The sequence below is a fragment of the Salmo salar genome, chromosome 17, assembly GCF_965601325.2.
Source record: "Salmo salar chromosome 17, fSalSal1, whole genome shotgun sequence".
NCBI classification, from domain to species: domain Eukaryota; kingdom Metazoa; phylum Chordata; class Actinopteri; order Salmoniformes; family Salmonidae; genus Salmo; species Salmo salar.
Genome location: NC_138307.1, coordinates 3171685 through 3315863, shown reverse-complemented (window position 1 = coordinate 3315863; position 144179 = coordinate 3171685). Strand labels below are relative to the sequence as shown.

Sequence of the window (144179 nt, the reverse complement as noted above, 5' to 3'; positions counted from 1 at the left end):
GGGTGAAATGTTTTGGTTGATTTCACGTTGAATTCACATTAGTTGACAACTCAACCAAATGTTACTCAAAACTAGACTTTGAACTGACGTCTGTGCCCGGTGGGGTGAAACCATACTTTGGCAGTGCAATCAGCATGGCCCTGAGATGGATACTGAAAGGATGGTCTGGAAAGAAACTCTTCGCCACACTCAACTCGGTCATGACAAGGACAGACGATGATGGCGGTCATCTGGAACCATGTGGGAAAGGGAGTACTACACGAATGTGTGTGTGTGTGTGAGTGTGTGGTGCTCTCTAGAGAGTGTGGACGCCATGCTGAGTCAGGAGGCTCTGAGCAACGTTGATTTCCTTCCTCCGTGAAACCGCCCACACTCCTCTCCCTGACGAGGCCAGCAGACCTGAATGACGGCAAGCTGGAACAGGAGTCTCTCAGAGTCCTTGGCTGTGTGGCCTACACACATACACACATGCATGCATGTACACACACATGCACACACACATGCAAACACACACAGACACACCGCAGGGGCCCCGCTCTGGTCACCTCACCAATAGTATCCCACCACACCCATCCTGAGGGCACCGAGTTGAAGACAAAGTTATTTCGGGGTCGTTCAGCCACTGTAGAACTGTGTTTAAACAAAAGAGCTTTGTTAAAGTCAACTTTTCAAACACAGTTCAGAGAGAGCGTTCCCCATCCACCTTCCCAACCAATTCAAAAGGAGGTCCTCGCATCTTCTGTATGGCCCTTAATATGTAGATGGTTGCTATCGGCGCCAGCTGGTGTGGCGACGGGCCAACTGACCCACTTTCCCGCTCAGCTGTGTTCTAGCTCTCAGTCTCGGGTCTTTGCATCACCTAGCTAAGTAAACAACACTGTTTGCAGGGGCAGCGGCCAAAGCGTCAGAATAAAATCCTCCTCAGTGTGTCAGAGGTCCCCACTAAACACCTTAATGTTGAGTGTGTGTTTTCAAATTCAAGAGATTGTGCTTACCTCGAGATCTGATGGTGTACACATGCAAAAGTAGTCACCCCCCTTGGCGTTTTTCCTATTTTGTTGCATTACAACCTGTAATTTAAATAGATTTTTATTTGGATTTCATGTAATAGACATACACAAAATAGTCCAAATTGGTGAAGTGAAATGAAAAAAAACTTTTTTTCCAAAAATTATACAAAATAAAAACGGAAAACTGGTGAATGCATATACATATTCACACCCCGAAAGCACCGAAATAAGATCTGGTTTAACCAATTACCTTCTGAAGTCACATAATTAGTTAGATTGCACACAGGTGGACTTTATTTAAGTGTCACGTGATCTGTCACATGATCTCAGTGTATATATACACCTGTTCTGAAAGGCCCCACTAAGCAAGGGGCACCACCAAGCAAGCAGCACCATGAAGACCAAGGAGCTCTCCAAACAGGTCACGGACAAAGTTGTGGAGTATCAGGGTTGGGTTATAAAAAATATCAGAAACTTTGAACATCCCACAGAGAACCATTAGATCAATTATAAAAAAATAGAAAGAATATTGCACTACAATAAACCTGCCAAAGAGAGGGCCGCCCACCAAAACTCATGGACCAGGCAAGGAGGGCATTAATCAGAGAGGCAACAAAGAGACCAAAGATAACCCTGAAGGAGCTGCAAAGCTCCACAGCGGAGATTGGAGTATCTGTCCTTAGGACCACTTTAAGCCGTACACTCCACAGAGCTGGGATTTACGGAAGAGTGGCCAGAAAAAAATAAGCAAACATGTTTGGTGTTCGCCAGAAGGCATGTGGGAGACTCCCCAAACATATGGAAGAAGGTACTCTGGTCAGCTGAGACTAAAATGTAACTTTTTGGCCATCAAGGAAAATGCTATGTCTGGCGCAAACCCAACACCTCTCATCACCCTGAGAACACCTTCCCCACAGTAAAGCATGGTAGTGGCAGCATAATGCTGTGGGGATGTTTTTCATCGGCAGGGACTGGGAAACTGGTCAGAATTGAAGGAACAATGGATGGCGCTAAATACAGGGAAATTCTTGAGGGAAACCTGTCTCAGTCATCCAGAGATTTGAGACTGGGACAGAGGTTCACCTTCAAGCAGGATAATCACCCTAAGCATACTGCTAAAGTAACAATTGAGTGGTTTAAGGGGAAACATTTAAATGTCTTGGAATGGCCTAGTCAAAAGCCCAGACCTCAATCCAACTTGAAGGAGCTGGAGCAGTTTTGCATTGAAGAATGGGCTAGATGTGCCAAGCTTATAGAGACATACCCCAAGAGACTTGCAGATGTAAATGCTAAAAAAAGTGATACAACCTCCCCACCCCCCAAATCCATTTTAATTCCAGGTTGGAATTAATAGGAAAAATGCCAAGGGGTGTGAATACTTTCGCAAGCCACTGTATGGACCTACTATATACAGTCTGCAATGCTTGAAACTCAATTTCCATGGGAAGCATACCATCGTCTCAACAGGATACGAGACAAGCCAGCGTCCATCACTCAAAGTGTCTTCAAGGACGCCTGTTAGTTATGATGTTTTGAAACCTTACAAACAGGGGTTGGAACCGGTTCAGTTAACAGAACCGAAAACCGTAAAACCGTAAAATAACTACATTTTTAAGGTACCAAAACGGAACCGGGAACAAAAGTGATCCATACTGTTCCGGAATAGAACCGTTATTGTAATAGTATGGGAACCAGTTAATAACATTATTTTATGTTCCAGGCATTTTTTTCTAGTCCCACATAAAAACGCAACAAAGTGCCTATGCAAAGCCCTTACTCCGTTACTCAGAAACGTATTCCAGTGTCTGCTTGTGTAACGGCTGTCTTCTGTGGAAATGGACCAAGGCGCAGCAGGTATGTGAATACTCATCTTTAATAAAAATAAAGGAGTAGAGCATCCACTTAACAATACAAACAAAATATAAGACAGGAACAGTTTTGCAGGCACACAACACGCAGTGCAAAAACAACTACCCACAAAACCAAGTGACAAACATACTCCTACATATATGACTCCCAATCAGGAACAACGATCCCCAGCTGTTCCTGATCAGGAGTCACAAGACCAACACAGAACACAAGACTGCCACTTCCTGACCCCAAAACTACAACAACAGCTCCATCTGCTGGTCAGGACGTGACAGTACCCCCCCCTCAAGGTGCAGACCCCGGAATGCACCTAACAACGAAAAAAAACACCAACAAACAAAATCCCCAACAAAACCCATAAACAATAACCCCTAAACATTAAGGGAGGGAAGGGAGGGTGGCTGCCGTCAACGACGGCACTGTGCTACACCCTCCCTCCCCAACCCACCTATCCTGGAGGTGGCTCCGGTGCAGGACGTGGACCCTGCTCCACCCTCGGCGTCGCCCACTTCGGTGGAGCCGATAGCTGCGCCAGGCAGACGGACCCCTCGAGCCGGGCCGGAGGACAGGAGGGCCCCTCGGGCCGGGCCGGGGGACAGGAGGGCCCCTCGGGCCGGGCGGCAGGAGGGCCCCTCGGGCCGGGGGGCAGGAGGGCCCCTCGGGCCGGGCCGGGGGGCAGGAGGGCCCCTCGGGCCGGGGAGCAGGAGGGCCCCTCGGGCCGGGCCGGAAGGCATGCGGGCCCCTCGGGCCGGGCCGGAAGGCATGCGGGCCCCTCGGGCTGGGCCGGAAGGCATGCGGGCCCCTCGGGCTGGGCCGGAAGGCATGCGGGCCACTCGGGCTGGGCCGGAAGGCATGCGGGCCACTCGGGCTGGGCCGGAAGGCATGCGGGCCACTCGGGCTGGGCCGGAAGGCATGCGGGCCACTCGGGCTGGGCCGGAAGGCATGCGGGCCACTCGGGCTGGACCGGAGGGCAGGAGGACCACTCGGGCTGGACCGGAGGGCAGGAGGACCACTCGGGCTGGACCGGAGGGCAGGAGGACCACTCGGGCTGGACCGGAGGGCAGGAGGACCACTCGGGCTGGACCGGAGGGCAGGAGGACCCCTCGGGCTGATCCTGACAGGGCGGGCACCTCTGGCAGAACCGGGCAGTCCGGCCACTCTGGCAGAACAGGGCAGTCCGGCCACTCTGGCAGAACAGGGCAGTCCGGCCACTCTGGCAGAACAGGGCAGTCCGGCCACTCTGGCAGAACAGGGCAGTCCGGCCACTCTGGCAGAACAGGGCAGTCCGGCCACTCTGGCAGAACAGGGCAGTCCGGCCACTCTGGCAGAACAGGGCAGTCCGGCCACTCTGGCAGAACAGGGCAGTCCGGCCACTCTGGCAGAACAGGGCAGTCCGGCCACTCTGGCAGAACAGGGCAGTCCGGCCACTCTGGCAGAACAGGGCAGTCCGGCCACTCCGGCAGAACAGGGCAGTCCGGCCACTCCGGCAGAACAGGGCAGTCCGGCCACTCCGGCAGAACAGGGCAGTCCGGCCACTCCGGCAGAACAGGGCAGTCCGGCCACTCCGGCAGAACAGGGCAGTCCGGCCACTCCGGCAGAACAGGGCAGTCCGGCCACTCCGGCAGAACAGGGCAGTCCGGCCACTCCGGCAGAACAGGGCAGTCCGGCCACTCCGGCAGTTCAGGGCAGTCCGGCCACTCCGGCAGTTCAGGGCAGTCCGGCCACTCCGGCAGTTCAGGGCAGTCCGGCCACTCCGGCAGTTCAGGGCAGTCCGGCCACTCCGGCAGTTCAGGGCAGTCCGGCCACTCCGGCAGTTCAGGGCAGTCCGGCCACTCCGGCAGTTCAGGGCAGTCCGGCCACTCCGGCAGTTCAGGGCAGTCCGGCCACTCCGGCAGTTCAGGGCAGTCCGGCCACTCCGGCAGTTCAGGGCAGTCTGACCTCTCTGGCGACTGTTGACTGGCGGGCAGCTCTGACGACTGTTGACTGGCGGGCAGCTCTGACGACTGTTGACTGGCGGGCAGCTCTGACGACTGTTGACTGGCGGGCAGCTCTGGTGACTGTTGACTGGCGAGGCTGGGTTGACACACTAGACTCCTGATGCGTGGGGCTGGTATAGGACGTGCCAGCCTGGAGACACGCACCTCCATGCTAGTGCATCTGGCGGGAAACACCGGACCGAAAGGGCGCACTGGCGGTCTTGAGCGCAGGGTTGGCATCACCCGTTCCGGCTCGATGCCTACTTCGCCCTGGCACATGCGGGGCGCTGGTACCTTGCCTACCGGCCTGAAAATCCCAGGCCTCACCACAGCCCCAACCCCAAAGCACGGGACCTGTCCAGTCTGCCCTACAAGGGTACGGGGAGCTGGCCTGGGGCTGTAATCTCGCCCCGCCAAATAGCCCTTGTGCCCCCCCCTAAAAAATTCTTGGGGCTGCCTCCAACATTCCTCCCTCACTTGCCTCTGTCCTCTTCTCCGCTGCTTGGTCCTTTGGTGGTGGGTAGTTCTGTAACGGCTGTCTTCTGTGGAAATGGACCAAGGCGCAGCAGGTATGTGAATACTCATCTTTAATAAAAATAAAGGAGTAGAGCATCCACTTAACAATACAAACAAAATATAAGACAGGAACAGTTTTGCAGGCACACAACACGCAGTGCAAAAACAACTACCCACAAAACCAAGTGACAAACATACTCCTACATATATGACTCCCAATCAGGAACAACGATCCCCAGCTGTTCCTGATCAGGAGTCACAAGACCAACACAGAACACAAGACTGCCACGTCCTGACCCCAAAACTACAACAACAGCTCCATCTGCTGGTCAGGACGTGACAGCTTGCAAGCTGAAAATCTTTGCAAGTGTGTGTGCTGTTTAGGCTACCTGCCCCTCACCCTCCGAAGCATAGGCTACTAAACTCAGCAAAAAAGAAACGTCCCTTTTTCAGGACCCTGTCTTTCAAAGATAATTCGTAAAAATCCAAATAACTTCACAGATATTCATTGTAAAGGGTTTAAACACTGTTTCCCATGATTGTTCAATGAATCATAAACAATTAATGAACATGCACCTAGACGGTAGGCAATTAAGGTCAGTTATGAAAACCTGGACACTAAAGAGGTCTTTCTACTGACTCTGAAAAACACCAAAAGAAAGATGTCCAGGGTCCCTGCTCATCTGCGTGAACGTGCCTTAGCCATGCTGCAAGGAGACATGAGGACTGCAGATGTGGCCAGGGCAATAAATTGCAATGTCCGTACTGTGAGATGCATAAGACAGCGCTATAGGGAGACAGGACGGACAGCTGATCGTCCTCACAGTGGCAGACCACATGTAACAATACCTGCACAGGATCGGTACATCCAAACATCACAACCTGCGGGACAGGTACAGGATGGGCAACAACACCTGCCCGAGTTACACCAAGAATGCACAATCCCTCCATCAGTGCTCAGACTGTCCGCAATAGGCTGAGAGAGGCTGGACTGAGGGCTTGTAGGCCTGTTGTAAGGCAGGTCCTTACCAGACATGACCGGCAACAACGTCGGCTATGGGCACAAACCCACTGTTGCCGGACCAGACGGGACTGGCAAAAAATGCTCTTCACTGACGAGTCGCGGTTTTGTATCACCAGGGGTGATGGTCAGATTCGCGTTCATCATCGAAGGAATGAGCGTTACACCGAGGCCTGTACTCTGGAGCGGGATTGATTTGGAGCTGGAGGGTCCGTCATGGTCTGGGGCAGTGTGTCACAGCATCATCGGACTGAGCTTGTTGTCATTGTAGGCAATCTCAACGCTGTGCGTTACAGGGAAGACATCCTCCTCCCTCATGTGGTACCCTTCCTGCAGGCTCATCCTGACATGACCCTCCAGCATGATAATGCCACCAGCCATACTGCTCATTCTGTGCGTGATTTCCTGCAAGACAGGAATGTCAGTGTTCTGCCATGGCCAGCGAAGAGCCCGGATCTCAATCCCATTGAGCACGTCGGGGACTTGTTGGATCGGAAGGTGAGGGTGCCTTGGTGGAAGAGTGGGGTAACATCTCACACCAAGAACGGGCAAATCTGGTGCAATCCATGAGGAGGAGATTCACTGCAGTACTTAATGCAGCTGGTCGCCACACAAGATACTGACTGTTACTTTTAATTTTGACCCCCACTTTGTTCAGGGACACATTATTCAATTTCTGTTAGTCTCATGTCTGTGGAACTTGTTCAGTTTATGTCTCAATTGTTGAATCTTATGTTCATACAAATATTAACACGTTTAAATTTGCTGAAAATAAACGCAATTGACCGTGAGGGGACGTTTCTTTTTTTGCTGAGTTTATATCAAATCCAATGGCACTTAGCATAAGAGGAGGGGTGTTAACACCAGTGTCCTGGCTTAATTCCCAATCTGGCCCTCATACTGTACTATCATGGCCACCTAGTCATCCCCAGCTTCCAATTGGCTCATTCATCTCCCTCCTCTCCCCTGTAACTACTCCCCAGGTTGTTGCTGTACATGAAAATGTGTTCTCAGTCAACTTACCTGGTAAAATAAGGGTTAAGTAAATACAAATACAAATAACGACGTTACAAGCATGATTCAGAACATAAGGAGAGAGATGTTTTATTAGCCAGAGAAGAATGGATCAACTTTTTCAATGCTAGTTTTTATTTATTTGTCATTTTTTTATTTAACTAGGCAAGTCAGTTAATAACAAATTCTTATTTGCAATGACGGCCTACCCCGGCCAAACCCTAACGCTGGGCAAATTGTACGCCGCCCTATCTAGTTAAGGATACTATAGGCCTAGTTATCACGTTTCACGTTGGATTTATTATCTACAAAAAGGTCAAACGTGTTTTAAATTTTGGTGCCGCTCTGTACACACAAGTTTGTTAGCTAGCTAGCTTTTGCTTGTTAGCATGCTAGCTCAAAGGACATTCAAAGTGCCTCCATAGAAGCCGCTCCTCCTAGGTATGATTTTGTGGACCTAATTCAGATAATGCATGTGCTTCAAACCTCCTCAACCCTCTCTCTCTCTCTCTCTCTCTCTCTACCCACCCGCTAAATTTCAATTGCATCTTGAGCCATAGGCTCTGTCCATCAAGCATGTAAATAACTAGCTTGTCTGCTCTGTCCGCACAGAACGCTATAAACTGGTACTTTTTGGGGGTTTGAATCGGTTCAGAACTTTATTTTGCTGGTCGGAATGGAACGAAAACAATTGTGATTCTATTCAGAATGAAACATTTGGAAATGAATTTCAGTTCCAACCCCTGCTTATAAATCATGAAGCTACTGTATAATGTTTTTTTGAGTTGCTATCTACTTTTCCATTACTTCAAGCACACCTGTAGATAATTGCACTCACTATAAACAACTGTCTAAAGCGTCTGATTTCCCTGATGTTTTGGTCGAGTAAGCCTCTAATCGAACGCGTCAAATGAACTCGCTGCCCCTACTTGGAAGACAATGGAGCTTACTGTCAATTCAACAAAGAAGCAGTCAACCATGTATCTATCTGGTCCAGCGCTGTGATTTTCGCTCGTGTGAACCTCCTTGGGGATTGCTACAGTCTTGCTAATGAAGATTGATTTATCTGCCTGCCATGACTTGGGCTGAGACGGCGATCTGGCTGAAACAAGTTTTGGATGAATGCTCCTAGAACTGACAACTGGTGGTGGGGAATAGTGTGTGTGTGTGTATGCGCACATGCATTCACATACTTTTATCAGAAAAAGTGAGGTCTATTATACAAAGTAGGATTGACAGGCTGGCTTGTTCAATCAGAGAAATATGTGTATGTGATCCCTGTGGGAATTGAACCCATGACTTCGGTGTTGCTAGCACGAGCTCTTACCAAATTAAAAACACAGTAATCCATTATTCAAGCAAACTCTCTGCATGACAAAGCACCAAATTAAAGTGTGTTTACTTTTCCTTTGTGAAATGATACAGCCAAAAGTGGAGAGATGGGAGGAATGAAATTCATGAACACACGAGACACAAAGGTCAGGGGTCACTGCCAATCTCCGGGCCACAAAATTGTCTTCCGCCACGTCACAGGCATCTCGTATTCCACACGCTCATTACAGGTCAAGGAAACAATGGGAGATCAAGAGAGCTCTCCCGCCGCTTAATTTCCTTCCACTAAGAAAATCTCCACATCAAATAGATAATCTTTCACTAACAGCTCAGCTCTCAAGTCAGCTCTTTTCTAGCCCCAGAAATCCTCAAATCTTCCAATCTGGCTCAATGAACCGATAAGTCATGTTTAATGTCATCCCAGCGACAGTACTGAATCTCCATATGACAGGCTAGCAAATTAACGGGAGACATTTTCTTGGATAGTATTTACAAGCTCGGACTGGCCTCAGAAATATTCTGTCAGTGACCCCATTCCTGGTTATTATGAACCCATCTCATCAATGCTGACTAGCCTACCCAGTGATTACATTCCGAACACCAACGTCCATGGACATAAAAAAACGTAGACATTTGGTCCGTCCGCCCTGGCCTCGATTTCAACGTCCACAGACGTAGTTTCTAGGTCCGGTCAGGAACGGGCCTTGAGTTCAACGTCCACAGACATCGGGTGCGGACCAAATCTGAACCAAACATATACAGCACCAGTCAAACGTTTGGACACACCTACTCATTCAAGGGTTTTTATTTATTTTTTACTATTTTCTACAATGTAGAATAATAGTGAAGACATCAAAACTATGAAATAACACATATGGAATCATGTAGTACCCAAATTTTTTTCAACAAATCCAAATATATTTTCCATTTTAGATATATCTAGGATCAGCTTCTCTCCCACAATCCTAATCATATCCATAACCATTTGTGGGGGAAATGCTACATTGACCCACGATCAGTGTCTAGGGACAACTACACCCTACGACCAGCCATCGCTTCCAACTGGGCAGTCACTTCCAATTGGTTTTGCAGAGTCATTTTGAGGTTCATCAATGCTGCCTGCACCACAAAAAAAGTCCTTGTGATATATTTCCTGTCTGCTCCCCATTTTCAAAGGTTACACTTCCTGGTTCCCTCACTCTTGCCCTCATGCCCTTTCCCTGTCAGGGTTTGGTCAGTCATGCAACATCTGAAAAGCTTTTCATGAAATAACCTTGCCCTATTGTCGTTGCAAAAAAACAACCTTTCCTGCGTCAAAAACATGGAAAAGAAAGAAAGACCTATGACTAACAACCAAGTGTGTGTGTATGTGTGCATACTTACATGCCTTTTTGAGTGTGGTAATGTCCTAAAAGAGGGAGCGAGATACCATCAACCTGTTCAATCAGTGAGCCAACAACCAGTCATTCTCATCCATTTTATTACGACAAAGTCAAGTTTCCTGTAAAAGGCTAATTCAAACCAACAGTACACGTCATATTTCCTTCCTTACCTCAGCCTTGGAGGGAAACTAACAGCGAAAGGCTGCTGACTCACCCTGCCTATGGGACTGTGGGAAATATCCTATGAAAAAAAATACCCTAACTCTAACGTGAGAAACGTCAGCAGGAAAAGAGTCTGACTTTTGTCACTGACGTCACCTCATGTCCCACAGGCTTTAGGGAAACTGAGGAACCAAATGGCTCACGCTTTGGGCGTCGAAGAACCGCCATGGCGTCTGGAGCGGCTCCGGGCGAGCAGCAGTCTCACCAGTGTGTGCATTCCATAGAGGTCAGCTTCTGTTTGGGCAGCACTGCTCTCCAGCTAATCAATGCTGTCAGTGTCGATGTCAGCAGTTCTGAAGGGAGCAAGGATTTACTTTGCAGACCACCATCGCCATCTGAAATGGTATCCTCCTCTCAGACTTTGGTCAATAGCCTACTAACATGACCGGCTGGGTTCGAACCCCGTTCTCCTGCACTACAATACTATTTTAGCCCTTCGAACTAAAGCCTAGGCATTTGTTTGGGGAGCTAATGCAAGTCTTCTGGTCTCAGGCAAGGCTATAATCACATGAGCATAGTTTACTGAAACACCTGCCTCTCTTACACAAAAGTCCTTGGCGAGACTTCACTTGGGGGTCTGTTAGTAAACTGTTTATGGACCCTCATCAAATAGTTAGTTAATCTTTAGTAAACTTATTCATTATGTGCCATGAGTTAATGTACACTGAGTGAATTAAACATTATGAACTCCTCCTAATATGAAGTTGCACCCCCACCTTTTGCCCTCAGAACAGTCTCAATTTGTCGGCACATGGACTCTACAAGATGTTGGAAGCGTTCCACAGGGATGCTGGCCCATGTTGACTCCAATGCTTCCCACAGTTGTGTCAAGTTGGCTGGATGTCCTTGGGTGGTGGACCATTCTTGATACACATGGGAAACTGTTGAACATGAAAAAACTCAGCAGCATTGCAGTTCTTGACACAAACCGGTGCGCATGGCACCTACTACCATAGCTTTCACCTGGTCAGTCTAGTTGATGGAAAGAGCAGGTGTCCTTAATGTTTTGTATACTCAGCGTATATACCGGTAATCTATCAGCATTATCAAACATATTAAAACTGTGTACTTATGACTTCCTCCGAAGGGCAAAGACTAAAACAAACCATCTCTAGAAGAGAGCAACCGAGACTGTTGCCCGATACTACCTCAGAGATGTATCAAACTGGTTTCTGGAGATAAGAGAGCAGTCCTCAGCAGCTGCCTCCAAATTGAGAGCAGAGAGCCTATTTCAATGGCAAGCAATGTTTCAATTTGTTAATACACCCTTAATGCATGATACAGATGTTTTCTGGCCTTGCTGGCGAAAAAATACTGTCTATCTGCAACGTTGTGTAATGGTTGTGTAGTGGTTGTTACCCACAATGACCTGTTGTTACCTGATGTTGGCTTATTCTAGGTTGAGATACAGGCTAGATACTAGAACTGCAGCTACTCTGGGAGATAGGCAACATTGCTTCCATGTGTGCCTTATCTGGACAATAACTAATCAACAGGCCTATGAAAGCTTACCTTGATTAGGGTCTATAGAGATAATAATTATAATAGTCGATAATAGCACAAATAGCTGTGTCCTCTGATTTGACCTGTGATTGTAAGAAGGCAGCCGCCAGATGATCTTCAACTAATAGGGTGCCATGAACAAGCACTAAAACTCTCCTGAGCTAAGATAAACCTTTGGCTTGACTATCCCTCGCTTTCCTATGTACCTCCACCTCCTCTACTGCCTTCTGTTGGCCCGAATTGGAATCCCTCTCCAGATCTAGGTTCAAATACTATTTGAACTAATTTCAAATACTTTATCTGTGCTTGGTTGAGGTTGCTTTGCTCAGTGGACGGATAGAATAGTCTGACACTCCAGGCAGACTTGAGCAAATTCTCAGTATTTTGATTTTTTTTTTAAGTATTTAAACCCAGGTCTACTCCTCTCTCAGTTCTCTGCCGTGGTTGAGGTGTTGACAGGGAAAGGAGAGGGTTTCACACACATTCAACTTTGCACTGGAACTGGACAAACAGAAAAACCATTGGAGAAAAAGGTCATGCCAAACATTCACTGTTTGCTTCTTTGACCTGATGAAGACCATGTTGGTCAAAATGTTCTGTCTGTATTACCAATAGATTTTTTGCATATTTTAATAAAACCTGTATTTGTCCAGGTTAGTCTTGTTGAGAGAAAATCAATTTTGCAAGAGGGACCTGGTAAGATAAGTAGTAGAAACAGCAGACAGTGAGCAGTATCTTTTATTTCTCTAAAGGTGCTGACAGTCCCATGCGTCACAGTCGTGTGGTAGTTGGCAGGAGCGAGAGTGACTTACTGTATGTGGCCCCATTTCTGGTGACACTCCTCACCGTCCTACTGGAAACGCTCCATCCATCCAGTAAATTACGTCAAACTCTACCACCCTCTATATAAGGAGCTACTGTTGTACATCCCAAAAGGCACCTTATTCCCTATATAGTGTACTACTTTTCACCAGGACCAAAAGATAGTAGTGCACTATATAGAGAGTCGGGTGCCATTTGGGATGGACCACTTACTTGCATGGCTACTGCCAAGTGCCAACCGGTAAACCCGTACAGCCCTAGCTGCCTCCACCCAATAGTGTCGAATCGAAACAAAAACCAAGCTGCAGACCACATCTCAGGCTGAAATCTGTCATCTCAGCATTTTTCTCCCTCACTTATTTTATGGCTCAGAGCAATAGTCTGCTATGGGAGAATTCCTTTGATGGTGTAACGTTATAGCCCAGTGCAGAGGTGTGATGGGAAAGGGAATTGTCCACCTACGTAGTTAGTTTTAATATTGAATGCTTTATTTTTCCCCCAGTAGCAAACTGGTGTAACGTAATTCAAGAGTTTGCCACAGCAGGCATTCTAATTAGCACTCTAACCCTGACAATTGATGGAACTACAATCACCATCAACGTGCTGCTGTAATCCCACCGAGTGAAATACGACCTCAACGCTGCACGTTTGTGTAAATCTTCTTCAGTTGGCTAGCATAGCATCCGCTTTTTTGGCAAGGAAAATAGCATTCATTGGCACAACCACACAATGATGACATGGAAGAGGTGGGTGGGAAACAGAGAGAGAGAGGAGAAATGTCTTCCCGTTGTAGCTTTTTCCGATGAGCGGAACAGCGGAACAGCTTCCTTTCTTTTCTTCTTCTCCTACTCCCCCTCCACACCCCTTTCTTGTTTTATATGATTACTTTATTAAAAGCCCCCCCAGTAGAGGACAGGGGGTGAAGCGTGAAGGCAGTAGTCATCACGATGGTGACCCCAATAACTTAGTGACCGCCCAGCTGCACACATCTATTGGACGTCCCTCTGGGGGCGAACGTCCTTCCTCTCATGAACTGTAAGCCGACTCATATGCCACAAGGGGCTTCACCCTTCACAATAGCTTCCTGTCCCCATTTGTTCCAAAGAGGAAGGTTGAATAGGGTTGGAGGTGTGGGAGGAAAAGGATAGGGATGGGAGGCATTCTATGATTGTTTTGACGTTGGAGCCGAGGCTTTTTCCTTCCTGCCGTTTTATAGCCTACTTACGGGTAGATCACTTTCATCTGTCCAGGGTAGATATCTTGGACAGATCTGTTGCAGAGATTTCAGGGAGCTGGACTGGATGGCCCAGGAAAGGCTCACAGCCTTGTTACACCTCTGGTTGGCCTATTAAGGGGGTGGTGTTAGGACAAGGCTCTACCATACATGTCAGACTACTGTTCTAGACCTAGATACTCTGAAAAATACTGTACAGTGGCTTGCAAAAGTATTCAACCCCCTTGGCATTTTTCCTATTTTGTTGCCTTACAACCTGAAATTAAAATTGATTTTTGGGGGGGTTTGTATCATTTGATTTACACAACATGCCTACCACTTTGAAGATGCACTATATTTTTTATTGTGAAAAACTGAGAACGTGAGCTTGCATAACTATTCAGCCCCCCAAAGTTAATACTTTGTACAGCCACCGTTTGCAGCAATTACAGCAGCAAGTCTCTTGGGGTATGTCTCTATAAACATCAAGCCACCGGGATTTTTTTCCCATTCTTCAAGGAAAAACTGCTCCAAATCCTTCAAGTTGGATTGGTTCCGCTGGTGTACAGCAATCTTTAAGTCATACTACAGATTCTCAATTGGATTGAGGTCTGGGCTTTGACTAGGCCATTCCAAGACATTTAAATGTTTCCCCTTAAACCACTCGAGTGTTGCTTTAGCAGTATCCTTAGGGTCATTGACCTGCTTGAAGGTGAACCTCTGTCCCAGTCTCAAATCTCTGGAAGACTGAAACAGGTTTCCCTCAAGAATTTCCATGTATTTTGTGCCATCCATCATTCCTTCAATTATGACCAGTTTCCCAGTCCCTGCCGATGAAAAACATCCCCACAGCATGATGCTGCCACAACCATTGTCACGATCGTCGTAATGAGCGGACCAAGGCGCAGCGTGAGTTGAGTTCCACATACTTTATTTCACAGTGAAACTACAAAAAAAACAATGAAAATAACCCGAACTGCAACAAAACACAAACAATATCCCACAAACGCAGGTGGGAAAAAGGGCTACCTCAATATGATCATCAATTAGAGGTAACAATTACCAGCTGCCTCTAATTGGGAACCATACAAACCACCAACATAGAAATACAAACGCTAGAAACCCCCCTAGTCATGCTCTGACCTATACACCATAGAGAACCCAGAGGGCTCTCTATGGTTAGGGCGTGACAACCATGCTTCACTGTGGGGATGGTGTTCTCAGGGTGATGAAAGGTGTTGGGTTTGCGCTAGCCATAGAGTTTTCCTTGATGGCCAAAAAGTTCAATTTTAGTCTCATCTGAACAGAGTACCTTCTGTACTCTGCTGTACTCTGTACTCTGTTCTTCTGTACTCTGTTCAGAAGGTACTGAATATGTTTGGGGAGTCTCCCACATGCCTTTGGCGAAGACCAAACATGTTCGCTTATTTGTTTCTGTCCACTCTTCCGTAAAGCCCAGCTCTATGGAGTGTATGGCTTAAAGTGGTCCTATGAGCAGATACTCCAATCTCCGCTGTGGAGTTTTGCAGCTCCTTCAGGGTTATCTTTGGTCTCTTTGTTGCCTCTCTGATTAATGCCCTCTTTGCCTGGTCTGTGAGTTTTGGTGGGCGGCCCTCTCTTGGCAGGTTTGTTGTGGTGCCATTTTCTTTACATTTTTTAATAATGGACTTAATGGTGCCCATTGGGATGTTCAAAGTTTCTGATATTTTTTTTATAACCCAACCCTGATCTGTACTTCTCCACAACTTTGTCCCTGACCTGTTTGGAGAGCTCCTTGGTCTTCATAGTGCTGCTTCCTTGGCGGTGCCCCTTGCTTAGTGGTGTTGCAGATTCTGGGGCCTTTTATGTGACACTTAAATAAAGTCCACCTGTGTGCAATCTGACTAATTAGCATGTGACTTCTGAAGGTAATTGGTTGCACCAGATCTTATTGAGGGGCTTCATAGCAAAGGGGGTGAATACATATGTACACACCACTTTTCTATTTTTTTATTTTTTTTATTTTTTGAAATAAGTCATTTTTTTCATTTCACTTCACCAATTTGGACTATTTTGTACATGCCCATTACATGAAATCCAAATAAAAGGTTGTAATGCAACAAAATAGTAAAAACACTAAGGGGGCGCATACTTTTGCAAGGCACTGTATATACACACATACTGCATATAGTGACATTCTTGTCACCATTGAATATTGCTGTTGAGGATTAAGCATATCTTAACCTGAGAATGTATAGAATGTTCATACTTTCCTAAAGTACTGTACCAGAGTCACACATATCAGGTACAATAAGTTCTAACAATATGCTCCTATAAGGTACAGTGATTCCAATGGGTTCACAGAATAAGGACCTGCCCCATGAGACATTGGGCGGCAGTGGAAAACTGCACTGTAAGATGCACTCATGTCGACTAAGGCCTAGATTCAATCCGTAGTGTGGAAGATCTGTGCTATAGCGCAATTGAAGTTTAATGCATATGTAAGTCAGCTCAATCGGAATTTACCTTTAAATTCCAATTGTGCTGTAACGCAGATCTTTCACTCTACGTATTGAATCTAGCCCTAAGTTCCAGCAACTTAGACACACAGGCTGCATGCATTGTTAACCAGTGGAGGTGAACTACAGACTTCAGAGTCTTGTTCATTACGTACCAAACAGGAGAAAATGGACTGAAACAGGAAGGGATTACCTGAAATTGTCCATTGAAAAAAGTTTTGTCACGAGTGTGGACTACTGGATATGACACAGCGCTGTTCAGGTATACGCTGACCAAGTTGAGATACCACCGCCTGTTAACATTGAGCTAGAATCTGCGACTGAGTTAGGGCCCGGTGCTTGGACCCAGTTTGCCATGCATTCATCATCTGCTTTTTATTTTCCATAGAGCAATCAAACAGGGAGGGGAGAAAAAAGAGAAAGAGGGGAACAGTTGCAGGAGGATGAGTGAGGGTGGGGAGGGTTGCCACGTGCTGACACTAACATGGTGTCATGCCAATGGAGAGAGGGAAGAAGGGGCCCCAGGAAAACAAAGCCTGGCTGCTAAAGAAGAATGGAACCATGATTCATCATGCTGCAGCTCCTGACACTGCCATTGGCAATGAGCAGACAGAGTGCATGCTGGTCCTGTTGTTGTTGTGTTAGGGACGGCGGGCGCGAGTGAGGAGGGCAAGGGAGGGCTGTGACACCGTAATAGATGGAGAGAAAGAGTGGAGGAGATTTATATTAACCTAAAAACAAGAGCAGCTGACCTTCTACTAGGGAGGGATGGAGGGAGGGAGTGAGGAAGGGAAAGAGGAAAGGAGGGAGGGATAAGTGTGGACAGGAAGGAGGGAGGGATAAGGCAGTGTGTGCTGCTACAAATCTGCCTAGTCATTCCTACCCACTGGGCACAGACATCAGTTCAACGTCTAGTTTTGATTTACATTTGGTTGAGTTGCCAACTAATGTGAATTCAACGTGAAATCAACAAAACTGTCACCACGTCATTGGATTTAGGTTAAAAGTTAGTTGAAAGAAGGACATCATTCCCTTGTGTTGATACTTTTTTTTAAATCCAATCAGTTTTCCATGTTGATTCAATGTCATCACATAGCTTTTTTGTTGTTGAAATGAAGTGGAACAATGTTGATTCAACCTGTTTTTGCCCAGTGGGTAACCACTAAAATAAGTTTATACTTTCGATTCTCAGTCCAAATCCCCTTTCTCTGTCTCATTGTATTTGATGGGGTTAGGGCTGTATCCAGGCACTCTGCGACCATATACCACACCTACTCGGGACTTATTGCTTAATTATACCAGATTTTAGGGTTTTTGTTCTATGTAAAGTTGGATATGAAGCTACCAATGGGTAAGGTGTTGGGGCTGGGTATGACACATAGATAGAGAATGAAAAAGATAGAAAGCGGTAACAAGGGAGAGCTTTCCTTCAGTGGGTTCAGTGGTGGTCTCTGAGTGAGAAGCGAGCTCAGGATAGAGAGAAGCTGAACACATCCCTCTAAACCTTACAACAACGTACAGTCCTGAGCCGCATGGGAAGGAGGGAGGGAGAGAGACAGAGAGAGAGTAGGCCGTGAGAGAGGAAGACAGAGACCACCCTGAGCAGCATTGGGAGTGAGGAAGGGAGAGAGAGCAATAGAGAGAGAGATGGGTCACAGGACTCACAGTAACATGCTCTGAATAGCACGTTTAGTCGGGAATGTTGTCAAACTACACTGTCTTCATGTCCTTCACATGCAAATAGCTGTGTGTGGGGTGCTGGGAGCCTGGGTAGACTTAGTTAAATCTTTTTTTTCATGCGTTACTGGCAAATGATTGTTTACATTTCAGGTCTGCTTTTTACAGTAAGGAGTAAGTACAGTGTCTGGACAGAAATGGGAGAGTTAGAAAGCCTTGTAAGGACCCCTCTAAGCATTAAGGGCCCTATACTGCCTGTCCAAAACTGTACTACTCTATACCACAATCATTCTGTCTATGATTGTTAGTTAGGTCATAATTGTAAAAGACAATGTGTTCTTAATGACTTAACTGTTTAAATAAAGGCAAAATAAAAGTAGTATGTCTCTTTAAAAAAGCGAGGCCTGGTACAGTATGTTTTCAGAAGTATGTCACTGAAATGGATTTCAAATTCGATCAGATCAGTTTTTATTTATTCACACAAATGTTTGGGGGGAGATTTGGTTTCTCTGTTTTTAAATCGGGCCCTTCTAAAAAACTAGGTATCGGAAAAATCTCCCTCCACTTGTCTTAGCCAGGAAACTTTTTCTTTCTGAGCCGAAGCCGGGGGAATGTCGGACTGATTTTTATTTTATGGTGCACTGAGAGGCTATTTGGCTTAGCAGACAGCCCTTATCCACAGTGACTTACGATGCTAATGGCTGTAACTCCCGACTGAGGAGTGACCGGTCCATTCAACTCACTGACCACTCTGGGAAACATGGGAACTGTTGCCAGCGTTGACACAGTGTGTCATGCGGAGCATAACAGGTGACCCCAAGAGCAGACTCGGATGAGGAGACTGGGATGAGGTAACCAAGGTATTTATTGAAACACGGGGGTAAGATTGAGTGCAGGCCAGGGGAAGCTCGGGCGGGTTGCTGGAAACCAGGTGCGGAGGCTAAGGCTGGAGCGAGAGGTGTGGGGAAAGGATAAGCAGGTCCGGGGGGGAATCCAAGGGAGAGTAGAGTGGGGAATCCAGGACAGAGTAGCAGGACTGACGAGAAGTCGGACTGGAGACAGGGACCAGAGTCAGAGCGGGCAGAACTGTAGTGGAGAGGAAAACAGGCACATCAGGAACAAACAGGTAGAAACATGGACTGACTGGGCAGAGATTACGATCTGTGTTACGGATACAGGTAACCTGTGTGTGTATTTGTTTTCTCTCTTTCTGCCCTAGTCACAGGTGTCACTCATCAGTCGCCACTGAAGACACACCTGCTCCTTTTCTCTTGCCCAATCACATCCCCTTTCCCTTGGCTTAAAAGTATCCCAATCAGTTCTCTCTGGAGATCTCTCTTTTGTTTCTGCACCTACATGCCACTTTGTCCGTTATCCTGTGAGTATTGTATTGTTATGGTGTATGACTGTTGGTGGGAAAAGTGGATAACCAGCCAAGTCGCCCATGGGCCTACATTACCCATAGGAAAACAGTGTCTAAATACCCTAGTTAGAACTGGGCGGACAACCCACTGTATTTGTTGTTAGTTAGCTAGCTGTTCTTAAAGCAGGCTAGACTAACTTAGGGGTTTGTTTGGATATTAATTATTTCTTTCCTTGGGTCCAGCTCAGCCCCTTTTTCCCACACCCCATTACCGTGTGTTTAAAATAAACCTGAAGTGTTTGACGGTAGATTTAGGTTGTCTGTGGTTTTTAGTTCTCACTGTTACTTTTTCACTGGGGTGATTTGCATGAGATATGTTACTGGTCTCGTTTCCACCCCCCCTAGACTGCAGGGCCAAAGGGGTTCGTAACAATCTGGCAGTGTGGAAGTGGCAAGACTGAGTATTTGGTCTTGATTATGGAACAGGTTGCAGCTGGTGGGGATCTGCTCTGACCTCAGCACACCTGTCCCCGCCTATACACACACACACACACACACACACACACACACACACACACACACACACACACACACACACACACACACACACACACACACACACACACACACACACACACACACACACAGGGAGAGAGCACTGGGGGAGTGGCGGCAGGTCAAGGAGACACCGGATGAGCACTAGAGGGCGTGGCAGGAGCAGATGTGACACTGTGTGTGTGCCTGTGTGTGGGCCTGAGAGTAACGGTTTTGGAAAGAGTGTGTGTTGCTGTCAAAGTCCATGGGTGTGTGTGTGTGTAGGTGGGAGGATAAAATATGGAGGCAGGTGAGGCATTTATCATTGGGCCTCAGTGAGTCAAATAAAATATCTGAAAATCCCCTCTCACATTGATAGAATTACGGAAACTGTTTTCCCAGCAATCCTACAGACTGGTTAAAATCCTTTGGAAAATGACTCTCCTAGTGTTTTCCCAATCACTCATGAAGATGAGTGTGATGTTATTGGTTATTTGTCAAGAGCAACTCAAGAGTCTCATAACTACAGTGTGTGGTTTGCTGATATAGACACAGATTTCCAAACTCATTTTCGGAACCTCCTACATGTACTGTAACTGAATCACTTTTTGTCTCCCTTTTCAGAGAGGAAGAAATGTGTGTGTTTCTTTTTAATGGCACATCTCCATCAGACCGGTGGTCTCTGCTATAGTATGACAATGAAAGGTCTTTCCGTAATTGACAGGGGAGGTGAGAAATTGCACGGGTCCTGCAGTCGACTCCTGCACCATCAAAACATTGGGTAAAGAAACCAAAACAACGATGGCCGCCACTCTAACGAGCTGTGACCTAAGGCCCGGGTCTGTGTGAGCATCGTGAGGATAAGGGATGTGGGGCAATGGGAAGAGGGAGGGGGGATGGAGGGAGGGATGGGGTGGGGTGGGGTGGGGTTTGGGATGTCGGAAAAGGGGGGAGGAGATGGGGGCAGGGGGTTGAACTGTAGACCCGTTCTCCCAGGTTCACGCTCCACCTGTTTGTAGTCAATGGGGTGAAAGGAGGGGGAGGCGAGGGAGGTGGGGGGGGGGGGGTTGCCATGGATTTTGATCCTCAAATAAGCCCTGTCTGGGCAAGGTAGCCAGGCCCTTCTGCCCGCTTCCAGCTTCGTTGCTCTTCCAAAACTAGGTCAGAGTTTTATTATATTTAATTATGTTTTGTGAAGACAGTGTGTTAAGACAGTGTGCAGTCCCCCCTCGGCCAGGCTACACAATTGTAGCTCTGCTACAAAACTTGCTGTGACACCCGGCCATGTCTGTGTATTCAAGTTGACTTACAGTACTTACTCCATATACTTACACATTCCCAGGATGCAATAGACGAACAGTATATTACCTGTGCATATTTACTGTATCTAAAACTCCATCTAATAGGCCTACTTGCACATAAAACATGATTTACGCACCGCTCCCGAGCATACTACTCGCCTATGTCCAGTCTCTTGACAACAAGGTAGAAGAAATCCGAGCAAGGGTTGCCTTCCAGAGAGACATCAGAGATTGTAACATTCTTTGTTTCACGGAAACATGGCTCACTCGGGATACGTCATCGGAGTCGGTACAGCCAACTCGTTTCGTCACGCATCGCGCCAACAGAAACAAACATCTCTCTGGTAAGAAGAAGGGCGGGGGTGTATGCCTTATGATTAACGAGACGTGGTGTGATCATAACAACATACAGGAACTCAAGTCCTTTTGTTCACCTGACCTAGAATTCCTTACAATCAAATGCCGACCACATTATCAACCAAGAGAATTCTCTTCGATCATAATCACAGTCGTGTATATCCCCCCCAAGCAGACACATCGACAGCCCTGAAATATCTTAATTTGACTCTATGTAAACTGGAAACCACATATCCTGAGGCTGCATTATTTATTGTAGCTGGGGATTTTAACAAGGCTAATCTGTAAACAATGTTCCCTAAATTTTATCAGCATATCGAATGGGCAACCCGGGCTGTTAAAACCCTGGATCATTGTTATTCTAACTTCATACAAAGCCCTTCCCCGCCCTCCTTTCGGAAAATCTCACCACGACTCCATTTTGATGCTCCCAGCCTATAGACAGAAACTAAAACAGGAAGCGCCCGTGCTCAGGTCTGTTCAACGCTGGTCCGACCAATCGGATTCCACGCTTCAAGATTGCTTCGATCACGTGGACTGGGATATGTTCCGCATAGCGTCGGACAATAACATTGATGAATACGCTGATTCGGTGAGCGAGTTTATTAGCAAGTGCATCGGTGATGTTGTACCCACAGCGTCTATTAAAACCTTCCCCAACCAGAAACTGTGGATTGATGGCAGCATTCACGCAAAACTGAAAGCGCCAACCATTGCTTTTAATCAGGGCAAGGTGACCGGAAACATGACTGAATACAAACAAGGTAGCTATTCCCTCCGCAAGGCAATCAAACAAGCTAAGCGTCAGTATAGAGACAAAGTAGAGTCGCAATTCAACGGCTCAGACACGAGAGGTATGTGGCAGGGTCTACAGTCAATCATGGACTACAAAAGGAAAACCGGCCCCGTCGCGGACCACGATGTCTTGCTCCCAGACAAAGTAAACAACTTCTTTGCTCGCTTTGAGGACAATACAGTGCCATTGACACGGCCCGCTACCAAAACCTGCGGGCTCTCCTTCACTGCAGCTAACGTGAGTAAAACATTTAAATGTGACGGCCCAGACGGCATCCCCAGCCACGTCCTCCGAGCATGCGCAGACCAGCTGGCTGGTGCGTTTACGGACATATTCAATCAATCCTTATCCCAGTCTGCTGTTCCCACTCAAAGGGCCACCATTGTTCCTGTTGCCAAGAAAGCTAAGGTAACTGAGCTAAATGACTATCGCCCCATAGCACTCACTTACGTCATCAGGAAGTGCTTTGAGAGACTAGTCAAGGACCATATCACCTCCACCCTACCTGACACCCTAGACCCACTCCAATTTGCTTACCGCCCCAATAGGTCCACAGACAACGCAATCTCCATCACACTGCACACTGCCCTAACCCATCTGGACAAGAGGAATACAATGTAAGAATGCTGTTCATCAACTACAGCTCAGCATTTAACACCATAGTACCCTCCAAACTCGTCATTAAGCTCGAGACCCTGGGTCTTGACCCCGCCCTGTGCAACTGGGTCCTGGACTTCCTGACGGGCCGCCCCCAGGTGGTGAGGGTAGGAAACAACCACAAGGGTGCATTCTCAGCCCTCTCCTGTACTCTCTGTTCACTCCAACTCAATCATCAAGTTTGCAGACGACACTACAGTGGAAGGCTTGATTACTAACAACGATGAGATGGCCTACAGGGAGGAGGTGAAGGCCCTCGGAGTGTGGTGTCAGGAAAATAACCTCACACTCAACGTCAACAAAACGAAGGAGATGATCGTGGACTTCAGGAAACAGCAGAGGGAGCAGCCCATCAATCCACATCGACGGGACAGCAGTGGAGAAGGTGGAAAGTTTTAAGTTCCTCGGCGTACACATCACGGACAAACTGAAATGGTCCACCCACACAGACAGCGTGGTGAAGAAGGCGTAGCAGCGCCTCTTCAACCTCAGGAGGTTGAAGAAATTCGGCTTGTCACCAAAAACACTCACAAACTTCTACAGATGCACATTCGGGAGCATCCTGTTGGGCTGTATCACCACCTGGTACGGCAACTGCTCCGCCCACAACATAAGGCTCTCCAGAGGGCAGTGAGGTCTGCACAATGCATCACTGGGGACAAACGACCTGCCCTCCAGGACACCTACACCACCCGATGTCACAGGAAGGCCAAAACGATCATCAAGGACAACAACCACCCGAGCCACTGCCTGTTCACCCCGCTATCATCCAGAAGGCGAGGTCAGTACAGGTGCATCAAAGCGGGGACCGAGAGACTGAAAAACAGCTTCTATCTCAAGGCCATCAGACTGTTAAACAGCCATCTCTAATATTGAGTGGCTGCTGCCAACATACTGACTCATCTCTAGCCACTTTAATAATGAAAAATGTATGTAATAAATGTATCACTAGCCACTTTAAACGATGCCACTTTATATGTTTACATACCCTACATTACTCATCTCATATGTATACACTGTACTCTATACCATCTACTGCATCTTGCCTATGTAGTACGGCCATCGCTCATTCATATATTTGTATGTACATATTCTTATTCATTCCTTTACACTTGTGTGTGTATAAGGTAGTTGTTGGGAAATTGTAAGATTACTTGTTAGATATTACTGCATGGTCGGAACTAGAAGCACAAGCACTTCGCTACACTCGCATTAACATCTGCTAACCATGTGTATGTGACAATTAAAATTGCATTTGATTTGTTATTGCTGCAGCCTTAACGAATTCTCCTTGTGATCATAGCGGAATTTGTTATCATTTAGAGACCGTCAGGTCAGACAGTTTTGGGACTATACTTGTCCCTCGTCTTGCCTCCTCCAGACTCGGGTCCAGACAAAATGTATGCACTTGTTCACTTCCCCTTGATGATTTGAAAGGACTGGAATAAGATTTATGGATCAAACTCCCTTTAGCAGCCGATGCCTACACCAATGTTTTTAAATGAATGGGGAGTAGTGTACAAGTGCACACTACAGAGAAAGGACAAATTAACCTCTTGGGGCTATGTGGGACGCTAGCGTGCCACCCGTGGTGCACCCTATCAACAGCAGGTGCATTTCAAGAGCGGCAAATTTGAAACCAAATAAATGTCAAAATTCAAATTTTTTCAAACATACAACTATCTTACACCCTTTGAAAGATAAACATCTCCTTAATCTAACCACGTTGTCCGATTTCAAAAAGGTTTTACGGCGAAAGCATAACGTTAGATTATGTTAGGAGAGTACATTGACAATAGCTGTGTGTAATGTTTTGTCAATTCAAAGACAGGCGTCACCAAAACCATAAAACCAGCTAAAATGATGCACTAACCTTTGACAATCTCCATCAGATGACACTCCTAGGACATTATGTTAGACAATACATGCATTTTTAGTTCTATCAAGTTCATATTTATATCCAAAAACAGCGTTTTACTATGGTGTTGATGTTCAGGAAATCGTTTCCCTCCAATAACCGGCAGTCAAGTCAGCACAACAAATTAAATAATTAATATTAGAAAACATTGGTAAAATATTATATTGTCATTTAAAGAATTATAGATTTACATCTCTTGAACGCAATCGACTTGCCAGATTTAAAAATAACCTTACTGGGAAATCACACTTTGCAATAATCTGAGCACTGCGCCCAGAAAAATACGCTTTGCGATACAGACTAATCGCCATGTTGGAGAGATCTAAAATCGAAAATACTATGTAAATAATCCATTACCTTTGATTCTCTTCATCAGATGTCACTTCCAGGAATCCCAGGTCCATAACGAATGTAGTTTTGTTCAAAAAAGCTCATCATTTATGTCCAAAAAGCTCCGTGTTGTTAGCACATGATCTAAGCCCGCCGGACTTCACTTCATGAACGAGGGGAAAAAATATATTTACGTTCGTTCAAACATGTCAAACGTTGTATAGCATAAATCATTAGTGCCTTTTTTAACCAGAACATGAATAATATTCAAGGTGGACGAATGCATTCTCTTTTAAAATGTATTGGAACGAGGGTACCCAACATGACCTCGCGCGCCAGAGTCTAATCGGCCATCACCGTTCCAAAGCTCTTGTTCGGTCAGATCTCACAGTAGAAGACTCAAAACACTTTGTAAAGGCTGGTGACATCTAGTGGAAGCAATAGGAAGTGCCAAAACATTAATAAGCCCCTGTGTGTTTCAATGGCATAGGCTTAAAGGTAATTCAACACATCAGGTATCCACTTCCTGTCAGAATCTGTCTCAGGGTTTTGCCTGCCAAATGAGTTCTGTTATACTCACAGACACCATTCAAACAGTTTTAGAAACTTTAGGGTGTTTTCTATCCATATATAATAAGTATATGCATATTCTAGTTACTGGGTAGGATTAGTAACCAGATTAAATCGGGTACGTTTTTTTATCCAGCCGTGAAAATACTGCCCCCTCGCCCCAACAGGTTAAGGGGATCCAAGTGTTGTTGGTTGATCAGTTCAATTAGGAGAGAAATATAGACAAGGGAGTTAAGCAAAATATTTCAGCAACAATATACAACAAAACACAGATTTCAAAATTCGATCAAAATGAGTTCCTGATTAGTCATCTGATTGGATCTCTTATCTATCATCAATAATTTGTAAGTTTAAAAGGCTGCTTCAACCCCTCCACATTTTCCAACATTGCTTCATCGTGTGTGTGTGTGTGTACTGGAACTTGTTTACCAAAACCCCTCGAAAAAATCCCAGTCATGGTCCAATTTCCTCATACGTTAGATTACCGTAACATTTCGTCCTATGGACGTCAGACAAGTCAAACACCGAGTCGAATTTCAGCAACACGTTGCACCATATTGGTCTGGATGAGTTCCTCCGCTGAATATTGAATTAAAGCAAAACAGTAAATCTCTTGGAAGAGGACACACACTTAAGGGGCAGACTTTACGGCCTGACTGCATGGAACCGCAAATGAGCCTCAGCTGCTGCAGTGTCTACAGACAGTAGAGTCGTGTGTGTGTGTGGTGGCGTTGTGGTGGGCCACGGCATGTGGTGGTTGGCGTGGTAGCCATTGGCGTGGGGAGCACTGGCCACAGCCTTGTGTTTATGGGTTGTTTCTATGGCGGGCTCACTACAGCCATGCCAGATACACACCACAGGCCTGATGAGCCGATCCCTGTGACACATTCGGATCAGCTCCGTGCCACCTCCGGAAATCACAGGCTATACCAGCAGTACCATGAGCCATGGAAAATCCCCAATCCTGACCTACTACAACATTATACTCCCCCAAAAGACTTACTCTCTCAGAGACACACACATGCTCACACACACACTGAAGTGAATGCACACACTCACACACAGGCACGCTGGCTGGCAGTCATTCATCCTATTCACAACAACGGTATCAGATAACGATTAAAACTCTTCCAGGTAGTGATGCCTTCATGTATATGGAGGCCAGTGTTTACAAAACACCAGCCTGCTTTCAGACCCAACGGCCAGACAAGCCTTGGCACAGAGTGACCATGATACTCTTAACGTGTGGACTGTGTTGCGTATATTGTAGCTTGCTGGGTCTGCATCCCAAATTTCACCCTATTCCCTTAGTGACAGTACTTTTGACCAGAGCCCTCCCAGCTAGCACATTTGGGTCCTTGGAAGTTGTTGGAACGTATGGTTTTGGTTTCACATAGGTTGTGGGAAAAAAGTCATATGTTTCCTGATTTTTTTAAACGTTCTGAGAACAGAAGTGAAAATGTCCCCTGTTCTGGGAATGTTTATTGTATGGTCGCAGAGAGGTGTTCTGAGAACATTTTCCTGGGAGGTTTTATTAATGGAGGTTTTATTAATGGAGGTTTTTGAATGGAGGTTTTTGAATAACTTCCTTAAAACCTTCACAGAAAGTTTGAATAAGGCTTTTAATAACACTTCTAGATTATTTTGGGCTAACTTTTTTGAACTCCAAGCACAGATAAGACACATGGAAATTAATTTTCTTAGCCATTAATCATGCAAAAATGTATTTTTTTATTGTGGCACGGCATCAGTGAGATTGAAACCTATAATCTCCTGTTCTCTATCCATGGAATTAGTCCACTGCACCACCAGGATGGCGCTAGCGTATCAATTTTATTAACGCATACAAAGCTGTTACTTTTAGTATATTCAAACACTCCATTTCAAAGGAAACAAGCACTCATTAAGATTAGGTGTGGCCAATTAGTGGGCGCTGCCATCACATCTGAACACACTTAACAAGATAGAGGATAGAGAGAGTTTCATTGATTCTGAGAACAAAATGTATATATTTTTTTAATTAACATTTTTAGAACATTCTCTGAATGTTACTAAAGTTTTCTTGTAGTTTTTATGGAAAGTTTTCACGTTCTTGGAACAATTTGAGAACATGACTTCATAGAAACCTGTAGGAAATGTTATGCAGAAGTACTGAAATTCCCACAGAAGAAAGTTATTTCTTAACATTCTTGGAACAATTTGAGAACATGACTTAATAGAACCATGAGGAAACCTGTAGGAAATGTTATAATGAAGTACTAAAATTCAAATAAAATCAAAAGTATTTAAGGCCTTTTTACATCAGCAGATGTCACACAGTGCTTATACAGAACCATGCCTAAAACCCCAAACAGCAAGCAATGCAGATCTAGACGCTTGTAGAGGGTGCAACAGGTCAGTACCTAAGGAGTAAATGTCAGTTTACTTTTCATAGCCGAACATTCAGAGGTCGGGACAGCAGGTGCGGTAGAGAGAGAGAGCAAGAGAGCGAGCGAGAGCAAGGGAGAGTCGAAAACAGCAGATCCGGGACAAGGTAGCATGTCCGGTGAACAGGTCAGGGTTCCATAGCTACAGGCAGAACAGTTGAAACTGGAGCAGCAGCACAATCAGGTGGACTAGGGACAGCCAGAAGTCATCAGGCCCAGGTAGTCCTGACATTGGCCTAGGGCTCAGGTTCCCCCGGGAGGGGAGGGAGAGAGGGAGAGAGAAAGAATTAGAGGGACCATACTTAAAATTACACAGGACACCAGATAATTGCACCAGATATAATGAGACAGGTGGTGGGGGGGCACTGTGGCCCCGTCCGTCGATACCCCCGGACAGGGAAATCCAGGCATGATATAACCCGATGCACTTTCCCAAAGCACAGCCCCAACACCCCTAGAGGGATATCAACAGACCACCAACTTACTACACTGAGACAAGGCTGAGTGTAGCCCAGGAAGATCTCCTCCACCGCACAAGCCCGAGAGGGCGCAAAACCGCTGAGGCGCAGGAGCCTGGCGAGCCGGCTAAAGTAATGAAATACCAAGAAAATAAAGTTTTCTTTGTCAGGTTCCTTAAATGTGCTGAGAATGTTCCAAAGCCAAGCAACTATCCTGCACCATTCCCAAAAGTTGTGGGATCAATAACCATAGGACAACCACGCTCTCACCAAACATAATTTACTAGCTGAGTAAGAGTGAAGTTTTATCATATCACAGCTTGGGTAAATACCTCTATCCCAAATATGATCCATCTCATAGGTCTAATAGGAATCTGACCTAATTTATACAGCAGGACTTTTTCATTCAAAATAGTTAACAGGGATATACAGTAAGTCAACAATATGATTTTTAGTGCAGTGAAACAGCATGTTTACATTAAAGCTTACACTGTAAGTATTGTGTTGTCAAGTCCAAATAGAAGAAAGCCATGTTTGACTTATCCTTGACACCCAGGTTGTGGTTTGTGTTGAATGGTGAGAGTCTTGGTGGTATCCATTTAAGTATCTTAGCATTTATCACTGAGGTGGTCGGGACCGGATGAGAAGGGGAGAGGAAGGGCTGACGATATGTGTGAACTGTTCTTTACCGGGACTTTTTGTCTCTGTCCATCTGTGGAGCCCAAACCTGGTGAGTGTGCACTGTCCAGATGGTCCAACTGTTGCACATCTGGAGTAGGTCTGGTAGTGGTTAAATGCACGCACACACACACACACACACACACACACACACACACACACACACACACACACACACACACACACACACACACACACACACACACACACACACACACACACACACACACACACACACACACACACACACACACACACACACACACACACACACACACACACACACACACTCAGATACAGGACTCTCAGACCATGAGTAACATGATTCTCTGGTCTGATGAAACCAAGATTGAACTCTTTGGCCTGAATGCCATATGTCACATCTGGAGGAAATATGGTGGTGGCAGCATCATGCTGTGGGGATGTTTTTCAGCGGCAGGGAGACTAGTCAGGATCGAGGGAAAGATGAACGGAACAAAGTACAGAGAGATCCTTGCTGAAAACCTGCTCCAGAGCGCTCAGGACCTCAGACTGGGCGCTCAGGACCCTAAGTACACAGCCAAGACAACGCAGGAGTTCTTGAGTGGCCCAGCCAGAGCCTGGACTTGAACCTGATCGAACATCTCTGGAGAGACCTGAAAATAGCTGTGGAGCGACGCTCCCCATCCAACCTGACAGAGCTTGAGAGGATCTGAGGAACTGGATGGGAGGAACTCCCCAAATACAGGTGTGACAAGCTTGTAGCGTCATACCCAAGAAGACTCGAAGCTGTAAATACTGCCGAAGGTGCTTCAATAAAGTAATGAGGGTCTGAATGTAAATGTTATATTTCTGTTTTTTATTAGTAATACATTTGTCCAAAAAGCTGTTTTTGTTTGGTCATTATGGGGTATTAAAATCTCCTTCCAGACTCACATTAAGCATCTCCAATCCAAACTTAAATCTAGAATCGGCATCCTATTTCGCAACAAAGCATACTTCACTCATGCTGCCAAACATACCCTCGTAAAACTGACTATCCTACCGATCCTCAACTTCGGCAATGTCATTTACAAAATAGTCTCCAACACTACTCAGCAAAGTGGATGCAATCTATCACAGTGCCATCTGTTTTGTCACCAAAGCCCCATATACTCCCCACCACTGCGACCTGTATGCTCTCGTTGGCTAGCCCTCGCTTCATATTCGTCGCCAAACCCACTGGCTCCAGGTCATCTATAAGTCTTTGCTAGGTAAATCCCCGCCTTATCTCAGCTCACTGGTCACCATAGCAGCACCCACCCGTAGCACGCGCTCCAACAGGTATATCTCACTGGTCACCCCCAAAGCCAATTCCTCATTTGGCCGCCTTTCCTTCCAGTTCTCTGCTGCCAATGACTGGAACAAACTGCAAAAATCACTGAAGCTGGAGACTCATATCTCCCTCACTAACTTTAAGCACCAGTTGTCAGAGTAGCTCACAGATCACTGCACCTGTACATAGCCCATCTGTAAATAGCCCATCAAACTACCTCATCCCCATACTTTTATTTATTTTATTTATTTTGCTCCTTTGCACCCCAGTATCTCTACTTTCACACTCATCTTCTGCACATCTATCACTCCAGTGTTTAATTGCTATATTGCAATTATTTCGCCACTATGGCCTATTTATTGCCTTACCTCCTCCCTTATCCTACCTCATTTGCATACACTGTATATAGACTTTTTCTATTGTATTATTGACTATATGTTTGTTTATTCCATGTGTAACTCTGTGTTGTTGTTTGTGTCGCACTGCTTTGCTTTATCTTGGCCAGGTCGCAGTTGTAAATGAGAACTCGTTCTCAACTGGCCTACCTGGTTAAATAAAGGTGAAATAAATAAATAAATACAAATACAAGTATTGTGTGTAGATTGATGAGGGGGAAAAAAACAATTTAATACATTTTTGAATAAGGCTGTAACATAACAAAATGTGTAAAAAGTCAACAGGTCTGAATACTTTCAGAATGTACTATACATAGATACATGCATACATGGATGCGCATTACGCACACATACAGATATATAGATTCAAATACATTTTGATGTATGTCCTTAAAAGCACACATTACACACATTAAATGTGTCTCCCATATGCATATACATACAACAGAGATATTTTCGGTTTCCCAAAAATGTCTGCCTCAGCATTTTACAGTCGTTTTTTTTTCACGAACAGATTTCCCTGAAAAGTTGAGAGGCTTCCCCCAGGGAAAAAGAAAATACACACTTGCAAATGACCCAACTCCTCCGTCTCATCCCCCTCTCCCGCTACTCCAATTTACAGTCATCCATCCAGACAAGAGAAGCACATTAACCCAGCTTCAATGACCCACCAACACTTTCCCTCTCCCCCTCCATCCTCTTTCCATCTTTTTCCCTTCACCAATCCACTCCTTCTCCCACATACAGCCCAGGCAGTGTATGACAGCCAAGGGGCCAGGGTTCCGGTCTAGACGGTTTTGAGCATGGTTTTGACTGCTCCTAGAGTTTTGCTTCGGTACTTCAGTTTAACTGACACCCAGCCCATAAAGAACATTTCCATAGACGGCCACATAGAGCAGTCAGATTTGAAAACTTCTAATAAGACACTTAAAACATCACCATTGTGCAAAAAACATTCATTGAATTATTAAAATAATTGTCTCTGAGGCCCAAAAAAATTCCATCACTCACAGCCGAAGATACAGTATTAAGATTTTATATTTAACCATGTCTGCCATGTTTTTGGATGACGTTGTCGCTGCTGCACTGCTCCCTGTGCACACTGACTGCTAGTGCGCATGTGATGTTGGTCCATTTAAACCGGATGCAACCGGATGCAATGACATAAATGTCCATGAATCAGTGTATGCAAACTTGAGTAGATTACCTTGAATGTGGTCTCCAGTTGTTAATACAGAATACCTCAGTGATGGCGGCTCCAGCCCAAGTGAGTGACACACTTGGCAGTGGCTCAAAAGTGTGGTTAGACCAGGATAAACACGTTTTCCGAAACCCTCCTCTCCCCTAGCTACCCCCCACTCCCCTCTCCCTCAGCCACACCCTTTAGTGCATTTGGGCAGTGTGGAAAGTGAATGCTGATGTTATAGGGGAAGGTCTGATACTTAAGTTCAGAGTAAGAGACTGTTGGAGTTTGATACATTCTTGATACAGAGACTACATTAAACTACATATTCGGTTCTTCTGCAGCGCAGAGGCAGACAGACTGAAAGACAGACACATACCATGAGAGAAACGACACAGACACACACCCCACCGCTGACAGCCAGGCAACACTCCCCACCCACTCTACCAACCCACACCATTGCCTGTCAGCATGTGTAATCATCTAGAAAGGAGCAAACACAGGAGAGTGAAAGAAGTGGTGAGGGGAATTCATCAAATCTCCGTGACCGGGTAGACCCATGAGGCAGCGCACAATTGGCCCAGCATCGTCCGGGTTAGGGGAGGGTTTGGCCGGCCGGGATGTCCTTGTCCCATCGCGCTCTAGCGACTCCTTGTGGCGGGTCGGGCACATGCACCCTGACTTTGGATGCCACCTGTAGGGTATGTTCCCTCTGACACATTGGTGCGGCTAGCTTCCGGGTTAACCTCTTGGGGCTAGGTGGGACGCTAGCGTGCCACCCGTGGTGCACTCCATCAACAGCAGGTGCATTTCAAGAGCGGCAAATTTGAATCCAAATAAATGTCAAAATTCAAATTTTTCAAAAATACAACTATGTTACACCATTTGAAAGATAAACATCTCCTTAATCTAACCACGTTTTACGATTTCAAAAAGGTTTTACGGCGAAAGCATAAATTTAGAGTATGTTAGGACAGTACATTTACAAGAGTTGTGTGTAATGTTTTGTCAAGTCAAAGACAGGGTCACCAAAACCATAAAACCAGCTAAAATGATACACTAACCTTTTACAATCTCCATCAGATGACACTCCTAGGACATTATGTTAGACAATGCATGCATTTTTAGTTCTATCAAGTTCATATTTATATACAAAAACAGCGTTTTACTATGGCATTGATGTTGAGGAAATCGTTTCCCTCCAATAACCGGCAGTCAAGTCAGCGTCACAAATTAAATAATTAAAATTAGAAAACATTGGTAAAATATTATATTGTCATTTAAAGAATTATAGATTTACATCTTTTGAACGCAATCAACTTGCCAGATTTAAAAATAACCTTACTGGGAAATCACACTTTGCAATAATCTGAGCACTGTGCCCAGAAAAATACGCGTTGCGATACAGACTAGACGTCATGTTGGGGAGATCTAAAATCGAAAATACTATGTAAATAATCCATTACCTTTGATTCTCTTCATCAGATGTCACTTCCAGGTATCACAGGTCCATAACGAATGTAGTTTTGTTCAAAAAAGCTCATCATTTATGTCCCAAAATCTCCGTCTCGTTAGCACATGATGTAAGCCAGCCGGACTTCTCGTCATGAACGAGGGGAAAAAATATATTTCCGTTCGTTCAAACATGTCAAACGTTGTATAGCATAAATCATTAGGGCCTTTTTTAACCAGAACATGAATAATATTCAAGGTGGACGAATGCATAGTCTTTTATAACGTATTGGAACGAGGGTACCCAACATGAAGTAGCGCGCCAGGTGTCTAATGGGACATCACCGTTCCATGGCTCTTGTTCGGTCAGATCTCCCTCCAGAAGACTCAAAACACTTTGTAAAGGCTGGTGACATCTAGTGGAAGCAATAGGAAGTGCCAAAATATTCCTAAACCCCTGTGTTTTTCAATGGGATAGGTTTGAAGTCAATACAACACATCAGGTATCCACTTCCTGTCAGAAAATGTCTCAGGGTTTTGCCTGCCAAATGAGTTCTGTTATACTCACAGACACCATTCAAACAGTTTTGGAAACTTTAGAGTGTTTTCTATCCATATATAATAAGTATATGCATATTCTAGTTACTGGGTAGGATTAGTAACCAGATTAAATCGGGTACATTTTTTTTATCCAGACGTGCAAATGCTGCCCCCTAGACCCAACAGGTTAAGCGAGCAGTGTGTCAAGAAGCAGAGCGGCTTGGCAGGGTCGTGTTTCGGAGGACGCTTGGCTCTCGACCTTCGCCTCTCCCAAGTCCGTACGGGAGTTGCAGCGATGGGACAAGACTGTAACTACCAATTGGTTATCATGAAATTGGGGAGAAAAGGGGTAAAAAAATAAATAATCTCCAGCCCGGAGACAGACGTCTTTCCAAAAACCACCTTACCATACTACTCTCAGCTCTCCAGAAGGAATGCAAAAATAACTTTGGGTGCTTTCAAAGCATTCTTGGCACTCTTTCCCCCCACGGCCTGACAATTCCTTTAATTGTTTTCCCTTGGCCACAGTAGGGCTTCTTTGAACCTCCAGAGTAGGATTAAGGCCTAAATGCAGAAACTCGCTTGCTAGATTCTGGATCCTCCATATACTGACACAAACACCAGCATGCCACATGCGTGCACACATACACTCGCAAATGCATGCACACATACAGTACATACACATGCCAATCCCTGTTGCAGTACACGCAAATGCACATTCAACACATATGTGCGCACACATGCATGCGCATGTACACACACACACACTTCCTAGAGGCCTGAGGTTTGTCAGGTGACACCATCATAAATCAGGAGTGTATGACATCTCTCCGAGACCGGGGACCATGAGAGACATTACCTATCTCCCATGTCCAAAGTCACATAGCCAGATACACACACCCTGCTCCTACATGCAAATGTATTGCTCCCCGGGGGAAACATTGGCGTGTGTGTGTGTGTGAGTGCGTGCGTGTGTGAATGAGCCCTTTTATAAGCCTGCTCCTATTCTTGGCACTGGGTGGTCACACAGGAGTTGTAGAAGCAGAGAAAAGCAGAGAAAGACTCCCCTCTCTCCTTTTCTCTTTCAGTTTGAACATCGATGGTAGGGCTCACTCTGTTGCGCTGCGGGATACTGCTCTCGCCATGCTGACGGCTCATTTTGGGGAGAAAAGTCACCATCGTTTTCCTCCTGAGAGAGTATAGGCAGAAATATCCGATCCCTCTGCGCCTGGCCCCCAACACGTCAGCAAAATCGAACAGGTATATCTTTATGTCTAACAGTGTCAGCTCACAGTGGAATGAATGGTAAGACCCGATATTAACAAGTCCATCGTGAAGTATACTATATACAGATCTTGAGTGGCGCAGTGGTCTAAGGCACTGCATCTCAGTGCTAGAGGCGTCACTACAGTCCCGGGTTCGATCCCAGACTGTATCACAACCGGCTGTGATCATACACAATTGGCCCAGCGTCGTCCAGGTTAGGGGAGGGTTTGGCTGGGGTAGGCCGTCATTGTAAATAAACATTTGTTCTTAATTAACTTGCCTTGTTAAATAGGTAAAATAAATACAGTAGGCAGTGCATGGATCACAGTTGATATTTGACTAGCAGATCCCTATTCCTAAGTTTAACTGTAACACACTCATACAGTGTCTTCAGAAACTATTCATAACCCTTGACTTATTCCACATTTTGTTGTGCTAATCATTCAAAAAAAAATATCAACGATCTACACACAATACCTCCTAATGACAAAGGGAAAACATGTTTTTAGAAATTATTGAACATTTATTGAAAATTAAACACAGAAATATCTAATTTGCCTAATTATTCACACCCCTTAGTCAATCATTTGTAGAAGCACCTTTGGTGTCGATTACAGCTTTGGGTCGTTTGGGTCTGTATAAGCGTTGCACATCTGGATTTGGGGATTTTTTCCCCATTCTTCCTTGCAGATTTTCTCAAGCTCTGTTAATACAGTAGATGGAGAGCGGCGGTGAACAGCAATCTTCAAGTCTTTCCCAAGATTTTCAATAGGGATTAAAGTCTAGGCTTTGGCTGGTCCACTCAAGGACTTTCACATTCTTGTTCTGAAGCCATTCCAGCATTGCTTTGGCTGTATGCTTGGGGTCATTGTCCTGTTGGAACGTAAATCTTCACCCCAGTCTAAGGTCGTTTGCACTCTGAACAGGTTCTCATCAAGGATTTGCCTGTATTTGGCTCCAGTCATTGTTCCCTCTGTCCTTACCAGTCTCGCAGTCCCTGCCGCTGAAAAGCATCCCCATAGCATGATGCTGCCACCACCATGCTTCACAGTAGGGAAGGTGGTAGACGAGTGATGAGATGTGCCTGGTTTTCTCTAGACATAGCGTTTTGCATTCAGGCCAAAAAGTAATTCCTTGGTCTCATTAGACCACAGAATCTTTTGCATTATGCTCTGACTTTCACTTGCCTTTTTGCAAACTCCAGGCGTGCTGTCATGTGCCTTTTTCTCGGGAGTGGCTTCCGTCTGGCCACTCTCCCATAAAGCCCAGATTGTTGAAGTGCTGTAGAGACTGTTGTCCTTCTGGCATGTTCTCCCATCTCAGCCAAGGAACTCGGTAGTTCTGTCAGAGTGGTCATTGGGTTCTTGGTCACCTCCCTGGCCAAGGTCCTTCTTGCTCGGTTGCTCAGTTTGGTCGAACGGCCAGCTCTTGGCAGAGTCTGGGTAGTTCCATATTTTTTTTTTCTCAATGATGTAGACCACTGTGCTCTTGGAAACGTTCAGCACTCCAGAAATTGTTTTACACCGTTCCCCAGATATATGCCTCATCACAATTCTATCTCGGAGATCTACAGACAGTTTCTTGGACTTCATGGCATAGTTTCTGCTCTGACATGCATTGTCGACTGTGGGACCTTATGTAGACAGGTGTGTTTCTTTATAAATCATGTCCAAACAATTTAATTGGCCACAAGTGGACTCAATCAAGTAGTAGTGACGTTTGAAGGATGATCAAAGGAAATTGAATGCTCCTGAGCTCAATTTGGAGTGTCATAGCAAAGGGGTGTGAATACGTATGTAAATGAGATATTTCTGTATTTCATTTTCAATACATTTGCAAACATTTCTCAAAATATGTTTTCACTTTGCCATTATGGGGTATTGTGTGTAGATGGGTGAAAAAACAACAAGATTTAATAAATGTTTTATTCAGGCTGTAACACAATAAAATGTGAGAATAAGTCAAGGGGTATGAATACTTTCCAAAGGCACTGTATATTTGCCGGTCAAGTATCCACTACCCTGAGAATTTGATGCAAATAGATGCACAGGCAGAATATTCAGTGCACATGTCCCCCCATGCAGGAATCAAACCCACAACCTTGGTGTTGCAAGCAGCATGGTTTAACCAACTGGGTCATCAGAACTAAGTCATAAGGCCCAGATTTGTTTTGCTGACCACACGGCCTAACTAGGAAAAACTCTGGTGGGGTCCTAGTCAACCATGTACCAAAGCAGGCAACCAACCTCCTGTAGGCTCACCAGCAAACCACTACCATAGCAACACCTTGGCCGAACAGCAATGCTGGACAATGCTTTGCCAGTGGCTCTTGGCTAACTGCTAATAACGGAGTCATCATAACCACTATGAGTAAGGCTCTGAATTCTGGTCACCAAACCATTAGCCTAGCAACACTTTGCTGTGCAGCTATGCTAAGCTATTACACTGTCTCTTGGCTAATTGCTAACTGCGCCTCAGATCCGGTCATGGCCAGATGGGATGCAGCTTATGTCAAACTGAAGTCAAAAGTTGCATGTTCGGGGAGAATCTTTGCATTTTAGCTAACCCTAACCCTTTTCCTAACCTCAACTCAATTCTCGTAACCTGCTACGTTAATTCTCCTGACCTGCTGCCTAAATTCTCCTAATCTGCTACGAAAAGTAACTTTTGTATACCATCTAGTCAAAACCCTTAGACCCAGGTCACCAGCAAATGCTAGCCTACCTTCTCACAGTTACTCTTGGCTAACTGCTCCTTAGTTCCTCACTCCTTAGCCAGAAAATATTGGTGGGGACCCAGTCAACCATACACCCAAGCAGACAACCAACCTCCTTTAAGGTCATCAGAAAACTGCTAGCTTAGCAACTATGCTATCCTATTTCAATGGCTATTGGCTAACTGCTCCATGGTTCCTTACTAATTCTCTGCTTTTTTATGAGATGTAGCAAGCTAGCTAGTTGCTAGCCTAGCAAAATTTTAACAGTACAGCAACTATGCTATATTACCTCAAAGTGGCGCTTGGCTAACTGATCCTCGATTCCTCACTCCTTCCCAGGAAAACATTTGTGGGGTCCCAGTCAACCATACCCAAGCAGACAACCAAACTCCTTTATAAGGTCAGTAAATCGCTAGCCTAGCATCACTTTGGCTGTAAAGCAACTATTCTGTGTCTCTTGGCTAACTTCTACCTGCTTCTTTAACCAACTGAGTCAACAGAACCACCATAACTAAGGCTCTGAATCTTTATCACCAAACCACTAGCCTAGCAACACTGTTCATATAGCAGCTATGCTACTTTATCCAGTGGAACTTGGCTAACTTATAACTCACTCCTCCTTCCCTCACTTTTTCTTTTCCATGAGATGTAGCAGAGCTGCAGCGTCAGCGTGCTGCTTTAGCACCCTGCCTGTAGTTCACTGGGGGCACATTTGGCCAACACATGTTCTCCCCTAGGGCCTTGTTCCTTGCTGGGCTGGGGTGAGGCTGGAACCCGAATCAACAGGACCACAGACCACAACAACACGGCAGCTCAGGCAAAGGGCTTGGTCAGCAAAATACAACGTAAACCTACCTAACTAACCCATTCGTCTTCATCTAATGAAATACTGTCGATCTGCTTTGTGTTTGTGTGTGTGTTTGTGTGGGTGTACGGGTGTGCATGTTTACAGATGTAATATACACTAAGTATACAAAACATTAAGAACTCCTGCTCTTTCCATGACCAGGTGAATCCAGGTGAAAAGCTATGATCCCTTATTGATGTCACTTGTTAAATCCACTTCAATCAGTGTAGATGAAGGGGTAGAGACAGGTTAAATAAGCCTTGGGACAATTAAATAAAATGATTGCGTACATTTGCCATTCAGAGGGTGAATGGGCAAGACACAAGATTTAAGTGCCTTTGAACGGGGTATGGTAGTAGGTGCTAGGCACAACGGTTTGTGTTAAGAACTGCAACGCAGGCTGGGTTTTTCATGCTTAACAGTTTCCTGTGTGTATCAAGAATGGTCCACCACCCAAAGGACGTCCAGCCAACTTGACACAACTGTGGGAAGCATTGGAGTCAACATGGGCCAGAATCCCTGTGGAACACTTACGAAACCTTGTAGAGTCCATAGTCCATAGAATTGAGGCTGTTCTGAGGGCAAAAGGAGGGAAGGGGGTGCAACTCAATATTAGGAAGGTGTTCCTAATGTGGTATACTCAGTTATGAGAGAGATCTACATGAGTCCTCTAGATTATACAATCAAAACCTGATTAATGCTGGCAAACCACCTGAGTCTAGAGTCTGGCATGTGGACAGTCATTCGCGCTGACATTTAGATTGAGACACTGAACTGCAAGTGTGAGCATCTGGTCTAATGTATGCCAGAAGAGTGCATGATTAGCCTGTTAAGTCAAACAATATGGCCTTGGGCATTGTTCAGGAGCCAATGTAACTCTGCAGGTCTTATCCAAGGTTACTCGCCATGTATGTGTGGTCAACAAATCACCTGCAGACACCTATAAATCTTCACTCTTTACATGTTGTCATCTCTAATTGATGTTGTGGGCACAGCGAAAGATTTTTCACCTTGTCGGCTCTGTTATTCGAACCAGCTGCTGGTTCTACCTGCTGCCGCATATTAGTCCGTGTGTGTGTGAGGAGTGGTGGTGGATTGTGTTTGTGTATCTGTGCGCACATCTTTGTGTGCTTGCACTCACGTGGGTGCGCATATGTGTGTATCCTGTGTGTGGTAGTGTACCACAGCTGTGCCAATAAAATATTCTCATTGCTCCTGGCTCTCATCAGAGAAGGAATATCTAATTGTGTGTGTGTTTTAGGTACCGTTTCCTCTCCTCCATTCTAAATTACACTCACAAGTAATGACTCAGCTTTTAATTGGAGTAGCCACAGTGACTTCTACTATAAAATAACATGTGTTTGAAACATGTATATGAATCTCCAAAAATGACTCATGATTAGAATAACTACTTCAACTCCTTCACTTCTAATTCCTGCGTCTTTAGCAATATCTGAAAATCCTATAACAACCTTGCAATTTCCTTTTCCATTCTCTGGTATCCTTTACTTTAGCAGTTTGACTTTGATCACACTGTAACACTTTATATTAAGTTGTGGTGTAAAATGTGCCAACTGCCAACGGAAGACCTTTGCAATGGTAGCGATATTTACTCTAACCAGATCCTTCTTAGAATTTGTGTCCCGAAACAGTAACCTACTAGTTATATTGAATACAGGCCTCAAATGGATCATGCATGTGCAACTGAGTTGAGTTGGTTAAATTCACTCAGGTTGAAATATCCCCACACGCGGCATCGAATTGCTAGGTTTTCGGTGGCACAGCTGGTTAAGGTGTATCAAGATGAAGGTCACGTGTGTTTCCAAAATCGACTCCAGGGTGAGCTCTTGTGGAAGGAAGCTATACTGTTGAGCAGCAGCATGACACTCGGTTTATTTGTTGATTTTATTAGGATCCCCAGTAGCCGACACCAATGGCGACAGCCAGTCTTACTGGGTTCCAACACATAAAGCAAATAGACTTTACAGACAAAATACTTTACAATTTAAAAAACATGTACATGTAGTGTGCATGTTTGTGCATCTATCAGTTGCACATACATGTCAGCACATACACACAACAAGTAGGTCGATGGGGGAGAGGCATTGTGCCGTGAGGTGTTTTATTTGTTTTTTTAAACCAGGTTTGCTGGTTACTTGCGCAATATGAGATGGAAGGGAGTTCCATGCAATCATGGCTCTGTATATTACTGTATGTTTTCCTTGAATTTGTTCTGGACTGTGAAAATACCCCTGTTGGAATGTATGGTGGGGTAAGTGTGTGTGTCAGTGCTGTGTATAAGTTGACTATGTAAACAATTAGGAATTTCTAACACATTACTGTTTCTTATAAAAACAAGAAGTGACGCAGTCAGTCTTTCCTCAACTCTTAGCCAAGAGAGACTGGCATGCATAGTATTGATATTAGCCCTCTGATTACAATGTACATTAAAACTTGTGGCTCTGTTCTGTGCCAACTGCAGTTTAACTACAGTAGGTCCTTTTTTTGCAGCACTTGACCATATGACTGGACAATAATAAAGATAAGATAAACCTAGAGCCTGCTGGACTTGCTTTGTGGGGTGTGGTGTCAAAAAAGTAGAGCATTTGTTTATCATGGACAGACCTCTCCCCTTCTTTACAACCATTACATCTATATATGTTTTGACCATGACAGTTTACAATCTAAGGTAACACTTGTTCAACAGCCACACCATTCATTACCAGATTCAGCTGAGGTCTAGAACTTAGAGAAAGATTTGTACCAAATACAATGCTCTTAGTTTTAGAGATGTTCAGGACCAGTTTATTACTGGCCACCCATTCCAAAACTGACTGTGACTATTTGTTAAGGGCTTCAGTCACCTCATTACCTGTCACGACTTCCACCGAAGGTGGCTCCTCTCCCTGTTCGGGCGGTGCTCGGCGGTCGCCGTCGCCAGCCTACTAGCTGCCACTGATCCCATTTTCCTTTTCATTTAGTTCTGTCTGGTTTTACACACCTGTGTCTTGTTTTGTTGATTTTGGTGGCTTTATATTTCCCCGCAGCAGGTTAGGCTGTGTGCGGGATTATTTTGCTGTAGGCAACATGTAAGGGGTGCGTGCCTGCACCACGGGCGTTGTTAGTTGTTTGTACAGTATGTGTTACCATGAACATTTTGCTTGTAGGCATTACGGAGTGGAGATTTCTCCCCTGTATGTGTCGTTGTGTTTTTTCAGATCTGCCAAAATAAACGGTGGATTTTCCTGGAACCCTTTTGCTCTCCGGCTCCTGATTCCACACACCCCCCTCCATAGAGAGGCTCCGTTACATTACCAGTGGTTGCTGATGAGTATATGGTTGAATCATCAGCTTACATGGACACACATGCTTTGTTTAATGCCAGTAGAGGGCTTAGAGAGCTTCCTTGTTGTACACCACACTTTACATGTTTGACATTAGAGAAGCTTCCATTAAAGAAAACCCTCTGTTCTATTAGACAGATAGCTCTGAATCCATAATATGGCAGAGGTTGAAAAGCCATAACACATACGTTTTCTCAACAACATGTTATGGTCAATAATATCAAAGGCTGCACTGAAATCTAACAGTACAGCTCCAACAATCTTCTTATTATACATTTCTTTCAACCAATCATCAGTCATTTGTGTCAGTGCAATACATGTTGAGTTCCCTTCTCTATAAGCATGCTGAAAGTCTGTTGTTAATTTGTTTACAGAAAAATAGCATTGTAGTCGGTCCCCCAAAAAATCCAACAGTTTGCTAAAAGCTGGTAGCAAGCTGATAGGCTCCCTCCAGGCCTGAGGAAAAACACCTTCCTCTAGGCTCAGATTAAAGATATATGACAGCTAGGAGTGGCTATAGAGTCAGCTAACATCCTCAGTAGATTTCCATCTAAGTTGCCAATGCCAGGTTTCTCATTATTGATTGAAAACAAAAAAAAAATCCACCTCTACCACAATAACTTTACAAAATTCTAATTTGCAATGTTTTTCTTTCTCTTTTATTCGTTTTTTTATGCATGAATACAATGGTGCACTGCTCGTTTTGGGCATTTCCTGCCTAAGTTTACTCACTTTGCCAATGAAGTTTGCTAATGAAGTAATCATTAAAATAATCGGCAACATCAAATGGTTTTGTGATGAATAAGCCATCTGATTTGAAGAAATATGGAGTTCAATTTGTATTTCTGCCCATAATATCATTTAACCTGTTGGGGCTCGGGGGCAGTATTGAGACATTTTGAAGAAAATATGTGCCCATTTTTAACTGCCTCCTACACCAACTCAGAAGCTAGGATATGCATATTATTAACACATTCGGATAGAAAACACTCTGAATTTTCTAAAACAGTTTGAATGGTGTCTGTAAGTATAACAAAACTCATATTGCAGGCAAAAACCTGTGAAAAATAGATTTAAAAAAAATGTGAATTTTGTGACTGTACTATTTAGTGTCATTGTTTTATAGATACCATAGTGAGAAAGGATTCATTTCGCAACACCTACGGCTTCCACTAGATGTCAACGATCTTTATAAAGTTGTTTGAAGCGTCTATGATAAACAGAGAGCAAATTAGAATCCAAGGAAGTTGACATGTCATCACTTCATTTTTTTGCGCCTGCGCATAAATCTGAGAAGCGTGAGTTTGTCATCATTGTTTATCTAGACATAGGATAGGTTGTGTGAAAATATTACTGATGTTTAACGTTAAAAATGGACCAAAAGATTAATGCTAAACAACATTTGACATGTTTGAACGGACGTAAATAGATTATTTACTAGGTTTTTTTAGCTTTTCGGCGTGATTTTACACTCCCCCCACAACGTTTTGTGGGAGCATAATGAACGCTAAGTACTTGGTGTTATTTGGACATAAATTATGAACTTTGTCAAAAGAAACCACATTTGTTCCGGACCTGGGATGCCTTCCAGACCTGGGATGCCTGCCTTCTGATGGAGATAATCAAAGGTAAGGGGATATTTCCAATGTTATTATCGATTTTAGATGATGCTAACTGTATAGCATAGCCTGTTGTTCTTAGCATAGCACCCCGTTTATTGCAAAATGTGATTTCCCAGTAAAGTTATTTTGAGATCTGGCCATTCGGTAGCAATTACGAGATGATAATATATTATTCTTTGAATGACAATATTATAATTTACCAATGTTTTCGAATAGTAATTTTGTTATGTTCACCGGAAGCATTTCAGAGAAGAAAAAAATCTGAATTTCACGCTACTGTAAAATGCTGTTTTTGGATATAAATATGAACTTGATGGAACAAAAAATGCATGTATTGTATAACATAATGTCCTAGGAGTGTCATCTGATGGAGATTGACAAAAGTTAGTGCATAATTCTAGCTGGTTTCTGCTTTTGGTGACGCCTGACCTTGAATTGAAAATGGATGTTTGTACTTTTGTGGCTATGTACTGTCCTAACATAATCTAACTTTATGCTTTTGCCGTAAAGCCTCTTTGAAAATCGAACAATGTGGTTAGATTAAGGAGATGTTTATCATTTAAATTGTGTAAAATAGTTGATTGTTTGAGAAATTGAAATTATTAGATTTTTGATGTTTTGAATTTCCAGCCTTGTTAGCAATCCCGACTCGGGGTTCATTGCTAACCTGTAGCCCCAACAGGTTTTAAAGTACTCCCAAGTTATAATATTGATCTTGGCTTCATAATACAATTTCTTCTTTTTGTTGCGTTTAGTCACATAATTTATGTTTGCAGTAAGTCAGCCAATCAGATGTGCAGCCAGAGTTAATTGCCCTCCTTTTGCCCCATCTCCTTCAACCATACAGTTTTTCAATTCCTCATCAATCCAATGAGCCTTAAGAGTTCTAATAGTCAGTTTCTTAACAGGTCCATGTTAATCAGTAATTGGAAGAAGCATACTCATAAATTCGTCAAGTGCAGTGTCTGGATGCTCCTTATTAATCACATCAGACCAACAAATACTTTAACAACATCCACATAAGAGTCATAGCAAAATATTTTGTTATGATCTCTTATATGCTATTTTAGGCCCAGCTTTCAGAACTTTGGCTTTCCTGGATATACTACACTACATCCAATGGGTACGGATACAGCTAAAGGACAAAGTTCTACAGTATTACTAAAAATGTGATCAATACATGTGGATGATCTTGTTCCTGTAGTGTTTGTAAACACCCTGGTAGGTTTATTAATAACCTGAACCAGATTACAGTTACTGGTTACAGTGAGAAGCTTCCTCTTGAGCGGACCGCTTGATGAAAGCCAGTCAATATTCTGGTCACCAAGAAAGTAGACTTTATTTACATCACATACACTATCAAGAATTTCACACGCATTATTTATATACTAACTGTTAGCAAAATAATAGGCTTTAGATGAGGCAGGTGTACCTGCAACCACAACACTCCAATAACACTTGACATGCGATCTAGGGTTATGGCTCTTATATACAGCAACACCTCCCCCATAAGCACCTGTCTCTTCTATAGATGTTATATCCTTGTATTGCTACTGCTGTATCATCAAAGGAATCATCCTAAGTGAGTCTCAGAAATGGCAACTGTATGAATGATATCTGATGTTAGCTAGTTATTGATTTCATTAAGCTTATTTCTAAGACTACATATTAATATGGGCTATTTTCATCCCCTTCCTGGGTAGCTTATCAGAGATAGACATAATATGGAAACTAACAAAAAGCAAGAGGGAAAAACAAGTCCATTAATCTGTTGGTGTGTTTAAGTGTGTGTGTCTGTGTGCTGCGGGGTTGAAGCTAGGAGTGAGCCCAATGAGTCCTCTGGTTTCATTCACACAGAACTACCCTACGCCTTGACCTCTTTCTCCCCTCTCTCTCCAGATGACATCCTGCGACTAGTGAGGTCTGGCCGCCCGACAACCTGCCCGCTTGACCCCTTCTCCCTTCTCTAGACAATCTCTGGAGACCTTCTCCCATTCCTCAATTCCCTCATCCCTGACCACTGGCTGCATCCTGTCTGACGTCAAAATGGCCTGAGTTGCTTCCCTCCTCAAGAAACCAACACTCGTCTCATCAAACATCAAAAACTATAGACCTGTATCCCTTATTTATTTTCTTTCCAAAACACTTGAGCGTGCTGTCTCTGATAAACTTTCTCGTTATCTCTCTCAGAACGATCTTCTTGACCCTAACCAGTCAGTCTTCAAGACTGAACCGAGACTGCTCTTCTCTGTGTCACGGAGGCTCTCCGCACTGTACAAGCTGACTCTATCTCCTCTGTTCTCATCCTACTAGATCTATCTGCTGCCTTTGACACCTTGAACCATCAGATCCTCCTCTTCACCCTCTCAGAGCTGGGTGTCTCAGGGGCAGCACACTTTTGGATTGCATCCTACCTGGCAGGCCGCTCCTACCAGGTGACATGGAGAGGATCTGTGTCTGCACTACGTACACTCAATATTGGTGTCCCCCAGGGCTCGGTTCTAGGCCCTCTCCTCTTCTCTCTATATACCAAGTCAGTTGGCTCTGTCATATCTTCACATGGTCGCTCCTATCATTGCTATGTGGATGACACTCAACTACTTTTCTCCTTCCCCTCTTCTGACACCCAGGTGGCGACACTTATCTCTGTGTGCCTGGCAGTTATCTCAACTTGGATGTCTGTCCACCACCTCAAGCTTACCCTCGACAAGACAGAACTGTTCTTCCTCCCATGGGAGGCCTGCCCGCTCAAAGACCTCTCCATAGCGGTTGACAACTCCACAGTGTCGCCCTCCCAGAGTGAAAATAAGTTTGGCGTGACCCTGGACAACACCCTGTTATTCTCTGTAAACATCAAAGTAGTGACCCGCTCCTGCAGGTTCATGCTCTACAACATCCATGGAGTACGACCTTACCTCACACAGGAATACGGCACAGGTCCTAATTAGGGCTGTTGCTTTTACCGTATTACCGTTCCTATACCCCAAGGTGTCTCCCTCCCCATATTTACTGATACCATTCAATTCAATAATAAAAAAGACAATACAAGTAAAAGTTGTGTCTTGCAAAAATGTCAGAGTGGTCAAACCTTCCTGTGAGGTGTCCCATATACAACAGGAGTTCCCTGATCATGGTACAGAATACTGGTTTCTCCCTTCCCATATTGACTGATACCATTCAATTCAATAATTCAAAAAAGACAATACAAGTAAAAGCTGTGCCTAGTAAACATGTTCTATTACCAATGGCAGTTAGGATAGGTATTATCTGACACACAAACAGGTACTATGTTGAAGTTTGAACAGGTCAGATTAAACCTACCCAATTATGGTCTCCCCATCAAACGACTGAGGCTGCAGTGGGAAAAGCATCTAGTCCATCTGTAGAAATAGGCAGAGTTGAGGCAGAGTTCATCAGTGACAGATGAAATGAAAAAGGTGTTGCTATTACTGGACATTTGTGCTGTACTGTATTATTAGTAATCACCTCATTGTGGATATGTTGAGTACCAGTTCTCTCTGCATCTCATGCATCTTTGAAAACATACACACAGTCACTGTTCTATTACCAATGGCAGTAAGGGATACGTGATATCTGACAATATGTTGAAGTTTGAACAGGTTATCCCCATCGATGACTGTTGGTGAGCATACAAGAGGTGAGACTGGAGGGTGAGGTCTTTGCCAGAGCCCCAGTGATGGGCATAGCAGCAGCAGATCAGCTCCTGGCCCCTCCTCAGGGATACTGGTCAGTCACGCACTCACACACACTCACACACAGAGCACTGGTTATGATTAGATTGGTGGAACCAAACTGATTGGTGCGTTCAACTTTCTATTTCCCTTCAGATATAATAAAATGTGATGTGAAATAGAATGGTGAACACAGCGACCAGGTTGGTTCCACCAGGCTAGGTTATGCCATGGACATTATATGCATCTAAGAAGAAGAGAATAAGCAAAAATGATGATTCACGATTGGGTGATCAAATGTATCAAAGTAATGAAGTGGGTTAACTTCTGTATCTCTACAAATGATGAGCCTGTGAAAGCTGTTGCTGCTGATAGGTGAAGGTTGCTGGCCAGATATTTGCCAACATGTTCCATTCATAGGAATACTCATAGCAAGGTCATGTCTGCATGATGCTGGTGAGGGGCCCCTTGCTGGTCTTCTCTATGCTGCATGTTCGGCTGCAAACTGGACATCTCTCGAACAACTGCAGCAGCCAATTTTATGAGGTGGTGTTGACTGGGAGGGCCTGCCACAGGATGATATAATAGACAGCAAAGAGGTAAAATGTATTTAATTCTTAATTTAAGGACACAGCTTTTTTCTAATGGACTTAACGACCGAAATGACTCTACTAGTTGTATCTGCTTGGCTGGGGAATTAGCCTACTATTTTATCAAGCTGTGTATTTCTAAATACAACTTTTCACATAACACACATTACCTGTCATCGTGATGAAGCCGTCTGTGTCATCAGGGCAGTAACCGGGGTCACTATCAGAGGCCTCATGATGGCATGTCCTTTTCATAGGATTGGGGCAGCAGGTAGCCTAGTGGTTAGACTTGTTCTGCCCCTGAACAAGGCAGTTAACCCACTGTTCCTAGGCATTCATTGAAAATAAGAATGTGTTCTTAACTGACTTGCCTAGTTAAAAAATATTATTTAAAAAATAAAAAAATAAAAAAATAAATAATAATAATCAGCAAATCGGTGGCCAAAAATACTGATTACCGATTGTTATGAAAACTTCAAATCGGCCCTAATTAATCAGCCATTCCGATTAATCGGCCGACCTCTAGTGTGGTGTGGCGCTGAGCCATGACTGAGCCCTGGTGGTGTACATGGGTGTGTCTGGGACAACCCTGAGGTGGTGGTGGATTGTATTATGAGGTTAGATGAAGGCCACTGTGAACCCCTGACCCGAGAAGGCTATAGCTACAGTATTCTGTATACCTCAGGTCCAAAACATTTTCACAGGGATCCACCCAGCTTCAGCCACACACACACACACACACACACACACACACACACACACACACACACACACACACACACACACACACACACTTTGTCTAGTCTGTGTGTGTGTGTGTGTGTGTGTGTGTGTGTGTGTGTGTGTGTGTGTGTGTGTGTGTGTGTGTGTGTGTGTGTGTGTGTGTGTGTGTGTGTGTGTGTGTGCGTGTGTGTGCGTGACACTGCAGAGAGTTGTGATCGGGCCCTAAAAGGAGGAGTGGAGGTGTGAGGTGATAATGCAGGAAAAATCTGCTGTTTGTTCTACACACTCCCACTGGTTGGCTACTAACTCCCATAACTCCCCAAAGAAACACAGAGTGTCAGCTTACTCCCTCTCCCACCTTTGATAGTGATAGCCTGAGAACCACTTGGGGGCGATTAGGAGCAAAACAACTCAGCTACTGTTTTTATTGGTCATCTGGTGAATGTAGGCCACATTTTCTGTTCATGATAGCCCCCCTACCCACATCTCTCTCTCTCTCTCTTTTTCTCCTTCTCTCTCCTGTCTGCCGTATAATGCCAGACTGACTTTAACTAGCTGCAGCTGGTCACTCTCCAGGAAACTCCAGGGAGACTGAGCCCATGGAGGTGGGCACGACGCACCTTCTCCGTGAGGAACGTCAACGCCACCGTCAACAGGGTCTCTGCTCCTACTGTGGGGAGTCGGACAACCCCAGGAACACCTGTCCCAGAAGGAGAACCAGGAAGCAACAGGCCGAGGAGCGCTCCTGCACCTTCCCAGGTAGACGTGGAAGTTCCTTGCTCCTCTCTGTCCACCCAGCCTGTCCTCCTCCCTGTCACCTTCCCTGACTATCCTGGCCCCCCACTGAGTCCTGCCCTAGTGGACTCAGGTGCTGCAGGCAATTTCCTAGACCGGTCAGTGGCCGTATCATTATGCAATCCTCTAGTCCCTAGACAACCCCCTATCCCAGTCCTTGCCCTAGACAACCGTCCCCTAGGAACAGGACTGGTGCGCCAGACCACGATTCCCATTTCCCTCACAACCACCATGAACGCATCACTTTCCACATCTTAGACTCTCCTGCACGTCACGTAGTTTTAGGTTTCCCCTGGCAACAGTTGCATAACCCCAGTATATCGTGGACAGAGAGGAGGTTGTTGGGTTGGTCGCAGCAGTGTCAGGGGAGGTGTCTCTGTGTCAATCTGTGCAACCTCCGTGGAAAGTCCGGACCACGCCACCCATGTCCCTATCCCGGAGGAGTACCGGCACCTACAGGTGGCCTTTTCGAAGACTCGTGCCACGTGCCTGCCCCCTCATCGCCCTCTCATCCACCTACTGTCTGGTTCTACCCTCCCGCAGGGGCCATTTACCCTCTCTCGCATGCAGAGACCTAAGCCATGGAGGCCTACGTCGGGGGGGGGGGGGGGGGCCAAGGATTCATCCATGGGCCAGCCACCTCCAGCTTATTTTTCATGAAGAAGGAGGGTGGTCTCCGCCCCTGCATTGATTACCGGACACTGAATAAGGCTACTGTTAAATTCAGTTATCCCCTGCTTCTCATACCCACTGTGATCGAACAGATGCACAGTGTTAAGTACTTTACTAAATTGGATTTACACAGTGCCTACAATCTGGTGTGAATCAGAGAGGGGGATGAATGGAAGACCGCCTTCAGCACCAGCATCGAGCACTACGAATACAGGGTAATGCCCTACGGCCTGACAAATGCACCCTCGGTGTTTCAATCATTCATTAACGAGGTGTTTAGAGTCATGTTGGGTCATTGTGTAGTGATGTACATAGACAACATCTTGGTGTACTCCACTATACGCGAGCAACATGTCTCTCATGTCAGGTCCATCTTGGAGAGGCTGATAGGGCATCACTTGTACGCCAAGGCGGAGAAGTGCCTTTTCTTTCAGCAGGCGGTCTCCTTCCTGTGCTATCAGATATCCATCGTGGGAGTGGAGATGGAAGAGCAGAGGGTCAGTGCAGTACGGATGTGGCCTGTTCCATCCAACATCAAGGCGGTGCAGCGCTTCCTTGGTTTTGCCAACTATTTCAGGCGCTTCATTAGGGGTTTCAGCACAGTGGTGGCCCCTCTCACCTACCTCCTGAAGGGAGGTCCTTCACAGCTGCGCTGGAATGGTGAGGCCAACGAAGCCTTCCATGCGCTCAAGGAACATTTAACTAACGCACCTGTTCTGGCTCACACTGACCCGTCTCTGCCCTTCATCGTGGAGGTGGACGCCTCCGAGGTTAGAGTAGGGGCTGTTCTCTCCCAACGCACTGAATCGCCACCTAAACTCCATCCATGCGCCTTCTACACATGGAAGTCATGCGCCTTCTACTCATCGATCCTGGTCTTCCATCACGTCGGGATCCCGGAAGACATCGTGTCTGACCGTGGTCCTCAGTTCACCTCCCGTGTCTGGAAGGCCTTCATGGAACGACTGGGGGTCACGGTCAGCCTCCCCTCCAGGTACCGGCCCCAATCAAATGGACAGGTGGAAAGGGTAAATCACAAACTGGGTAGGACCTTAATAGTTACTGTCAAGACCGGCCGGGGGAGTGGGTTGCGCCTTAGGCAGAATATGCGCCTTAGGCAGAATACGCACAAAACTCCTACCATCACTTCTCCACTAACCTCACACCCTTTCAGTGTGTTCTAGGCTATCAGCCAGCCCTGGCATCCTGGCACCAGAGTCAGATCGAGGATCCAGTGGTGGAAGATTGGTTCCGGCGCACTGTGGAGGTATGGAACACCGCGCACACCCGTCTCCAGCGCGTTGTCCTTCGGCAGAAGGCGCAGGCTGATTGTCACCTCAGTGTGGCCCTGGTCTTTCACCCCGGTGACAGGGTCTGGCTTTCTACGAAGGACCTTTCCCTCCGCCTGCCCTGCCGAAAGCTGAGCCCGAAGAGCGGTGCTGGGTTCCGGCGCAGGATCGTTCTCTCATTCGGGACTTCCACAGGCATTGTCCTGAACGACCGGCCCACACCGTGTCTCTGGGGTCATCCCCAAGGTCGGCGGGGGGGGGGGGGTACTGTCACTGTCATACCAGCCTTCGCTTTGGCTCCCCCTCTTGTCCAGCTAAGGCTAGACCTTCTAGCTGCTAACGAACCTACTGCTGGAAAATGCCCTTCACTCATCATCAATCCCGGACTTGTCTCATCATCATTACACACACCTGGTTCCAATCCCCAATCTATCACTGTATACAGTGGGGGGGAAAAGTATTTGATCCCCTGCTGATTTTGTACGTTTGCCCACTGACAAAGAAAGGATCAGTCTATAATTTTAATGGTATGTTTAATTGAACAGTGAGAGACGGCATAACAACAAAAACTCCAGAAAAACGCATGTCAAAAATGTTATGAATTGATTTGCATTTTAATGAGGGAAATAAGTATTTGACCCCCCCTCAATCAGAAAGATTTCTGGCTCCCAGGTGTCTTTTTTACAGGTAACGAGCTGAGATTAGGAGCACACTCTTAAAGGGAGTGGTCCTAATCTCAGCTTGTTACCTGTATAAAAGACACCTGACCACAGAAGCAATCAATCAATCAGATTCCAAACTCTCTACCATGGCCAAGACCAAAGAGCTCTCCAAGGATGTCAGGGACAAGATTGTAGACCTACACAAGGCTGGAATGGGCTACAAGACCATCGCCAAGCAGCTTGGTTAGAAGGTGACAACATTTGGTGCGATTATTCGCAAATGGAAGAAACACAAAAGAACTGTCAATATCCCTTGGCCTGGGGCTCCATGCAAGATCTCAACTCGTGGAGTTGCAATGATCATGAGAACGGTGAGGAATCAGCCCAGAACTACACGGGAGGATCTTGTAAATGATTTCAAGGCAGCTGGGACCATAGTCACCAAGAAAACAATTGGTAACACACTACGCCGTGAAGGACTGAAATCCTGCAGCGCCCGCAAGGTCTCCCTGCTCAAGAATACATATACATGCCCGTCTGAAGTTTGCCAATGAACATCTGAACGACTCAGAGGACAACTGGTGAAAGTGTTGTGGTCAGATGAGACCAAAATGGAGCTCTTTGACATCAACTCAACTCGCCGTGTTTGGAGGAGGAGGAATGCTGCCTATCACCCCAAGAACACCATCTCCACCGTCAAACATGGAGGTGGAAACATTATGCTTTGGGGGTGTTTTTCTGCTAAGGGGACGGGACAACTTCACCGCATCATTTGACGAGGCCATGTACTGTCAAATCTTGGGTGAGAACCTTCTTCCCCCAGCCAGGGCATTGAAAATGGGTCGTGGATGGGTATTCCAGTACGACAATGACCCAAAACACACGGCCAAGGCAACAAAGGAGTGGCTCAAGAAGAAGCACATTAAGGTCCTGGAGTGGCCTAGCCAGTCTCCAGACCTTAATCCCATAGAAAATCTATGGAGGAAGCTGAAGGTTCGAGTTGCCAAACATCAGCCTCGAAACCTTAATGACTTGGAGAAGATCTGCAAAGAGGAGTGGGTCAAAATCCCTCCTGAGATGTGTGCAAACCTGGTGGCCAACTACAAGAAACGTCTGACCTCTGATTGCCAACAAGGGTTTTGCCACCAAGTACTAAGTCATGTTTTGCAGAGGGGTCAAATACTTATTTCCCTCATTAAAATGCAAATCATTGTATAACATTTTTGATATGTGTTTTTCTGGATTTTTTGTTGTTGTTATTCTGTCTCTCACTGTTCAAGTGAACCTACTATTAAAATTATAGAGTGATCATTTCTTTGTAAGTGGGCAAACGTACAAAATCAGCAGGGGATCAAATGTTTTTTTCCCCCACTGTATATACTCCCTCTGCCATTTGTCTTTGTCGGTCTTTGTAAATTTTACTTGTTTTCCTTAGAGTAATCTCTCCTACTATTTCCTGAGTACTTTATGTTTTACGCTTTTTGTTTATGAAGATTTTTTTATTTTTTTATTTCACCTTTATTTAACCAGGTAAGCTAATTGAGAACAAGTTCTCATTTACAACTGTGACCTGGCCAAGATAAAGCAAAGCAGTGTGACACAAAAAACAACACAGAGTTACACATGGAATAAACAAGCGTACAGTCAACAACACAATAGAAGAAAAAAAAGAAAGTCTATATACAGTGTGTTCAAATGGCGTGAGGAGGTAAGGAAATAAATAGGACGTAATAGTGAAGTAATTACAATTTAGAAAATTAACACTGAAGTGATAGATGAGCAGATGGTGATGTGCAAGTAGAAATACTGGTGTGCAAAAGAGCAGAAAAGTAAATAAAAACAGTATGGGGAGGAGGTAGGTAGATTGGGTGGGCTATTTACAGATGGGCTATGTACAGCTGCAGCGAACAGTTAGCTGCTCAGACAGCTGATGTTTAAAGTTAGTGAGGGAAATATAAGTCTCCAGCTTCAGCGATTTTTGCAATTCGTTCCAGTCATTAGCAGCAGAGAACCGATAGGGGAAAGGCGACCAAAGGAGGTGTTGGCTTTGGGGATGACCAGTGAGATATACCTGCTGGAGCGGGTGCTACAGGTGGGTGTTGCTTTCGTGACCAGTGAGCTGAGATAAGGCGGAGCTTTACCTAGCATAGACTTATAGATGACCTGGAGCCAGTGGGTCTGGCGACGAATAAATATTTTGGGCACAACAGCGGTTGAGTATCGTCCTGCTTTGTTCTATGGTGCTTAAATAAATTCAGTAGTTCTAAACCTGCAACTGCCTCCTGCCTACTCCTCTCTACACCAGTGACAACATCCCTTTTAGTGAGCATTTATCCAAGATAATCCATCCCCCTGACAGGTGTGGCATATCAAGTAGCTGATTAAAAAGCATGATCCTTACACAGGCACACCTTGTGCTGGGGACAATAAAAGACTATAATTTGCAGTTTTGTCACACAACACAACACCACGTCTCAAGTTTTGACGGAGCCTGCAGTTGGCATACTGACTGCAGGAATGTCCACCAGAGCTGTTTCCAGATAATTGAATGTTAATTTCTCTACCATAAGCCACTTCCAACTTCGTTTTAGAGAATTTGGCAATAGGTCCAAACGGCCTCACAACCACAGACCACCTGTAATGCATCATTGGGCGAGCGGTTTGCTGATGTCAACGTTGTGAACAGACTGCCACGTGGTGGCGGTGGGGTTGTGGAAAACTGTGACAAGGTCCTGAGGCCCACTGTGAGGCCCATTTTTTAAAGATATCTGTGACCAACAGATGCATACCTGTATTTCCAGTCATGTGAAATCCATAGATTAGGGCCTAATTAATTTATTTAAATTGGCTGATTTCCTCATATGAACTGTACTGTAAAATCAATGAAATTGCTGCATCATGTGTTTATATTTTTCTTCAGTGTATATATAGGGAAAATGGGAAATGGCAACCTCCCATGAGCAGAACACATTTTATAGAAAAGGTTTTATGTCTAGTTCCTCGTTTAGAGCACATGGAGACAGGGTGTTGAGGAAATGTATCCAAAAGGACTCTCGTCTCAGGAGTAAATTGTCTATATCCCCCCACACTCTCCAATTTACAGTAGCTATTAAAGTGAAAACATACCACGCTATTGTTTGAGGAGTGCACAGTTATGTACTTGAAAATATATATTGACCAATTAGGCACATTTGGGCAGACTTGATACAACATTTTTAACAGAAATGTAAGGGTTCATTGGATCAGTCTAAAACGTTGCACATACACTGCTGCCATCTAGTGGCCAACATCTAAATTGCGCCTAAACCGGAATAATACATTGTGGCCTTTCTCTTGCATTTCAAAGATGATGGAACAAAAAAAAAAGATTATTTTTCTTTGTATTATCCTTTACCAGATCTAATATGTTATATTCTCCTACATTAATTTCACATTTCCACAGTGTTTCCTTTCAAATGGTATCAAGAATATGCATATTCTTGCTTCAGGTCATGAGCTACAGACAGTTAGATTTGGGTATGTCATTTTAGGCAAAAATTGAAAAAAAGGGTCCGATCCCTAAGAGGTTGAGGAGGCAGAACACACCTCAATTCAAACTGTTGTTAGAGAATCATTTGAAATTGACCATTTGAAGCATAGCCTTTAGATAACTAGCAGGCAGCGTGCCTTGGTTTGAGTGCAGCATGGGTTAACTGTCCTGTTGCGTAACAATCACATTTTGGAACACTGAGTGCATTCTGACATAACACGCATCACATTTTTTTTGTAACTCATACTGGGGCAAACGTTAGAGATATTTGAAACTCAGGTGGGAAAAGGTAAAAAACAAGAACCACCAGTCCGAAGGATAGACAGCTGAAGAGGTATCCACAGATATGCAGAAAAATAGGCATATTTTCTTTTACATAGAATGAAGCATACTGATTACAGCTCTAGATTGCAGGAAAAGGGTGTTTCAGGTGTTTGAAAAATACAAAATTCTCCAACCACCCCAAGCTATCCTCATTTACTTTGTGCCCCCTTAGATTTTTGGGGTCCCTGACCATCGACCACCGATTGACCCAATAAACCTTCAATATAAAACTAGCATTTTTCTCCTCTGTACCAAATGTTGCACTACATCCTCCTCAGTTACACTGCGGTGTTTCACTGAAGAAAATAAATCCTTTGAAATATTTTAATACTGGTTGGTTAACAATAGTCGCCCCATAAAATACAACTTGAGTCATGTGAGAAGAGTGGGTAACTGAAAAGTGAGTAACTGAACAGTATGCACAGTCAGTCAGAACATGCTGCACTGTATTAGCCAACAACATAGCTAGTGATAGCCTCTTGACGCTTTGGCTGAGGGATGAAGGAGAACAATACTGCCAGTTGCCTAAGCTGGGCTAATCCTCGCTCATAAAGTTGTCAGTCAGACTTCTGAGGGAGAGCTGGAGGGGAATCAAAGTCTCAAAGATCTGAGCATACAGAGTTGGTTTTGTACCCATTAGCTTTAGTGCTAGAGGGAGCACTGCATAGGCGGCTCCAGTTTTGTTGGCTTTAAAGTCAATTAAATTTCCCTAGCTTTGCTGGCATGACAAAGCAAGGATTACAGTAGTTTGACCAAATCAGGACACAGAAATGACAGAGAAATAACACAACATATTATTCTCAACATAGCCAATGCATGTGATGATGGGTGATATTTGATGCAATAATAAGCATTTATTACTTGTACATCTTCTAACTAACTGAGATCCTCACAGCTGACTCATCCACTATAGAGAGGGAGTTTGTGATCTGCTGTCATAGACACCGAATGCACACATGCATAAAAGGTCAGTATGGTATGTCAGTCCTCGTCTCCCCTTTTCAGACATGCCTTCTGTGGTCACTGATAAGGTATCTCCTATGCTATGTCAGTTTAAAAAACATTAGATTTTTGTACTGATGCCAAATTACACCCTTATGACTCATCCATACCAGGCTATACTTGGATATAGTCTAACAGGAAATGTATGGAGTAAAGGTTAAAGACCAATTGGTTGTGATTTGTGCTATACTGTGTAAGCTCCCTTGACACTCGCCTTTGATTTATACTTGGTATGCACCTGTACTGAGGTTGTACTGGGGAATTCAGTGATTATCAAAATACAGCCAAAGAAGCCAGTAATTAGATCTTCAGAAATGATGAGCAAACACTAATCGGTGCTCCGAGTTGTAGGGAGTTTTCTAAGATGGCTGCCCACACACGTTCACCTTGTGATGGTACCGGAGGGTTGGCAGAAAGCCATGAGGTCAGATTTTTGTGTTATCCTGAGATAAAGTGGGATGAATCCTACATAGCTATGGTTCCTATCAAAAAGCTAGTTTCAACGTTGTTATGAAGAGGCCCAGCTTTCTAACACTGGATTCGGCAACGGATAATAACCAGTAAGGTTAATGACATTAAAAACAAACACTTTCAAAGCATGCTGGGTATTATTCTAATAAGCTCTGCCCCCAAACAAATAGAAATGTGGTCGGTCCGGAACAGATCCAAATCTGAAAGAATGAAAGACGTCTAGGCTACAGTGCATTCGGAAAGTATTCAGACCCCTTGACCTTTTTCCACATTTTGTTAAGTTACAGCCTTATTCTAAAATAGATTTAATTCCTCCCCCCCCCTCTTTAATCTACACACAATACCTGATAATGACAAAGCAAAAATAGGTTTTAAGAATTTCTTGAAAATGTTTTAAAAATGAAAAACAGAAATCTTAAATTTACATAAGTATTTGGGATGGTGCCAGGTTTCCTCCAAACGTGACGCTTGGCATTAAGGCCAAAGAGTTCAATCTTGGTTTCATCAGACCAGAGAATCTTGTTTCTCATGGTATGAGAGTCCTTTAGGTGCATTTTGGCAAACTCCAAGCAGGCTGTCATGTGCCTTTTACTGAAGAGTGGCTTCCGTTTGGCGACTCTACCATAAAGGCCTGATTGGTGGAGTGCTGCAGAGACGTTTTTTGTCTGGAAGGTTCTCCCATCTCCACAGAGGAACTCTGGAGCTCTCTCAGAGTGACTATCGGGTTCTTTGTCACTTCCCTGACCAAGGCCCTTCTCCCCCAATTGCTCAGTTTGACCAGGCGGTAAGAGTCTTGGTGGTTCCAAACTTCATCCATTTAAGAATGATGGAGGCCACTGTGTTAATGGGGACCTTCAATGCTGCAGACATTTTTTGATACCCTTCCCCAGATCTGTGCCTCGACACAATCCTGTCTCTGAGGACAATTCCTTCGACTTCATGGCTTGGTTTTCGCTCTGACATCTGCGGGACCTTATATAGACAGGTGTGTGCCTTTCCAAATCATGTCCAATCAATTACATTTTACACAGGTGGACTCCAATCAAGTTGTAGAAACATCTCAAGGATAATCAATAGAAACAGGATGCGCCTGAGCTCAATTTCGAGTCTCATAGCAAATGGTCTGAATACTTTTAAATTTTAATACATTTGCAAAAATTTCTAAAAACCTTTTTTCCCTTTGTCATTATGGGGAATTGTGTGAAGATTGATGAGGGAAAAAAAAGATTTAATCAATTTTAGAATAAGGCTGTAACGTAAGAAAATCTGGAAAATGGAAGGGGTCTGAATACTTTCCAAATGCACTGCATGTTTCACGATTTTGAACATCACAGTACAGCAGGGCACAGTTTAGTACAGTAAAGCACAGTAGAACACAGAAGAGTATGGTACAGTACAATATGGTACGGTACAGGACAGTAGAGTTTTATTGAATAGAGTACAGTACAGTTTAATTTATTAGAGTGGAGTACAGTAAAGTACAGGACAGCAGAGAACAGTATAGTTTATTTCAGTAGTGTACAGTATTGTACAGTACAGTAGAGTTTAATTCAGTAGAGTACATTAGTTACAGTACAATAGAGTACAGTACAATAGAGTACAGTATAATTTAATTCAGTAGAGTACCATACAGTTTAGTTAAGTACACTATACTTTACTTTTCTTTACTTTACTGTACTCTAGTGTGCTATATTGTACTGTACTGTACTTTTCTTTTCTGTACTGTGTACTATAATGTACTGTACTCTGCTGTGATCTTCTGTGCTGTACTGTGAAGTCCAAATTTGTGAAACATAGGCCGTGTCTTTCATTACAGTTCATGCATTTTGTTGTATTCTTATCACGGAGGTCTGATTTTGGAATTCCGAACACATCATGCATCTACACCTACATTTGATTGTGTCTACTGTGTCCACATTGTGTCCAGATTCCTTTTCCCTGCGATATATTCAAATACAAGTATGCATTTTGAAAACGGTGGAACAGGCTAAATCTGATAATATCACAACAACAACTTGATGGCAGTAGCTACCGTAGCTAAATAGCCGGTTAACCTCTAACTAGCCAGCAAGCTAGCTAGCAAAGTGAAAGGGATTGCAAACAGGTTAGCATAACTCTAGCCAAACATTTTTTTCCCTAATAAGCTAGCTGGCTAGCATTTATGAAGCCAGCAAACACATTCCTCAAACACTAGGAACATATTTCCTCCAATGTTTAAGGAAAAAATATGCCTTTTGCTCTCAAAACACATGTTTTCTGGAGACTTGTGGGCAGAGTGCTGATGATGTCGCCCACTGTATGCAATTTCGGTGGAGAAATCAGCACACAATGTGTCACTGACCACCTCCTGAAGTGGCCAGCCAGATCTGAACAAAATCCGGCCACATTGCGACTTTCGTGCATCTAGACCTGTCTTTTCAATGCAATCGTTGTACTCTAATAGAAGAAGTTGCATGTAAGTGTCAAGTGCAGACACAGCCATGGACATCTATGATTGGTTTTGAACCAATTATAGACGTCTATGTCTAAGCTAAATCAAGGTCGGTCCGGACCAAATCTGAACATCTACAGTATGTTTGGGCCAAATACAGTTGAAGTTGGAAGTTTACATACACATAGGTTGGAGTCATTAAAACTCGTTTTTCAACCACTCCACACATTTCTTTTTAACAATCTATAGTTTTGGCAAGTCGGTTAGGACATCTACTTTATGCATGACAAAAGTAATTTTTACAACAATTGTTTACAGACTGATTATTTCATTTATAATTCACTGTATCATAATTCCAGTGGGTCAGAAGTTTACATACACTAAGTTGACTGTGCCTATAAACAGCTTGGAAAATTCCAGAAAATTATGTCATGGCTTTAGAAGCTTCTGATAGGCTAATTGACATTGTTTGAGTCAATTGGAGGTGTACCTGTGGATGTATTTCAAGGCCTACCTTCAAATGCAGTGCCTCTTTGCTTGACATCATGGGAAAATCAAAAGAAATCAGCCAAGACCTCAGAAAAAAATTGTAGACCTACACAAGTTTGGTTCATCCTTGGGAGCAATGTCCAAACACCTGAAGGTACCACGTTCATCTGTACAAACAATAGTATGCAAGTATAAACACCATGGGACCATGCAGCCGTCATACAGCTCAGGAAGGAGACGCGTTCTGTCTCCTAATGATGAACATACTTTGGTGTGAAAAGTGCAAATCAATCCCAGAACAGCAGCAAAGGACCTTGTGAGATGCTGGAGGAAACAGGTACAAAAGTATCTGTATCCACAGTAAAACGAGTCCTATATCGATGTAGTGGTCTTTATATGTACTTTATATGTACAGGAGAACCAAGAAATGAAGAGCGACACCACGGCTGTCTTTTTGTTTTTTATGTCGATCTGTAATGGTATTGTGAAAAGACAGGACAGGAACACATCAGTCTCCAATGCACCATCTGACAAGTTGTTCTTTCACTCTGTGTTTTCTCGGACTCACACAATCACATTCATACATAAAACCATAATGTATAGTATAAAATAATAACCAGTCCTTAATACAAAGAATGTATAATCTTAATTCTTAGACAATAGAACCATACCTGCAATAGTATTGTGAAAAGACAGGACAGGAACACATCAGTCTCCAATGCGCCATCTGACAAGTTGTTCTATACAGGAGCATGAAGAAAGGTAAAACACATATCCTGTCTCACATCCCCAATAAATTGCTAGGTGCTTTCAGTGTTGACAGTACCAAAACACAACAACACATGTACAAAAACACTGCACACAAACAAGTTACAATGTGAAATCACCTCTATCCCATCCAGACCTTAGAGGGCCAAAACTACATCTCTCATAATGCAAAGCCAGCACCAGACGGCAGCTCAGCTAACCGTCTGCATCACAGAAAAGCATGCTAGCTAGCAACAGCAACACTTTTTAGCACTCTGTAAACTACATGCTTCAATAGTCTCACACTCCCTTATAACAATATCTACAGCATTAACCTTGGGATGTTTTATTTATTTCACATTATGGACTTTTACAAAAGGAGTAATCTGCAACACATACCTTTCTCTCTGTGTTTTCTCGGGCTGAGGAGAACAGGAGGAGAACGAGTAGTACCAGGGTGTTAGTAGGTGACGCAAGCACCCAGATGAAATAAAATACATTTAATGAAACAAAACCCGAAGATGTTAACATCATTCAGCTACTGTAGCTGCCTACCTAACATCAACAGGCAGCACCAGTAGCGCAGCAATTAAAAATAGACACTAAAAGTAAAGTTCCTGGCGATCATAGCGATCTGACTCCCCCCTTCTGTCTGAACTTGGAATATTCCTCTTCGCGGGTTTGGGCCACTGACCTCCAACCTGATTGTTCTGTTCTGTGTTGTGTACTATTCTAAAAATGTGAAGTTTGATGGAATAACCTTTTTAACTCTCCTACATCGACATAACCTGAAAGGCCGTTCAGCAAGGAAGAAGCCACTGCTCCAAAACCGCCATAAAAAAAGCCAGACTACAGTTTGCAACTGCACATGGGGATAAAGATTGCACTTTTGGGAGAAATGTCCTCTGGTTTGATGACAGCATCATGTTGTGGGGCTGCTTTGCTGCAAGAGGGACTGGCGGACTTCACAAAATAGATGGCATAATGAGGATGGAACATTATGTGGATATATTGAAGCAAAATCTCAAGACATCAGTCAGGAAGTTAAAGCTTGGTCGCAAATGGGTCTTCCAAATGGACAATAACCCCAAGCATACTTCCAAAGTTGTGGCAAAATGGCTTAAGGACAACAAAGTCAAGGTATTGGAGTGGCCATCACAAAGCCCTGACCTCAATCCCATAGAAGATTTGTGGGCAGAACTGAAAAAGCGTGTGCGACCAAGGAGGCTTACAAACCTGACTCAGTTACACCAGCTCTGTCAGGAGGAATGGGCCATAATTCACCCAATTTATTGTGGGAAGCTTGTGGAAGGCTACCTGAAACGTTTGACCCAAGTTAAACAATTTAAAGGCAATGCTACCAAATACTAATTGAGTGTATGTAAACTTCTGACCCACTAGGAATGTGATGAAAGCAGGGGCGAAAATCTGATATCAACTTTGGAAGGGACAATTACATTACATTTTCTCAAGAGCAATTCCTGAGGGGGACACCAAAAGTAGTGCTGTAACACATAGCCTACATTGTAATATGGTAAATGTATATTGAGGAACCAAAGAAATAAGGTGTTTGCCGTACTCCTAACTACCGGTACCAAAAACTACACAACTAATCACAACAGCAATACCATTGCCTTTAACAAATCTTAGTTCAGTCACCAGTTTAAGTTGAGAGTGGGGGTATCCATGGCATTTTCCAATTATGTTCCTATTTTACAAGTCAAAAAAATTGAGAACCTTTCATAATGTTGCCAAACAAAGACTCAACAAACTTACCTGAGACTCTCTGTCTCTGCCAGTCTGTCCCTGCATATCTGTCCCCAACTCTGCTGTCTGTGTGCCATCTGTTGCCTGCTCTGCCTAATGACATCATTGTGAAACATTTCCATTAGAATTTCATTTCTTTCTTATGAACATTTTATCAACTAGTCTTTGAGATATTAGGCTACTAGGGTTCTTACTATGCGTTTTGGTGTATTGAAAAATACTCTGATGTCCGTCTTTTATTTTTCTGCCATTTTTCTACCTGGCTGGCTGGCTGGCTACACACACACACAGTGTGTAGGTTATTTACAGTAGGAGATGGGCTTCTATCATCTTCTATCATTCTATTTGGGCTTCGATCTAAAAGGTAGCTAGCAAATGTGAAACAGATTAAAATGACAAGAGTTGACAGCTGTATGAGTTCACCATTTACACAACATATGCTGCAACCTTTTGTAATTTTAATAGTTTGTTTCATATTGGCTGGCTTCCAACAATAGCTGAATTTGCAAAGCTAGCGAGCACCAATTCAGTTTCAGTGGTGTTTGCTATAATCTTTGCTACCCGGGTTAAATAAAGGTGAAATAAAATAAATAAATAAAAGTTCCCTTGTGACAATTTAGCTTTTGCAACGAGACCATTAAATATATTTAAGACAATTGTAGAAGAGAGTGTAGTTCTGTTCAGTTTGGACTTCAGTTTATCGCTAACCTTATCACAGGGACTTTGAAGCACTAACTTACATCATCTGCATGCTGATCTTGGAATAAATTGACGATAGCAAAGATTCCATCTTTGACGACGCCACATAAATGGAATAGGTACTAGCTAGCTTAATAGTTCATATTTGCGCGCTAGCTCTGCATATTCAGCTAGTGTGTGTGCGCGATTGACTGGATTAACCTCACGTCAGTTACGTGCATTGAGTGCCTTTCAGACAGTAGACACGACCCCTCTGTTACCTTGCCAACTAAGGAACTGGTAGTGGATCAAACCATTGAGGGAAAGGGTGGGGGGGTCGTAATCTTTTGAAACTTAAAAACGCGCTATTAACTATTAAGTGTCTATAATCAGCACAATTGCTTTCATTGCGTCTTATTAATATTATTTAAATTACATAGTTATGTTTCAGTGATATATTGGGGGGGACGAATCATATTTTTCCCAGGATGGGGGGGTCGTGTCCCCCCCGGGATTTCCGCCCCTGGATGAAAGAAACAAAAGCTGAAATAAGTCATCCTCTCTACTATTATTCTGACATTTCAAATTCTTAAAATAAAGTGGTGATCCTAATTTACCTAATACAGGGAATTTTTACTAGGATTAAAAGTCAAGAAATGTGAAAAACTGGGTTTAAATGTATTTGCTAAGGTGTATGTAAACTTCCGACTTCAACTGTACAGGCTGGTTCGGACCGGACGTCAGTGGATGTCTATGATTGGTTTAGATTTGGTTCGGACTGGAACAAAAATCTATGTCAGTGGATTTTGAAATCAAGGCCATTCCGGACCATACCAACGGCAAAAAAAAAAATGATGGGAAAAAAATGATGTCAAATGCTTAGTGGGTAAGCACTGCTTGTCCTCTTCCAAACCTTCCAAAACAGAGGAGAGTGAAAGAAAGTAAACACAATCATGTTTTTCCTTGTTCAAGAGAGACCAGTGTCAGGAAAACACACACACACAATCCATTTCTGGGTCGGTCTGTGTTCGTTTGTTGTAAAGATCCATGCTGCCCTCCAGTGGCAATGGATGCTAAAATAACACTTTTTGAGGAAGGTCAAGAAACACCATCATCAGTCCTTCACTACATATTTATAGTTGCCCATGAAGGCATGGCAGATAAAAAATATTGTGGATATAGAGTCTTCATAATGGGGAAAATGCTTACTTCCTAACTTTGCATTTTGACTTAAGTCACCCATTAAGTCTCCCAAGTCTGCGCATGTTCCGAGGCATTTAAACGTGTTAACCCTCGCAAGGCTGCCGGCCCAAACGGCATCCCTAGACACGTCCTCAAAGCAATCGCCATCACACTGCCCTATCCCATCTGGACAAAAGGAATACCTATGTAAGAATGCTGTTCATTGACTATAGCTAAGCATTCAACACCATAGTACCCTCCAAGCTCATCATTAACCTCGAGGCCCAAGGTCTGAACCCTGCCCTGTGCAATTGGGTCCTGGACTTCTTGACGCGTCGCCCCCATGTGGTGAAGGTAGGAAACAACACCTCCACTTTGCAGATCGTCAACACTGGGGCCCCACAAGGGTGCATGCTCAGCCCCCTCCTGTACTTCCTGTTCACCCATGACTACGTGGCCATGCACTCCTCCAACTCAATCATCAAGTTTGCAGACGACACCACAGTAGTAGGCTTGATTACCAACAATGATGAGACAGCCTACAGGGAGGAGGTGAGTGTGGTGTCAGGAAAATAACCTCTCACTCAACATCAACAAAACAAAGGAGATGATCGTGGAAACAGCAGAGGGAGCATCCCTGATCCACATCGACGTGACACCAATGGAGATGGTGGAAAGTTCCTCAGCGTACCCATCACCGACAAACTGAAATGGTCAACCCACACAGACAGTGTGATGAAGAAGGCTTGTCACCTAAAACCCTCACAAACTTTTATAGATGCACAATTGAGAGCATCCTGTCGGGCTGTATCACTGCCTAGTACAGCAACTGCACCTCCCACAACCGCAGGGCTCTCCAGTGGGTGGTGCGGTCTGCACAACGCATCACCGGGGGCAAACGACCTGCCCTCTAGGACACCTACAGCACTCGATGTCACAGGAAGGCCAAAAAGATCATCAAGGATAACAACCACCCAAGCCATTGCCTGTTTACCCCGCTATCATCCAGAAATCAAGGTCAGTACAGGTGCATCAAAGCTGGGACTGAGAGAATGAAAAACAGCTTCTATCTCAAGGCCATCAGACTGTTAAATGCCATCACTAGCAGAGAGAGGCTGCAGCCTACATACAGACATGAAATAATTGGTGACTTTAATAAATGGAACACTAGGCACTTTAATAATGTTTACATATCTTGCATTACTCATCTCATTTGTATGTACTGTATTCTATACTTTCTACTGTATCTCAATCTATGCCGCTCTGACATTGCTCGTTCATATATTTATATATTCATAATTCCATTCCTTTACTTAGATTTGTGTGTATTAGGTATTTGTTGTGAAATTGTTAGATATTACCTGTTAGATATTGCTGCACTGTCAGAACTAGAAGCACAAGCATGTCGCTACACCCGCAATAACATCTGCTTAACACTTGACAAAAAAATTGGATTTGATTTGAATACATGACTGAATGAAAATTCATTTTAAGTGAAAGTTAGGTTTCGCCATGTAGAGAGTAACATCCCCATTGATATCAATACATGACTAAGTAAAAATGCTTCTTATTGGAAGTTATAATTCCTTGACCCAGTGAAATTATAGCTTTCATGAAAGTTAGGATTCACCTTGTAGAGAGTGACACCCTGCCTGAAGGTATGGGGAGGCAGCAACGGGAGGGTTACGCAAATCCAGGTAAGAGTGACAGGCAGTTTCCAGGAGGTCAGAGGTCACAGATAGGGAGGGCCATGGGCACAGGTTGAGCAGGATTAGTGACACGACCAGGTGGGCTCAACTCAAGCCAGGCACATCATCACTTTTCATTGAACAGCTCATGGCACACAGAAATGTATGAAAAGGGCCTATAGAGTCACCCAATCCTAACACTAGCGCCTTCGTGGCCACATCTGAGCAGCACATCTGAGCATAGGCCTGCAGTCTGTTATTGGTGTTCGGCCCATCTATGCCACGCCTCCAACACGCAGCCTCCATTTGGTGTGTTTGGGCCCCTATTAATCCATGGCTCTCTTTGAGATTAAAAACAAGTTTGATTTATCACTCACCACTTGCAAAAATTACGTTTTTACGGCCCTGTTTTTATTGGTCCCGGTTGTGTCTGTAATTCAGAGCGAAGGAGATCGTTAACGAGTTAAACAGCACATTTAATGTTCTGAGGCAATATGGCTGAGTATTGTAGCTCTATATACTAGCTCTGGTCCAGGGTGTTACCGTTGAAAGCCACACTTGCTGATAGACATCTATGTTTGGTTCAGATATGGTCTAGTCCGGCCCAAACATAGGCGTCTATAATTGGTTCAGATTTGGTCCGGACTGAACTAAATCTGAACCAATCATAGACATCTATGTTTCACAAGTTTGGACAGCACAGTACAGTAGATCCCCACCGACCAAATTTGTACTTGTTTGTGGGGCGGAGCTTATCAGAATAATAATCATCATAAAATTTGTCTATAGATGTATTTTCAACTTCTGGAAAATACCTATTTTCGACGTCTGGAAAATACGTATTTTCAGCTTTCGTTCAGCACCTAAAATGCACTTGATTTCATTGTCCGGGAAATACGTACAATGTTTTCAACATCCGTAAAATACATATTGTCAACGGCTGTAAAATAATTATTTGACCTTTCATTCAGCACTTAAAATGCACCTGACGTCAATGTCTGGAAAAGACGTCTAAAAGACATATTTTCAATGTAATTTTGCTTACTGGGATAGGCCTATTTCATTAATATGGTTCACTGAAGCATGCAGTAGCCTAGGATTCTGTCCCAAATGTCACCCTATTCCCTTTAGTGCACTACTTTTGAGCAGGGCCTGCTGTTTGAGTAGAATAGGGTGTCATGTGGTATGCAGCAGCAGGACACAGTGTTAACAAGGATGACCCCACAACCCGCCTGGTGCCTTCATGTCTGGTTATGGCGTGTAAACCCAACACTCTGGATGCATTAATATTACCAGTCTCTTTGGTTGTTAACCAACCCACATAAAACATAATGGCCATATGACACGCAGACTTGATATATACACGCAGACTTGAGGCTTCTGCTGATGTCCATCAGTACTGTCAGTTGACTCATTTCCCTCTATAGTAACTTTTTTCCACTCTTTAATTCTAATCTTACACTTCACTTATTTTTTTATATCTCCCATCAACCCAGTCTCTCATTAATGATGTACTATATGTACAAATTAGCACAATGTTTTTATGTACTAATAACACAGACTCTTGGCGCATCGATCTCCAATGCCACGACCGTTCTGAATCTCCCATCATTATTGTTGCAGCAGTGTGCGAATCAGAACTTCAATTCCCACAATGCACTGCAACAACCGGAACCAGGAAAAACATCTCGTTAGTTACACGTGCGCCTCTTCATCGGCTTCAAACAAACGTATCATACCAAAAGATTCAGGTAAATGTTACTTGCAGCTATGTAATCGAAGAATAAACATTTGGTCTAACATTGTCACTTAGTGTCGTTGAATTTGGCATGTACATGCATTACATAGTGATAATGCAATATCTTTTAAACTCATTCTCGCAAACTAGCTAGCTAACTGGCAATTCAGCTCTCGTCATCAAATTAGTCTACACCGACTAATGCTGCGTTCATAACAACTCTGAAATCTCCGACTTCCGAGCGTTCAAGACAACTGGGAAATCGGAAAAAAACGAGAGACAACTGGAGGAAATCTTTTGAACGGCCGACTTTCCCACCTGAAGATTACTGAGTCATAATTGTATGTCGTATTTTTCCGATTTCCGAGTTGTCTTGAACGCACCAATAACACCGGTATAGACATATTTGTATAATTTAACCAAGACATACCCCAAACTGTTTCCAATGGGAAGAAATTAGTCAGTGGCCAAGCTGGAGTAGGCTCCTATTGGCGCATTCTAGCACACATATCTGAATTTTTCCGTTAGAGAACACCTACTATGTTAAGTGCATGTGTGCAATAACACAATTCGCCTTTGCGCTCCTTCTAAACAACGCGATTTCAAAACGTTTGCAAAGGTATACAGTTTACAAAACGTAGTCCACTCTGGTCATAGCATATTTTAGTTTTGGGAATCGATGGTAGTGAGTGGAAACGTCAAGCGGATGCTTCACATTTGTACGGCTGGTGAAATATGTCTCATTGTTCTATTTTTGGTATAGAACTCACCAACTTGTAGTCCTAATTACTTCTGGGTTCTTCATCCCTATGGGAAAAATTTAATTAAATTGTTGCATGTTGTTTATATTTTTGTTCAGTGTAGGTTTATGCCCCACAGCTACTTATATATGGGTCTATGCACCACAGCATCGTGCTTAGCAGTTTATGAAAGTGAAAGTTGTTTATGAGTGTATAATGGTCATCAGACATCGTAAATGGCACCCAGAGAATATACTTTTCTTAGCCTAATCCTTTTGTTTTTCCACACTTTTACATGGCTGCAGGCGTTTGGGGCAGTTAAAACACTGCTTGTTAAAATGTCGAACATATGTGAAAATACTGTCATGAATTTTTAATAGCTTCATGAAATGTTACAAACTTCTTCTGTTGAACCCAGTCATTGGTCGTGTTCCCTAAAAAACATTTATGCCAATGGCTAGTGGTCTCAGAATTATGGCCACCCAAGACTCTGTTTGGGTTCATTTAGTGCAGTTTTTATTTCTTCCTATGACCATCAAATAACCCCATGACCTCTACCAGTTGCCTGAAATCTATCCTGTCTCAGTTCCAGCACTTTGTATCAACCTTAGGATGACAAACATTTACCTAATAGTTCTGTGTGTGTCCATCTCTGTACAGCTTCTAGTTGAGCACATCACTGTCCCCTGCCTGACATCCTGTGTGTAAGTCAGTGGGCCAGATGTCCTTTCCCACCCCGTTGTACTCCCATGCGGGCCGCGGGCCTTTCACTGACGTGTACGAGCCAGCCGAGGATTCCTTCCTCTTGATAGATGCCCTTGAGCAGGATGCTGACAGACTGAAGAAAATTAGGTGAGCAGCTTGTCAGAACACCTGGGTTGTATTCATTAGTGCTTATGTAGCAAAACATTTTGCAACAAAAACGAGAGTTTCTGTGTTCATTAGGCACCAAACAGAAGAAAACAGACTGAAAAGGGAGGAACTCCCTGGACTGGTCCAATAAGAATTTCTGCTTTCTGTTGAAAAACTTCTTTAAAGGTTTTCTGTTGCGTGCCCTAATGAACACCACCCTGATACCTGTTACTGGTCAACAGTACAGTTACTGACCTTTGACCCTCTTCTCCAGCCCTTCTGTGTGTCTAGAGGTGGGCAGTGGCTCTGGGGTGGTGTCCGCCTTTCTGGCATCCGTGATCGGACCTACAGCTCTATACCTGTGAGTAGGGGTGTGTGTGAGAGAGAGACTGACTGTGTTTGTTAGGATGTGCTTTAGTAACATGCCTATAGCTGTGTTTAGGATGTTTTGTAAAAATAACTGTCTAGAGGGCTTGTGACTCGTATGTGTGTTTTAACTGATGTGTTTGACTTGTTGTGTGTGTGTGTTCTCCCCAGCTGTACTGATGTGAACCCCGCAGCAGCCAAATGCACACTGGAGACGTCTCGCTGTAACGGCGTTAGTCTGCAACCCATCATCACTGACTTGGTGAGACACACACACACACACTAGGGATGTGCATCTTTCTCTTTCAAGATTATTCGATACGTAGCTAGATACATGGGATACGATACAGGAATGATACGTTTTGGTTTGAAGCGATTCGGTTTGATTAGAGGTACGAATGAATGCGATTAGGTTTGATGCCATTCACCCTAACAATGGGAGTCGTCCACGAAGCGGCATGGCGGGCTGTCTAGCTCTCGCCTATCCTTTCTTTGGATTGGTGGCTACATCTCATTATTGTAATCAGTTTTTGAATATTCGATGAGGGTTGTTGAAGTCAACCATCTGTATTCAATGGAGAGAGATGCTATGAATTCATGTCATGAATATGCATAGCCATCTTGAGACAACTCCGATATAAAGTGTTCTCAAAGTTGCCAGGATTTCACGTGACCTACTTATATCAATACACTCGTAACAACTTAAGCATTGCGAAACTTCTATTCGATCAAATAAGCCATATATTTTTGGGTTGACCAAATTTGACACTCATTGACCCCCATTCAAAAACTCCTTGCATGGTGGGTGAAACAACGAAAATACACCACCTGCTGGAGGGAGACAAATTTTCCACTGAGTTGGACCTCTTCATCTCTGATGTAGGTGCCTGAGCTGAGCCATAAGGGAAACTGGACATCCAACACCCCACTATCAGACAAGGGGGGGGGTAATGTTAGCTTTTTTGTTTTGTTTCAACTGCTAGGGAAGGGAAGACAATGCTCCTACTAGTCAGACTCAATCTCACAGGCACAGACATGACTCTAGTCATGTAACCACTGTAACCTCATAGCCCTTAAAGGGTCAGTTTAACATTTTTCTCATCTGTGATGTTTTGGTTTAAAGGCTCAGGTCACAAAAAATGCTATGAAATTAAACAATATACCACATTACTTCTTACTAGTAAAACATTTGTTTTAGATACATTACAAAGCATTCTCGTCAGTTTTTTGGTATTTAGTTGTTTTCTTTTTGTTGTTTTTTTCTGAGAAAAAAAAGATTATTTTGGTTGGTAAAAAATCAGAGTGGCTGGTAGATTTTTAAATCAACCTGTCACAGTTGCTGGTGGACCGACATGTACATTTTAGGCCCTGGACCTGCTGCTGCTAACTATGTTGAGTCTCATAGCAAAGGGTCTGAATACTTATGAAACTAAGGTATGTTTTAAATTAGCAAAAATGTCTAAACCTGTTTCTCGCTTTGTCATTATGGGGTATTGTGTGTAGATGGATGAAAACACTGATTGTTAAAAGCAAGACTATCTAAACTATTGCTGATGGTGAACCTGAACAATCAAAATAAATATAATGTAGCCTAAGCCCCGATCAGCAGGTAGGCTATATATCCAGATGAGTCGTGTCTCAGGCGGTTGCTAAGGCTACTTTATTCTGGTAAAACAATTGAACAGCGCATTTGATAACCAATGTAATTTGCTTTGTTATTGTTGTCACTCAACTAATAAAGCCTGATATTGCGCAACCTATTTTACAAACATTTGAATGCTGAAGGTGATGCGCAGCCTACCTCTCGTTGGACAGCGTGTGAAGCAGCACACAATGTGCAGTTTGACTAGGCTACTCGTATTGCCAGTTGTTCGCCATGCAAAAATTACTTGTCAACACAGTTACATGCTTTGTTCCACACTGAAGGAGAGGACGAGAGGTATTTTCAGAAGGTAAAAATAAAGTAATATGAGCCAAAAAATAAGTTAACCGGCGATTCATACCGTTTGAATCGATTTTCATTTGGAACAGTTTGGGGTCCCGCAGACCGATGTACTCATCTTAAACATTTGAACCAGGCACACACAGGTCTGATGAGAAAGACCCACACACTTCCTCTCCATTTGTTCACCCCAACTTCACATCTGTCCTTCTCTGTTTTAGGTGGACTCTCTCTTGCCAAGGTTGTGTGGAAAAGTGGACGTTCTTTTATTCAACCCTCCTTATGTCGTCACACCATCAGAAGAGGTAGGAAAGTAAACTAGTGTTTGGTTGTTCTCCATACCACAGTGACGGAATTGTGTTTTATAGTATGCGTATTTGTATACCGCAACAAAGTGTGTGTATGTTTGTCAGGTGGGTAGCAAGGGCATTGAGGCAGCCTGGGCTGGTGGGAGGTGGGGCCGAGAGGTGATGGACAGGTTCTTCCCGCTGCTTCCAAAGCTACTGTCCAATCAGGGGTTGTTTTACCTGGTCACTGTGGCAGAGAACAATCCAGGTGAGCCTCCCACTTCCATTCTCTTTTGACTTCTTGGTTTATATTTACTCAGTCTACATTGATAAATGACATACGGCCTGATGTTATTTGGCACTGATGCATTTTTTACTATCTTTGTGAAAAAAGCAGTCTACCCTGTATAGCTTGTTTAGGTCCAGGGTTAGAATACCACTCCTTGGAATGTTTTGTCATTTGTGCAGAATGAGTGAGTGACACTGACTGAAGTATGTAGGTGGGATCATTAACATTTAATTACCACAACCCTGGTCTTTGCAACAACAAAAAAGACAGTTCCTCCCTGTTTCAGTTCATTTCCTTCCATTTGATACCTAATGAACACTACCCTACTGTAACCTCTTTCTTCCACCAGAGGAGATCACCACTCTGCTGAAGAAGTTTGGCCTGCAGGGGGCGCCTTGTCTGTCCCGACGAACTGGTCCAGAGAGCCTGTCTGTTCTGCGCTTCCACAGAACAACGTGATCCTCCCTATCCCACAGAGACCATGAACCTGGTGCTCTGACCACAGCGGTTTTAGCTTCATCTCAACAACCATGAGTGGTCACCTGAACTTGAATGTAAATTGAGTGAAAGCCACTGTGGGTTCATGGGAGCATTGGTCAAATAAGTGACCATGTCTCAAGACTTTAACCCAATGCACTATACAAAGGTTAACAGGCTGTCCATGCTAAGGAGTGTTCAAGTTTCCTTGAACCTGTTTGTATTGGGAGAGGATCCAGTCAGTGTCAGTATTGAAGACATGTGGTACAGGTAGAATTGACATGCTGACTACACCGGGCACGTGCATGTTGATTTTATTCATCCACACCAGACGCCATCAGGAGACGTATGTTAAAATATCTAGATGAACTCTGAACCAACTATATTAATTTGGGGACAGGTCAAAACATTCATGGACATTTAGCTACCTTGCTATTGCTAGCTGATTTGTCCTGGGATGTAATTAAACATTGGATTGTTATTTTACCTGAAAAGCACAAGGTCCTTTTTTTCCTGGATCTTAGGAGAATTCTGTACACAATCCAGATAAAAGGGGAAATTTAGTTAAGTAATCTCTCCTCCTTCAGTCTTCTGTGGACTTTATATGGTGGTTGGCCACCAACTTTAAGGTGCATTACCATTACCAACTGGACTGGTGTGGACCTCAGTTCATCTTTCAATCACCCACATGGGTATATGCTCCTAAAAACCAATGAGGAGATGGGAGAGGCGGGACTTGCAGCATGTCACGTGTCAAAAATAGTTATATAATAGTTATATTTTAGCTCCTAGCTGCGCAGATGCTCGTGAACAGTTTGGATGAAATGATTAACATGTGTACATTTATTTTGCAACGCAAGCGATGTGGTAGGCAAGTGACTGACCCAAAGATTGTCTTTGGACTCATTTCATCTTAGGACTCGATTCAATCCATAGCGCTTAAGATCTGTGCTATACCGCAGTTGAAATGCAGAGATCATTTCCGATTGAGGCAACATGCAGCGTTTACTGTGAGTGGATGCAGTCCCGCGTACATGGGAACATTGCCTTTAAATTTCATATTCCGCGCTACGGATTGAATCGAGCCTTTAGTTGATTGCACCATTGTGGTTTCCACAGTCCTACCTGGGATGCCAACTGCAGTTTTAAAGGTATATTTTGGTATTTTATGTTTTTTTGGATCGAGGGGAGACAGGTGAATGAGTTCTGCTGAAATAGCAATGGGCCGGATTCGAACACATGCTGCAACGGAGGCAGCAGCTTAGACCAAATATTGTTCACTCAGGCTGCTTACCATTCGGGGAAAAAAGTGTTCCTGTCTGCTTAAGTGTGGCTCTCCCATAGACAACAATGCAGTAGCATCTGGATCTGGTCTGCTTAGTTTGACTTCAGTTGAACAATTACAAAAAAAGTGGGGTGTCTTGCTTCCTCTTCAGTCTCCGGTTTAGACTGCTACGCCACCGTAGGCCACTCAAACTGCAGTTTTGTGGATATGAAAGTTGTTTAAAATAGATGTGATCAACTATCAGTTTATGAAGGTATAACATTTGTTTATGTAGTTAAATATCCCCTGCATTACTCATAGTGTAACATGATGTTCAAATGTTATGAACATAGTTCATGTTTGAGCAGAGTTGAAATTGGCGGTGTTTATGGTGAATGCGATCTCTATGAACGTTGGAGTAATTGCCTTTAGTCGACAGTAACATTGAAGGTTACCTTTATTTTGAAAAAGGGCATCAACAACATTCAAACATGTAACCTAGGCATTGGGATGGGGACTAGTCCACAGTGCCAACGGGGGGAGGGCACCAATGTCAATGTTGCACATTATTAAAGCTGCTCAGTCAATTAGAACGTGATTAGATGTAATTAGTTTGGAAGGTTGGAAAACAAAATGTCGCAACCTGTAGTTGAACTGGGGACCTTGCGGGTTGGGTGTAATGATTTTTCAAACTAGTTTTCATTGGGAAGGCAGATAAAGCAATCACTTTTGCATGTGAAAACGCAGAATCCTACTCATTACTCCACCTCTTAACCTACACTACGTGACCAAAAGTATGTCGACACCTGCTCGTTGAACATCTCATTCCAAAATCATGGGCATTAATATGGAGATGGTCCCCCCTTTGCTGCTATAACAACCTCCACTCTTCTGGGAAGCATTTCCACTAGATGTTGGAACATTGCTGCAGTCCCATTTAGCCACAAGAGCATTAGTGAGGTCGGGCACTGATGTTGGGCAATTAGGCCTGAACCGCAGTCAGCGTTCCAGTTCATCCCTAAGGTGTTCGATGGCGTTGAGGTCAGGGCTCTGTGCAAGCCAGTCAAGTTCTTCCACACCGATCTCGACAAACCATTTCTGTATGGACCTCGCTTTGTGCATGGAGGCATTATCATGCTGAAACAGGAAAGGGCCTTCCCCAAACTGTTGCCACAAAGTTGGAAGCACAGAATCATCTAGAATGTAATTGTATGCTGTAGCATTAAGATTTCCCTTCACTGGAACTAAGGGGCCTAGGAAAAACAGCCCCAGACCATTTTTCCTCACCCACCAAACTTTACATTTGGCACTAGCAGTCAGGCAGGTTGCATTCTCCTGGCATCTGCCAAACCCAGATTTGTCCATTGGACTGCTAGATGGTGAAGAGTGATTCATCACTCCTGAGAATGCGTCTCCACAGTCCAATGGGGGTGAGTTTTACCGCTCCAGCCAACAGTTGGCATTGTGCATGGTGTTCTTAGGCTTGTGTGCGGCTGCTCGGCAAACGAGCTCCCAATGAACAGTTTTATTTTTTAATTTATTGAATATCCGAAACATGCAGTGAAGCTGCTCAACAACTACATCCTACCAGTCATCCAACAGATTCCCATTCAGAGCGACACACAGACGCATCCAGGGTCAATGCGCTGCTCAAGGGCACATTGACAGATCTACCACCAGGCCAAAAAACGTGAACCCGAACCCTCCAAGATCCCCCCCCCCACAGTTCCCCAATCATCCGACACCCAACCCACAGCCCCCCCCCCCCTCCCCAAAGAAAAAAAATGAAATTAATTCCATTCCCCCAAGAACCCTCCAATGCACCAACCAGAATGAATTAAAGAGAAAAAAGGAAAAGACAAGAAAACAGCAAAGCAATACATTTTAAACAAAGGACATCAAGGACAACTAAAATAACAGCAATGCCAACTGTATTTGTTTGTGTGCATGTCTGGCACAATTACGTGTGTATTTGAATGAGAGTGTGTGTATATGCATGTGTACAAACACCTGCACAGCCTCAGGCAAACCTGCAAAAACACTGCCCCTCAGTGTCATTAAAATGTACTTATGTTTTCTTTTGACTTATCTTTGACCGTCATTCTATCTCCCACACAGCAACTCCACTCCCACTTGTCTCCAATTCCACATCCCAACCCATCGATCTCTGCTGGCCACCCACATCTTTCAACTATTCTGGGATTTTTAACGTACAATTTCAATATCTAGTCGAATAGAATCCACAGATGGCGAGTTGAAGATAACTATTGTTACTAAGAGTATTAGTAATTGACTGATCCGGTCTCTCCAGATCTCCTAACAGTACTATTTTTTGATCAATGCTATGCATTTTCAGCCATTCATGAACCTGAGACCAGAAACAGGCTACCTGAGGGTAATACCAAAATAAATGGTCTATTGATTCTGTATCATCACAACCAAATCTGCAGAGCTTCGATGATTTCATGCAATAATTTTTGCTGAAAAGCACGAAGTCTTGAATCTTGCGTTTTATATATCAACTCATGCATCATGGAATCAGTACATTAAAAATCTTTTCCCAACTATTTTGCAATCTGTATGGCACTGTTGTCAACATCCTGGTCTTCAAGTGAAACTGGTATACTTTCCTATTTCTGCTATTTTAATTCCTCGGCCAGTTTTGAGCCTTTATATAGGGCAGACAGACCAGTTTCCTACCTCTTCCCGCTGCCACATTCCTCCATTTTTGGGGTAATGCTGTAATCAATTGGTTGTACTCTTGGATTGAGCAGACCTTCCTGTACAATTCTGATAAGTCCATGAAGGACATAACTCTACCATTCCAATTTACAATATCATTTAAGAACAAAATACCCCTTTCAAACATCTTTCCTATAAATACAGGTATTTTATCAGCCATAATATTTGTTCTATCTTTTCAGGGGGGTGAAATTGAAGCCAGCTCTGCAATGCTTGTTTGAAAATGAGACATGGCAGTAAGGCCATTTTTAAACAATGGATGAGCTTTTCTTAGTAATCTACTTGAGAACCATTTAGGGTACAAATACAACTTTGAATGAGTGAAGCTTTTAGAGGTTTTGTACTTTTATATTTAATCTCAACCCACCCAATTCATGTTAATTATATAGATTGTCTGGTTTAGCATCCCAGATAAACCAAAATATTTTTTTGCTCATATGATTTGAAAAAACGAATCAGGAGTAGCCAGCGCCATAAGTATGTAAACTGAGATGTGACTAAGGAGTTAAATCAGGGTAATTTTTCCATAAATAGGGAGGTATTTACCTCTCCATGGTTGTAGGATCTTGTCTATTTTTGCAAGTTTTCTATTGAGAGCTTATTTATATCTTTTATCAAATGAATACCGAGTATGTCTACTTCACCATCAGCCCATTTTATAGGTAAACTGCAGGGTAATGTAAAAGCTGTATTTTTTAAAGATCCGGGACGTAATATTGTACTTATCATAATTAGGTTTTAGTCCAGAGTACAGAACGAAGCACCTGGCTCACGCCCGCCCGGGAGGCAATCAACACTAACCAGGTTCACCCAGGGCATTAATCGAATCCCCTCAAAGAATAATGAAACTTCAACTGAACAACATTTCCAGGGCTTATTCTCAGTCTTCTGCCCTCGCCTCCTAAAAACGCATTGGACGGAGCTTGGATCCATTGTGCTTTGAGATGAGAGGCATCAAGGAAAGACTACTTAAGAAGTCAAGGGCATGCCTTAACGTAAGTGTTAAACCAGCTTTCACCTTTCCAGTCATTTGTAATAAGTGATTACGTCAAGGGATGCACTAGCTAAATGTGGCCCAGGTCTGCGTCCTTTCTCCTAAAGTGTACACTTATCTCCTTTATAATTTGAAAGTAATTGACTAGTAGAAGAGAATGGAAAATCCTAACCAATGCCTACACCAAGGAGGAGAGTGCAGGTAAAGTACAACGGAGCTAGGCAATTTGTTAATGTTTTCAGTTGTAACAAGGGAATGTTGTGCAACCTAAATACGAACATTAAATGATTCAGTAAATTTGAAATATTTTATGTTGGAACACCTGTCACATAACCTAATGAAATATTCTGAGAACATTCACAGAACCAATTTTGGTTTGCAGGGAAGACTGTCATAAGCCTTACGTTACATTTCAATAACTTTATTGTATGTTAAGTCTGACAAAGAAGTCTTTCTGGTTTGCCGATAAACTACAAAATAAACAGTTGTTCAACAGAGCAAGTTTAATGCAAGGACAGGCAGAAATAGCAGTTTCGGCATTGTCGCTAAGTGTTAAAGTATATGCAGAGAACAACCTTGACCCACTTCATGACAATCATACTACGACTTGCTATGACTGGTCATGCAATGTTGAGGATATACCTAAAATCATAGGTCAAGTACTACTGTAACATTCTTACATAATAGCACACATGGAATGTGCACAAGGGGAATTACTTAGTTATTTTGACATTGTAGCAATGGCACAAGGAATGCATCTGGAAGAAACCAGTTTGTAGCTACCCGAGACGAGGGAGGTATTGTCATGGGAGACATTGCTTAAACTAAGGCAATCTATTTGCTATGCAGGTCAGTAGAGCCACTGCTTTTAGGCGGGGCCCAATGTATTCTGAGGTAGGGGGGTAAGGTATTTTGGGTGTGTTGGGGCAGGTGTGGTGGTACTGTGTTGAGGTTTAGCCCTGTGCGTTGGGGTTCCAGATGACGCGTCCGTCATCCCCCAGCCTCACGCCGCCCCCGGCCACCAGCTCCAGGGCGGCAGGGAAGGCCCGGTGTTCCGCCTCCCGGATACGATCTGATAGGCTCTCCTCAGTATCATTCATCAACACCGGCACCGCCTCCTGAGCAATGATGGCCCCGGCATCAACCTCTTCCTGTGGACAAAAGGAAGTTGAGAAAGCTGGGAAATATTTAGGTCCTCTCCAAAGACAACTCTGCCCAAAAGCCTGTTTTAGCAGGGCATTGCCATTTTGAAGTAGTCAACTGGGGGACTTCCTATGGGTTAAAATTTCACTAAGGTAGGGAGCAGCATTTGGAATTTTGGATGAAAAGCGTGCCCAAATTAAACTGCCTGCTACTCAGGCCCAGAAGCTAGGATATGCATATAATTGGTAGATTTGGATAGAAAACACTATTTTAACAGTTTTGGAAACTTTAATGTCGGTGTGTATAACAGAACTGATATGGCAGGCAAAAACCTGAGGAAAATCCATCCAGGAAGTACTATTATTTTGAAAGGCTGTTTTTCCATCGAAAGCCTATCCACCATACAAAGACTTAGGACACAGTTCACGATCTCTATGGCTTCTTCTACATGTGGGCATTGTTTCAGGCTTTTACTCTGAAAAATGAGGGAGATACAGCACTTTCAATGAGTGGACAGTGGACATTTCCAGACATGAAGCCAGCGGGTGATCGGGAGTGCGCCTTTCTTGGTTCTCCTTTTCTTTTGACGAAGCTTTTGTCCGGTTGAAATATTATTATTTATGACAAAAACAACCTGTGGATTGATTTTAAACATCGTTTGACATATTTCTACGAACTTTTATTCTACTTTTTTGACTTTTCGTCTGAGTGTTGAGAGCGTGCTTTGTGCCTTTGGATTACTGAACTAAACGCACCAACAAAACTGAGCTTTTTGTACATAAAGAGGGACATTATCGAAACAAAACGAACATTTATTGTGTAACATGGAGTCCTGGGAGTGCCACCAGATGAAGATCAAAGGTAAGTGATTAATTTAAATTGCTATTTCTAACTTTTGTGATTCCTCTCCTTGGCTGGAAAATGTCTGTATGGTGTTTTTGTGGCTAGGCGCTGTCCTAACATAATCGCATGGTGTGCTTTCGCCGTAAAGCCTTTTTGAAATCTGATACACTTGTTAATCCAGCCGCTGTATCTTTAATCCTATGTATAACACTTGTATCTTTCATCAATGTTTATGATGAGTATTTCTGTAATTTGATTTGGCTCTCTGCAATTTCACCGGATGATATTTGAGACAATGCATTACTGAACATAAAGAGGGACATTATCGAACAAAACGAACATTTATTGTGTAACATGGAGTCCTGGGAGTGCCACCAGATGAAGATCAAAGGTTAGTGATTAATTTAATCGCTATTTCTGACTTTTGTGAGTCCTCTCCTTGGCTATGAAATGTCTGTATGGTTTCTTGTGGCTAGGCGCTGTCCTAACATAATCGCATGGGGTGCTTTCGCCGCTAAGCCTTTTTGAAATTGGACACTGTGGTTGGATTAACAAGAAGTTTATCTTTAAAATGGTGAGGAATTTTAATCCTGTTTGAATTTGGCGCCCTGCAATTTCACTGGCTGTTGTCGAGGTGGGATGCTAGCGTCCCAATGATACCAGAGAGGTTAACTTCTCTAGGGTAGGGGGCAGTATTTTGACGTCCGGATGAAAGGCGTGCCCGTAGTAAACTGCCTGCTACTCAGGCTCAGAAGGTAGGATATGCATATTATTAGTAGATTTGGATAGAAAACACTGAAGTTTCTAAAAGTCTTTGAATGATGTCTGTGTATAACAGAACTCATATGGCAGGCAAAAACCTGAGGTGTGTAGTTTTTCAAGTGATTGCCTATACAGTGACTTAGGGTTCATTTTGCACTTCCTAAGGCTTCCACTAGATGTCAACAGTCTTTAGAACGTGGTTTCATGCTTCTACTGTGAATAGGGGGAGAATAAGAGCTCCTGGAAGTAGATGAGTGAGAAAATGACATGAGCTCAGTGGGGCGCGCTCACGTGAGTGTTAGCTGTGTTCCCTTTCTTTTTTGAAGACAAAGGTCTTGTCCGGTTGGAATATTATGGAAGATTTATGATAAAAACATCCTAAAGATTGATTCTATACATCGTTTGAAATGTTTCTACGAACTGTAATATAACTTTTGACTTTTCGTCTGAACTTAATGCGCGAGCACAGCGCATTTGGAGTACTCGACCAAACAAAAAGGAGGTATTTGGACATATATATGGACTTTATCGAAACAAATGAACATTTATTGGGGAACTGGGATTCCTGGGAGTGCATTCCGATGAAGATCAAAGGTAAGTGAATATTTGTAATATTATTTCTGAGTTTTGTTGACTCCACAAAATGGCGGGTTTGGTTTCGTGTCTGAACACTGTATTCAGATTATTGCAAAGTGTGCTTTCGCTGTAAGTTTTTTTTAAATCTGACACAGCGGTTGCATTAAGGAGAAGTGCATCTATAATTCTTTGAATACCAGTTTAATATTGTATCAATGTTTATGATGAGTATTTCTGTAAATTGATGTGCTCATTCACAGGAAGTTTTGGGAGGCAAAACATTTCTGAACGTTACACGCCAATGTAAAAATTGGGTTTTTGGATATAAATATGAACTTTATCGAGCAAAACATACATGTATTGTGTATCATGAAGTCCTATGAGTGCCATCTGATGAAGCTCAAAGGTTAGTGATTAATTTGAGCTGTATTTCTGGTTTTTGTGACACCTCTCCTTGCTTGGAAAATGGCTGTGTGGTTTTTCTTGTCTAGGTGCTATCCTAACATAATCTAATACTATGCTTTCGCCGTAAAGCCTTTTTGAAATCGGACAATGTGGTTGGATTAACGAGAAGTTCATCTTTAAAATGGTGTAAAATAGTTGTATGTTTGAGAAATTTGAATTATGAGATTTTTGTTGTTTTGAATTTGGCACCCTGCTATTTCACTGGCTGTTGGCAGTGTGTCCCGCCGGTGGGACGCTAGTGTCCCACATACCCCAGACAGGTTAAGGAAGGAACACACAATTCCATCCATCATGAGGGATCAGCCAATGAATTATACTTGTGATAAAACATTCCATAACTGCAGGTGGCAGTAAACCGCCAACATTGGCTTTATACATAGGTATGCACCCTTTCAGTAGTAGATGACCTCAATGGCACTGCCGTGCTCAGACACCATACTTGGAGATAGACAACTTATCTTTTGTGTATCTAAGTCTAGGGTCCTGTCCCGGAACAACCCATAGCCTTTAACCCTGGGTACTTGTGTATCTGAAAGAACTAGATAGGTGTAGGCAATATGGCTATAATTCCACCTAATGTATCATAGAAATCCGTTTGGAGCTTGTGCTTAGCCCTAGGGGTTTCTGGATAAAGCCTTTTCGGTATCAAGATATGGATAACAAAACTAAATGTGGATCCATTTTTCTAATGTTCTGCAGTGGACCAGGAAACACAGGATAAGTTTGGCTTAAGATCTGATCCGAGCTGATTTTTATAGCAACATCTGGTTATGGTTAGTATTGGTGAGCTGAGGCAGGATCTGTTCTGAGTACAGTACTTACAGCCACAAAGTGGACAGTGCAGCCAGTGACCCGTGCCCCCGCCTGCAGAGCCTGCTTCTGGGCATTCACCCCCTTGAATGAGGGCAGCAGGGACGGATGGATGTTCAGCAGTTTTCCTACAACACACAAAATATATTATTCTCACATGTGCCCACAAACATAATATCAAAGCATTAACAATAGAATGAAAGCGTACCCAAATATGCTCCAGCCCAGCTTCATCAAAAAAGTACAAAATAAATAAAAGATTTGGGCGCTCGACTAGGATGAACATTTTAAAAAGCATTCCTTTCCCCATGTAACTTCAGGGAGAGCAAGTGAAGTTAACCTGTTAGGGCTAGGGGGCAGTATTGACACGGCTGGATAAAAAAACGTACCCGATTTAATCTGGTTACTACTCCTGCCCAGTAACTAGAATATGCATATAATTATTGGCTTTGGATAGAAAACACTCAAGTTTCTAAAACTGTTTGAATGGTGTCTGTGTATAACAGAACTCAAATGGCAGGTCAAAACCTGAGAAGATTCTGTACAGGAAGTACCCTGTCTGACCATTTCTTGGCCTTCTTTGCCATCTCTATCCATTACAAAGGATCTCTGCTGTTACGTGACACTTCCTACGGCTCACATGGGCTCTCAGAAGGCGGCAAAAAGCTGAATCGTGGCTTTGCAGGCTCTGGCTGAAAAAAAGTAGCGCGTTTGGGTAGTGGCTGGTTACAGTACTGTGAGACTCAGGCGTGTGCCCGCGTCGACCGAATGCTTTGTTTTCTTTCCTCTGTTTACCTAAACGGAGATTCCCGGGCGGAATATTATCGCTTTTTTACGAGAAAAATGGCATAAAATGGTTTTTAAACAGCGGTTGACATGCTTCGAAGTACGGTAATGGAATATTTAGACATTTTTTGTCACGAATTGCGCCATGCTCGTAACCCTGATTTACCATTTCGGATAGTGTCTGGAACGCACGAACAAAACGCCGCTATTTGGATATAACAATGGATTATTTGGGACCAAACCAACATTTGTTATTGAAGTAGCAGTCCTGTGAGTGCATTCTGACGAAGACAACAAAGGTAATCAAACTATTGTAATAGTAAATCGGAGTTTGGTCAGGGCTAAACTTGGTGGGTGTCTAAATGGCTAGCCGTGATGGCTGGGCTATCTACTGAGAATATTGCAAAATGTGCTTTCACCGAAAAGCTATTTTAAAATCGGACACCTCGATTGCACAAAGGAGTTCTGTATCTATAATTCTTAAAATAATTGTTATGTTTTTTGTGAACGTTTATCGTGAGTAATTTAGTAAATTGTTAGTAAATTCCCCGGAAGTTTGCGGGGGGTATGCTAGTTCTGAACGTCACATGCTAATGTAAAAAGCTGGTTTTTGATATAAATATGAACTTGATTGAACAAAACATGCATGTATTGTATAACATAATGTCCTAGGTGTGTCATCTGATGAAGATCATCTAAGGTTAGTGCTGCATTTAGCTGTCTTCTGGGTTTTTGTGACATTATATGCTAGCTTGAAAAATGGGTGTCTGATTATTTCTGGCTGGGTACTCTGCTGACATAATCTAATGTTTTGCTTTCGTTGTAAAGCCTTTTTGAAATCGGACAGTGTGGTTAGATTAATGAGAGTCTTGTCTTTAAAATGCTGTAAAATAGTCATATGTTTGAGAAATTGAAGTAATAGCATTTCTAAGGTATTTGAAAATCGCGCCACGGGATTCAACTGGCTGTAGCGTAGGTGGGACGAATTCGTCCCGCCTAGCACAGAGAGGTTAAGGACTTTTTCTGTGTGATACATTGTCATCACAGATAAAATACACACAAACCTACTATTGATACACACAAAGCTGGGTGGTCCTACCGTTCCATTTCCTGACGAAGGACCCTGTGAGGATCCTCATGAAGCCGGCGAGACACACCACCTCCACATCAAATTCCTCCAGCACGTGGTCAATGGTGCCGTCAAACTCTGCCCGGCTACCGTACAGCTTATGGTCAACGACCCGTGTCTGAATGCCAGACAGAGAGGCCCTTTTGAGGCCCAAGACCCCCGGCTGGTTGGAGATCACCACCACGATCTCTGCTGAGCTGGACGTTCTCTTGGCCTGCTCCATCAGTGCCTGCAGGTTGGTGCCTGACACACACACAATACATTTAAGGCACTGCACACTAGTATAAAAATGTAACTTATAACTGCAATTAGCTATGGGGCACTAGTATCCACTTAACTGCAATTCTACACATATGTAGGCTCTACTTAGACAACGTTCACAGTAACGAACCATCTGAAATTTGGGTGAACTATCCATTTAACAATGGACTACAGCAGGGGTCTCCAACAGGTTGATCGCGAGCTACTGGCCACGTATGAGTAGCTCGCCAAATAATTCTTAAAATATATGCAATTTTCATGTGTTCTACTGCAAACGGTCTTAAACAAGTATCAGACACCGCAAGCCCACAGCTACTATCTAATGAACGCAACACTGACATTATCCCACCCCTGGTTAGCCACTATCGGCTTATAAAATGCCAAACCTAACATAGCATCTCCAAATTAATTACCAGCAATATTGCTCGTCGGTCTGTGGTGCACGCGTTTGTTTATCGCTCCATGTGTAGCCAGTTTACCTGATAACCGTCTTGTTGGTTGACAGAAATTAATTTCCTCATTTAAAATGTTAACTGTAAAGCAGGCTTACCTGGCAGAAGTATATTTTGAGTAAGTATATCATTTGTATCTATTATTTGAAAACCTTGCCATGACATGAGCAGCAGCAGTATAGAACTGTCACTAAACTGGCACATTTCTCACTTGCTAGATGCACATAGAAAAAAAAAGAAAAAAAAAAAAAGGGCAGACGAGCAATTAAAAGGGGAAATAGTTTTTTTTTTTAAAGTATCGACATGGACTCAAAACATCGAATTTAGTTGTTTCTCCATGAATAATTGTAATTTTAAGAGTGATTAATAAAAGTGAGTACATAATTTGGGAAAATAGTCAACAATTTGGGGGAATCTCAGATTTTATAGTGCCCCTTTAGTTGTTTTTTAACCATTATTTTACAAGATTCTGAGGCCCAAATTTGTCTTTGTGATACGCAGAGTAGGTGACCGGATGATCTCTGCATGTGTGGTTCCCATCGTGAAGCATGGAGGAGGTGGGGGTGCTTTGCTGGTGACAGTGTCAGTGATTTATTTAGAATTCAAGGCACACTTAACCAGCATGGCTACCACAGCATTCTGCAGCAATACGCCTTCCCATCTGGTTTGCGCTTAGTTTTTTGGTTACTACATGATTGCATATGTGTTATTTCATAGTTTTGATGTCTTCACTATTATTCTACAATGTAGAGAATAGTAAAAATAAAGACAAACCCTTGGATGAGTATGTGTCCAAACTTTTGACTGGTACTGTATCTATTTCACTGCTATTATCAGGCAGTGAGCAGGCTATTCCTGAGTGAGTGAGTGGTGGGGAGGGCCGGTGGTGCGTGTGTAGAGCAGCGCATGTCGTGACAACTTTTTACCAGTTGTAGGTAGGCTATTTATACTGAACAAAAATAAAATGCAATATGTAAAGTGTTGGTCTCATTTTTCATGAGCTGAAATAAAAAGATCCTAGAAATATTTCATACGCACAAAAAGCGTATTTCTCTCAATTTATGCATGTGTTTACATCCCAGTTAGTGTGCATTTCTCTTCTGCCAAGATAATCCATCCACCTGATGATTAAACAGCACGATCATTACACAGGTGCACCTTGTGCTAGGGACAAAAGTCCACTACTATAAAATGTGCAGATTTGTCACACAATGCCACAGATGTCTCAAGTTGTGGGAGCGTGCAGTTGGCATGCTGACTGAAGGAATGTCCAACAGAGCTTTTGCCAGACAATTTAATGTTCTATTTTCTACCATAAGCCGCCTCCGTCGTTTTAGAGAATTTGTCAACACATCTAACCAGCCTCACAACTGCAGACCACATGTATGGCGTTGTGTGGGCAAGCGGTTTGCTGATGTCAACATTGTGAACAGAATACCCCATGGTGGTGGTGAGGTTATAGTATGGGCAGGTATAAGCTATGGACAATGAAAACAATTGCATTTTATTGATGGCAATTTGAATGCAGAGATACTGTGACAAGATACTGAGGCCCATTGTCGTGCCATTCCTCCACCACCTCATGTTTCAGCATGACAATGCACAGCCGCATGTCACAAGGATCTGTACACAATTCCTGGAAGCAGAAAATGTCCCAGGTTTTTCCATGGCCTGCATACTTACCAGACATGTTACGTTGATATTTTTGTTCAGTATAATAACATGGCACAATTGACAGAAATTAGCCTAACTTTTTTTTATTTTTTATTATTAACATTTTTTCCCCGAAGTGTTTCTTGCACAGAGATCTTCTGGCCAACTTTATCACTCAAACTCTCATGTTGGATTTATCTATAGTTATGCACATGCGCAAAAGGGATTTATTTAAGTAATAAGGCCCGAGGGGGTGTGGTATATGGCCAATATAGCACAGCTAAGAGCTGTTATGTGCGGCGTGCCTTAGTCGTGGTATATTGGCCATATATCACAAACCCCCGGGGTGCCTTATTGCTATTATAAACTGGTTACCAACGTAATCAGAGCAGTATGTCAACAACTACAGACCAGTATCCCTTCTTTCTTTTCTCTCCAAAACTCTTGAACGTGCCGTCCTTGGCCAGCTCTCCTGCTATCTCTCTCAGAATGACCTTCTTGATCCTAATCAGTCAGGTTTCAAGACTGGGCATTCAACTGAGACTGCTCTTCTCTGTGTCACGGAGGCTCTCCGCACTGCTAAAGCTAACTCTCTCTCCTCTGCTCTCATCCTTCTAGACCTATCTGCTGCCTTTGATACTGTGAACCATCAGATCCTCCTCTCCACCCTCTCCGAGTTGGGCATCTCCGGCGCGGCCCACGCTTGGATTGCGTCCTACCTGACAGGTCGCTCCTACCAGGTGGCGTGGCGAGAATCTGTCTCCGCACCATGCGCTCTCACCACTGGTGTCCCCCAGGGCTCTGTTCTAGGCCCTCTCCTATTCTCACTATACACCAAGTCACTTGGCTCTGTCATATCCTCACATGGTCTCTCCTATCATTGCTATGCAGACGACACACAATTAATCTTCTCCTTTCCCCCTTCTGATAACCAGGCGGCGAATTGCATCTCTGCATGTCTGTCAGACATATCAGTGTGGATGACGGATCACCAGCTCAAGCTGAACCTCGGCAAGACGGAGCTGCTCTTCCTCCCGGGGAAGGACTGCCCGTTCCATGATCTCGCCATCACGGTTGACAACTTCCTTGTGTCCTCCTCCCAGAGTGCTAAGAACCTTGGCGTGATCCTGGACAACACCCTGTCGTTCTCCACTAACATCAAGGCGGTGACCCGATCCTGTAGGTTCATGCTCTACAACATTCGCAGAGTACGACCCTGCCTCACACAGGAAGCGGCGCAGGTCCTAATCCAGGCACTTGTCATCTCCCGTCTGGATTACTGCAACTCGCTGTTGGCTGGGCTCCCTGCCTGTGCCATTAAACCCCTACAACTCATCCAGAACGCCGCAGCCCGTCTGGTGTTCAACCTTCCCAAGTTCTCTCACGTCACCCCGCTCCTCCGCTCTCTCCACTGGCTTCCAGTTGAAGCTCGCATCCGCTACAAGACCATGGTGATTGCCTACGGAGCTGTGAAGGGAACGGCACCTCCATACCTTCAGGCTCTGATCAGGCCCTACACCCAAACAAGGGCACTGCGTTCATCCACCACTGGCCTGCTGGCCCCCCTACCTCTGAGGAAGCACAGTTCCCGCTCAGCCCAGTCAAAACTGTTCGCTGCTCTGGCACCCCAATGGTGGAACAAGCTCCCTCACGACACCAGGACAGCGGAGTCAATCACCACCTTCCGGAGACACCTGAAACCCCACCTCTTTAAGGAATACCTAGGATAGGATAAAGTAATCCTTCTAACCCCCCCCCCCTTAAAAGATTTAGATGCACTATTGTAAAGTGGTTGTTCCACTGGATATCATAAGGTGAATGCACCATTTTGTAAGTCGCTCTGGATAAGAGCGTCTGCTAAATGACTTAAATGTAATGTAAATGCAGTAAAAATACATGTTTTGTCATACCCGTGGTATACGGTCTGATATACCATGGCTGTCAGCCATTCAGCATTCAGGGCTCGAACCACCCAGTTATAATTACAAGGTGGTTTGAGCCCTGAACGCTGATTGGGTGAAAGCTGTGGCATATCAGACTGTGTACAACAGGTTTGACAAAAAAAATAGCCTTTAGTTGTAATATATTGACCATATACCACACCTCCTTCCTCCTTAATCATAGCAGTCAAAACTCGTTAACGCGACATCCATTGATGGAAAATGATCTGGCAAGTTTAATAAGGGTGAATTATCTTTTCTATTGTGACATTCTTATGCTCACTATTATTATTTTGATGGAAAAACTACTTTTGTTTCTTAGCCTTGGAAAAACACATTTTGTTTCTTAGCCTATGTTGTTACAAATTAAGCCGACATTCCTTCTTAATTTGCTCGATAACGTTATGGAAAAATGGTTAATTGGATAAATGTGGCAACTTCTCTTGCTGCGTAAAATATTGGGCGGGGCTAGTTTTCAGGCCTTGTGGGTGGGTTGAAGGGTCGTTGGGGCTAGAAATGTTTGCTTGACCTGGCAACCCTGGTGCCGACATTAGTATATAGCCAATTCTGCTACAGAGATTTGATGAGCATGCGCGCGCATCACTTGAACATGATGTTTGTTTGCTTGTAATAAAAAAAAAAATGGTATACACATCTGTTGACACTTGGCAGTGTATTCAATTTCAGATAGTGACACACACCATACGCAACACTAACCTGTGCCTGAGATGAGGACGCCCACCCTGGTCCTCTTGCGGGGGACGGTGCTACTGCTGTCCCCTTGAGATGCTCCGTTCTGCATGGGCCCCAGGTCTACTACACAGGGAGAGGGGCCTAAACGCAGGCTGTGCTTCAGGTTCCTGATCACCACCGGCTCGGCCCCTTCACACAAACACAACTCAGTAAAATGACAAAGATGAATACCACAAAGCGCGGTGTGAGTTAATGGTGTGCGCGTGCGTTTGAACCCATCAATACAAAAATGACATTTAATGTGAACATCTGAAGAGCATTTCCTCATTAACAAGATTGATTCTATTCAACATACAGTTTGTTTCCTTATCGCTCTGTGAGTGTACAGAACCCATAATTCCTGTAGCATTGTTATGAGTTTCACTACACATACTTTAGCTCTCGTCTCTCACCAGGCTGCTTGTGGGCCAGCGAGCCCACAATCCACGCATCCTCGTGGGCTTGGAGCTGCCTCAGAACCCTCTGGGCGTCCGGAAAGGCCACCACCAGCACGGCCCCAAGGCCACAGTTGAAGGTGCGCCCCATCTCCTCCTCACACAAGCCCCCCTCCTCCTGGAGCCATGAGAACACAGGAGGGATGATCCAACGGGAGGCGTCTGGGTGGGACAAAGCACACAGAGCAGCTCACACACGCATTCAATATGAAGTAAATACCAACCACAGTTTAGGGTTGACCCCAATTAGTCGACTGGTTGATTGTTTGGTCGTTAGGCTGTTGGTCAACCGAGATTATTTAAGTCGAGCAGTAACACAAACACGTATATATTTACGCCCATCTCGGTGAACTAAACGATTGCGGGGGCCTAGACTAAAAGCCAATTTATGCTTGAGCTGAAAGTGTGGTCGGAGGCTCAATTGCAATTACGGAGCCTCCAGAGACATGCATAGGCCAATTCGAGCTCCGTACCACCATGCGCCTCACAATTTTTTGTAACAATGCTGAGGGCTCTGTATAGCTCCACATTGACATGATTGGTTGAAGATAAATGGGGGCGGTACTTCCTGTATAAATACAAACAATTCCTTGACCACAATGCTCAGCAAAGCGCAAGAAGCAACTTCTGCTGAGGCCATATCACTGTAAATGCTGCATGGCCAACGTAGATGTTAGATTGACCATGCGCCCAGATGAACAATGCACTTTTCCCTCCAGAATGCGCTCTCTCCTCCATCCATTTTTATGACTTCATTTGTTCGCATATATCAATTCCCCATTACATAAAATCACTAGTAGTACATTTCCCATTCATTCCTAATCTACAATGTTTGTTAAAGTAATTTATTTCAATGCATTCAATATTATTATTCCAGTCTTCCCGGTATCATTGTCAGAGTGGACACATTGTTTGCAGAGTGCACAACCTATGAGACACTTGTGAGAAACAAGTTAAGGTTTATTTCATTCTATTTATGAGTTTTAGTCATCGTCTTTTGTTTTGAGCACTCCTGCCAATGTTGAGTAAGGACACGCACACAAAGGCTTATAGGCTACCTGGCCTGTGCGCAAATGTAGGCAAATAAATGTGCCGATTTGGGGATCTGCTAGTATTTCTGATTGGCTTAAACGCACCACCCCTAATGATCTGCGGAGCTTCTCAAAGTAATGTTTCCTTCACCTCAAAACAGCAAGCAAACAAAGTCTGTTTTTACATCCTTTGAGAATTACAATAGTTCCTCAATGCATTTCAAAAATCTTTCCAGTGGTCTCCCTTTCGATAACCATGTCATGCTCTGATCCAATGGAAAAGTCATAAAGGCCTACCTAATTACTTCTTATTAGTGCTTGACTTGGACTGAAATGGGTACGATACTAATTTTGGGCACTGGTACTGTTTATATTTAGGAGCTCCACAATTCCTTTTAGCTAAGATTCTATAAGAGGAACAGGAGCTCAAGCAGTAGAAAATGTGAGGTGTCGGTACTCAGCTCCGGTGAGCTCCTGCCCAAGTCAAGCTCTGCTTCTTATCCCTTGTGCAAATAGCCTACAGCTGTGTCTGTCCCGAGCTCACTGGCACTGGAAACGGAGGGCCCAGAATATTTTAGACATCGTTTTAAGTTCGCTAGAGCAAGCTTCAGGCCAGGCCCAAGTAAATAGATGATACAATGTTTCAAGTTTGTTGCAGACAGGCCATGTGTAACCAATGTGATTTATAGGATATTTATTTTTAAAATCAGGATATTTTCTACCTGTAGGCTGCAATTTTTATTTGTTGGCTTTATACATAGTTACATATTTGTACATAGTTGTCAATGACAATAAATACATTTTTAGGTGAGTATCATTTCCATTTAGATAAAATTTTGATTAACCACATGACAATGACTTTGAGATAAGACGATATTATCAATTAAACTGTTTCGCAAAAATGTGCATATGAAAACCATAACTGGCACGCAGATAGGTGAAAATGGTAAGATAAATTGGCATTCTACATGAGAAAGGTTGCAGACTCCTCTTGTAGCCTATTACAGGCACTTCAGGAGAGTAATGGCAGAATCTGCGAAAGTCAGCAGGACTGGGAGGAGAATAGTTGGTTCAGGTTAAGGTTTTTTGCCTTCTGGTTATCTAGATCTCGGCACCCGAGGCATTTGTCTTATTTCATCAAACGGTAAGCTTTAAGCATCAGACAAGCTCAATGCATATAGTTGATTTAATTAAAACAAATAGGCTGTGTCTATATGGAAAAATGCATGTTAAAACATTTTAACCAATCAATTGGTTGAAAGAACAGACAATTTTCGGTCAACTAAGATTTTTTTTGTCGGAGACAGCCCTACCACAGTTAGTACAACTCAAAACAGCATCAGGTATCTGATATGGACAACTGTTTCATCCTCATATACATTGTTTACCACTACACTTTAAAAACCAAACATGGGCAATAAGAAAAGTGTTTTTCTTCTCTCTCACCCAGGTCAACGGACAGTTCCTGAGGCAGCACTCGGGGGATGTTCTCCAATAGGCCGCCCCCAGTGATGTGGGCGTAGGCCTTGATGGCGCCGCTGCGAAGGATTGGCAGGAGCAGGCGGCTGTAGATCTTAGTGGGCGTCAGGAGAACCTCGCCTGTCAATCAACATGGGGGGGGGGGGGGGGGACTTTAGACGGGGAAAAGGGACCTCTACGGGGAATTACTTTAATTATGATACATTGGATTTATAGAGCACTTTTCTAGGACCCAGATAAACTCTACAATAATACAATTGAACAGTACAAAAGAAGACCAATAGAGAATGGGATAAGACCGCTAACAGGCAGGAAGATAGTACAAGGTAAGACACCTTACGCAGGTGAACCCTACTTAGTGGAAAATATAAATGACCACAAAACTGTCCATTTACCTCCTTTCAAGAGAAAGTACGAGAGAAGATTGGGCAGACACACCCAGAGAAATTCCCTCTCAAAGAAACATAAGTTTACTCTGTGTAAGAGCTTGTATGATCTCATTAACCTACCCACGGTTTGTCCAGGTTTCCCGAAAGGTGCAGGGGAGCTGTAGGTGACTCCTGCCCTCTCCAGGACCTTCCGAACCAGGCTGAATCCGTTGCTGTGCACCCCAGAGGAGGCCACCCCAATGAGCAGGTCTCCCTCGCAGATGTCCCCCAGCCTGGGTAGCAGGGCGCCCCTCTCTACTGCCCCAACACAGAACCCTGCCAGGTCGTACTCTCCGGGGCCGTACACGCCGGGCATCTCCGCAGTCTCGCCGCCTAGATGAACGAATGGAAAAACGCACACAGTTGTTAACAGAAATATATGATCAAACACACATACATGCAGTTGCAAATGTGCGCGCACACACAATGTAGAACCCAGAAATTGATGGCTGGCTCACACCCAAAATACAGATGGTTTCCAGTGTAGCAACTAAAACCCTACTTTGTTGTTTTCGCTACACCCCCAGTATACAGCCAGCATCTCCACTTTCTTACCGCCTGAACACACAAAATAGAGCGCGCACACACACACCCATCCATCCATGCATCTTAACGATGACAGACTGTCCCCCTCACCCAGCAGAGCGCAGCCCGCCAACCCACAGGCCTCGGCCACGCCCCTGATCACAGTGGAGGCCACGCCCACATCCAGACGGCCACAGGAGAAGTAGTCCAGGAAGAAGAGAGGCTCCGCCCCCTGGGCCAGCACGTCGTTGACACACATGGCCACCAGGTCCTGTCCCAGGGTGCTATGCTGCTGGCATGCCTGGGCAATCTAGAGAAGGCAGAGATGAGGGCAGAGGTGAAGTCATGAAGAGGTTGTACGATCTTAATGTTTTTGTGATTCCTGGCATAATCTCTCCTCACCTGCTTAAAACACATTAACGAAGGAGGTCTAAGGATGGGAACCTTGGACCTTCTCCGCCAATACAGCAGAGGCAAGGAATCACAGAGTAATTGAGAAACAGCTAAAACATATGCACATGATCCTACAGCTAACTTTGCAAGGCCAAAAAGACTGATTTTTTTTTTTTTAAAGCCTGTACTTGGAATATTATGCTCCCTAGCTTTATTCCAGCACCAAAACATGCAACGTGGCTGGCTGCAATGTCTCATATACAGTTTCTGTTTTAAGAAGTCATGCATACCTTGAGCTTGGTCCCTACTCCGTCTGTCCCAGACACCAGGATGGGGTCGATGAAGCCTGCAGCTTTGAGATCAAAGAGGCCGGCGAAGCCTCCCAGCTCAGCGTTACACCCTGGTGGACAGGAGGGGAATAAAAGCAACTGTTTACTACACACTCACTGGTCTTTTACAAACGAAGAACACATCAGGGAAAAAGTTTAATACACCAATTAAAAACATAGAATATTATTACTTTTTTTTTTTTTTACTATCCAGTCTAGGATCAAATAAACATCTTGTTGATGTAAAGGTAACTGGCGAAATAAAGGAAACACCAACATAAAGTGTCTTAATAGGGTGCTGGGCCACCACGAGACGCCAGAACAGCTTCAATGCACCTTGGCATAGATTCTATAAGTGTCGAACTCTATTCGAGGGATTCAACACCATTCTTCCACAATAAATTCCGTCATCGGTGTTTGTTGGTGTTCCCATTAGTGTTCCATTGGGTTGAGATCTGGTGACTGACAGACACAGTTTAAACCCCCTATGCTCCTTTGAGACCCCTCTATCAAAGTCACAGATCCCATGGTAGGACAATTAAAATGGGCAACCAGGCATTTTTATACATGACTATAACAATGATGGGTTGTTAATTAACTCAGGAACCACACCTGTATGGAAGCACCTGCTTTCAATATACTTTGTATCCATCATTTACTGTGTTTCCTTTATTTTGGCAGCTACCTGTATGTCTTAAATAATTAAAATAATAAATCAATCCATCCATATGTAAACTCAGGAAAAAAAGAAACATCCTCTGTCAACTGCATTTATTTTCAAAATCAAAAGTAACAGTATCTGGTGTGGCCACCAGCTGCATTAAGTACTGCAGTGCATCTCCTCATGGACTGCACCAGATTTACCAGTTCTTGCTGTGAGATGTTACCCTACTCTTTCACCAAGGCACCTGCAAGTTCCCGGACATTTCTGGGGGGGAATGGCCATAGCCCCCACCCTCCAATCCAACAGGTCCCAGACGTGCTCAATGGGATTGAGATACAGGCTCTTCGCTGGCCATGGCAGATATTTGACATTCCTGTCTTGCAGGAAATCAGCCATACTGCTCGTTCTGTGCGTGGTGGCATTGTCATGCTGGAGGGTCATGTCAGGATGAGCCTGAAGGAAGGGTACCACATGAGGGAGGAGGATGTCTTCCTTCATCCTCTGTGACCTTAATTGTCTACCGTCTGTAAACTGTTAGTGTCTTAACGACCATGCCACAGGTGCATGTTCATTAATTGTTTATGATTCATTGAACAAGCATGGGAATCGGTGTTTAAACCCTTTGCAATAAAGATCTGTGAAGTTATTTAGATTTTTACGAATTCTTTGAAAGACAGGGTCCTGAAAAAGGGACATTTCTTTTTTTGCTGAGTTTATATTGTAGAAAACTAATTTAAGCTTCCTGCAGCAATGTGTTTGCAGTTCAAATCGAGAAAACTGTTCCAAATTCTGTTTTAGTAAAACTGTAGCGATTGCAGACTGTCTACAGGTACAGTATTTGTTAAAGCCCTGGGCACTACAATAAATCAATTACTTTAATTATCCAACACCCAGGTAAAGTAGACAATACAAATAACCTAATTTCTTTCCTCACGTTCATTTCACAAGGGAAGGACAATCATTTACCTTCTTGGTGCTTCATAATTAGTTAGATAAGGTGAAACCATGATAGGTTGACTGAGAGACTGCTTTAGAGCAGAGCATGTAATGAAATGCCCAATCCCAAACATCTTGTCCCTCTAAAAATAGGCTAGGTATAGGTTTTTGCCATAAGTGTTGCCCAGCCATTCCACTCATTTGTTCAATTCCAGTACCAGCACACCTGATTTAACTAATCAGAGGCTTGACGATTAGTTGACCTGAATAGTTCAAAAGGTGGAATTGGAACTGGCAGGGTACTCAGTGAGATTTGGGAAACTAATCATATATCCAATCTTACACAGATCATTACAAGTGGATAGGTATGAGTTTGGGAAAAGCACTGCAGTTCTTCAGGCTGTCTAGCTAGTAGCTCAGCTGTAGCTGTTCTGATTAACGGCAATGAGAATGGGTTGACGCGACTACCTGAGCGAGAGGTGGCCTTGGCAAATGGCTTGATCATGTCTACCAGCCGATTTCCCGTGGCGATGTCCACTCCGCTGTCCTTATAAGTTAAGCCTCTGTTGGGGGAGGGACACACAGCAAGGGTCATAGGTTATGGTGAGACGACCACCCAATCAGGCTTGAGCTATTTGCCCTCTACCAATGTCAGAGTGATGCAACAGGCTATTATCTGTCTATGTCAAATCAGGTGGTCCCTCAACTCAACTTCTACCTCACATTACCAGATGAAGTTTAATCATACGAATCTAAAACAATAAAAACTGTCATCTATAAGTGACTTTGGGTCGACCAATTCTTAACAAGGGGTACAAATCATAAGTCATGTGCTAGCTAGGCCAACCTACAATTTAATGCAGGTTACCAGGATAACTTAAGCCAAGGATTACACCAATCCAACATAAATAACTAGGAACGTTCTTCAAATATGAAAACAAAAAGTCAGACTGGAATTCTACACGATAACACTATACAGAATGAAATGTAACTAGACAATCTCTACTGGAATGTGAGAGTTCATAGTAAATTCATACTAAATGCACATAGTTTCTGGGCCAAATGTACATGTACAGTTGAAGTCACAAGTTTACATACACCTTAGTCAAATACATTTAAACAGTTTCACAATTCCTGACATTTAATCCTAGTAAAAATTCCCTGTCTTTGATCAGTTAGGATCACCACTTTATTTTAAGAATGTGAAATGTCAGAATAATAGAGAGAATGATTTATTTCAGATTTCATTTCTTTCATCACATTCCCAGTGTGTCAGAAGTTTACATGCACTCATTTGGTAGCATTGCCTTTATAATTGTTTAACTTGGGTCAAACGTCTCGGGTAGCCTTCCACAAGCTTCCCACAATAAGTTGGGTGAATTTTGACCCATTCCTGCAGACAGAGCTGGTTAACTGAGTCAGGTTTGTAGGCCTCCTTGCTCACACACACGCTTTTTCAGTTTTGCCCACAAATTTTCTATAGGTTTGAGGTCAGGGCTTTATGACAGCCACTCCAATACCTTGACTTTGTTGTCCTTAAGCCATTTTGCCACAACTTTGTAAGTATGCTTGGGGTCATTGTCCATTTGGAAGACCCATTTGCAACCAAGCTTTAACTTCCTGACTGAGGTCTTAAGCTGTTGCTTCAATATATTCACATCATTTTCCATCCTCATGATGCCATCTATTTCGTGAAGTGCACCATTCCCTCTTGCAGGAAAGCACCCCCACAAAATGATGCTGCTACCCCAGTGCTTCACGGTTGAGATGGTGTTCTTCGACTTGCAAACCTCCCCCTTTTCCTCCAAACACAACGATGGTCATTATGGCCAAACAGTTCTATTTTTCTTTAATCAGACTAGAGGACATTTCTCCAAAAAGTACAATCTTTGTCCCCATGTGCAGTTGCAAACCGTAATGTGGCATTTTTTTATTGCGGTTTTGGAGCAGTGGCTTCTTCCTTGCTGAGCGGCCTTTCAGGTTATGTCGATATAGAACTCGTTTTACTGTGGATTTAGATACTTTTGTACCCATTTCCTCCAGCATCTTCACAAGTGCCTTGGCTGTTGTTCTGGGATTGATTTGCACTTTTCACACCAAAGTACATTCATCTCTAGTAGACAGAACGCGTCTCCTTCCTGAGCGGTATGACGGCTGCGTGGTCCCATGGTGTTTATACTTGCGTACTATTGTTTGTACAGATGAACATGGTACCTTCAGGCGTTTGGAAATTGCTCCCAAGGATGAACCAGACTTGTGGAGAACTACAATTTTTTTCTGAGGTCTTAGCTGATTTCTTTGGATTTTCCCATGACATCAAGCAAAGAGGCACTGAGTTTGAAGGTAGGCTGTGAAATACATCCACAGGTACACCTCCAATTGACTCAAATGATGTCAATTAGCCTATCAGAAGCTTCTAAAGCCAGGACAATTTTCTGGAATTCTTAAAGCTGTTTAAATGCACAGTCAACTTAGTGTATGTAAACTTCTGACCCACTGGAATTGTGATAGTGAATTATAAATTAAATCTGTGTAAACAATTGTTGGAAAAATTACTTGTGTCATGCACAAAGTAGATGCCCTAACCGTCTTGCCAAAACTATAGTTTGTTAACAAGAAATTTGTGGAGTGGTTGAAAAATGAGTTTTAATGACTCCAACCTAAGTGTATGTAAACTTCCGACTTCAACTGTAAACATCAGACAAACAGAGGTAGACTGTCTAGGGTTAGTCAATACTCCCTCCTGTCAATATGTACTCAAACAAAATGTAGGGTTCTAACATTAAGATGGTCAAACTATTACAGTGAAATGAATGAGGAGTGTTTGTGTGTTCAGTGCGTGTCCACCCTGTCCACTCACACACACCTGTGCTGGGTGAGGTGGGCGATGGCTCGGTGACCGATGTCACGTCGGTACACTGCTCCCGGGAACCCCACAGCGGCCACGCCCCGATTGGCTGCGTGCACGGCCATCTCCAGGGACGACCTAACAGCGGTGACAGTGAGGACACGCCCCCCACTGGAAACAACATGCCCTTCCTTTAGTGACGTCCCGGCGTGGAACACCTGCACCCCCGTCTCCTCCACCTGAGACAGACCTGAGAGGGAGAAGAGAGTGGAGGTCGACCGATTAATTAGGGACTATTTCAAGTTTATTAAAAATCGGCAAATCGGTATTTTTGGACACCGATTCTATTTAAAAAAAATAATAATTTTACACCTTTATTTAACTTGGCAAGTCAGTTAAGAACACATTCTTATTTTCAATGACGGCCTAGGAACGTGGGTTAACTGCCTTGTTCAGGGGCAGAACGACAGATTTTTACCTTGTCAGTTCGGGGATTCGTTTTTGCAACCTTCCGGTTACTAGTCCAACGCTCTAACCACCTGCCTTACATTGCACTCACGAGGAGTCTGCATGGCAGGCTGACTACCTGTTACGTGAGGGCAGCAAGAAGCCAAGGTAAGTTGCTAGCTAGCATTAAACTTATCTTATAAAAACCAATCAATCAAAACATAATCACTAGTTAACTACACATGGTTGATGATATTACTAGTTTATCTAGCGCGTCCTGCGTTGCATATAAATTCATACGGTGCCTGTTAATTTCTCATTGAATCACAGCCTACTTCGACAAACGGGAGATGATTTAACAAGCGCATTTGCGGGAAAAAAAGCACTGTCGTTGCACCAATGTACCTAACCATCAATGCCTTTCTTTAAAATCAATACACAAGTATATATTTTTAAACCTGCATATTTAGTTAATATTGCCTGCTAACATGAATCACTTATAACTAGGGAAATTGTCACTTCTCTTGCGTTCCGTGCAAGCAGTCAATGTATATGCAGCAGTTTGGGCCGCCTGGCTCATTGCGAACTGTGTGAAGTCCATTTATTCCTAACAAAGGCCGTAATTAATTTGCCAGAATTAGTCAAAAGGTATATGAAATACAAATCGTATAGACAGAAATAGTCCTATAATAACTACAACCTTTTATTTTTTTATTTCACCTTTATTTAACCAGGTAGGCTAGTTGAGAACAAGTTCTCATTTACAACTGCTACCTGGCCAAGATAAAGCAAAGCAGTGTGACGGGGGCAGTGCTTTGGCAAAGTGGGTGGGGTTATATCCTGCCTGTTTGGCCCTGTCCGGGGGTATCATCGGATGGGGCCACAGTGTCTTCTGATCCCTCCTGTCTCAGCCTCCAGTATTTATGCTGCAGTAGTTTATGTGTCGGGGGGCTAGGGTCAGTCTGTTACATCTGGAGTATTTCTCTTGTCTTATCCGGTGTCCTGTGTGAATTTAAATATGCTCTCTATCTAATTCTCTCTTTCTCTAGGAGGACCTGAGCCCTAGGACCATGCCTCAGGACTACCTGGCATGATGACTCCTTGCTGTCCCCAGTCCACCTGGCCGTGCTGCTGCTCCAGTTACAACTGTTCTGCCTGCGGCTATGGAACCCTGACCTGTTCACCGGACGTGCTTGTTGCACCCTCGACAACTACTATGATTATTATTATTTGACCATGCTGGTCATTTATGAACATTTTAACATCTTGACCATGTTCTGTTATAATATCCACCCGGCACAGCCAGAAGAGGACTGGCCACCCCTCATAGCCTGGTTCCTCTCTAGGTTTTTGGCCTTTCTAGGGAGTTTTTCCTAGCCACCGTGCTTCTTTCACATGCATTGCTTGCTGTTTGGGGTTTTAGGCTGGGTTTCTGTACAGCACTTTGAGATATCAGCTGATGTACGAAGGGCTATATAAATAAATTTGATTTGACACATGGAGTAAACAAACAAGCCAATAACAATATAAACAAGTCAATGACAGTAGAAAAAAAAAGAACATTTATACACTGTGTGCAAAAGGCATGAGGAGGTAGGCAATAAATAGGCCATAGGAGCGAATAATTACAATTTTGCATTTTAACACTGGAGTGATAAATGAGCATATGATGATGTGCAAGTATAAATAATGGTGTGCAAAAGAGCAGAAAAGTAAATAAAAATCAGTATGGGGATGAGGTAGGTAGATTGGGTGGGCAATTTACAGATGGACCATGTACAGCTGCAGCGATCGGTTAGCAGCTCAGGTAGCTGATGTTTAAAGTTGGTGAGGGAAATAAAACCTAAAACTTCTTACCTGGGAATATTGAAGACTCATGTTAAAAGGAACCACCAACTTTCATATGTTCTCATGTTCTGAGCAAGGTACTTAAACGTTAGCTTTCTTACATGGCACATATTGCACTTTTACTTTCTTCTCCAACACTTTTGCATTATTTAAACCAAAATTGATTTTATTGATGTATTATATTAAGTTAAAATAAGTGTTAATTCAGTATTGTTGTAATTGTCATTATTACAAATAAATGTATTTAAAAAAAAAAAATTGAAGGAAAAAAAATATATACACATATATATACACACACACACACACACACACACACACACACACACACACACACACACAAAAAAATGTACAAAAAAATATTTAAATTTAAAAAAAATAAACAAATTAAAAATAAATAAAAATGAAATCAGTTTTAAGCAAATACTCTAAAATCCGCATTTAAATTATTTTTTTTAAGTGCATTTTACCACCAGAGATACATTTCCATAAAAGGCTGTGCATAATGACATAGCGCACATAAAAGTAACTTCTGGGGTTAAATTCCCAAGTACCGAATAAAAGTTAAATGGGTTTCCATTGCGTTTTCAACTCAATTGATGGTTGTGTCACAATAAATGTGTATTTCACGAATGGGCACACTCTAGTCTTGGCAAGTGCGCTCTATATAGAACGGTTCGGAGATACAGCGCTGGTTTAACCTACATGAGATTATTATGGACAAAAAAAAAAGTATTTTTATTTGTCAAACAGCAGCCAAGGATCAATTATCATGTCACCAGAATAATATAATATTTATTGGAAAGGAGAATCAAGCGTATCACTGTGCACTTTCACCACCCTGTGAAGTTCATCACTTATTCCAACTTTTCCACTCAGGGCCCCCCTTCCAGCATTATAAGATAGCTGGGCTAAAAAACATTGGACATTTCTGACAAGTTATAAATAGCTCTAAGTTATGCAATGACTGACATGACAAGAGGAACTGATGACCCAATTTACAAATTGCACCTTATGCATTCTACTACAACTTTCAAGAGCAAATTTAAAGCCGGCCTGAGTTCCTTCAATTTATTTACAGTACCAGTCAAAAGTTTGGACACCTACTTATTCATTTTTTTATTGTAGAATAATAGTGAAGACATCAAAACTATGAAATAACATATGGAATCATGTAGTAACCAAAAAGTGTTAAATCAATATACACTGCTCAAAAAAACAAAGGGAACACTAAAATAACATCCTAGATCTTATTAAATACTTTTTCTTTACATAGTTGAATGTGCTGACAACAAAAATCACACAAAAACAATCAATAGAAATCCAATTTATCAACCCATGGAGGTCTGGATTTGGAGTCACACTCAAAATTAAAGTGGAAAACCACACTACAGGCTGATCCAACTTTGATGTAATGTCCTTAAAACAAGTCAAAATTAGGCTCAGTAGTGTGTGTGGCCTCCACGTGCCTGTATGACCTCCCTACAACGCCTGGGCATGCTCCTGATGAGGTGGCGGATGGTCTCCTGAAGGATCTCCTCCAAGACCTGGACTAAAGCATCCGCCAACTCCTGGACAGTCTGTGGTGCAACGTGGCATTGGTGGATGGAGCGAGACATGATGTCCCAGATGTGCTCAATTGGATTCAGGTCTGGGGAACGGGCGGGCCAGTCCATAGCATCAATGCCTTCCTCTTGCAGGAACTGCTGACACACTCCAGCCACATGAGGTCTAGCATTGTCTTGCATTAGGAGGAACCCAGGGCTAACCGCACCAGCATATGGTCTCACAAGGGGTCTGAGGATCTCATCTCGGTACCTAATGGCAGTCAGGCTACCTCTGGCGAGCACATGGAGGGCTGTGCGGCCCCCCAAAGAAATGCCACCCCACACCATGACTGACCCACCGCCAAACCGGTCATGCTGGAGGATGTTGCAGGCAGCAGAACGTTCTCCACGGCGTCTCCAGACTGTCACGTCTGTCACGTGCTCAGTGTGAACCTGCTTTCATCTGTGAAGAGCACGGGCGCCAGTGGCGAATTTGCCAATCTTGGTGTTCTCTGGCAAATGCCAAAACGTCCTGCACGGTGTTGGGCTGTAAGCACAACCCCCCACCTGTGGACGTCGGGCCCTCATAGAGTCTGTTTCTGACCGTTTGAGCAGACACATGCACATTTGTGGCCTGCTGGAGGTCATTTTGCAGGGCTCTGGCAGTGCTCCTCCTGCTCCTCCTTGCACAAAGGCAGAGGTAGCGGTCCTGCTGCTGGGTTGTTGCCCTCCTACGGCCTCCTCCACGTCTCCTGATGTACTGGCCTGTCTTCTGGTAGCGCCTCCATGCTCTGGACACTACGCTGACAGACACAGCAAACCTTCTTGCCACAGCTCGCATTGATGTGCCATCCTGGATGAGCTGCACTACCTGAGCCACTTGTGTGAGTTGTAGACTCCGGCTCATGCTACCACTAGAGTGAAAGCACCGCCAGCATTCAAAAGTGACCAAAACATCAGCCAGGAAGCATAGGAACTGAGAAGTGGTCTGTGGTCACTACCTGCAGAACCACTCCTTTATTGGGGGTGTCTTGCTAATTGCCTATAATTTCCACCTGTTGTCTATTCCATTTGCACAACAGCATGTGAAATGTATTGTCAATCGTGTTGCTTCCTAAGTGGACAGTTTGATTTCACAGAAGTGTGATTGACTTGGAGTTACATTGTGTTGTTTAAGTGTTCCCTTTATTTTTTTGAGCAGTGTATTTAATATTTGAGATTCTTCAAAGTAGCCACCCTTTGCCATGATAGCTTTGCACACTCGGCATTCTCTCAACGAGCTTGAGGTAGTCACCTGGAATGCAATTCAATGAACAGGTACACCTTAAAAAGTTAATTTATGGCATTTATTTTCTTTTAATGCGTTTGAGTCAATCAGTTGTGTTGTGATAAGGTAGGGGTGGTATACAGAAGATGTTTTTTTTTAACCAAAAAGGGCTAAGTACATATTAAATGGCAAGAACAGCTCAAATAAGCAAAGAGAAACTTCAGTTCATTATTACTTTAAGACATTAAGTTCAGTCAATCTGGAAAATTAAGAACTTTGAAAGTTTCTTCAAGTGCAGTCGCAAAAACCATCAAGCTCTATGATCAGGGATGCAAACTGGCGAGGGCCCAAAGGTGACACTTTTTTTTGCATTGAAAAATACAAAACAAATCCCTGCTAGGGGGAAATGCAGTTTAATCAAACAAGAAAATGATCTACTGATCAGTCTCTGTGTGTAAAATTAACCAATTTTTATGTGAAACTAACTCACAGCTAAAAAATGTAAAGAAAGCAATCCAAAGTTATTTGTTGCCTAGACTTTACTGCAAATGACACTCAAGTCTTGAGAGAAAAACAATACAGTAATATTGCAGTTAGCCATGACAGCCTTTATAATAGAGCGCTTGTGACCACACAAGTATTGCACTTGGGAAAGAAAACATCTTAAAGTAGAAATAGAATGAAGCAAACAGGCATTCCGTTTTTTCTGTATTATAGTGGCCACTATAGTAGACATCGATCAAGTGCACAAGGCCACATGTGGGCAAAAACAACATTCAACACAAAAGCAATATCTTTGGGCTACACTGCACATTCTTACACTGTACCCTTTGACTGTGGACATCTGTTCTACAATGTGCTAGCAGAGCATGATACCCATTGTTGGCATAATTGATCTCTTTCAGGCAGAGAGTACACCTGGCATACCCCTTTATACCACTGTATTGAAAAAGTGAGAAAGTGTGTGGCGTTCCTCTCACCTCTATAGTGGCATCTAGCTTAAGCCAGGCTCGGCTCCAGCTACACTTGTTTAATAAGCAACGCCTCATTTTCACCTACTGTAATTCTCTCATTAACCACATAGTGTATAGGGAAAACAGTTCACAGATAGTAGTTTGTTAGCTAGTTAACATTTCACACAGATTGCCTGGGTCCAGTAAGCAACTAACGCGTTATAACTTGAAGAACGGCAAGGAGTCATATAACGTTACAGTACCAGGACACCTACAGCACCAGATGTCACAGGAAGGCCAAAAAGATCAGCATGGACAACCACCCGAGCCACTGCCTGTTCACCTCGCTACCATCCAGAAGGCAAGGTCAGTACAGGTGCATCAAAGCTGGGACCGAGAGACTAAAAAACAGCTTCTATCTCAAGGCCATCAGACTGTTAGCCAGCACTAGCACATTAGAGGCTGCTGCCTATAGGCATAGACTAGAAAATCACTGTCCACTTTAAGGAACAGAACACTAGTCACTTTAATGTTCACATATCTGGCATTACTCGTCTCATATGTATATACTGAATTCTATACTATATCTTAGCCCGTTCAGCTCTGACATCACTCGTCCATAGGCACACTACCGTTCAAAAGTTTGTCACTTAGAAATGTCCTTGTTTTTGAAAGAAAAGCAATTTTTTTGTTATTAAAATAACATCAAATTGATCAGAAACAGTGTAGACATTGTTAATGTTGTAAATGACAATTTTTTATGGAATATCTACATAGGTGTACATAGGCCCATTATCAGCAACCATTGATCCTGTGCTCCAATGGCACGTTGTGTTAGCTAATCCAAGTTTATCATTTTAAAAGCCTAATTGATCATTAGAAAATCATTTTGCCATTATGTTAGTACAGCTGAAAACTGTTGTGCTTATTAAAGAAGCAACAAAACTGGCCTTCTTTAGACTAGTTGAGTATCTGGAGCATCAGCATTTGTGGGTTCGATTACAGGCTCAAAATGGTCAGAAACAAAGAACTTTCTTCTGAAACTCGTCAGTCTATTCTTGTTCTGAGAAACGAAGGCTATTCCATGCGAGAAATTGCTAACTGAAGATATCGTACAACGCTGTGTACTACTCTCTTCACAGAACAGCGCAAACTGGCTCTAACCAGAATAGAAAGAGGAGTGGGAGGCCCCGGTGCACAACTGTGCAAGAGGACAAGTACATTAGAGCGTACAGTTCGAGAAACGATGCCTCACAAGTCCTCAACTGGCAGCTTCATTATATAGTACCCGCAAAACACCAGTCTCAACGTCAACAGTGAAGAGGCGACTCTGGGATGCTGGCCTCCTAGGCAGAGTTCCTCTATCCAGTGTGTGTTCTTTTGACCATCTTAATCCTTTCTTTTTTTTGGCCAGTCTGAGATATGGCTTTTTCTTTGCAACTCTGCCTAGAAGGCCAGCATCCCAGAGTCGCCTCTTCGCTGTTGAAAACTATCTCACCTTGTGTAGAGCATTTAGTTTTGCCAACATTTGGAAAGTTCACTGACAAATGTGCCATTTCCATCAGGCCTGTTGTAACATTTTTTATACTACATGTACTTCACTCACATTAAAAAGGTTGATAGGTCGGTTGTTCAGTATCGGTTTCGACTGACAGCAAATCTGTTCCAAACGGGTATATTCACTAGGATCAAAAGGGAACCATACGAAAGAAGAGGCAAACGGAATGAAACGTGGAGGAATTTGTCCAATGGAAACTTATTTCCGGTGCAAAACACTTTGCAACAGTGTGACTAATGAATACACCCCAGTCAAGTAGCGATCGACAGAAGCGTACCTACCTGTGATTGCGACACCTTTCTTATAGGAGCCGGGGTAGCCAGGGCTGGCCATGACCACGGTAACTGCAGAGCTGTCCTGGTGCCACTCAGGTGCACTGGATGCCAACTTCCCCTCCAGGGTGCTCTGAAGCACCTCATACAGGTCACTCTTCAGCAAGGGCATCAGCACCTGGAACAGGGTCACATTCAGTAGGAAGAAAATATTTAGATTCAGAGTGAAACAGGGATGTAATACTGAAATGTCAATTTTCCCACTACAAAATGTTTAGGTACGGTTGAATTGTCCTAATAGGCACAGATTAAGGACCAGTTCATACTCCATTTATCTTAACCTTACCCATTAGTGGAGTACAAGTGCAAAACTTGACTTATCAGCTCTATGATGATAACAGAGCAGTGACATATACCAATAACACATGCTCACAGACACACACACACACACACACACACACACACACAGTTGACCAACCTGACACTCTGGGTCGCCAAAGCGACAGTTGAACTCCAGGACCTTCGGCCCCTGCTTGGTCAACATCAGCCCAGCATACAGCACACCTGATACAGGATGACAAAATTTAAACGAGTGAGTGAGACAAATAAGAGAGAAAGAGGGACAAGATTTTGCACCCCTTTCATTTCCACTCAATAACCAGTGTGCTGCCTGCAGTTCATTACTCACCCACATAGGGGGTTCCCTCCTCCTTCATGCCATCCACAGTCTTCTGGAGGACAGTCTCTCTGATCTGCTGCAAAAGCTCCTGAGACACCTGGACACAAATGGACATTTGATTGACAGACAGAGGACAAACAGATGGACAGACAATAGCATGTTGTGTACAGAGAGAGAGAGAGTCCTACACATTCTGAGCAATGTGAGACAATGGTCGGTGGTTGTCAAGTGTGCGTACCTGAGGGGTGGGGCAGTAGGCCCCCATGCCGCCCGTGTTGGGGCCCAGGTCCCCGTCCTGCAGGCGTTTGTGGTCCTGGGCCGGGGGCATGGGGGACACACTGCAGCCATCACTGAAACACAGACACTACATAGGGAAGGAGAGACAGAGAAAGTAGTTAGTAAATGCCAATAATGGAACTGCATATTGAATTGTCGTCAGGGTACATACAGGCCGACATTTTGCACAAGCAAATGGCAGTGAGCAAAATAACCATAACATTTTAAATAGACATGGAAAGCACATTATCCAATGTATTCTTTGCATAGATCTGTGCTATTTTGCGCGACGAAAATGTTGCCCACTGTGCATGTAAACGTGGGTATTTCACAAGAAAAAGAAAGAGGACCGGACACTCACAGACACTTCTTCTCCCTCCAGCAGTTCCTCCACCACCACAGTCTCCCCGGCAGAGCCGAACGTTTTGTCCTGCAACACACACACACACACACACACCCCTTATCTTTAAAATGGGAGCTGGATTTGTCGAGTTGCGACGAATACAACTGGTGTAGAACTGCTTGCTTACCAGCCCTTCCCAACGATGCAGAGTTTAAAAATATAAAATAGTAACAAGAGGAATAAAATAAAGTACACAAGAATGGAGCTATATAAAAAGGGAGTACAAGATCAATGTGCAGAGGTACGAGGCATTTCAGGTAGATATGTACATGAAGGCAGGTTAAAGTGACTCGGCATCAGGATAGCTAAGAGTAAAATAAAGAACAGAGTAGCAGCAGGAAATTATGAGTGTAAAAGTGTGCGCACATGCGCGCGCGTTTGTGTTGTCGGTGTGTGTGCGCATATGTAGTGTGTGAGATTGAGTGTGTATATATAGTCTAGTGAGTGTGCATAAGTGACACCTCATCTCCCCCAAAAGAACAACATTCAAGGCCGAGCGACATTCTTATGAAAACTGCTGTACTGAGGCACACACACAGATACCATTTGTGACAATCAAAAGAAGATAGACTGTGGTATTCTTAACTATTATGGTGGGAAATGCAAAACTAACTTTGGGTCACTTTGAAACGATACCTTCATTATGTCCAGCACAGCCTGGCAGGCCTCCTCCTGGTCCTTGGCCACAATGACACCCTTCCCTGCAGCAAGGCCACTGGCTTTCACCACCAGAGCAGGAAAACTGGCCCTTGGGTCAGGGTTTAAAGGTTAGAGAGCCACAGAGGCAGGGTCAATTATATTTCAGTTCAGGAGATGGGTAGAAATTCATCTCACAAATGACACATTGTTGAGATGACAGACTACCTGGACTTGTCCAATTAGAAACACTGTTTTCCCATGAACATGACCCATCTATCCAACAACTTCACCCCCCCCCCCCCCCCCTCCCCACCCCAGCCCGGTACTGACGTGCGGATGTAGCTGCAGGCCTCCTGGGGGTCGGTGAAGGAGCACCAGTTGGCTGTAGGGATGCCGTGACGGTCCATAAAGGCCTTGGAGAAACTCTTATTGGCCTCCAGCTGGGCAGCCTTCGCCGAGGGGCCGAAACACGGAACCCCTGCCGCTTGCAGGTCATCTACCATGCCTGGGGGGAGGGGGGGGACCAGAGAAGAATGGGAGGAAAGGAAAAGTATTATATTCATAGTGCATTGATACTTATATATTTTCTACACTTTACTTATCCAAGTGAGTCAATTAAGAACAAATTCTTGTTTACAATGACGGCCAACTTGACATTTCCTTTGTACCTGTACTGTTTCAGAAGGCTGAATCTGAAACGGGGAAGATAAGGATGTGTGCCACTCACCTGCTGCCAGAGGCACTTCGGGCCCTACCACCACCAGCCCCACACTATGCTCCTTACAGAACTGAGCCAGGATGGAGTGGTTACTCACAGACACCTCTGTGCAGAGGGGTGGGGAAGATACGCACACACAAATTTTAGATGCATCGGAGTGGCTAAGAGTTTTTCTAGATCATACGATTCCTGGTAATGTCAGGTGATCATAAAAGACCTCAGACAGATCATGATGTGAAACAACAGTTATGCATGTCCTTCTCACCAGAGTTGGAGATCTTTCCACAGTTGGCGGTGCCAGCGTTCCCTGGCGCCACCAGGACCTGCTGGATGTGTGGTGACTGTGCCAGCTTCCATGCCAGGGTATGTTCCCGCCCACCACTACCAATCACCAGCAACCGCACTGCCATGGCAACTGAATGACAGGTAGATGGAAAAACCAATCACACAACATACACACGTGATCAAATCACATCACCGAACCAGGATGGTGCTCAGTAAGACAACATCATGGAACTTTCAGACAGAAATATATTCTGTAGAACAGACATGCTTCTGACATGTAAAATAAAGAAACTTGTCAGCTCTATACAACACATTTCTATCTGCAACCTTCAGAACATTGCACCCTTCTGAATTCAACCCAGGTTAGTCACTGGGCATTAACAGCGACAGTAAATAAAACAGCTTCTCAAATGACTAATTTATCATCCCTAAAGGAAGCTATTTAATTGCATGTGAAAATTGACCTATGGTGCAGGGAGCCTGCAAATGAGGACCTTACCCAAGGCCTCATCACCAGGCTGCTGTGAAGGATTGGTGACCTTTTGCTGGGGCCTAGCATTTAAATCACCTATTCATACATCACATTGGTAGGGACACTGCCACCCATAAAAATCTGTCTCCAATTAGTTGTCATTGTCCAAGAGCCCATTCTGTGTAGGGACCCATTAAAAACGGTGTAATTTGCATAATTTTTTTTAAAAAAAAACATTTTAAGCAACATATCATGTATCATTGTGTTAATGACAGTAGAAACAGGTTTGGGGGGCCTAACATGTACAATCCCTTGAATACTGTTTTTGTGTTTAATTTGCCTCAGAAAGACGTAGATCAGGGATGGGCAACAGGCAGCCCAAGAGCCTCGGATCAATTTCCAAAATGGGGAACGATGTCGGGGTCTCAACTTACTGTTGAGTTAGACTAGACAAGGTGCAATAGCCACATTTGGTTATGGATCAGCAGCCTTTTCTTGTTCTTCTTACATCAGTCACTGACAGTCAATTAGACCATGTCAGCAACATTTTGGTGGGGGATTGCTGAATTAGAAGGCCGCTAAACTGTTGAATTAACGGCCAGTGGGCCCCCCGTTGATTTTGTTAGTCAGTCTCACTCAGATGTCATAAAAACAGATTTGCAACCATTTCTCTCCGCTGTCAACAGGGGAGCCACTCAGGTGGGGTGGGTACGGCTGTGGGTACGCAGACCGTCGAGCAACTGTGCCCATCGAGTTTTTGGTGGCCCCCACCCGCATCTAAGTTTGCTATCACTGTTGTAGATGGCCAGTACTTGGGTTGAAGAAGTGGTGGGCATGCGCCTTTGCCCCAATCAATACTCCCCCTCCCCACAAAACAAACAAACTAGGGGCTCAGAGCGTAAACCAGTGCTATCTCCCATTTTACCAGGCAATGTTCAGTTGCCAAACGTTATGAACGTTGCAGATTGAAATGTGTGAATAGAGTCGATGTGCTTCCTTACTCTACATATCAGAGAGGCTGTTTGATCTACATAGCCTATTTCTATCTGAACGTTGAATCCTGCTGAACATGCCTCTGGAACGTCACGGCTAGAAGGGATCAGTTGCCAAATTAACGTCAGAATTTACTTTTCATGGCAGGTTAGGAGAACTTAAGCAGCAGGCTAGGATAATTAACACCTAATTATCCTAACCTGCTAAGTTAAGGTTAGGAAAAGGGTTAGCTTAAATGAAATAAATAAACCCATTTTTACGTTAAATTTGACAAAAAGCTGGATCCCTTCTAGCCATGACCCCCTGGAATGGCATCTACGCCTAATGATACAATTCCTGAGGAGTATGTACAACATCTAAATTACATCAGCAGACTATCAAATATGAGCTTTCACACATAATGTGAGTAGCATGATGCGCGTGGTTCCCAATTAGTCGACTAGTTCCCTTTGATTGGAAACTCATGTGACTCACGAGGCAATGGGACATTTACAGAGAATTGAGAACTTTTGAAGAGATAATTTACTATAATGTATAAATGATTGTCCGCAGCTCATCGTTTTTATTTTTAAATCAGCACAATTGATGCAATCAGCACTAAAAACACAGGGTGGACAAGGAACTTTTTTTACATAGTTTGTTGAACAGCGATGGCAGAAGAAGCCCACTGGCTACAATTTAACATGTGGGTGGAATGGGTCCACAAGCAAAGTTAAACTACATAGTTAGCTAGCTACAACTGTAGCCAGTTAACTCAAAAGCGGTAGTTTCGCCACACTATCGTTTGCTAATTTCATTGACGTATCTATATATTTGCAGCCACATGCAAAAATACTAACAATAATCACCCTCTTTCGCAATGAGCCGTGTTCTTGTAGTTTTACCTAGGTACTGTATGTAGCCAACTTCCCCAGTTGATTCCAAATTATAATTAGCATCACGATGGTAAAACTTCGATTCAGTGACCACACGTGCAACACTGCAAGTTCTCATAAAACAACTTAGATTAAGTCTATTAAAGCCAAACTCACATGTATCTTGTGTAGTGGCGAGTTCGTAATTTTGATGACAGAGCCCACGTCCAAATAAACTTTCCTTGCACACAGCTAGGGGAGACTACCCTGTGTGCACGCGGGCAGTAAGCACGCGGAGTATTGCAGCGTTCAATTTCTAGTCGAAACTAGCAAACTCGTACATTTTAGACTTTAAACTAGTTCTTGTTATACACGTGCCGCATTCAACCAGTTAACAAGTCGGACTTTTCCTAGTTGCAACTAGCACTTGAACGCAGCATATCAACTCAAACCACGTGGACCCAATATGATACGCAACTGTGTTTGTTTAGCTTTTAAACGCGGGTCAAATAATAGATAGATGTAACTTCTATAGGCCATTTTTGTAGGCAGTGTCTAGTAAAAGGTCTTAAGATAAAGTTAATAATGTGCATATCAAGTTTTGTTTCTGTAAAACATGTGTTAACTTCCTTAGCCTCTAGTCGTTTTTTCATTCAGAGAATCATGGGAGTTGTAGTTTTTAGGCCAAATCTATATTTTAAGCCTGTAGAGCAGCGTCATTCAACTCTTAAAGGCGCTGCATGGTCAATCTGAATCCTGCATTGGCCGTGCAGCATTTTCGACGATATGGCCTCTGCAGAAGTCAGGGCATTCATACATTTTGCTCTTTGTGGAGCAGCACAGAGCTGTTGAGCAGAGCTGTTGTGATGGGAAGTTGTCAAGGAAGTACATTTGTTTATTTAGGACCTCCCACCCTCACCTACTGTCAGCCAATCATGCCAATGCATGATGCATGAGCTATATGGATCCCTCAGCATTGTAAAATCCAATTTATGTTTGATCAAAAAAATGTGGTCGGAGGCGCAATATGGAGGGTGCGATGCAATTGGCGAACCTCTGGAGGAATGCAGAGGCCACATTGAGCTAAGTACCGCATGGCAGTGTGCCACTCAAATGTGTTAATAATCCGGATGACTCCATATAGCTCTGCATTGACATGATTGATTGATGGTAGTTCCTGTATAAACACACTCACTTCCTTGACAACTTCCTTCACAACAGCTCTGAGCTGCGCCGCAAAGCAAGAAGTATGACTCGCCGACTTCGGCAGAGGCCATATCACCATAAATCCCTCAGCACAGTCAATGCAGATGTCGGAATGACCATGCAGCGCCTATTAATCCTTTTACAAAATGTTTGAGGCGCACAGCGATTTGGTATGGAGCTCACTTTGGTCTCTGCGCCAATGGAGGTTCCGTATTTGCGTCAAACCATCTGTACGGCGCCTCAGACCACATTTCTGGATCAAGCATAAATTGGCTCTTACGCTATGAGGACCGGAGCCTGCTGGTTTTCTGTTCTACTTGATAATTGCATCCACCTGGTGTCCGATGTCTAAATCAGTCCCTGATTAGAGGGTAACAATGAAAAAATGCAGTGGAACTGTCTTCGAGTTACAGAGTTTAGTTTTTTATTATATTTAACTTGGCAAAACAAATTCTTATTTACAATGGCGGCCTACCGGGGAACAGTGGGTTAACTGCCTTGTTCAGGGGCAGAATGACAGATTTTTACCTTGTCAGCTCGGGGAATCGATCCAGCTACCTTTCGGTGGGAGTTGAATAAATAAAAGGGAGTTGAATAAAAAGCATGAGCAGGCGCACTCCCAGAGACAATTATTTTGTGTAGAGGTGCTGACTAATGGCAAATAAACTGTAAGCTCTGAGAGAACCACATTTAGAGCAAAAAGTATCATTCGTACCTCCCCTCAAAGGCATGTGCATCCATGGAAACCTTCTGCAGGATTGTTGAAAATGATGTAAGTGACCTACTGAAAGACAAACAGAAACATAAATCCTATGATAACCTGAGTAGAGACGAGAGAATGACTCTTAAGGACTTTACAATCAGATCCTTCGATTATCATAAAAAAATGTGACGGAGGAGGAATTTGTATACAAAACAAATGTGACTATGTGAATGAATGTCACCAACAACTATTTAAAGGTGACTTCTATCACAAACTGAATTATGACCCTACCCTAGAATTCCTGCATAATATCACATCCACAGTGGAAAGCTGTTTGGAATCAGGACAAATCACCAAAAAAGAATGGAATTTCTGCGTGAAATTTCCTAAGATACCAATTTTTTATTATGTCGCTAAATTACACAAATTATCTGCTCCCCCAGGTAGACCCATTGTAGCTTCATTTGACTCTGTGACGTCCAACATTTCTAAATTTGTGGAATACCACATTAAACCGATGGTTGAGAATCTACCATCTCACGTCAAATACAAGAGACTAGTCACATGATCTCATTGATAGAGGGCTTAAGAATACCAGAGGGCACCCTGCTGGCCACTTTTGATGTGGAGAGCTTGTACACTAATATTCCACACACTTGAGGCATGCAGGCACTGCAACACTTCCTTCAGCAGAGAGACCCTTCCCTTGCTTCATCCAATGATTGCATCTTGCAACTCACTGAACTGGTATTATCCAAAAACGACTGTCTTTGTGTCAGACTTTTTCCTTCAAATTCGGGGTGTAGCCATGGGCTTCCACTTTGCCCCCAACTATGCAAACCTGTATGTGGGACAAATTGAGGAAGCACACATTTACAAAACAGAGACACACCCCCTACTTTCGAAAACCCTCCTATGGAAGAGATACAAAACTGATGTCTTTGTGCTCTGGGAAGGAAGTCAGCAGGAACTAAATGAATTCCAAACTCTGCTAAACGAGAGCTCTGAATACCTCAAAATCACCATGCAGACTGATGAGAGAAAAATAAACTACCTGGATTTATGGATCAAAGAGAATGATGCATTACACACAGAGTTAAACACAAAGCCCACAGACTGCAATACCCTGCTGCATGCGGATAGTATGCATCCCCTTCCCCTCAAGAATGGTCTACCATATAGCCAGCTACGCAGGGTTAAATGAATCTGTGGCCACCAGTCAGATTTTGACAGCAATGCTAAGAAAATGACAGAAACATTCAAAATGAGAGGCTACAAGGACAAAACCCTTGATGCTGCAATGATGAAAATCTCAATATCTCAGTTGCTAAAAACTAAACCGAAGAAGAAAAACAATTCAACAGTCTGTGTGTTCAGAGAAAATGAAAGCGAGTAATCTATCTCATCACCTGTTCATGTGAGAAAGCCTACGTAGGACAAACGAAAATACAAGTAAAATAAAGCATTGCTGAACACCGCAGCTCAATCAGGTGTAAGACTACTGACTATCCAGTAGCAGCGCACTTTGTTGAAGCTAACCATCCTCTCTCTCCCATCAAATACACAGGCATTGAGCATGTTCATCTACCAAGGAGAGGAGGTAAAAATCGAGATCCTACTACTACAGAGGGAGGCCTACCAGATATCCTGTCTAAAAACATTGACCCCTAGTGGTCTGAAAATTTACTTGGATCTCAGGCCCTTATGTACAGTAAGTCTTATAAATTAATATATTATTTCTACGGCTTATCAGCAGCGTACACCCAATATGTTCCCCCTTTTGATGCTTATTATGCATTATGGTTGAACCAAAATATTACATGTAACAAAAATGTAATGAATTTGGAAACAATTAAATATATACAGTGCATTCGTAAAGTATTCAGCCTGCTTGACTTTTTCCACATTTTGTTATTGTGTACAGCCTTATTCTAAAATTGATGAAATCGTTTTTTCCCCTCATCAATTGACACATAATACCCCATAATGACAAAGCAAAAAAAGTTTAGAAATTTTTGCAAATGTATTAAAGATAAATAACGGTCTCTCCAGAGATGATTGAACGGGTTCAAGTACGGCCTCTGGCTGGGCCACTCAATGACATTCAGAGACTTGTCCCGAAGCCACTCCTGCGTTGTCTTGGCTGTGTGCTTAGGGTCGTTGTCCTGTTAGAAGGTGAACCTTCGCCCCAGTCTCAGGTCCTGAGGGCTCTGGAGCAGATTTTCATCAAGGAGCTCTCCGTACTTTGCGCCGTTCATCTTTCCCTCGATCTGACTAGTCTGCCAGTCCCTGCCACTGAAGAACATCCTCACAGCATGATACTGCCCCCACCATGCTTCACCGTAGGGATGGTGCCAGGTTTCCTCCAGACGTGACGCTTTGCATTCATCAGACAAGAGAATCTTGTTTCTCATGGTCTGAGAGTCCTTTAGGTGCCTTTTGGTAAACTCCAAGCGGGCTGTCCTGTGTCTTTTACTGAGGAGTGTCTTCCGTCTGGCCACTCTACCATAAAGGCCTGATTGGTGGAGTGCTGCAGAGATGGTTCTCCCATCTCCACAGAGGAACTCTGTCAGAGTGACCATTGGGTTCTTGGCCACCTCCCTGACCAAGGCCCTTTTCCCCGATTGTTCAGTTTGGCCGGGCAGCCAGCTCTAAGAAGTCTTGCTGGTTCCAAACTTCTTCTTGGGGACCATCAATGCTGGATAATTTTTTTTGGTACTCTTCCCCAGATCTGTGCCACGACACAATCCTGTCTTGGAGCTTTACGGACAATTCCTTCGACCTCATGGCTTGGTTTTTGCTCTGACATGCACTGTCAATTGTGGGACCTTATATAGACAGGTGTGTGCCTTTCCAAATCATGTCCAATCAATTGAATTTACCACAGGTGGACCCCAATCAAGTTGTAGATACAGCTCCAGGATGATCAATGGAAACAGGATGCACCTGAGCTCAATTTGAGTCTCATAGCAAAGAATACTAATGTAAATAAGTTATGTTTTTCATTTTGAATAAATTTGCAAACATTTCTAAAAACCTGTTTTCACTTTGTCATTATGGGGTATTTTGTGTAGATTGATGAGGATTTTTTTATTTAATCCATTTTATAATAAGGCTGTAATGTAACAAAATGTGGAAAAAGGGAAGGGATCTGAATACTTTCCGAATGCACTGTATTTAACAGTTTCACTCAATTCATTCACACCCCTCACTATTGTCATTGGTTACACTAATTGCACCGTTTGTCTTCATAACCTGGTTCAAGCATTCATGACATTACCCTGAAGAAGGCACAGTGATGCAGAAACCTTGGTGTTTCACCCAAGAAATGACTGGGAGTTTTTATATGTAGATCGTGCGACCCTCTTTATGTATTTTGATAGCTTACAAATAAAAGGGAGTTAACATGACAAACATCACAACCTGGAACGACAACAGATACACATTGATTGATTTAAACATAATTTCATATTTGGTTGGTTTCCTGGACACAGATCAAGCCTAGTCCTGGACTCAACTGCTACTGTTAATGGAGAATCTCCATTGAACATCATTCTTAGTCAAGGACCAGGCTTAATCTGTGTCTGGGAAACTGGCCAAATAAGTTGTAGCCAAAAATCTTGACCACAGAAAACTGCAAATCATGAGCACACTCAGATATATACCTAATCTGTATCTGTGTAGATGAGCACAACATCACATTTACATTCCAGTGCCACATGATTTAGCTTATCTGGTATTGCACAGAGTGGCGCATTAGGGTTGATTGTCCTGCTGCAGTAGAAAGGGTTTCAAACTGTGCAACCATTTCAATGTGCAGGGCACAGGGGGTGGTTGCACCTTAATTGGGGGGGACGGGCCCTTGGTAATGACTGGAGCGGAATTAGTGGAATAGTATGAAATACATCAAACACATGGTTTCTATGTGTTTGATGCCATTCTATTTGCGCAGTTCCAGCTATTATTACGGGCCGTTCTCCACTCAGCAGCCTCCACTGGTGCAGGGGCATACATCAAGTAGGCTATTCTTAACGTCACACACATAAGATCAGGGTCGTATTCATTAGTGCATACTGTAGCAAAACGTTATTTAATGGAAAAGGAAAATGAATGTTTCTTATTGGGTAAGTTCAGGGAGTCACTTCCTGTTTCGGTTAATTTTCTTCTGCTTGATGTCAGTGAATACGACCCAGAAAAGTGTTCAAACAAGGTATTACTGTCAGGGACGGATATCCTACTGTACAGCAGCAGGGCCTCGTTCAGGTCGGAGTGACGTTACTGAACGTTCAGATAAAAATGTATTGTGTACAACATGACTGGCCAATATTATAGATAGACATATCAGAATCATGAGTTGTCTGAATAGGAAATTGAGTCAGCTCTATCAATTCTATAGTTTATATCAGTTTTTGAGTGTTTCACCTCACTGAATACGCCTGGGGCACATTCAGCAGGGTGCAACATTGTGGGATGTTCAGATAGAAATATATTATGTAGAACAGCCAAGCCTCTCTTACCTGTAGAATAAGGAACCATGTCAGCTCTATTAATGACATTTCTATCACCAGTTTCTGAACATTTCCCCTCACCGAATACATGTAACAATAGTGGGAAGGTCAAAGATGCATTGTCCAATCACCGCAAGATCTTTGGTAATGATGTGTCCACTGTCCAGCCATATCAAAGCAAAGGGAGTTCAGGGGCGTGGAGAAGCTCCTGTCCTTGGTCTGAATCTCTGAGGGCGAAGACTGTCACACCTGAACTGTACGCTGCGGGGATCATGACATGGCTCATCCTAAACTGATCTTCATCATCATGGTCTTCCTCACGAATCATCTGCCTCAATTGACCTAAGGGAGTAAAGGACCACACGCACACAAACGCACAGGTGTGCACACACACGCACACACACACACACGTAATTGACATCCTGCTTTGGCAGAACTAAATTGTTTGTGTGTTATTCTGAGACAAAGAGTGAGAGAGCGTGAGAGGGAGACAGACATAGGGCGCCTTCCTCTGCCCAGGCGTTGCTGACGCATGCCAGATCTTAAAGTGGCTGGATAGGTATTTTACATAACACAGTCGATTACGTGGCACACAACCATTGGTTGATGCATGCAACATCTGAGCAGGGGAACATGACCAGAGTAACAGAGAGCGGTGAAATTTCTCTCTCACCCTCCACATCCAGGGCTTTCCAGCGTGGGTCAGACTGGTCGTCCGATAGGCTAGACAGAGGGGCGTCAGCTGTCAATCTCAGCAGCACATCCTCTCGACGTATCAGCAACACAGATTCACTGCAGAGTCGCTGATGCACCTCCCGCTCACTCACTGGGACATAGAATGCATGAAGTCACACACAGGGTATACTCTCTCACACTTACACACACACACGACTTACCCACATCCAGGGGATTGGTCATATAGACAGTGTCGGGTCCGACCCCAAAGATGAGTTGGTGGTGCCATGCGTCGGGAACCTCCTCTCCCTCTGGCACTGCCAGCTGCATGTTCATGGTGGCCACGGGAACTGCCCCTTTCTGGATCCACTGTGCCAGCCAGGGTACCAGCCTCACCCGCCGGCGAGGGTGGAGGGGGAAGTGGCGACCCAGCACGCGCCCACCACTAGCCTGCTCCGCCCCAGCTATCAGCTGTGCGTGTGTGGCGCCTGGGAGAGGGGAAGAGACAGAGAGGAGGGTGTATCACAGACATACAACATACAACACACAAACACGCATGCACGCACATATACACACAAACACAGTTAACAGAGCATTTGGTGGTCATGGTTGAGGGCCTGTGGTCCAGTTAGAGAAATTATGGTATAATGAGGAAGTTCTAAGGGTTGTGGTCAGAGTAGACTGCTGGATGAGTGTTGTGGTTGGCTGTTGTGTTAAGTCAAATCAGGGTTGGGGCCAAAGATTCTTGTCATAAATTGTTAGATTGCGGTCAGTTGATTAATGTGAAAACAGTGCACGGTTGTTAGCTAAATAGAACAAGGACAGTAAGCGGTCAATGGTCAGTACCAGCCTCGCTCCGGGAGAACAGGTAATCAGGCAGCGGCGCCTCGTTCCTCCTCAGGCACGTCCGCACACACCGGTCAGCCGTCTCGGGTGCCACAACGATGCCGAGGGCCTGTAGGACGTCCACTACGGCCGTTGCCCCACAGGCGGACGTTCCTATCTGCATGGTCTGCCTCTCCACTGCCTCCTGGATGGACCATAACATAGCCCCTTGTCCCTGCCTCTCCTCTCCATCTTTGGGACATTGGGATGCACAGCAAGCAGTTTCAGTCTGCTTCTCCTCATGAGGATGCTCTCCCTCCATCTTCACAAACCACACCTGCTGAAAAACGACTTATATGATGATCATATTTATTTTTTAGACTGCATTGCATATTGATATGCTTGACCGATATAGACTTATCAGAATCACTGTTATAAGTTGTATAGTTATGCTAGGTCTGTGAGAATCGCACATGGAGCCGTTTGATATGAATCTACATTTGGGGAATACTGACAAGTAGCCCAATAATAGACTACCTTACAGTACATGTTCTATTTAAAGGCAAATTGTCTCTGGCAGCCAAAACAGCCAAATACACCATCTAAACTTACAGTGGGGGAAAAAAGTATTTGATCCCCTGCCGATTTTGTACGTTTGCCCACTGATAAAGAAAGGATCAGCCTATAATTTTAATGGTAGGTTTATTTGAACAATGAGAGACAGAATAACAACAAAAATATCCAGAAAAACGCATGTCAAAAATGTTATAAATTGATTTGCATTTTAATGAGGGAAATAAGTATTTGACCCCCTCTCAATCAGAAAGATTTCTGGCTCCCAGGTGTCTTTTATACAGGTAACGAGCTGAGATTAGGAGCACACTCTTAAAGGGATTGCTCCTAATCTCAGTTTGTTCCCTGTAAAAAAGACACCTGTCCACAGAAGCAATCAATCAATCAGATTCCAAACTCTCCACCATGGCCAAGACCAAAGAGCTCTCCAAGGATGTCAGGGACAAGATTGTAGACCTACACAAGGCTGGAATGGGCTACAAGACCATCGCCAAGCAGCTTGGTGAGAAGGTGACAACATTTGGTGCGATTATTCGCAAATGGAAGAAACACAAAAGAACTGTCAATATCCCTCGGCCTGGGGCTCCATGCAAGATCTCAGCTCGTGGGGTTGCAATGATCATGAGAACGGTGAGGAATCAGCCCAGAACTACACTGGAGGATCTTGTCAATGATCTCAAGGCAGCTGGGACCATAGTCAACAAGAAAACAATTGGTAACACACTACGCCGTGAAGGACTGAAATCCTGCAGTGCCCGCAAGGTCCCCCTGCTCAAGAATACATATACATGCCCGTCTGAAGTTTGCCAATGAACATCTGAATGATTCAGAGGACAACTGGTGAAAGTGTTGTGGTCAGATGAGACCAAAATGGAGCTCTTTGGCATCAACTCAACCCGCCGTGTTTGGAGGAGGAATGCTGCCTAGGACTCCAAGAACACCATCTCCACCGTCAAACATGGAGGTGGAAACATTATGCTTTGGGGGTGTTTTTCTGCTAAGGGGACAGGACAACTTCACCGCATCAAAGGGACGATGGACGGGGCCATGTACCATCTAATCTTGGGTGAGAACATCCTTCCCTCAGCCAGGGCATTGAAAATGGGTCATGGATGGGTATTCCAGCATGACAATGACCCAAAACACATGGCCAAGGCAACAAAGGAGTGGCTCAAGAAGAAGCACATTAAGGTCCTGGAGTGGCCTAGCCAGTCTCCAGATCTTAATCCCATAGAAAATCTGTGGAGGGAGCTGAAGGTTCGAGTTGCCAAACGTCAGCCTCAAAACTTTAATGACTTGGAGAAGATCTGCAAAGAGGATTGGGACAAAATCCCTCCTGAGATGTGTGCAAACCTGGTGGCCAACTACAAGAAACGTCTGACCTCTGTGATTGCCAACAAGGGTTTTGCCACCAAGTACTAAGTCATGTTTTGCAGAGGGGTCAAATACTTATTTCCCCCATTAAAATGCTAATCATTTTATAACATTTTTGACATGCGTTTTTCTTTTTTTTTTGTTATTCTGTCTCTCACTGTTCAAATAAACCTACCATTAAAATTATAGACTGATCATTTATTTGTAAGTGGGCAAACGTACAAAATCAGCAGGGGATCAAATACTTTTTTCCCCCACTGTAAATCGATTCTCAATTGGCCTACGGTTTTTGAAACATAAAAGCCCTTTACTTTCATATCACATCAACAAACAAAAAAATCACAAATGCTAAATATACACTTACTGTCCACTGTTTTAATATAGTTGCAGAAGACAGTATATTTCAGTGACAACAAAGGTGTAATCATAGCCAAACAGTTGCAACTAAAACTAGAGTTTGTATTGGACAAATTCAGATAGGTCCCTCCCCAATTCGTTCCATTTGCTTCCGTTTAAGAAATGTTTTGCGTCCTTCTTCCGTTTACACCAAGGGTTGGAATCCAAATCATTTTCCAATCGTTTCGTTCTGAACAGTACCTAGGTGTCTGGTTAGACTGTAAACTCTCCTTCCAGACTCACATCAAACATCTCCAATCCAAAGTTAAATCTAGAATTGGCTTCCTATTTCGCAACAAAGCATCTTTCACTCATGCTGCCAAACATACCATCGTAAAACTGACCATCCTACCGATCCTCGACTTCGGCGATGTCATTTACAAAATAGCCTCCAATACCCTACTCAATAAATTGGATGCAGTCTATCACAGTGCCATCCGTTTTACATTTACATTTACGTCATTTAGCAGATGCTCTTATCCAGAGCGACTTACAGATTGGTGCATTCACCTTATGATATCCAGTGGAACAACCACTTTACAATAGTACATCTAAAGCCCCATATACTACCCACCACTGCGACCTGTACGCTCTCGTTGTCTGGCCCTCGCTTCATACTCGTCGCCAAACCCACTGGCTCCAGGTCATCTATAAGACCCTGCTAGGTAAAGTTCCCCCTTATCTCAGCTCGCTGTTCACCATAGCAGCACCCACCTGTAGCACGCGCTCCAGCAGGTATATCTCTCTGGTCACCCCCAAAGCCAATTCCTCCTTCGGCCGCCTCTCCTTCCAGTTCTCTGCTGCCAATGACTGGAACGAACTACAAAAATCTCTAAAACTGGAAACACTTACCGTAATTTCCAGACTATTAAGCGCACCTGAATATAAGCCGCACCCACTGAATTAAAAAAATATATATTATTTTGAACATAAATAAGCCGCACATGTCTATAAGCCGCAGGTGCCTACCGGTACATTGAAACAAATGAACTTTACACAGGCTTTAACAAAAATAAATAGGCTTTAACGAAACACGGCTTGTAACAAAAATAAATAGGCTTAACGAAACACGGCTTGTAACAAAAAATAAAAAATTAGCTGTAAGCTAATTCCTCACGCTGCTGTTTCCAACGTCTTATCGTCGACTCATTAAGACCAAGCTCTCGTGCAGCAACTCTATTTCCTTTTCCAACAGCCAGATCAATCGCCTTCAACTTGAAAGCTGCATCATATGCATTTCTCCGTGTCTTTGCCATGATGAGGGTGACAAAATGACTACCGTAATCAGAATGATGGGAAGTTTGAGAGCGCTCGATTTAATCTAAACAGTAAACAAAAAAGTTGTTTGACATTAACCCGTTCGGCAATTTCATTGGTCTAATGAAAGCTTCATGCCGCCAAAAAACTGAGCACGTCACAGAATGTGTTTTTTTGGAAGAAAAAAATTTGAAAGCGGGAAAAATCCATATATTAGCCGCGTCATTGTTTAAGCCGCGTGGTTCAAAGCGTGGGAGAAAAGTTGCGGTTTATAGTCCGGAATTTACGGTATCTCCCTCACTAGCTTTAAGCACCAGCTGTCAGAGCAGCTCACAGTTTACTGCACCTGTACATAGCCCATCTATAATTTAGCCCAAACAACTACCACTTCCCCTACTGTATTTATTTATTTTGCTCCTTTGCACCCCATTATTTATATTTCTACTTTGCACTTTCTTCCACTGCAAATCTACTATTCCAGTGTTTTACTTCCTATATTGTATTTACTTTGCCACCATGGCCTTTTTTGCCTTTACCTCCCTTATCTCACCTCATTTGCTCACTTTGTATATAGACTTATTTTTCTACTATATTATTGACTGTATGTTTGTTTTACTCCATGTGTAACTCTGTGTTGTTGTATGTGTCAAACTGCTTTGCTTTATCTTGGCCAGGTTGCAATTGTAAATGAGAACTTGTTCTCAACTTGCCTACCTGGTTAAATAAAGGTGAAATTAAAAAAAAAGAAAAACATTTTGGGTTCCGTTCCAGTACTGTTCCAACCAGCAAAATAAAGTTCTGAACCAGTTTGAACCAAAACAAGTAACGGTTTATATCGTTTCTTTCTGTTACTTTTTGAACCTCTGAAGTCGTTATATATATATATATTTCTTTACATTTAACACCACATTAAATTACTTCACCAATCAATGTGGATAGAGCAGCTTGCTATGGAGCGGGCCAGATATAGTTGTTTACATGCATTGGACAGAGAAGTGTAGGGTGCGAAATGTGACTGAAATTTTGCAGCTGGGGAGAGAGCGAGAGAGGGTGGAGGAGGAGGCTTGGCTTGAAGCGCTGGACATCTTGCATTATCTGAATTAGGCCAGAGATATGGCAGTGAAAGGGGGCAAGCGGCGGAACGGAAGAGGAAGATGGCGGATAAGAAAAAAAAGGAACATATGAATAAATATGTAGTGGGGGATTGCACAAGACTTCTGGAATATCTGATGAGGGAGTAGATGGCGGACAAGAAAAAAAGGGGAATATGTTTTTTGTGAATATGGAATGGAGGATAACACAGTGCGTTTGGAAGAGCTAAAGAAGAAAACGGAACGTGACGAAAGTGAGGATGAATTAAATGTGGTGGCAGGTGCAGTGATGACCGCCGAGAAGGAGCTGAGTGTAGAGGAAAGTGGTGTGGTGTGGTGAGGAAGGTTGGTGTCAAATGCAAAAAGAGGGACAAGTGCTCCAGTAGTTCAGAGATTGAACGTGACAAGAGTGAGGATGAAGTACCTGCGGTGAGGATTGCCGAGTTTGAGCCTCGTCCCAATGATGACAAGGATGATACTGGCCCAGCGGGAGTCAGATTTGTGGAGAGAATAGATCCTTGTATTCTGTCTAACCCCATATGTGGTGTCAGGTTGGGTGGAGATGAGGTTGGGGACTGTTGAGTAGGGGAAAGTAACGCAAAGTGGACTCGTGATGATTTATTGTGTTCCTTCCGTCCAGAGGAAGTGTGCGCTTTGGACCACGCGACTATGGACAAGAACTGTGACTTGCTTTGTTCTGCGAAGCAGGGCGCCGTTGAAAGGATTGATAACGGGGGTGGCATTAAGTGTTGAGGAGGATTAGCTGAAAGTGAAGATTCCTGGTGTCTGTGATGCCCTCTGTTTGGTGCGACGCAGACCCGGTGGAGAGCATGGTGAAACGGAGAAGACATTGTCCTGATGAGTTTTGCCCGACAAGATCAAGTTAGGGTGTGTCAGTTATCCCATGAGAGATTTTGTTCCGAAAATACTATGGTGTTTTAGGTGCCAAGCTTATGGTCATGTTGCAGCAGTGTGTATTATGGAGATTCCTATATGTGAGAAGTGTGCAGGGGGGCATTAGAAGAAGGAATATAAAGTATGGGTGGAGAAAGTTGTGTGTTACCTGTGGGGGTGCCATGGCACTGAAGATCGGAGGTGTCCAGTGAGAGAAAGGCAGGCTGAGGTTGTCAGAGTAGTACAGAAAGTGTTGTATGCTGAAGCAGTGAAGAGAGTGGTAGAGGAAGATGGGTACAGGGTTAGGGATCCTATGAGGATTCCTGCAAGTGGGCAGAGGCCAATAGAGAGGGATGGGAATAATATGTACTTCAGTAAGGTGGGTTTCTTAGCATTCATAGCCATGGTTGTCAACTGCAGAAATGGAACGTAAGTCACAGAAAATAGCTGTTGTGGTGGCAGCTGCAGTACTTGGGATTGGTAGTACTTGGGATTGGTGGTAGTTTTCTGTCTTCTCAGACTGTTGGCCTGTAGTAGGATTAGATAGGGTTAAATAGTGGAATGGGGTGGTGTTTTTTAACTTTGTAAGGGCTAATAGTTGGCATGGTATGAAGGAACTTTCAATGTCTGAACTTCTGAGAGCTGGCCTAACGTTGGACCAGAGCTACAAGCTTGTGTGTGCCAGTAGCGGTTAGGGTGACCACATGTCCCAGATTGTGCGGGATAGTCATGCATTTTGAGCCTTTGTCCTGCAACAAAACAATCATGTCACATTTTATCAACAAATTCAAGCAACACTAATTTAGAAAAAAGGTTAATTTGTCTCTTATTTTAGTCACACATTACAACTTGTCTCTTGCAGTCACATTGCAGTCACAAAATATATATATATATCATAAGGATGTGGTAGCCTAAGCCTACTGGTAATGTTAAACACTTCTCCAATCATTGTTGAGATTTGATATTCTGCGCAAGACGAGAAGTAGGCCAATGTCATAGATAGGCCTATTGTCAACCAATCATATTTCTTAAATCCTTTCGGCTTAAATTCCAGTTAAACTTGAAGAGGACAGTAGGCCTAACTGCCAAATGTTTTTATTAATGTAGGCTAAAATGTCCAGGGAATGTCCCGCAAAATCATCCGGTTGTCCTGCATTTGGGTATTTTAAATGTGGTCACCCTAGTAGTGGAGCGTGAGTAAAATCACTGGGGAAGCCAAGCCCCCCCCCCCAAAAAATGTATTGCGTTGTTTGCTCTATAACCTGTTAGTTCATATACGCATTGACACCGTGATATATAGGCCTAAGGCCAAGACAATAAGATGACACAGTGGCAAAATAAATTCAACCACACAATTGTTTCATTACAAAACCAGAGAGCAACATCTGTCCGGTGAAGTCCACAAAACATATTGCATGTAACAAACAGTTACATGACCTATAGCAAGGTCAAGCAAGGTAATGTTTCCGACATTTTGGGACTACAAAACAACTGTAAATTTAGAACCACAGAGAGTTACCGCAAGTCGTAAAGAAAACAGGAGCTTCCTCCACTATTCCAGCACCATTTCAACATCATCTAATCACCTATGCTTAGTCTAATACAGTGACAACTAAAAGATACCAAAAACTATTTAGTCCAATCAACTTAAACTAAATATGGTGTGGCTGTCCATGGTTCTGATTTCTGTGTGTGTGAGTATGTGTGTGTTTGCGAGCAGAAAAAACATGTTGACTCACCCTACTCGTAGAAACACCAATGACGTCCTTTTCTTTCATATTGCCTAAACAGTCTATGACTCTCTCATACAGTACACAGTTTTTGTTGTCCTAAGCTACCTGGCTAAAATGCTTGCTCGCTAGCCTAACTTCACTTCAGGAGCAACAATGCGCCAGGCCAGCTAGTAAACATTGGCATACCACATCTAGCTACATGTTGAACTTCCATCCTCTCAGTTCAGGGGCACAATGTATGAATTTATGGTTGGATCAGAATCGCCGTTATAATCATTGGGCAGTACGGAGAATTAAGTAAAACCAAGTCCAAATCCCTATCTCCATGACGTTTGGTTTCTGATGTGATTGCTCTGAAGCCAAATCCAAACTGGCTTCCTTTGACACTTTTTTTTGGCGCACTATGACCATTCACAGCTGAGATCACTCAGTTTAGCTCAACGCTGGTTGGCTATTATTTAATAAAGGGAGGCCAAATGCTTGCAACAATGTAATACTCTATTTTGACCAGACAGCATCAAATAGATAACTGTTTCGTTCACTCAGATGCTTTCTCCGGTGAGATAGATTCAGCTTGTTGAATAACACTTATGAAACACAGAGAGACAAAAGATAATGGATTATTATTTTACTTTTTACAAATTATTTTTTGTTGTAAATTCTTTGGGGAATCCTGGCTTCCCTTGGCATCCATGAATACACACCACTGGTGTGTGCGCAGAGTGCCACCAGAATTGAAATGAAAACACTTCTTAGCTTTTTGTAGTTAATGAATCCAACGTAAAATGTGATAACTATAGTATCCTTAACTAGCATTGAAAAAGAGAATTAATTCTTCTCTAATTAAAAAATCGGCGCAGATTCGAGTCCCTTGTGAGAATTTGTCTGCCAGTGAGTAACCCGCCTCTACCATTCGTTCTATTAATCAACGTGCAATCACTGGAGAATAAACTGGATGAGCTCCGTTCAAGACTATCTTACCATCAGAACATCTTATAAACTGTAATATATTGTTTCACCAAGTCGTGGCTGAACGACGACACTGGGTTTTCCGTGCATCGGCAAGACAGAACAGCTACCTCTGGTAAGACGAGGGGTGGTGGTGTGTGTCTATTTGTCAATAACAGCTGGTGTGCAATGTCTAATATTAAGGAAGTCTCGAGATATTGCTCCCTTGAGGTACAGTACCTCATGATCAGTGGTGAAAAAAGTACCAAATTGTCATACTTGAGTAAAAGTAGAAATACATTAAAAGAAAATGACTCAAGTAAAAGTCTAAAAGTATTTAGTTTTAAATATACGTAAGTATCAAAAGTAAATGTCATTGCTAAAATATACTTAAGAATCAGAAGTATAAATTATTTCAAATTCCTTATATTAAGCAAACCAGACAGCATAATTTTTATTTACGGATAGCCAGGGGGCACGCTCCAACACTCAGACATACCGGTAATTTACAAATGAAGCATGTGTTTAGTGAGTCAGCCAGATCAAAGGCAGTAGGGATGACCAGGGATGTTCTCTTGATAAGGTTGTGAATTAGACCATTTTCCTGTCCTGCTAAGCAGTCAAAATGTAAAGAGTACTTTTGTGAGTAAGGGAAAATGTATGGAGTAAAAAGTACATCATTTTCTTTAGGAATGTAGTGAACTAAAAGTAAAAGTTGTCAAAAATATAAATAGTACAGACACCCCAAAAAACTAGTAGTACTTTAAAGTATTTTTACTTAAGTACATTACACCACTGCTCATGATTGCTGTAGACCCGACTACCTACAGTGGTTCCTCCTTTAAAAGTTGCGTGCTGCTACAGCATTCTGTGGCACGTCATTTTATTCTCAGCCATTTCTTCTGTTACTGCAAGTTATTGCTAGTTTGACCACCAGAGGGCATCTTTGAGAAGTATGATAGTATTCCGTATTGGCATTACCAGAGAATTTAAAAACTTTTTTGTACTAACATAGTATATGGGATTGATTTTAAGAAATTTGGTTTAATTAATTTGATTAATATTATGGTGTTTCCATTCAGAGAAAATGAAACCCTAAGGGTTTCCATTAAGATGGAATGGAAAATATGGCGCGGTACAACGTGATTGTCGGGAGTAGGCTACATGATTGGAGGACTCTACATTTTTTGCCTTCATTAGACAACTTTGTTACAATATTTCTGTAAATCAGTGATATTTATTCCCATAGTAATTTGTTATGGATCCATAACTAAATCAACATCTGCATTTTGAAAGAGTATTTTTTATGTATTTATTTATTTTATTTATTTATTTTTATTTACGAAATGAGTAGGTGTGTCCAAACTTTTGACTGGTACTGTGTGTATAAATATATATATATATTTTTTTAACTTGTTAGGGCTAGGGGGCAGTATTTACACGGCCGGATAAAAAACATACCCGATTTAATCTGGTTATTACTACTGCCCAGAAACTAGAATATGCATATAATTATTGGCTTTGGATAGAAAACACCCTAAAGTGTCTAAAACTGTTTGAATGGTGTCTGTGAATATAACAGAACTCATATGGCAGGCAAAAACCTGAGAAGATTCTGTACAGGAAGTGCCCTCTCTGACCATTCCTTGGGCTTCTTGACTCTTTTTATTGAAAACTTAGGATCTTTGCTGTAACGTGACACTTCCTACGGCTCCCATAGGCTCTCAGAACCCGGGAAAAAGCTGAATGATGTCGAGGCAGCCCCTGGCTGAAAAGCATTAGCGCCTTTGGTAAGTGGTCTATCAGAGGACAATGAGACTGAGGTGCGTGCACAAGACGACCCCATCTTTTTATTTTCTCTCTCTTTGTACTAAAACACAGATTCCCGCTCAGAATATTATCGCTTGTTTACGAGAAAAATTGCATAAAAATTGATTTTAAACAGCGGTTGACATGCTTCGAAGTACGGTAATGGAATATTTAGAATTTTTTTGTCACGAAACGCGTCGGGCGCGTCACCCTTCTTTACACTTCGGATAGTGTCTTGAACGCATTAACAAAACAGAGGATATTTGAACATAACTATGGATTATTTTGAACCAAACCAACATTTGTTATTGAAGTAGAAGTCCTGGGAGTGCATTCTGACGAAGAACAGCAAAGGTAATAACATTTTTCTTATAGTAAATCTGACTTTGGTGAGTGCCAAACTTGGTGGGTGTCTAAATAGCTAGCCCTGTGATGCCGGGCTATCTACTTAGAATATTGCAAAATGTGCTTTCACCGAAAAGCTATTTTAAAATCGGACATATCGAGTGCATAGAGGAGTTCTGTATCTATAATTCTTAAAATAATTGTTATGCTTTTTGTGAACGTTTATCGTGAGTAATTTAGTAAATTCACCGGAAGTTTGCGGGGGGTATGCTAGTTCTGAACGTCACATGCTAATGTAAAAAGCTGGTTTTTGATATAAATATGAACTTGATTGAACAAAACATGCATGTATTGTATAACATAATGTCCTAGGTGTGTCATCTGATGAAGATCATCAAAGGTTAGTGCTGCATTTAGCTGTCTTCTGGGTTTTTGTGACATTATATGCTAGCTTGAAAAATGGGTGTCTGATTATTTCTGGCTGGGTACTCTGCTGCATAATCTAATGTTTTGCTTTCGTTGTAAAGCCTTTTTGAAATCGGACAGTGTGGTTAGATTAACGAGAGTCTTGTCTTTAAAATGGTGTAAAATAGTCATATGTTTGAGAAATTGAAGTAATAGCATTTCTAAGGTATTTGAATAATGCGCCACAGGATTCCACTGGCTGTTACGTAGGTGGGACGATTTCGTCCCGCCGGCCCTAGAGAAGTTAACATATTGCATGCAGGAAAACTTAAATCTGTTTTAACTCATTTTTACCAGCATGTCACATGTGCAACCAGAAGAAAAAAAATGTAGACCACCTTTACTCCATACACAGAGATGCGTACAAAGCTCTCCCTCACCCTCCATTTGGCAAATCTGATAATTATATCCTCCTGATTCCTGCTTACAAGCAAAAACTAAAGCAGGAAGTACCAGTGACTCGCTCAATACGGAAGTGGTCAGATGATGCGGATGCGACGCTAGAGGACTGTTTTGCTAGCAGACTGGAATATGTTCCAGGATTCATCCAATGGCATTGAGGAGTATACCACCTCAGTCACCAGCTTCCTCAGTAAGTGCATTGACGACGTCATCCCCACAATGACCATACCAACCAGAAGCCACGGATTACAGGCAACATCCGCACCGAGCTAAAGGCTAGAGCTGCCGCTTTCAAGGAGCGGGACACTAATCCAGACGCTTACATGAAATCCCGCTATGCCCTCAGACGAACCATCAAACAGGCAAAGTGTCAATATAGGACTAAGATTGAAGCCTACTACACAGGCTCTGATGCTCGTCAGATGTGGCAGGGCTTGAAACTGTTACGGACTACAAAGGGAAACCCAGCCGTGAGCTGCCCAGTGACTCGAGTCTACCAGACGGACTAAATGCCTTTTATGCTCGCTTCGAGGCAAGCAACACTGAAGCATGCATGTGAGCACCAGCTGTTCCGGACGACTGTGTGATCACGCTCTCCATAGCTGATGTGAGCAAGACCTTTAAACAGGTCAAGATTCACAAGGCTGCGGGGCCAGACGGATTACCAGGACGTGTACTCAGAGGATGCGCAGACCAACTGGCAAGTGTCTTCACTGACATTTTCAACCTCACCCTGAAGGAGTCTGTAATACCTACACGTTTCAAGCAGACCACCATAGTCCCTGTGCCAAAGAACGCGAAGGTAACCTGCCTAAATGACTACCGACCTGTAGCACTCACGTCTGTAGCCATGAAGTGCTTTGAAAGGCTGGTCATGGCTCACATCAACATCCTCATCCCAGAAACCCAAGACCCACTCCCATTTGCATACCGCCCCAACAGATACACAGTTGATGCAATCTCTATTGCACTCCACACTGTCCTTTCCCACCTGGACAAAAGGAACACCTATATGAGAATGCTATTCATTGACTACAGCTTAGTGTTCAACACCATAGCGCCCTCAAAGCTCATAAGGACCCTGGGACTGAACACCTCCCTCTGCAACTGGATCCTGGACTTCCTGACGGGCCACCCCCTGGTGGTGAGGGTAGGCAACAACACATCTGCCACGCTGATCCTCAACAGGAGGAATCTACTGAGATGAACTTGATCAACCAAGTTGATTTCACCTTTCTCTCAATGCCACACACTAGTCACTAATTGTCAGGACTTACCTGACAGGCTCATTCACACCTTTTTTGTACTTAAATCCTGTCCTCAGTTTTTTTTACAGTTGTGTGTGTCCAAGTTAAGAGAAAGTTAATTTCCTATTATCCATGTATATTTTAGTTAACCTCTTACATCTAGACGTTCCGCTAGCGGAACACCTGCTCCAATATCCAATGATAGGCGTGGCGCGAATTACAAATTCCTCAAAAATACAAAAACTTCAATTTTTCAAACATATGACTATTTTACACTATTTTACGCCATTTTAAAGACAAGACTCTCCTTTATCTAACCACACTGTCCGATTTCAAAAAGGCTTTACAGTGAAAGCAAAACATTAGATTATGTCAGCAGAGTACCCAGCCAGAAATAATCAGACACCCATTTTTCAAGCTAGCATATAATGTCACAAAAAACAAAACCACAGCTAAATGCAGCACTAACCTTTGATGATCTTCATCAGATGACACACCTAGGACATTATGTTATACAATACATGCATGTTTTGTTCAATGAAGTTCATATTTATATCAAAAACCAGCTTTTTACATTAGCATGTGACGTTCAGAACTAGCATACCCCCCGCAAACCTCCGGTGAATTTACTAAATTACTCACGATAAACGTTCACAAAAAACATAACAATTATTTTAAGAATTATAGATACAGAACTCCTTTGTGCAATCGAGGTGTCCGATTTTAAAATAGCTATTCGGTGAAAACACATTTTGCAATATTCTGAGTAGATAGCCCAGCCATCACGGCTAGCTATTTAGACACCCACTAAGTTTAGCCCTGACCAAACTCCGATTTACTATTAGAAAAGTTTGATTACCTTTGGTGTTCTTTGTCAGAATGCACTCCCAGGACTGCTACTTCAATAACAAATGTTGGTTTGGTCCCAAATAATCCATTGTTATATCCAAACAGCGGCGTTTTGTTCGTGCGTTCAAGACACTATCCGAATGGTAAATAAGGGTCACGAGCATGGAGCATTTCGTGACAAAAGATTTCTAAATATTCCATTACCGTACTTCGAAGCATGTCAACCGCTGTTTAAAATGAATTTTATGAATTTTTATGCCAATTTTATTCTCGTAAAAAAGCGATAATATTCCGACCGGGAAAGCGTGTATACATACAAAGAGAGAGAAAATAAAAGCATGGGATCCCCTCGTGCACGCGCCTGAGTCTCACAGTACTGTGACCAGCCACTATCCAAACGCGCTACTTTTTTTCAGCCAGAGCCTGCAAAGCCACGATTCAGCTTTTTGCCGCCTTCTGAGAGCCCATGGGAGCCGTAGGAAGTGTCACGTAACAGCAGAGATCCCATGTATTGGATAGAGATAATCAAGAAGGGCAAGAAATTGTCAGACAGGGCACTTCCTGCATGGAATCTTCTCAGGTTTTGGCCTGCCAAATGAGTTCTGTTATACTCACAGATCCCATTCAAACAGTTTTAGAAACTTTGGAGTGTTTTCTATCCAAAGCTAATAATTATATGCATATTCTAGTTTCTGGGCAGGAGTAATAATCAGATTAAATCGGGTACGTTTTTTATCCGGCCGTGAAAATACTGCCCCCTAGCCATAACAGTTTAAGTCATAAAATTAAGATGTCATGTAATTTCCTTATTTTTGTTATTTGAGATATATTGGTTTAATAGTAATCCTTATCACCTTTACCTTTTATGTTATGCAACCTGCTTGGAATGCATCTTCTTTGTTGCAGAACCACACACAAATCCAACTATACCATGTCCAACCACAAGTCCTCAATAAATATGTGAACTGTGGCACTGTCTCTGACCGTCAGCTTGCTCTCTGACCGGTGCAGAGAACCCCTGGTGACATCTATCCAAGCAGTTACCCATCTTGGGTTTATTAGACAATTTTTCAGCAGCCATATTGGAAATGACCGCCAGTGGGTAATGGACAAAATCTGTGATGGCACTATAGCCAAAAAGATGTATTTAAACATGTCCTAGCTGTGTGTGAAAGTTGGTGGCTGTATCACAAAAGTATAAAAACATTTTTTTACATAGCTGCTGGAATATGGTCAAAATGACCTCAATATGGCCCATATTATGGTCTTACGAGTATCTTATGATCAGAAGTATTGTCTACCTGTGGGGTTTATTTAATGATTAAATAACATTACAAAGTCATTTTTATATTGTTTGAAATGATTTTACCCTATTTTCTAACAGGAGATCTGGATGGCTGGTTGACTGACGGGCTTCCCAGACTGGCCCAAGCTATCTAGTGTTAGTGTACCAAGTGTGATACTTGTATCATAAAATGGAACAAGTATGTCACCTATCCCTGGACTATACCGTAAATTAGCGTCTATGAATGGGTTTGCGTCTATGAATGGGTTAACTGACACGTGACCGTGGTAGCTAGCTACTGTATAGCAAACTAATCTTATCATCAAGAAGTCCCATAAAGAAGTCTTCACAAAACCGAATGTAACATAATTTTTTTAAGGACACTAACCTTAACTCGAGCCTAGATTTGCTCAGCTTCCTGATGTCTGCACTTTTACTGTAATTGCAGAGTATACAATGACAAGAAAAAGCAACTGTTCGGCATGCTATATTTAACGTTGATTCCGGTTGGTTTGGTATATCCTCTGTCTGGATTGGACGAGAACATTTCCATGATGTATTACTATTGGTAGACAAATATGTCAATCACTCATTGCACGCAATGAATACGTCTTGGAGAGTAGTTGTCTGTACCTACGGCAGCGAATGAGATGGGTGAACACTATGACCGCACGAGGGCAGTGATGTCCATTATTTTCCAGGTAAGACATTTCAAATCACAAATGACTGTCTTCATAAAAGTTGAGGGATACTTTTAAAACCTTCACTTTCATCCTCATCAGACTGACTGTTACGAGAACTGAATTTTGTTCGGGGCAAAACACGTTAACTAACAGGTATGTTTCTGCATTTACTTCGGTTCAGTGTCATGTGGAGGTAAATTATTTATGAATGATTAAATCAAGAATAACAGCATTTATGAAGTCAATCTTTAACAATTTCTTGATTCAATTAATGTTGTCATAGAAAGTTGCACCTCTACATTCACAAATGTTTGTGTTTCATATGAAAGTTGTTTATGTATGACATAGCGTTGTAAAACAGGTTCAATATAGCCAGTTAATGAATTATACTGGCAGATTGCAGGCTAAAAGTACATTAACAATGTCATTATACAAAAATGTGTATTTATACCGGTATTATGTTTGTTTCTTTGAATTTTTGTCTTCATTATCTCCATTATTTTGCTGTAGGTTTAACAAAAGCATGTGGACAGTAGTTGGCATGTTGGCCTCTGTGTGCCCCACTGGTAAGTCTGTTAGTATATTCTGCCATACAGACATTTAAAAAATTCTGATAATAGTGATTAAAATGGATCATATGGTGAGAATTCCAGATATGTATTTTCCAACATGGCACCAGTACAATTGCAGGCGAAGCACCAAAACAGAACAGGTTGCTCCTTGGTATTTTGAACCTTTCTTTCAATAAACCCCAGAGGCCTTCCTAGATGTGGTCTCAAATTCAGAATAGCATAATACAGTTAATCATACTGTAGCGATCTTTGCTATATGGGCCACATTATAATTCCCACCAAGTGGTCCCACCAAGTGTTCGCGACCCGGGTTTGCTTCCCTTCCCCGTGCTCACTACATTGGTGTCAGAAGTAGGATGGCGGTTGTGAGGCCATCAGAACGCAAGGCCCGGACGTGTGAGGGGGCTGAGTAGTTGAATCATGGGTACGTGCCTTCCCATTCGGAGGGGCAGTGTAACGAGCCACGTTGCAATTCCCACAAAGTGAGTTAACCCTATTGGAAAGATGAGTTGGGTGTTTGCCTTTCATGCCAGTAACCCAGGTTCGTTTCCCTGCCCCAACCATTCCCTACAATACCATTGGTAATACAAAATAGGCATACAGTCTATCAAACGTTGAAGGTTCGGCCTAGGTAGAATTTAATTAACAAGACACAAACAGACTCTGGAAAAGAAGAAGGAAAACCTGACACAGCCACAAGACCACAAGAGTGTGAAATTCAATCCCAAATACGTGCCAGTAGTTAAACCACATATGTACCTAGTAAACATGTGGTTGCAGAAAGCACATTATTTGTGGTGCCAAGATATGAAGATGTCTTCTTGAAATGTTATGCAACACAGACACTAGCCACCATCTCCCAATGAGGTTTCGAGGCGGCACTTAAAAAGCTGTAGTGTACCCTTACAGACAGGCAAAAAAGCCTTATCTGAGGAAGTGTAGGGGGAAATTGCGATACTATTGTTGCCGATTGTACCTGAACTAAAACTTCTTCTTTTTAAAATGGTGAGCGACTGTGTTTTCAGCACTTTTATCTCCAAAAGTCATTTTTGAAAGGCTCTCTTGTCCGTTTGCAGCAGAAATATAGTGAGCAATATGTTTGAAACATCGAATCGCAATAAAATCACAGTATCGAATCCTAATACATATAGAATCGTTATACACTATATATACAAAAGTATGTGGACACACCTTCAAATTAGTGGATTCAGCTTTTTCAGCCAAACCCGTTGCTGACAGATGTATAAAATGCAATCTCAATAGACAAACATTGGCAGTAGAATTGTCTTACTGAAGAGCTCAATGACATTCAATGTGGCACAGTCATAGGATGCCACCTTTCCAACAAGTCAGGTTGTCAAATTTTTGCCCTGCTAGAGCTGCCCCGGTCAACTGTAAGTGCTGTTATTGTAACGTGGAAACGTCTAGGAGCAACAACAGCTCAGCCGTGAAGTGGTAGGTGACACTAGCTCACAGAACGGGACTGCCAAGTGCTGAAGCGCGTAAAAATCTTCTGTCCTCAGTTGCAACACTCATTACCGAGTTAAACTGCCTCTGGAAGCAACTTCACCACAATAACTGTTCGTCGGGAGCTTCATGACGCCATTGGATTCTGGAACACTGGAAACACGTTCTCTGGAGTGGTGAATCACGCTTCACCATATGGCAGGACAAATCTGGGTTTGGTAGATGCCAGGAGAACGCTACCTGCCTGAATGCATAATACCAACTGTAAAGTTTGGTGGAGGAGGAATAATAGTCTGGGGCTGTTTTTCATGGTTCAGGCTAGGCCCCTTAGTTCTACTGAAGGGAAATCTTAACGCTAGAGCATACAATGACATTCTAGACGATTCTGTGCTTACAGTTTGGGGAAGGCCCTTTCCTGTTTCAGCATGAAAATGCCCCCGTGCACAAAGCGAGGTCCATACAGAAATGGTTTGTCGAGATCGGTGTAGAAAAACTTGACCGGTCTGCACAGAGCCCTGACCTCAACCCTATCGAACACCTTTGGGATGAATTGGAACGCCGACTGTGAGCCATGGCTAATCGCCCAACATCAGTGCCCGACCTCACTAATGCTTGTGGCTGAATGGAAGTAAATCCCTAAAGCAATGTTCCCAAATCTAGTGGAACCCCATTTGCCAGAAGAGTGGAGGCTGTTATCGCAGGGGGGACCAACTCCATATTAATGCCCATAATTTTTGAATGAGATGTTCGACAAGCAGGTGTCCATATACTTTTGGTCATGTAGTATACATATAGAATCTTAATACATATGGTATTGACACCTCAGTATTGTGATAATATTGTATCATGAGGTTCCCGGCAATTGCCAGCCCTAATCTGAGGCGCTTGTGACGTATCATTTCTCTTCTGTCTAAAAGGGATATGAGACAGGTGTTTTTTTCCATTCACCCAAAGGGTCCTGTGTGGCTCAGTTGGTAGAGCATGGTGCTTGCAATGCCAAGGTTGTGGGTTTGATTCCCAGGGGGGACCAGTATGAAAAAAAAGTATGAAAATGTATGAACTCAGTACTGTAAGTCACTGTGGAGAATGTAAAATGGGTATTCAACGGATTCTGTGAGTGCCCTTATTGGACAAGAGGTCTTATTCCTGCACTCCCAGTAAACAACCCAACCTAGTCTGGCAGAAGAGTGACCACACAGTTGTTAACTACTAGATTGATGACAGCACTGTTAACGGCAATGTCAACACTGTGTTGGACCCTCGCTATTGGAGCACAACTCAGCTCTTCCTGAACTTAGAGGTTTGGAACTGCTCCCTGCTCATCGCCTCTGTCACAGACAAAATAACTTACACACATTTCTACAAGACTTCCACTCATTTACGCTAATGTTATTCTTACCATCGCCGGTGAGTGATGCCGGTGCCGTTCCCTTCTGTCTGAGTAGTTTTCAATTGCTTTTTTAATGTCATACATGAGAGATTTTGGCTGAGTAATATCTCTAGTTAAAATGAGATTCTGCTTCGTTTCATTTGTCATTGTTCATTTGAATGTTCAATCATCAATTCATTCCCTCATCTCATCACTGCATGAAAAGAGGGATCTACAGTATGATTATGAAATTTGAGGAAATGTACCATATTTGCAGAGATTTTACTTGTGTCCACCAATCTACAACTCAAAACACAAGTTGTAAATTACCTGGAAATATCCCCCCGTGTCCACACCAGCAAACTACAGCACACATCTACAGTGTCCCATCAGTGAAGGAAGCTCTTCTCATGGAACATACCACTGTGAGGCCAGGGAGGGGTATCCTGAAGGGAGGATCCACTGGACCTCCCCCACCTGAGTCACCAGGACAACCAAAGGGGTCTCTACCATCTGAGCAGCACTCTCACCGTGGATAGCACCGAGAGCACAGTGGTGATGTGTGTGGTAGAGTGCCCACGACTGCTAAACATCTCTGTTACCTGCCTGACAGGGAAGTCCAGTGTAAACATGACTGGTCACGTTCCAGGTCGTCTTTATTGCAGTCTCACTGCACAGATTAGGGTGAGGTAAAGAACCCCTGACTGCTTCTCAACATTACTGTTACTTGCCAGTGGAAATATGGCTGTGGACATGTTCCAGGTTGTCTTTGTTACAGTCGGACTGCGTAGAATAAGTGATCTACAAATTATCTTGCATCCCAAATAACTACTCATTATGTGATTTAAGATGAGCAATTATACACCTTGCCTTGCTCGAAATTGATCACCTCAAACACGTTGCATGACTCTGTGGTCTCCTTCTAGGTTGTCTTTATTGCACTTGTGCTGCACAAATTGCTACATATGGAGCAGTGTTTAGCGTAAAGGGGAGAAGGGTCTTGGTCAGGGAGGTGAGCAAGAACCCATTGGTCACTCTGAATGAGCTCCAGAGTTCCTCTGTGGAGAAGGGAGAACATTCCAGAAAGACAACCATCTTTGCAGCACTCCACCAATCAGGCCTTTATGGTAGAGTTGCCAAACGGAAGCCACTCCTCAGTAAAAGGCACATGACAGCTAGCTTGGAGTTTGCCAAAAGGCACCTAAAGGACTCAGACCATGAGAAACAAGATTCTCTGGTCTGATGAACCAAGATTGAATGCCAAGTGTCACGTCTGGGGAAAACCTGGCACCATCTCTACGTGAAGCATTGTTGTGGCAGCATTATGCTTTGGGGATGTTTTTCAGCGGCAGGGACTGGGAGACTCGTCAGGATCGAGGGAAAGATGAACATAGCAAAGTACAGAGAGCTTCTTGATGAAAACCTGCTCCAGAGCTCTCAGGTCCTCAGACTGGGTCGAAGGTTCACCTTCCAACAGGACAAAGACCTTAAGCACACAGCCAAGACAGTGCAGGAGTGGCTTCGAGACAAGTCTCTGAATGTCCTTGAGTGGCCCATCCAGAACATCTCTGGAGAGGCCTGAAAATAGCTGTGCAGCGACGCTCCCCATCCAAGCTGACAGAGCTTGAGAGGATCTGCAGAGAAGAATGGGAAAAACTCTTCAAATACAGGTGTGCCAAGCTTGTAGCCTCATACCCAAGAAGACTCAAGGCTGTTATTGCTGCCGAATTACTGAGTAAAGGGTCTGAATACTTATGTAAATAAGGTATCCGTTTTTTTTATTTTTATAAATTAGCCCAACATTTTTTTTAACTGTTTGCTTTGTCATTATGGGGTATTGTGTGTAGATTGATGAGGAAAAACAACTATTTAATACATTTTTTATAAGGCTGTAAAGTAACAAAATGTGGAAAAAGTCAAGGAGTCTGAATACTTCCCGACTGCACTGTACATCCCTTCTGCTCACAAGAGAAATGCAGATTATCCATCCAGAAGAGGGTTCACCATCTCCAGCATCTTCCCCGTTCTTGGCTGTGGTTGGAACAATGATGGTGTTAATCGGACTGACAACATTACTACTGGTGGTCAAAAGGTGACAGCAATATCACAGCTCAAGTGTAAATACAACAATTCTCCCTTCTCTCCTACTAAAATGAAATGGTGTAGTTATTGTTGTGTTTTATTAATACGAAGACATGTTAAAAAAAACCTTATCCACCTTAGAACCTCATTTGTTACATGATTCAACTACCAAAAAGTACATTTCAATAGGTGGTGCAGGTCTCCACATTACATTTTCAGCGTTGCTCCTCTGTCGTGACCAACTGTGTTTTTCTTTGTTGTCTTTATGCAGGGTCCGGCTGCTGCTGATCCACTGAGGAATACACAAACCCCTCTAGGAACATGCTCTATTCACCTATCCTCTCCTTTCACCAGGATGCACACACACACAGACCCTTCTGTCCTCATCCATTTTGGATAGAGTGTCTGCATAGGAGTGTCTGGGAGGTGCATAGGAGTGTAGTTGGCAACCTCATCTGACTCCAGAAAATCCCTCAAGCTTTGTCATTGAAGTTAAGTTGAGTGATAAAAATGACTTTTGTGGTACTACAGTATTTGGGTAAACTGTCATTAGTATGAAGTTACATTGTTTTGGCTGGGATTCAACTCGCTCAGTATTCAAAACAGGTACTGGCCCAGTCCACCTGGCCGTGCTGCTGCTCCAGTTTCAACTGTTCTGCCTGCGGCTATGGAACCCTGACCTGTTCACCGGACGTGCTTGTTGCACCCTCGACAACTACTATGATTATTATTATTTGACCATGCTGGTCATTTATGAACATTTTAACATCTTGACCATGTTCTGTTATAATATCCACCCTGCACAGCCAGAAGAGGACTGGCCACCCCTCATAGCCTGGTTCCTCTCTAGGTTTCTTCCTAGGTTTTTGGCCTTTCTAAGGAGTTTTTCCTAGGGAGTTTTTCCTAGCCACCGTGCTTCTTTCACATGCATTGCTTGCTGTTTGGGGTTTTAGGCTGGGTTTCTGTACAGCACTTTGAGATATCAGCTGATGTATGAAGGGCTATATAAATACATTTGATTTGATTTGATTTACTGTAGGTTGTGTTTGAGACGGCTCTCCATTTTTCTCTGTATTGATATGGCAGGAAATGTCTACTTTGTGAGGATTTCAAAGTCATACTTTAGTTGTTAGTTAGTGCTTATTGTATGCTAACCTTTTGAATATGTGCCTAATGTGTGGCTGATCTGATAAGACAGGGTATATGTAACTGAGATTCGGTCATATCATAAAAAGTGTGTTTTTCTCTAGCCAAATACAAATATGAGAACATTTAGATGATGTATCTAGTTCCACATCTATCTCAGTAGTTGCATTGCATATTGTCCAGAACAGTCAAGATTGTAAAGAAGATGAGACAATAAATGATGACAATGTAAAGGCCAGCTGGCTTTTGTCTGCCTCTTTGATCCTTATGCCACATGTAAGTAAAGTAAGCCTTGTCGGAGCCTGTTTCTATAGCGGGAGGCATCTTGGTCTACAAGTACATGTACACCCTATGGACGCAGGTTGACATTTGTCATGAGTCTTGCCCTGGAGGCAGAACTGAGCGGTTTCTACTAGATGGGCCAGCTGCCAAGTAAAAATGGGTTATATCATAAAAATCTATAAAAACAAAAACTGTCTTTTTGGTCTTAATTTAAGGTTAAGCATTTGGGTTAGCAGTGTGGGTAAGGTTAGGTTTAAAATCTGATTTTATGACTGTGGCTGTGCCAGCTAGTGACCACTCTACAGAGCTGCCTTCGTACTGGAGTCATCTCAACAAATGCCAACCTGCCTATGGACAGGACACAGTGCTGAGTGCCAAGCAGAGAGGCATTTCATAACTTGACCGGGAATCAAAACCCTAACCTTCCAATCTTAGGGTAGACACTAACCACAAGGCCACTGAATTGGTTGATGAGTTGGTTGGTATGAAAAATGTGCCAATCGTATTTTATGTTTGAGTTCGATGATGGTTCTTGTTCCTACAAAAGGTCACACCCATCACAACTGATTTCTCAATAGTTCATAGCAATACTCTAATGCCTTTCATAGTGATGATTGATGACTATTATTTGGGCAAAGCAACATACTTTTGTATATATAGTGTACGTGGACACCCCTTCAAATTAGTGGATTTGGCTATTTCGACCATACAGCCATGCAATCTCCATAGACAAAAATTGGCAATAGAATGGCCTTACTGAAGAGCTCAGTGACATTCAGGTTGCCACCTGTCCAACAAGTCAGTTTGTCAAATTTCTGCCCTGCTAGACCTGCCCCAATCAACTGTAAGTGCTGTTATTGTGAAGTGGAAACATCTAGGAGGAACAACAGCTCAGCCGTGAAGTGGTAGGCCACAGAAATTCACAGAACGGGACCGCCGAGTGCTGAAGTGCGTTGCGTGTAAAAATCGTATGTCCTCGGGTTGCAACACGGCTGAGTTCCAAACTGCCTTCTGAAGCAATGTCAGCACAAGAACTGTTTGTCGGGAGCTTCATGAAATTGGTTTCCATGGCCGAGCAGCCGCACACAAGCCTAAGATCACCATGCGCAATGCCAAGCGTTGGCTGAAGTGGTGTAAAGCTCGCCACCATTGGACTCAAATGGAGTGACAAATCACGCTTCACCATATGACAGTCCAACAGACGAATATGGGTTTGGCGGATGCCAGGATAACGCTACCTCCCCAAATGCATAGTGACAACTTTAAAGTTTGGTGGAGGAGGAACAATGGTCTGGGGCTGTTTTTCCCGGTTCGGGCTAGGCCCCTTAGTTCCAGTAAAGGGAAACCTTAACGTTACAGCATACAATGACATTCTAGACGATTCTGTGCTTCCAACTTTGTGGCAACAGTTTGGGGAAGGCCCTTTCCTGTTTCAGCATGACAATGCCCCCGTGCACAAAGTGAGGTCCATACAGAAATGGTTTGTCGAGATCGGTGTGGAAGAACTTGACTGGCCTGCACAGAGCCCTGACCTCAACCCCATCGAACAGCTTTTGGATGAATTGGAACGCCTGTGAGCCACGGCTAATTGCCCAACATCAGTGCCTGACCTCACTAATGC

General features: G+C 43.4%; 3 protein-coding genes across 5 annotated transcripts; 1 reads left to right on the top strand and 2 right to left on the bottom strand.

Annotated features, from left to right (window-relative positions):
• Positions 1-68503: 68503 nt before the first annotated feature.
• hemk2 (HemK methyltransferase 2, ETF1 glutamine and histone H4 lysine) lies at positions 68504-77355 on the top strand. 2 transcript variants are annotated; one of them, NM_001140643.2, is given in 7 exon segments: positions 68504-68584; positions 69972-70163; positions 70438-70524; positions 70701-70791; positions 72693-72776; positions 72885-73026; positions 73397-74014. In NM_001140643.2, coding segments are annotated over 6 exon segments (645 nt in total). In that variant the 5' UTR covers positions 68504-68584; positions 69972-70032; the 3' UTR covers positions 73507-74014.
• Positions 77356-79009: 1654 nt separating this feature from the next.
• On the bottom strand, positions 79010-112766 carry gart (phosphoribosylglycinamide formyltransferase). Its single transcript, XM_014151335.3, has 21 exons — positions 112550-112766; positions 110034-110183; positions 109778-109873; positions 109381-109555; positions 109048-109159; positions 108370-108438; positions 107971-108096; positions 107742-107829; positions 107532-107617; positions 107063-107231; positions 99183-99414; positions 96785-96879; positions 94678-94787; positions 94106-94304; positions 93551-93802; positions 93009-93161; positions 90490-90693; positions 90062-90226; positions 85009-85281; positions 83136-83251; positions 79010-79675 (listed from the first exon to the last, which is right to left on the bottom strand). Exons 2-21 carry the CDS (start codon positions 110176-110178, stop codon positions 79478-79480), a joined length of 3063 nt encoding a protein of 1020 aa, XP_014006810.3. The 5' UTR covers positions 110179-110183; positions 112550-112766; the 3' UTR covers positions 79010-79477.
• A 4824-nt stretch (positions 112767-117590) lies between these two features.
• Positions 117591-135499, bottom strand: LOC106575121 (uncharacterized). 2 transcript variants are annotated; one of them, XM_082963366.1, is made up of 5 exons: positions 135346-135499; positions 120311-120629; positions 119686-119952; positions 119463-119615; positions 117591-119131 (listed from the first exon to the last, which is right to left on the bottom strand). In XM_082963366.1, exons 2-5 carry the CDS (start codon positions 120609-120611, stop codon positions 118962-118964), a joined length of 891 nt encoding a protein of 296 aa, XP_082819492.1. In that variant the 5' UTR covers positions 120612-120629; positions 135346-135499; the 3' UTR covers positions 117591-118961. The 2 variants fall into 2 exon arrangements, with proteins under 2 accessions (XP_082819492.1, XP_082819493.1); XM_082963367.1 differs by having other exon boundaries at positions 120311-120626; positions 135346-135492.
• Between the last annotated feature and the right edge of the window lie 8680 nt (positions 135500-144179).

Excerpts from the sequence above, each read along its gene's own strand:
- hemk2 (XM_014151228.3), top strand. The coding sequence starts at position 70,033 with ATGTCCTTTCCCACCCCGTTGTACTCCCATGCGGGCCGCGGGCCTTTC. Across the intron at positions 70,792-72,692 it reads AACCCATCATCACTGACTTG|GTGGACTCTCTCTTGCCAAG; the intron begins GTGAGACACACA and ends TCTCTGTTTTAG. Across the intron at positions 72,777-72,884 it reads TCGTCACACCATCAGAAGAG|GTGGGTAGCAAGGGCATTGA; the intron begins GTAGGAAAGTAA and ends TATGTTTGTCAG.
- gart (XM_014151335.3), bottom strand. The coding sequence starts at position 110,178 with ATGGCAGTGCGGTTGCTGGTGATTGGTAGTGGTGGGCGGGAACATACC. Across the intron at positions 107,830-107,970 it reads CCTACTGCCCCACCCCTCAG|GTGTCTCAGGAGCTTTTGCA; the intron begins GTACGCACACTT and ends ATTTGTGTCCAG. Across the intron at positions 83,252-85,008 it reads CTTCGTCAGGAAATGGAACG|GAAAACTGCTGAACATCCAT; the intron begins GTAGGACCACCC and ends TGTGTGTTGTAG.
- LOC106575121 (XM_082963366.1), bottom strand. The coding sequence starts at position 120,611 with ATGGAGGGAGAGCATCCTCATGAGGAGAAGCAGACTGAAACTGCTTGC. Across the intron at positions 119,953-120,310 it reads GTTCTCCCGGAGCGAGGCTG|GCGCCACACACGCACAGCTG; the intron begins GTACTGACCATT and ends CCCCTCTCCCAG. Across the intron at positions 119,132-119,462 it reads GAAAGCCCTGGATGTGGAGG|GTCAATTGAGGCAGATGATT; the intron begins GTGAGAGAGAAA and ends TTACTCCCTTAG.